The sequence below is a fragment of the Triturus cristatus genome, chromosome 9, assembly GCF_964204655.1.
Source record: "Triturus cristatus chromosome 9, aTriCri1.1, whole genome shotgun sequence".
NCBI lineage: Eukaryota > Metazoa > Chordata > Amphibia > Caudata > Salamandridae > Triturus > Triturus cristatus.
In genome coordinates this window covers 1,188,546,098-1,188,690,276 of record NC_140592.1, presented here as the reverse complement: position 1 = coordinate 1,188,690,276, position 144,179 = coordinate 1,188,546,098, and the positions used below count along the sequence as shown (strand labels likewise).

Genomic DNA, 144,179 nt, shown 5'->3' with positions numbered 1-144,179 from the left:
TTCGTCCTTTCGAAAACTTTCAGCATCACCTGGTCTCCAGGTCGGAGATTATGACCTTCACCTGTGGACCGATCAGGGAGCGCTTCTCGAACCTGTTGATGAATAGAAACCAAATTATCCGTTAACTGTGCCAGATAATCATTCATCATTACACAAGGTACATCATTGCAGTGACTTAGGTTTTGGTGGACCCCAAATATTCATTGGGCGTCCAAAGACGATCTCGTAAGGTGTGAGACCGGTCCGAGAATGCGGTATCGATCTAATTGACAATAATGCCAGCGGTAAAGCGTCTGGCCAAGTCAAAGAAGTCGAAGCTTGGATCTTAGTGATCTTAAGCTTCAGAACCAATCCCGCAGACTGAGGGTGAAACACTGCATGAAATTTTGGGGTAATTCCCAGGCCTTTCAGGACATACTTGATAACGTCTGCTATAAAATGAGGTCCGTTATCACTCCACAACAATCTGCAAACACCATATCGAGGGAAGAACTCCTTCAATAGCATCTTGGCTGTAGTCATTGCAGTATTATCTTTCGTAGGGTATGCCTCAACCCATTTGCTGAAGGCACAAACCACTACTAGAACATACTTCAGATTGTTACAGCGCTCGAGCTGAATGTAATCCATCTGCAAAACCTCAAAGGGTGCAGTAGGTGTCGCAAATCCTCCTGCTGGAGTTCGGGTACCCTTTCCCGGGTTATACCTCAGGCAAATCATGCAGGTCTGCACTACCCTCTTTGCCGTACTAGCGATCTCCGGATGCTCCCAAACTCGTGTGAGTAATTTAACAATTGCGGAAGCTCCGACATGCGCTAGTCCATGTGCCATCTGAACCATAGGTTGCACGAAGGCAGTGGGTAACTTCCACTTATCCATCTGCTTACTTCTCCAACACCCTTCATCATCTAATTCTCCATCGTTGGACCATTGCTCCCGTTCCTTATCGGAAGCGGTCCTCTGTATTTCCAGCACTTCTCTCCTTGCATCGTGCCATCTTTCTGCCTGTGACTTCACAACATACATTGCAGTAGCACTAGGCTGCATCGCAGTCTCTCGTGCCACCCGGTCTGCCAAAGCATTTCCTTCTCCAACTTTATCAACCACTTTCTTATGGGCACTACATTTAATTATAGCAATCTTCTTTGGATATGTTAATGCAGTCAAAAGGTTGTGAACTAACTCCCCATACATTATCTGCGCTCCATGTGACGTTAGAAACCCTCTCTCCTTCCAAAGTAGGCCGAAATCGTGCGCTACTCCGAAGGCATAGCGGCTATCTGTATAGACATTCACACACAATCCTGCACTGAGCTCACATGCTCGTGTTAATGCTATCAGTTCCGCTGCTTGAGCTGATTTCTGCGGTATGCGTGCTGTCTCCACTATTGTTTGCAGTGTGGTAATTGCATACGCTGCTGAAGTGGTACCATCTGGTAGCTTCAGGCATGATCCGTCCACCCACAGTTCTCCATCTACATCTGTAAAGGGCGTATCCTGGAGATCAATACGACCCTTTGTCTGTTCCTCAGTCACAAGAATACAATCATGTGCTTTTCGTGCTTCAGACTGAGTTTCCGGGAACGGCAACAATGTAGCTGGATTTAACGTTGCACACCTCTTTAACGTAATATGAGGAGCCAAAAGCGTCAACTCATATCCCGTTAAACGGGCACTGGTCAAATGTTGCGTCTTTGTCTGATTAAGCAGGGCATCAACAGCATGGGGGACTAATACCAACAGCTTATGAGATAGCACAATTCCCTCGCTTTGGCGTATTGACACAGCTGTCGCCGCAACCGAGCGAAAACAACCAGGCAACGCTCGGGCAACAGGATCAAGTACAGCCGAAAAATATGCACAAGGGCGCTGCTTGTCGCCGTGCATCTTCACTAAAACTGATAATGCACATCCATCTTTCTCATGCACGTACAGTGAAAAGGGCTTCGTATAATCAGGGGTACCTAACACTGGTGCTGAACAAAGGGCTTGTCGTAATTGCTGAAAGGCAATTTCACACTCATTTGACCAGGGAAGAGGAATTGGTGTGTCTTTTGTCAACAGTGCTAACAATGGCTTAGCTATGTGTGAAAACCCCAATATCCATTGCCTACAAAAAGAAGCAAGACCCAAAAATGCACGCACGTCCTTCTGTGTGGAAGGCACTGGCGTGTCCAAAATTGCTTGAATACGATCTGGTGTGAGTGCACGCCCCTCCTTAGACAAAAGGTGACCCAAATAAGTCACCTTTGGTCTACAGAATTGCAATTTCTTCTTCGACACTTTGTGATTGTGAGATGCCAAAAAGGAAAGCAAGGATAACGTACTCTTCTCACACAGCTCAGGAGTGTCAGCCGCCAACAAGATGTCATCGACATATTGTATAAGGGCGACACCCTCGGGCAGAACAAAGGAATCCAATTGCCGTTTCAATGCTTGACTGTAAATGCTAGGGCTTTCCGTATAGCCCTGGGGGACTCTACAAAACCTATAAGACCTAATATTCAGAGTAAAACCGAAAAGGTATCGGCTATCAGGGTGAATAGGGATCGAAAAGAAGGCATTTTTCAAATCAATAACTGAAAACGTGGTCGCCGTTGGTGGGACCAAATTGAGTAACGTCGTGATGTCAGAAACCACTGGATACTGAGGTATCACAATCTTGTTCACTTCCCTTAAATCAATGATAAACCGATAAACCCTGGTATCCGTATCTTTCTTCAAAATGGGTAGGATAGGACTGTTGCAAACATTATAGGGAACTTCTTCCACTACCCCCACCTTAATCAAATCCTGCACAATCTGTATGAGTGCCTCCTCCCCCTCCTGGGAAATACGATACTAAGGGAGGCGTGGTAACACCGCACCCTCCTGGACACTAATGTGGACAGGCGGAATCACCATCTGTCCCACATCAGTATCCGAAGTGGCCCACAAAGAACGAGGGAGGGAAGCTAATGCAGTATCCTCCGCAACCACACACATCCGGTCTGTCATCGGGTGATTATCGTTTAATATCACACGTACTCCAGCGGGGGAACAGCAGATCGTAGCTCTGAAATGCTTGAGCATATCAAGACCCATAATGTTGTCAGGCGTGTTCGGGGCAAGCAGAAACGGACAGGGTGCAGAAAAGGGATCAACATGGAATGCAAGGGGTCGGGAAAGAGGGCTTCGAGAGAGTGTACCATCAAACCCTACCGATGTAACCATTAAGCCAGATGGGGGAGCCCTCGGAACCAATTGCTTGGACAGCGCACTGCGGGTAGCTCCTGTATCAACTAGGAACCGATCAGTAGAACCCAAAACATTTGCTGAAACATAAGGACCCTTCTGATCAACCGACACTTCAACTGATTCTAACCCCCATCCAACGCAATCCTATGCATGCTGTGAGTCATGATACCCAGAACGGTCGTTCCCAGACATTTGATACTGGTGTTGCCTATCAAATACATTACGGTACAAAAGGGGGTGGTGATGGACGGAGCATCAGAACCAATCAGACACTCACACCCAGTCAACAGATCTGGGTTTGATCCATCACCATTCTTTAGCCCACTCTGCCACCCCAGTTCAGACATGGCCATATGCAAATCAGTCTGACCCTGTGCCTCATGGGAACAGTCCAGCCCGAACTGCCAAGCCATGTCTTCCCTGGACCGGAAACAAGCTTCCTAGGACCGGTTTCTGGCATTTCAGCCGTCTTCAGCCAGGCTTGCTTGAATCCAGTGGCAAAGTGAGCAAGGGACTCACGTCTGAGCATACCCTGCCAACTTATGGCGAACAAAGCGGTACAAAAGGGGGTGGTGATGGACGGAGCATCAGAACCAATCAGACACTCACACCCAGTCAACAGATCTGGGTTTGATCCATCACCATTCTTTAGCCCACTCTGCCACCCCAGTTCAGACATGGCCATATGCAAATCAGTCTGACCCTGTGCCTCATGGGAACAGTCCAGCCCGAACTGCCAAGCCATGTCTTCCCTGGACCGGAAACAAGCTTCCTAGGACCGGTTTCTGGCATTTCAGCCGTCTTCAGCCAGGCTTGCTTGAATCCAGTGGCAAAGTGAGCAAGGGACTCACGTCTGAGCATACCCTGCCAACTTATGGCGAACAAAGCGGTACAAAAGGGGGTGGTGATGGACGGAGCATCAGAACCAATCAGACACTCACACCCAGTCAACAGATCTGGGTTTGATCCATCACCATTCTTTAGCCCACTCTGCCACCCCAGTTCAGACATGGCCATATGCAAATCAGTCTGACCCTGTGCCTCATGGGAACAGTCCAGCCCGAACTGCCAAGCCATGTCTTCCCTGGACCGGAAACAAGCTTCCTAGGACCGGTTTCTGGCATTTCAGCCGTCTTCAGCCAGGCTTGCTTGAATCCAGTGGCAAAGTGAGCAAGGGACTCACGTCTGAGCATACCCTGCCAACTTATGGCGAACAAAGCGGTACAAAAGGGGGTGGTGATGGACGGAGCATCAGAACCAATCAGACACTCACACCCAGTCAACAGATCTGGGTTTGATCCATCACCATTCTTTAGCCCACTCTGCCACCCCAGTTCAGACATGGCCATATGCAAATCAGTCTGACCCTGTGCCTCATGGGAACAGTCCAGCCCGAACTGCCAAGCCATGTCTTCCCTGGACCGGAAACAAGCTTCCTAGGACCGGTTTCTGGCATTTCAGCCGTCTTCAGCCAGGCTTGCTTGAATCCAGTGGCAAAGTGAGCAAGGGACTCACGTCTGAGCATACCCTGCCAACTTATGGCGAACAAAGCGGTACAAAAGGGGGTGGTGATGGACGGAGCATCAGAACCAATCAGACACTCACACCCAGTCAACAGATCTGGGTTTGATCCATCACCATTCTTTAGCCCACTCTGCCACCCCAGTTCAGACATGGCCATATGCAAATCAGTCTGACCCTGTGCCTCATGGGAACAGTCCAGCCCGAACTGCCAAGCCATGTCTTCCCTGGACCGGAAACAAGCTTCCTAGGACCGGTTTCTGGCATTTCAGCCGTCTTCAGCCAGGCTTGCTTGAATCCAGTGGCAAAGTGAGCAAGGGACTCACGTCTGAGCATACCCTGCCAACTTATGGCGAACAAAGCGGTACAAAAGGGGGTGGTGATGGACGGAGCATCAGAACCAATCAGACACTCACACCCAGTCAACAGATCTGGGTTTGATCCATCACCATTCTTTAGCCCACTCTGCCACCCCAGTTCAGACATGGCCATATGCAAATCAGTCTGACCCTGTGCCTCATGGGAACAGTCCAGCCCGAACTGCCAAGCCATGTCTTCCCTGGACCGGAAACAAGCTTCCTAGGACCGGTTTCTGGCATTTCAGCCGTCTTCAGCCAGGCTTGCTTGAATCCAGTGGCAAAGTGAGCAAGGGACTCACGTCTGAGCATACCCTGCCAACTTATGGCGAACAAAGCGGTACAAAAGGGGGTGGTGATGGACGGAGCATCAGAACCAATCAGACACTCACACCCAGTCAACAGATCTGGGTTTGATCCATCACCATTCTTTAGCCCACTCTGCCACCCCAGTTCAGACATGGCCATATGCAAATCAGTCTGACCCTGTGCCTCATGGGAACAGTCCAGCCCGAACTGCCAAGCCATGTCTTCCCTGGACCGGAAACAAGCTTCCTAGGACCGGTTTCTGGCATTTCAGCCGTCTTCAGCCAGGCTTGCTTGAATCCAGTGGCAAAGTGAGCAAGGGACTCACGTCTGAGCATACCCTGCCAACTTATGGTGAACAAAGCGGTACAAAAGGGGGTGGTGATGGACGGAGCATCAGAACTAATCAGACACTCACACCCAGTCAACAGATCTGGGTTTGATCCATCACCATTCTTTAGCCCACTCTGCCACCCCAGTTCAGACATGGCCATATGCAAATCAGTCTGACCCTGTGCCTCATGGGAACAGTCCAGCCCGAACTGCCAAGCCATGTCTTCCCTGGACCGGAAACAAGCTTCCTAGGACCGGTTTCTGGCATTTCAGCCGTCTTCAGCCAGGCTTGCTTGAATCCAGTGGCAAAGTGAGCAAGGGACTCACGTCTGAGCATACCCTGCCAACTTATGGCGAACAAAGCGGTACAAAAGGGGGTGGTGATGGACGGAGCATCAGAACCAATCAGACACTCACACCCAGTCAACAGATCTGGGTTTGATCCATCACCATTCTTTAGCCCACTCTGCCACCCCAGTTCAGACATGGCCATATGCAAATCAGTCTGACCCTGTGCCTCATGGGAACAGTCCAGCCCGAACTGCCAAGCCATGTCTTCCCTGGACCGGAAACAAACTTCCTAGGACCGGTTTCTGGCATTTCAGCCGTCTTCAGCCAGGCTTGCTTGAATCCAGTGGCAAAGTGAGCAAGGGACTCACGTCTGAGCATACCCTGCCAACTTATGGCGAACAAAGCGGTACAAAAGGGGGTGGTGATGGACGGAGCATCAGAACCAATCAGACACTCACACCCAGTCAACAGATCTGGGTTTGATCCATCACCATTCTTTAGCCCACTCTGCCACCCCAGTTCAGACATGGCCATATGCAAATCAGTCTGACCCTGTGCCTCATGGGAACAGTCCAGCCCGAACTGCCAAGCCATGTCTTCCCTGGACCGGAAACAAGCTTCCTAGGACCGGTTTCTGGCATTTCAGCCGTCTTCAGCCAGGCTTGCTTGAATCCAGTGGCAAAGTGAGCAAGGGACTCACGTCTGAGCATACCCTGCCAACTTATGGCGAACAAAGCGGTACAAAAGGGGGTGGTGATGGACGGAGCATCAGAACCAATCAGACACTCACACCCAGTCAACAGATCTGGGTTTGATCCATCACCATTCTTTAGCCCACTCTGCCACCCCAGTTCAGACATGGCCATATGCAAATCAGTCTGACCCTGTGCCTCATGGGAACAGTCCAGCCCGAACTGCCAAGCCATGTCTTCCCTGGACCGGAAACAAGCTTCCTAGGACCGGTTTCTGGCATTTCAGCCGTCTTCAGCCAGGCTTGCTTGAATCCAGTGGCAAAGTGAGCAAGGGACTCACGTCTGAGCATACCCTGCCAACTTATGGCGAACAAAGCGGTACAAAAGGGGGTGGTGATGGACGGAGCATCAGAACCAATCAGACACTCACACCCAGTCAACAGATCTGGGTTTGATCCATCACCATTCTTTAGCCCACTCTGCCACCCCAGTTCAGACATGGCCATATGCAAATCAGTCTGACCCTGTGCCTCATGGGAACAGTCCAGCCCGAACTGCCAAGCCATGTCTTCCCTGGACCGGAAACAAGCTTCCTAGGACCGGTTTCTGGCATTTCAGCCGTCTTCAGCCAGGCTTGCTTGAATCCAGTGGCAAAGTGAGCAAGGGACTCACGTCTGAGCATACCCTGCCAACTTATGGCGAACAAAGCGGTACAAAAGGGGGTGGTGATGGACGGAGCATCAGAACCAATCAGACACTCACACCCAGTCAACAGATCTGGGTTTGATCCATCACCATTCTTTAGCCCACTCTGCCACCCCAGTTCAGACATGGCCATATGCAAATCAGTCTGACCCTGTGCCTCATGGGAACAGTCCAGCCCGAACTGCCAAGCCATGTCTTCCCTGGACCGGAAACAAGCTTCCTAGGACCGGTTTCTGGCATTTCAGCCGTCTTCAGCCAGGCTTGCTTGAATCCAGTGGCAAAGTGAGCAAGGGACTCACGTCTGAGCATACCCTGCCAACTTATGGCGAACAAAGCGGTACAAAAGGGGGTGGTGATGGACGGAGCATCAGAACCAATCAGACACTCACACCAAGTCAACAGATCTGGGTTTGATCCATCACCATTCTTTAGCCCACTCTGCCACCCCAGTTCAGACATGGCCATATGCAAATCAGTCTGACCCTGTGCCTCATGGGAACAGTCCAGCCCGAACTGCCAAGCCATGTCTTCCCTGGACCGGAAACAAGCTTCCTAGGACCGGTTTCTGGCATTTCAGCCGTCTTCAGCCAGGCTTGCTTGAATCCAGTGGCAAAGTGAGCAAGGGACTCACGTCTGAGCATACCCTGCCAACTTATGGCGAACAAAGCGGTACAAAAGGGGGTGGTGATGGACGGAGCATCAGAACCAATCAGACACTCACACCCAGTCAACAGATCTGGGTTTGATCCATCACCATTCTTTAGCCCACTCTGCCACCCCAGTTCAGACATGGCCATATGCAAATCAGTCTGACCCTGTGCCTCATGGGAACAGTCCAGCCCGAACTGCCAAGCCATGTCTTCCCTGGACCGGAAACAAGCTTCCTAGGACCGGTTTCTGGCATTTCAGCCGTCTTCAGCCAGGCTTGCTTGAATCCAGTGGCAAAGTGAGCAAGGGACTCACGTCTGAGCATACCCTGCCAACTTATGGCGAACAAAGCGGTACAAAAGGGGGTGGTGATGGACGGAGCATCAGAACCAATCAGACACTCACACCCAGTCAACAGATCTGGGTTTGATCCATCACCATTCTTTAGCCCACTCTGCCACCCCAGTTCAGACATGGCCATATGCAAATCAGTCTGACCCTGTGCCTCATGGGAACAGTCCAGCCCGAACTGCCAAGCCATGTCTTCCCTGGACCGGAAACAAGCTTCCTAGGACCGGTTTCTGGCATTTCAGCCGTCTTCAGCCAGGCTTGCTTGAATCCAGTGGCAAAGTGAGCAAGGGACTCACGTCTGAGCATACCCTGCCAACTTATGGCGAACAAAGCGGTACAAAAGGGGGTGGTGATGGACGGAGCATCAGAACTAATCAGACACTCACACCCAGTCAACAGATCTGGGTTTGATCCATCACCATTCTTTAGCCCACTCTGCCACCCCAGTTCAGACATGGCCATATGCAAATCAGTCTGACCCTGTGCCTCATGGGAACAGTCCAGCCCGAACTGCCAAGCCATGTCTTCCCTGGACCGGAAACAAGCTTCCTAGGACCGGTTTCTGGCATTTCAGCCGTCTTCAGCCAGGCTTGCTTGAATCCAGTGGCAAAGTGAGCAAGGGACTCACGTCTGAGCATACCCTGCCAACTTATGGCGAACAAAGCGGTACAAAAGGGGGTGGTGATGGACGGAGCATCAGAACCAATCAGACACTCACACCCAGTCAACAGATCTGGGTTTGATCCATCACCATTCTTTAGCCCACTCTGCCACCCCAGTTCAGACATGGCCATATGCAAATCAGTCTGACCCTGTGCCTCATGGGAACAGTCCAGCCCGAACTGGGTGTGAGTGTTTGATTGGTTCTGATGCTCCGTCCATCACCACCCCCTTTTGTACCATATCAAATACATTAGACCTATCCCGTTGCTGTACGCTAGACTCAAATCGAGTACGATCATTAGAGTTCCCTCTATAATTCGAAAATCCCCCTCTACCTCTCGGTGGTCCCTGACTACGTCCCTGACGAGATGCATACAACACCGGACAATCTCTGGCCCAATGACCCGACTGTTTACAATACGCACATTGATTTCTATTTACATCTGACCGACCCGAAGGGGGACCATAGAATCCTCCCCTACCACCCCGACGAGGCGGACCATACACTTGTGCCAACATCACCTTAGTTTTCAAATCTTTCGATTTCTTCTCCTCATTCCCCTTCGCTTCTTGTTCCTGACGCTCATAATACTGAGCCATAGTCAGAAGGGATGCCGGGGACGAGGTGGACCAAGAACTTTCACTCGCTTTTAAACGAGCTGCTATTCCTGGTAATAAATTCGCCACGTATTTATCCACAAAAAGATGCCGGCCCGTATCATCCGTAAGCGACTGCCCACTGAAATCATGAAATGTCTCCTCAAAGCGTGTAAAGAAATCTGAAACTGATTCATCAACCTTCTGTTTACACGAGGCTAATATATTCAAATCAATCTTTTTAGGGGGAATAATCGTTTTCAACTTGGTCAAGATAGCAGCAGGAAGCTCTAAAATAATCTGCGGTGGTTTTTGCGCGGGTTTTCTCTCCCTATCCTCAATCTCGGACCACCTAGCCTTAAAAGCGGGAACATCATCCACCTTCCGCACAGATCTCCACATATCCGGTGGTAATATGAGCCCAAAGAACAAATCTATATCTGCTAAAGTCATAGTACAAGAATTCAAGGCCCCTTCGACCTCTTCATAAAAGGCCGATGGATTCTTGCGGGGGTCAGGCAATGCATTCTTTAATGCCATAACATCAGCCCTATGCCAGGGAGTATAGACCCAATTATACACAAAATATCCCTTAGCATCGGCGGAAGTAATATCCAAACTAGTTCCCGCTCCTTTAGGAGGAACATACAAAGGTGCCGCCTCTCGCATCGGTTTAGCATGCACTAGTTCGCTCTTATCTGAGTGGGAGGTAGATGGTTGGTCATCGCCGATACGTGGATCCGACTGCTCCTCCTCCCCTGCCTTTAGGCGCGCTCTCTCTTTAAGGTCACTCGCCGCGTCCCGCAATGCAAACAGTCGCCGGACCGCATCAGGTGCCTTAGAGGGAGAAAAAACACCGTTACGCAATGCTTTAGCATCTAATACTACATCATCAGGCTCAAAAACTTCTGAATATTTCCGAAAGGCAGTAATCACTTCATCAGAAAAGGTCTCAAGAAAATACAACTTCTCTCTATCCCACCACTTTTCCAAAGAGTCCAACAATTCAGCAAGGGATAACTTGCCCTTAAGTGCACGAAGAGAAAGTTTCCGAAGCTCACCCATACGCTCAACTGATAACATAGACCGCGTGTCTACCTTATGCGAAACCAATCCAGACTCCTGTGATCTCGGGGCGGACGCGCCAACATAAGGGGGCGGAGAACGATCTAATAAATAAAAATCATCTTCAAGATTAGTAAGGACAGGATAAAGTGGTTGGCGGACAGCATATTGACCCGAGACTTGCAACCTACGCTCTTTCTCTTGTCTCTCCGCCAGTTCTCTTTCCTCCCGACGCTTCGCTTCCTGTGCTCGCACATGATCATTTTTCCGTTGCTCTTTATCAAACAGCGCTTTCTCACGTTTCTCTCGCTCACGCACTTCCTTCACCCATATCCGTACACATTCAAACATGTCTTGCCGAGCACGCCGTTTACACATACACTGTTCCACATATTCAATCTTACGCATATCAAACGATCCATACAAAGGCCATCGTAACTCAGGATCCTTTTTGGTGTATTTCCTCCACACTGTGCTGTACATTATAGAGGAAAGACCATGCTTCACATACATATCCCTATTAGGAGTCCCCTCTGGGGGGGCTGGAGCAGATTCCTCGAGGTTTAACCGGTTTCCAAAGCAGCAGCACCACTTACGGAGTGCGCTAAAAGCAGGCATGCTCAAAAATAATGCAAAATATGCAGTATTATCAAAAATGGCACTTAAACTTTGCGCCGTTCAAATTTACACAGCTCCGGAGAAATATCTCCACATTACCTGCCTATATGTGTTGCAACGCATATATTCTCACAGTTATCAATACAAAATATGACCGGTCATCACAAATCAAACTCAAATAGCCAACCCAGGCATCAAAACTCGGAGCAAGTACCGTACAACGGTTCTTACCAATCAAGAGTGTCCAGGTTCCAACTGCCAAGTTCAAAATTCGCCCAAACGGCTGTCACGGCAAACCGACAGAAGAGGTCTCAGTCGAGGACCGGCGCCACCCAGAAGGTCAGCTCGGAATGGAAGGAAGAAAAACCTCGGGATGCCAGGACTAAAACGCCACTGGCAGTGATCACATCCCCGGCAAAATTCCTCACCTTCGTCACGACCAGTCCTTCGAGCATCCGAGTCGCCGATGAGCCCCACGTGACGGGCGCCAATTGATGAATACAGGCCCCAGCTAGGCCCGCAGAGTACAAGGGTTCGCTCTCCTGTAACAAGAACTAGAAGGAAGTTGGCACGGAAACTGCAAAGTACAAAGACAGAGTTTATTAACCCTTAAGGGTGGTCCTACAACCTATACAACACTCTTCAGTATTGCATAGAGTAGCACAAAGGACTTGCATACACAGTCCCCTTTTATACACAACAGAGGGGCTCATAAGTGGGTGGATACAACATGAAGCAGCATTCATTACCTTTTATGGTCATTTTCGATACAGAATCAATATGTGGGCGGAGTTAACACACTCCTTAAGCCCGCGAAAACATGGTCAAGGAAGGACTAACTGATAACAGATTGTGGTCAAGTCTGGGCATGCGCCAGACGGACAAAGGAGCTATTTATAGACTGTTACTAGGCAGATTATGAGAGCAACTGACACGAAGATAGGACTCTTCTCGTGCTGAGCACGTGGGGACACGACAATACAAAATGGAGTCCAGACATTAGTCAACATAAGAAGAGAAACTTGGTCCAAGGAAGGGGAATTCATGTCTTTAGTGAATGCTTAATCATATCGCTGTTTTAATTTTCAACAACATGACCCGGTATTGAACAGCCTGCAGGTGCCGTTGGACTGTGATCCAAAGCCTGGCTTACGGTCGAAAGGGCTTCCTATTCTGCACCCTCCCTTCAGGCTTAGTCTCTTTGTTCTTGTCATTGTTGGAAATGCTTGGCTTGGCTGTTGCTTCCACCCCATGCTTGCCCATGTGCATTACCCATAGCCTGACCTCCAGCTGATCCCACTCTAGCTCCGGACAAATTGCCCTCTTCTTCCGAAAGTCGCAGTCATACCGGTACCAACCCATGCCCCCACTCTTAGCGGCCTCCTCTGTGATTACACTTGCATACTGAAATAGCCCTGGCCCTTCGCCTGGGAACCTTTCCATTATTACCGCCGCCATTATGGCGAATGCCTGGCCCCAAGTGACAATATTCTTCTCGGGCCAGCTTTGGAAGCGCACCTTCTTGTCGTCCTCCTTGGAGCCCATCTTCCTGGTGTCCACCCCCTCAGCCTCGTGCATGAGCAGGGTGAAAATGTCAATAAACTCCCTACGCCAAACACCCTCCTTGGCCGCCAGGGGAACTTGCCACCCCAGGGAGCAGCGGCCAGATAGCAGGGGTGCAGTCGTTACCAAAGGTTTGGGCACCACTGCGAGGGTTTGCGCTGCTGGTGGCCCCGCCGGTGGGACCGCCTTCGGTAGGTTGTGTATGCTTGACGCCAAATCGGACACTATGCCTGCTGCGGGGGTGGTCGTCGGTGCGGGGACCCCCACAACTGTGTGCTGCACTCCCAAGGGCAGAGGGATAGCGGGTGCCAGTCCACCCACCTGAGCCACCGTGGCGCTGGACGGACTGCCCCCTCTCCCCAAACTTGTGTGAACGCTGGCAGCCCCGTGGCACCGCCGGGTGGTGCCGGGGCGGCAGGCACGGCCCCCGTGGGCGGCCTGACCAGCATTAAGCCCGTTCTGACCTCTGCCATGAAGCTTCTCAAAGTGTCCGAGAGCTTACCAAGGTCTTCCGATGTTGCGAAAGCCATCGGGTTAGAGCAGCTGGAAGGTGCCACTGATGGTCCAGCGCACAAGGCCAGGGGTGCCTGAGAGGGGGTTGCAGCCCGGTGGGGGGCAGCGGCTCTGCCTCTCGCCGGCGGTTGCTCCGCCAGAAATTCCTTGACTGTGGGGCGACGTATCCTCTTGGACCTAGAGGGGCCTGCATCCTCACTGTGCGCCCGCTCTATGGGCGGGACCTCACTGGCGATTCCAGAGTCTGCAGGGGTGCTGGTTCTCAAGAGTTCGGTGGCCCAAGCCAATCCCTTGGTCTTGGTCAAGTCGAGAAATGCGGCAATACGTGCTTCCTCGGAGGTGCCTGTCTGGGTCTCGTCAACTTGGGACCTCATTGTAAAGAGTGGCGGGGATCCCTGACTATCCATCTGGTTCGTGGCGAGTGCCTCACAATTCCACAACTAGCGGGATACCGACGGTGGGCGTGCTGTCCAGCAGTCGTGCCAGCGGTAGTGGGCCGCACACGATAGTTACTCAGGGCTCCGCGTCCAACCTCTAAACCTTCCCGCAAGGCTGCTGTAAAACAAACCAAATGTGAGGCATAGAAACCGAAAAAAAAAAAGGGGGGGGTGGGATCTCCTACTCCTTCCCCCCAGCTGCTATCTTACCGCAGCATAGAGGGTCCCCAGTCTAACCCTTTGGCCCAGGGGCAGCCCGCACCCCACAACCCTTGCCCAATAGTCTGGCAGTGTGTTGCCCAGTCTCCCCCCCTTTTTCCTCCCCCAGTGTAGTGCAGTATCAATTTGCACGGCTGGGGCGTTCTGTTCCTAAGGCCGCCATCGTGATTTTTCCCCGCAAAACACCACGTGGCGCGATGGCGCATGGGCGATCTCTCTCGCCTCGGCCTGCGACTGCAGCCCGTGCCTCCCCGGGTCTTCTCACGCCGTCTGCCCGGCGTGCGCAAGAGGGGCCCTCCCTGGCTGTGGTATGCGCGCGTCGCCGCGCTTCCTCTGTACTGGCCGGCCAAAACCACGTCCTGCGCACCCCCACCTCTGGTTTCTGCATCGCCCACCCCTCCCTGCCCCAACAGGTGTTGGGGCGGCTGCGCATCGGTGTGATTGGTATTACGAACTCAGTCACGCGGGGGGAGGGGGGATGGGGGGTGTGGTCACTCCGAACCACCATGGGTGCCGCCGTAAAGCTCACCCTTGTAGACCCACTGCGCCGGCGGTGGCCCCTCACAAAGCCGGTCTAGGCGCTTTCAATACTCCTAGCCAGAGAGACGTGTGCTTACTCTTTTTACATATTTATATAACGCGACTCGGAGATGAAGCCTTTTTCTCGTCAGAATCACAGGCTGTGGCGCGACCTCAAGGCTCGAACCCTGGATTCCTGCACGAAAGTCGGAAATTTATCCGTAGCGACCGCAGACCCCCTGCGACAAGGTACTGCACCGCGCTGGCAGCGCATGCCATACCCTTGCGAAGAGGCTATCACGTGTGCATAATCTTTCGCATATTGCATAGCGCGAACTCAGCCACAGTCGTTCCCGCGCCCCCCATCGGCACCGCATCTATCTCACATTCTAATTACTGGGGGGTGCAGCATACTGCCCAGAATCGCCGGATGTGTCCCCTCACAAGGCCGATCTGGGCGCATTCAATACTTCTAGCAAGGGACCCGTGTGCTTAATATTTACATGGCGCGAAGCAAGCCGCAGGTGTTTCCGCCCTTTGCACAGACACCGTATTTACATCCCAATTTAAATGGGGAGATGAAGCATTTCCCTCAGAATCCCAGGCTGTGGCATGACCCGCCAGGCTCGAACCCCGGATTCATGCACCAAAGTCAATAGTTTTGCGCCTACGGACCGCAGCCCCTCCCCGCCCAGATGCGTGCACTACTCGCCGCCCACTTCCGCTTCCTCGTGTTAAATCAAAACTACCCCGCCCCCGGCACGCGTTCGGCCCGAGGGAGTTGGCGCGGCTGAGCAGTGGGCCCCCTTTTCCTAATCAAATGGGGTGGCGTGCTCCCCGGAACCGCCAATGATTCATCCTCCGTGACCTGGCGCGCGAGCTCGACCCGAAGGTGTAGGAGCCGCGGTGCTTGGCCCGTTAGTACTTTACACCTTGTTGGGGGGGAGGAAGTGCGATCGTCCCCCTTGGATGCGACCACGAGGTTCACTCGATAGCTTGTATCGGGGGCGTGCCACTGGCAGCGTGGCGGAGCAGGCCAGGTATGGTGCGCTCCCGGTAACTGCGGCCGCCTCCTGTATTTTACGAAGCCCCAACCTGCACCGCCACGGCTTTTGCCTGAGGAAAGGGGGGGGGGGCAGACCGCCTATCTGGCCCCCATTTGCGGCCTACCTCTGGGCCCTGCCTCAACCCCATTAATGTCGGTGCTTCCGCAAATCCAGGGGGGTGGGAGGGGGGGGGCCGCGGCTACCGACCACCTCCCGACCCTCAAGCGGGTTCCAACCTGGGCGGCCGGACAGGCCAGCTAGCCCGGGCACCATTCGCGCGTTCGCCTCCCAGAGGCCAGCCACGGGTCCGTGACGCTCGAGCCCCCCCCTGCCCGTGGCCCTCCGTGCCACAGGGCCCTGTCTACCTGGTACTGCCCAGGGACAGGGCCAGGGCAGGGTTGGGGTGCATTGAAACTCACCGTAGATTCCGGCTTAAATGACACGAAACGACCCTCGGTGCGTGGACCCGACGACCCTTCCTCGCGGCGTCCTTTCCGGGCGAGGGAGAGAGGAGGGAGACACCGGCCGGCGTCCCCGCCCCCCCCCTGGAGGGGGGGCGGGGAGGGGTGACCGGTGCCCAGGCGGCACTAGTGCTGACAGCGAGACATGCAGACACTCACAGGCATTTACAAACCAATGCTTGCAGATGTAACAATGCCGACACACAAACAGATTTAAGCACATACAGGCACAGGTAGACACAGAAAGAAACCAAGACAGATACACACACACATTTTATAAATAACCTGACAGACATATTGCTGTTGTTTGTCCTGTCTCGCTCACGTTGTTCGTCAACTTGCTGCCCACCACCGGGCTGAAACTACAGGTGCTAGGATGTTGTATTATGTAGACTGACTTTACTGGGTGAAACGCTGTGTATTCTGGGATATGTAGTCTGCAGATATAAACTGTTTCAAGCTGGGCAGGGGTGGGGCTAGGTAATCCCTTTCTCAAATCATCTTTTCTGTTCTGGTACGTAGAGTCCCGGGGCCTGTCATTACTAAGTGAGGCAGGATCCTGTAGAGAGCCACTCGGCCTCTACTATACAATGTACATACACTGTACACGCATCCCCGACCCCTCGAGGCGGGCTCGCCTCGGGGTATAAATAAAGTTACGGAAGACCACTCGGGGTCTTTCCGGTTGAGCACAATACCTCTGTATCCTGGTGGTCTGTTAGACAGGTGTCCTGCACACGTGGCCTGCCCCCAGGTCACCACACTGGCGACGAGGCCGGAAGTCCCGCTGCGTGCCTTCAGCATCCTGGAGCTGTTGCCGCGGCGTCAGTGGAGCCCACCCGCGACGCTCCACCGTCATCGGCGGTCATCCTGTGGCCGGCTGCGCGTCCAGACTGTGGCGCACCGGCTGTCCTGCCTCCCTGAGCCCGCCCGGGTGTCTCCCTCTCCACCGGCGGCTCGCTCCAGCGGATTGGCGCGTCATCGTCGAGGCACAGGGGGAGCGCTGTGCGCGCTGATCGGCAGCGCGGCTGCCGCCGTAGCGCCCTGTGACCTCGCATGCAGGAATCCGTCCATCTCCACGTGGTTGCTGGAGCGCTACGCCCTGAGGGCAGCAGAGTGGAGGCGTTGTGCTCAACGCGCGGAGAAAGGTCACGCCTGGCCGGTTTCCATGGCGCTCTAACGCGCATGAGGGGCTCCTTGCACATCAAGCACTGGCAAAATCAAGAGCTCCAGCAGAATCCCCATCTACTACTGCGGGGCCCATCTGGTTCGCTGGCCTCCTTCAGGTATGGAGTGACTGTGCCATATCCGTCCTGCCTGCTGCCAGGTGCCAGCTGCTATAAGGGTCCAGGAAGTCCCACGTCGGAGTGAGTACACCGCCCTGCACGCGCCAAGCTATCTGCCGCTGTCCACGCACTCGTGAGGCACCCACCTCTCTCAGCCCAGCCGCCCTCCAGGGTGCAGCGCCGGGCACGCCTGAGTGCCCCACCCACAGGCATGAGCGTTCAGCAACAGGCGGGCAACAACGCCCCTCCGGGCCCGGCTGCGGCCCAAGGAGGAGGGGGAAGGGCGAATGAACCGCGACACCATCACGCACAAGTCAACCCACTCCCGCCGTTCAGCGAAATGGCGGACCCGGCCACCGCGGCCCCCCGATGGAGAGCGTGGGTCGGCCAGCTCAACAACTATTTCACGGGGACCCGTGAAACGGGCGGCATGGTGAAACGCTCCCTGCTAATCTTCTACGGGGGACCAGAGATCTATGATTTATTCGAGACCCTCCCAAACACAGGCAACGCGGATGATTACAACGCAGCGGTGGCAGCTCTCAATCAACACTTTGATCCACAACTTAACCCGGACTTCGAGAAATTCAAATTTCGACGCTCCTTACAATTAGAGGATGAGTCGGTCGACATGTTTCATGCGCGCCTGAGGAAGTTAGCGGCCACCTGCGGATTCGCCGACCAGAGGGAGGAAATAAGAAGCCAGATCATACTAGGCTGCAAATCAATACTGCTCAGAAAGCTGATACTGCGTCAGCCCGGCATCACCCTGGACCAGATCTTAGTGCTAGCCAGGTCCCACGAGCTCTCGGACGTCCGGGCGGAAGAGATGGCCGCAGCTCTCCACAAGCCACCCCCGGTGCAAATCGGCACCCAGCCTCCTCAGGTCAAAGAAGAACGCGTCGACGTGATCAGAAGGCGACCACCGCCCGCACCAGTGAGGACAAGACCGCCACCTGGAGGACCCTGTGGAAATTGCGGAGATCATCCTCCCACGGCCACGTGCGGAGCGAAGGGGCGAGAGTGTTCCCGCTGCGGGAAACTGAATCACTACGCCAAAGTATGCCGCAGTGGGCAGTCACGGTTTGCCCCAAGAAGACCGAGAGGGTTCACACAAAGAGTCAGACAACTGTCGATAGCTGACCCGGACGAATCGAAAAAGATGCACCGCACCAACAGAACCTTGATCTGGAGGACGAAGACGACGAGGTATACTACGTCTCCTTCGTAGGACAGCCAGGCCGCAGCCTATGTGCTCGGTCAGGATATTTGGTACCGACCTCCAGGCACTCATAGACACCGGGGTGACGTTGAACGTCATGGACTCTCAACAGTTCGAAGCAATGGCAACCGACCCCCTCTGCTACCAACCAAAGCAAGAATATACGCATACGGAGGGGTCGACCCCCTTCCCCTACGAGGCACCTTTGAGGCGACGGTCACCAGTGGTCCTCTCTCCACCACGGCCAGGTTCCACGTGACGGAGGGAAGGAAGGGCACCCTCCTGAGTTGCCACACAGCGGAGGACTTGGGGCTTGTGTTTTTCACGAACTAAGTGCACGAAGCACATGCTGAGGACATTATGAGGGAGTTTCCTGAACTTTTCACAGGGCTAGGGAAGCTGAAGGGAAAGCAATTTCAGCTCCATATAGACCCCACAGTTAAACCGGTAGCCCTGCGGCACCGGAGGGTACCGTACAATCTGAGGCCCCAGGTCGAAGCGGAGTTGGCAAATCTCGAAGCGTTGGACGTCATTGAGAAGGTCACTGGTCCCACACCCTGGGTGTCTCCACTAGTGGTCACTCCGAAGCCAAAACAACCAGGAGCGATCCGGCTGTGCGTCGATATGAGGCTACCCAACGCTGCTGTCAAGAGAGAGCGCCATGTAACACCCACCATGGATAACATCGTAGCGGACCTAAACGGCGCTAAATGGTTTTCAAAATTGGACCTCAATGCGGGGTACCACCAGATGGAGCTAGAACCAAACAGCAGATACATAACGACCTTCGCTACTCATGTGGGCCTCAGACGATATAAGCGCCTCAGCTTTGGAGTATCTTCAGCGGCGGAGGTATTCCAGAACGCCATTAGAGAAACCCTGTCAGGCCTGACCGGAGTAATCAACCTAAGCGATGACATCCTGGTGTTCTCGTGTACACTTGAAGACCATCATGCACAGCTGAGGGCAACACTCCAGCGGCTCAGAGACCATGGCCTAACACTACACAAGGAAAAGTGCGTGTTCTATCAAGAATCTATTGACTTCTTCGGCTACACGTTCACGCGAGAAGGCCTCAAAGTAGATCCGAAGAAGGCACTTGCCCTGCGGTCGGCAAGCATCCCCAAGTCACTCACCGAAGTGCGGAGTTTCCTCGGGATGGCAATGTACTGTGGGAGGTTCATCCCGAACCTAGCTGCCCTGACCGAGCCCCTTCGCGTCCTCACACGAAGCGACCAGCCCTGGACATGGACGGTGGAAGCCAACGCAGCGTTCGCAAAGATCAAGGCGGCCCTGCAAGACAAAACAGTCATGGCATACTTCCGCCCCGGAAGGGCGACTGAACTTGTGGTAGACGCAAGCCCGGTGGGCCTTGGAGCAGTACTACTACAAGAACACGAAGGAGGGACATGGAAGCCGGTTGCCTATGCCAGTCGTGCGCTGTCTGACACGGAGACAAGGTACGCGCAAATAGAGAGAGAAGCTTTGTCAATAAAGTGGGCGTGCCAACACTTTCATCTTTACCTGTTTGGGCAAGACTTCAACGTGATCACCGACCACAAACCCCTGGTCCCACTGTTTGGAGGCTCCACACGGCTGTCTCCTCCCCGCATTGAACGATGGGCAGTACAGCTGCAGCAGTACCGGTTCACAGTACTCTTCCGCCCAGGGGCACACAACCCTGCGGACTACCTCTCCCGGCACCCAGAGGACCTTCCCCCGGCATGCGTTCCCACGGACGTCAGATACTCCGCCTATGTTCAGATGATCGTCCGTGACGCTTGCCCAGATGCTGTGACCCTGGAAGAAGTTGGCCAAGCCACGGACAATGACGAGACCCTGATCAAAGTCAAAAGGGCCCTTGCAGCTCACAACTGGAAGAGGTTTTTAGAAGGGAACAGAGTGCTCACGGAAGAAGAAAAGCACGCACAGCAGCAGCTGTGGCAAGTTCGTCATGAGCTAAGCGTAGGGGAGTGTGGCTCAGTTCTGAGAGGCCATCTCCTGGTAGTCCCAAGGACACTGCAAGGCCGTTTCCTGCAACTGGCACACGAAGGCCATCAGGGCATGGCGAAAACCAAGGCACGACTCAGAAACAAGGTCTGGTTCCCAGCCATGGACGCAAAAGTGGAAGAGCTAGTGCGGCGATGCCGAGCATGCACGATCACCGGAGGTGGCCCACCATTAGCGCCGGTCATCACGGAGGAACCGTGTCATCACCCGTGGTCCAATGTGAGTGTGGACTTCGGTAGCTTCCCGGATGGGAGACAAATGCTAGTGCTCGTGGATGCTTACACGAAATTCCCTGTGGTGGAGATAGTGGAGTCCACATTGTTCCAACACATACGGATGGCTCTGGAAAAGACATTCGCCCTGCTAGGGAACCCCAAGGAAATCCGATCTGATAATGGGCCGCCCTTCCAAGGCCAAGAATTCAAGGAATACCTGGGAGAACGAGCGATCAAACACAGGCGGATAACTCCCCTGTGGCCGCAGGCGAATGGGGAAGTTGAGAGGCTGATGCGCACGCTGAACAGGGCCCTGCGTATTGCCGTAGAACAGCGACAGGATGCAGAAGCAGCTCTAACCAAGTTTCTGGATGCATATAGGCACACGCTTCACTGCACGACGAAGTGTGCACCTGCCCACCTTCTCTTCAAAGAAGCTCCGCGAGACGGGATACCGACCGATCCATCCTGGAGTCCACCAGCACATGACAATGAAGCGGTGCAAGAGCGAATGGAGAAGACGAACAACAAGGCCAGTGACTATCGGAGAGCTCGAGAACACCAACTAGTAACTGGGGACAGGGTGGTCATAAAAGACCGGCACCCCGGCTGGAAATTCCGAACACCCTTCGAACCAGAGGTGTGGACAGTGCTGGCGACAAAAGGAACGATGGTCACGGCAGGAAGAGGCGATGTGAGAGTGACGAGGATGCCTCGTATTTCAAGAAGGTAGAGGGGGAACTAGCAGGAGAACAGGAGAGCGAAGAAATAGGAACGGAGGGTGACGACTTCCTAGACTGGTTGCCCGCTCCGGAGAGGGGATCCCCGAGGGGAAGGGAAGGCATACAACAGGGCGAGCCAGAGCGAAGCACAAGCAGTTCCCAGGAAAACCGAGCTCAGCGAGAAGAGGCCGGCTCCCGGAGCCTGGAAGACAGAGGTGGCTCCAACAGAGGAGCTGGTTCCCGTTTGCGAGGGAACCCTGCTCCGAGCCAGAGACTCAGAGACTTTGTACCCCTCGCCTTGAGTGGAGAACTGTGATGTTGGTACGATCTAAAATGTTGGAGGGATGTAGAGAGCCACTCGGCCTCTACTATACAATGTACATACACTGTACACGCATCCCCCACCCCTCGAGGCGGGCTCGCCTCGGGGTATATATAAAGTTACGGAAGACCGCTCGGGGTCTTTCCGGTTGAGCACAATACCTCTGTATCCTGGTGGTCTGTTAGACAGGTGTCCTGCACACGTGGCCTGCCCCCAGGTCACCACAGATCCCTGCTCGGATACATAGTCCAGATATCACATTTATTCATCAGCCAGTTCCTTGTGTTTTGATAGATGTGGTCCAGGGGAGGCGGGAAATCAGAGTTGCCTTAGTGAGATGCCGTTCAGCCTCTGTGTAGAGTCACTCCTGTGCATAGTACTAGTTTAACCACACAATGGTGCAGTGTGCTGTTATTAAAACTCTTTAATGTAATAATAAATGAGTGAAATGAGTGCGGTCCCCTACATTGGACTGGTGTTTGCACAGTCTTTTGAAGAACTTTCAATACGAGTTGATGTGCGTAAAACGTATTACTCCACACTGTTGTACTGGGAGGAACGTGGATCCAATGGAACGTGTGCCTGGGCATTGTGCTACTATCACTGCATCCTATTAGCAAATATTTAACATGCAATCTTCTAACAAATACCCTATAAGATAACAAGAAGTGCCAGAAATGGTAACATAATCTGTGTGTTGTCCTCTCATTGACGGCGCTGATTGAGAGGGTTTGTAGGATGTCTTTACCTGTGTAATGTTGTTACCGCGCCGTGTTACATGGTCACGTGATGTGCAGGTTGTACCGCACTATCTTTGGGTGTGTCCAGCACAAGTCTGCCAGAGGGAGCTGGGTCCATGCCAGATTTTCAGGAATGTACAGACTATCTACACATACAGTTCCAGCGCTAGTGGTTTTCGTAAAACAGTGGCAAGGATGCGGCCCTCCTTGGCGGAAGTTGAAGGACCTTCCTTTAACAGGAGGTTGGGTGAGATGCCATATTGATGGCGATGTGGTGCTATACAAGAATCTGTTAGCATGAAGTGTAGACTTAAGTGAGGGCCCTGCTTCCCCACCTCGTTGTCCGTCTCCTTCCCTTCCCCCCCTTGGCACACCCCCGTAACACACCACTCAGCCACCAACCAAGGGTGGGGTATCGAGAGAAAGAGAAACATGTTTTTCACTAGTGAGTACAATATTGACCGTGTCTGCGAGCCTCACGATGTAGATTATGTCCGGTTCCACAGGTCACGCCTGGGACAAGACCTTGTATCCAGTGCTGAAGCTCATGTCCCCATAGCATATCAAGCATTGGCAAAGCCAATAAGTCTCACCTAAGTGTGGTCTATTGGCTTTGTCAATGTTGTTTTGTTAGTCATGTTCTACAGCAGTATGGCTAAAAAAAAATCAAAAAAAAGTGCTATGACATGGTCAACACTGACTGCTTTATAGTGCTTTTTTTCCCTTTTACTTTCACCCATGCTGCACAGCAGCCAGGCAGCTGTACAACATGGAAAAGAAAACATTAGCAAACCCAAATAGCTCTCCTATTCAGCCTTTCAAGGATTTTAAAGCTATTTTGTACAGCTGCGTAGCTGCTGTGCAGCATGAATGAGAGTAAATGCATTTTCAAAGCAATTGGTCTCACAATGACATTATTTTGAGCTATTGCCATTGTAAATGACATTGTTTTTTTCCTTTCTAAAAAAACAAAGAAAATGCTGTAATGCAAAATGGCAATAGCTAACTTTTTTGTAACTGTGAAATCTATCGCATTGCATTTGTACTAGTGTGAGTTATCGGTATTGTAAATGGTACTGGTCCTTTCTCTAAGAGGAAGGGTACACAAGTATTTGCAATGCAATAGGTTTTGTACTTGCGAGATTTTGAGCTATTGGCATTGTAAATGGCAATGTCTTATTTATTTGTTTAAAAAACCTGCAATAATAAAAGACATTGTCATTTACTATAATAATATGTTAAAGTTTTTGAAAATGCGAGACCTATTGCTATGCCAATGCTTGTTTTCCAATGTTCAGGGGGACAGGACTGTATAATATTCGTTGTCGTATTGCTAGATGTACAGGATTTGTATACCCAGACGTGTGGTGTGCCAGGCGCCATCAAGCACTGTGGGCAGTGCATGCGTCATGGACAGCTGATTAGTAAACATCTGGCACAGCTATTGCACCGTTTCACTATTGCCTCAACATTGCACATCCAGCGCGATAGGCACCTGATGGCTTCCACGTGTGTCCCTTGAAGAACCAAGAATCCAGTGGGGTGTGTGTCTGTGTGTGCAGAGCTGTGTGCTGTGAATCAGGTCTGAAGTGGGGTGTGTGTCTGTGTGTGCAGAGCTGTGTGCTGTGATTCAGGTCTAATGTGGGGAGTAACGTAGCAAGTGCCATGGGCCATGTTGCAAGCAAGAAAATAGCCCTTTGTGGCTTCTGTTGGTGACAGTAAAATACAGCATTGGCAAGGTTCAATGGCCCCTCGAGCTTCTGGGCCCCGGTGCAACTGTAGCTGCTGCGCCCCTGGGCAAAGCCCTGCAGCGCACTTTGCACCACCCCCTTGAAGCCCAAGGGAACACTCTTCTGTGCATTTAGTGTGGCTGTCATGAAATGCCCCTTTAAGCACAGAGCAAGTAATTCTAATCCTGATATTTGGCCAGTGTTCCATACACATTATTATTAAAAGTCACAAGTCACGCATCTGCATAAGAGGTGGGCTGGGGAAAAGGGGGCTAGGGCGGTGCCCAACACACACTTACTGCTGACCCCCCCCTTTTAAACCAAGCACGTGGCATCACTTGAGGTTGTTACCTGCCGTAGTTTACTGGGGACAAGGGTTGGACTCCTCATACAGGAGCTCCTATGCTTTTCGGGGTACCAGCACGACAGACACACAAACAAGAATACACACCCTCTCACACTTCTTGTGTGGCACATGCAGAGAACACTCCTCCAATAGTTGCCCACTGTGCAGCAGTGCAAACATTAAAGCTACCCTCCACTGAACCCCTACACTCTGCACCCCACGATTTGATATCACCAGATTAGTTTTGTGAGGGGGAAAATAATGCCTGTAAACGGTAATGGACAGTCTTTTATTTACTGGGAAATTGTAGGGTCATGTACATATCATCTAAGAAGCAAATCGCCCCCTCTTCCCCCACCCCAGTAAACATTCTGCGCCCGAACAATTTGTTTGCCCAGTCCTGGAGCAGAGCATTTTTTTCCTTGGAAAAAAAGCACTCCCCGGCAGCCTCGCTTGTCAGGCATGCGCATCTCCCAGCCTTCAGCGGCGGCAAATCCCTATGAACTCAGTTTGAACCGAGATCTCAATCGTAAATCATCTCCAGCAGGAAAAAGAAGCCTGCTGTTTGCATCTTGTGCCGATCCCCCTTACCTTTAACACTTTCACAGGCAGGCGAGGGGGCCCGGCAGCGGCGGCAGGAGTTCACAGCCCTAATTTCTGTACCAGCAGCAGAAAAAAAAGAAGGTGGGGGTGGGAAGCGGAGAGGGAGGGAACAACATAGCAAAACAAATATATAGAAGTGTCTATAGGGGCATGAATGCCTTATGGGTTTTTGGGTGGAGGTATTGGCTGCAGGGAAGTGGTTGGCAGCAGTGCTGCAAAGCAGTGGGTTTGGGTGAGTGGTTGTTTTTTTATTATTTTGTGTTTTTTTTGGTTGGTTCCAGGGGAATGTCGGCATAAAAGCAGTAACGCGAGCCACAGCCCAGTGTCAGAGCGGCCCCGATGCAATCAGTGGCAGGGAAAATTTGCATTGATTAGTGAGTGCACAGGAAATAGGATTTTTCCTGGAAAGGTGGAGTGAGTTGGAGAGATTTTTTTTAAAGGCGAGATCGATAGGCTAATAGGGAAAAAAATGTTAGAAGAATAACACAATGCAGTATTAGACTGTCTACCACTCCCCTAACCCCTCAAGTAACCCCAAGTCTGAAACCAACCGAATGTTCACGGATGCCACAACATACCAGGTGGGCAGGAAGAAAACAATTTGGTTATGGGCAAACAAATAACATCCTCCCAACTTATTATTTTCATTTAGAGGGCACATTTTCTTTCACCCCCATCTCCCATTGGACGAAAGTGCCCCGTCCTCTAGTCCACTAATGCACTCCGTTGTTTTTATACAGGGACATAGTCATTATCAGTCTCAACTGAATAGCTCTGACAAATCTGTGCCTGCAGCAGCCCGGGTTAGGAGAGCCAGTGTGAGGAGGGGGAGGGGGGTGGAGAGAGCAGGGCAGGTTGAGCAACTCCACTGTCTGACGCTAATTAGAAACAGATGGCCCCATAAAGATAAGAAATTGCTTCACAACAGCCGTGAAGCAGATGATCCAGTCCGGATGGGCTGGTCAAAAAGGAGAAAGGGCAGTGACCAAGAAGCATAATTTTCCAATGGGAAGCCAGCGTTTAGCATAAACTCTGACGCGACCCAATGAAAATGATGGGAGGGGCTTCAAGTCCCCTTCTGAAATCTACTCATGTACAATATATCTCGCCAGAGAGAGCACATGCGCGCTGCAACGCTAGGCGAGACCTAAAAAGCGATATGCCGTGGCCAGTGTTTACTGCGTCATAGCACTTTGTTTTTTTCTTAAACTTTCAGCCACGCTACACAGCCCTTTGCCAATGCTTGTTTACTCTAAAATTACCACAACCATTGCCTGTAGCAGGCACAAAATGCTTCCCCCCATACATAGCAAACCACCCGTATACCATATCTTTACAAGTACAAAACTGCCTTGATTTGCAGATATGGGCACTTTGTGTTTTTAAGCCATCTGATTCGCTAATGAGGATCACTTTTATTTTGGTTCTCTGACCCTTTTTCTTTCCCAGTCTAACTCTGGAAGTCTCACATCCCCAGCTGCATCCTTATCTGAAGAAATGGATTCATGCGCACAGGAACAGTTGTGTGTATTCAGGGGTGTCTTTGCTCCCAGAGATGAGGATCACACTACCGTCCCAATGTGGGCTCCTGGAGAGGGTCCGAAAACTGAGGCTGAAGCTTGTGACGCCCTGAGCCTGCAGACTCACTCACTGGAAAATATTCTTCCTATAAAAAGACAGTCTGGACTCTAGGTCCTGATGCACATCAAACAAGGTGAGTATTTTTTAAAAGAACATTTATTGCTTAAAATGTATAAGTACATGAAAAAACAACCCATCTGTTATATAAACATAACAACTGGAAAGTGACACAAAACATCAGTTAGCAAACTAGGGATAGCATCAAATTGAAACGTACATCAGTTGATTGGATTTATTAGAAGATTCATAGCTCAAAATAAACAGTCGGGAATACAACCAAATGTCTTCCATTTATCCAGCACCCTCTTCCTGTGAGGTCACAGGCAGTTGATGAGATCTTCAGTTTGACAGGCTGATGCTCACTGCTGTCCTTGAGGATGGGCCAAGCCACTTTTCCACACTCCTTGGGAGGTGGTCAGGTGGAGGAAGCTTTGTGTCCAGATTCTGGGGCAAGCACGGGAGTCTAACCTAGGATTAAATATTTTTCCTATGGTGCATCTATTAGGCACGCAAGTCTGGCCAACCTGCTCCATTCCATGAGGGGGACGGGGGGATTGAAGAAAGACATGACCTCTGTCCAATGGAAGTTCTGTCGATCTAGTGCATTCATCTGTGTCTGAAGCCAGTGGATGATGCTAACTCTTCCTTTATTTTAGGGTTAGTATTAAAGGCTTGCTTATACTTGCCAGGCTACAATTTTTCAACTCCACTGTTGTTATTTGTGGGGGGTGCCGCAGCTTGCGAGTACTAACAGGTTTACTATAAATGTCCTCCTCAGACTGAGGTCCATCCTACCTTTCGACAGGTTAATCTCCTAGAACAGGTGAGGAGCTGTCACCCACACTGCTTCTCCACCACTGTGGGCCCAGTATGTCATGACTACCCTAAAAGCATTGTTCATTTACTACATGCTGATCAAAGACGTACGTTGTCTAACTTTGGGATCAGAACCACCAATGGAAGAGGCTAGCACGGTTCTCCGGTTCAGTGTCAGGACATCACCGGATAGCTACACAACTCACCACATATTTTATTATAGGAAACATTTTTGCTGGGTTGGCACCATGTGAAAAATAAAAAAATAATTAGCTCCTGTGATGAATAGATAAATTAAAGTGAACCATAGTATTTGGAATCACTCATTTATGAAACTGAATAGTTTATAAAATCTCTAGCTTCAATCATGTATTTTTTAGGATTTTGTAGTTTTTTATGTGCTCTACGAAAAATTAATTGATTGGTATGGTGTCTTTATATTATTGTTGAAAAATTGTATTTCTTTTAAACAATTTTATCAGGGGGGAAACTAGGTCATAGGAGAATGTATTTCGATGAAATAACTTTTGATTGCTATAAAATTCTTGACAATTTGCTTTTATTATGTAGAATGCTTTTATGGGTATACTTTTATATACCGAATAAAGCTTGTTTTGACTTTGACTTACTAAAGGAAGGGATTGTGAAAGAAATAACAGGCAGTCCGTGCAACAGCCCAATATTACCAGTCTTGGAAAAAGGGGATGAGAATGCTGATCAAAAAAGTTACAGATTTATAGTTGATATCAGAGAGATAAACAAGATTGTAGTTGTGCCACAGTTCCCGGTGTTTTCCAATGTAGTATCGATATTGTCAACATTGTCACCAGAAATGGCCTATTTTTCAGTGGTAGATTTGAAAAACGCCTTCTTCTCAATTCCAGTAGATGAGAGTAGCATGTATCTGTTCTTCTTCACCATAGGTGGATGGAGTTATTGTATTACCAGAATACCTCAAGGATTCCCAGAGAGCCCCAGTATCTACAATCAGGCCTTGAAAAGAGAACTAGATACTTTCAATTGGTCACCCGATTCTATGGCAATTCACTGCATTGACGATTTGTTAATTGCCAACATCTCTGAGGAATAGTGTACCACTGACACTGTAAATTTGTAACATTTTCTAGCTGCATGTGGTCACAAGGTTTCCCCAGATAAAATACAATTTGTTCAACAGGAAGTTTCCTATTTGGGACACATCCTGTCGAAAGGGCAGAGAAGATTGGATGATAAGCGCATTAAATTGATTCTACAGACACCAGTGCCACGCCCCCCAAAACAGGTGCGAGCCTTCCTAGGCATGGCTAGCTATTGCCGGCACTGGATAGCTAACTTCTCTTTGCTTTCAAAACCTTTATTGGCCTTAACCCACAAGGACACGCCCAAACCCTTTCAGTGGTTGCCAGAACATGAACAAAGCTTCCTTTCCATCAGGCATGCTTTCTGCTCTGGTCCTGCTTTGGCCCCTACAGACTATTCTATGTCTTTCTAACTATTTGTTCATGAATCTGACAGGTGTGCTTTTGTGGTCCTCACCCAGCAGCAAGGTGACCACAAAAGACCATGCGCATATTTCTCTGCCACCTTAGATACTGTAGCCAAGGCTTTACCTTCCTGTGTACGTTCAGTTGCAGCAACTGCTTTATAACTACAACGTGCAGAAAGTATAATAACGGGACATGAAGTTGACTTGTATGTTCCACATGCTGTAGAGCTCATATTGAACAAGACACATACTCTCAACTCACAAGTGCCAGGCTTACGCAGTATGAGATCTGTTTGTTTGCAGCACGTTACACTCCACAAATGTACTGTTTTGAACCCTGTTACCACTGATGATTTATAGAACGAAGACCATGATTGTATTTTGTGAACTGAGGAATAAACAAAAGGTAGAATTGATATGACTGATACACCCTATGCAAATGCTGAAGGAGAATTATGGGTGAATGGGACATCAGCAGCCTATGCAATTGTAACAAACAACAGTATAGTTGAGTCCTGAAAAATACACGAGTTGTCCGCACAAGCAGCAGAACTTGTGGCATTGACACAAGCTTGTGAATTATCTGTAGGATGATGTATTAACATATTTACAGATAGCCAATATACATTCAACGTGGCACATTTCTTTGGGAGGTTCTGGAAGGAAAGACGTTTTATTACCTTGCAAGGAACTAAAATAGAGCATGGTGTACTTATCCCTAAATTACTTAACTCCTTGGCACTCCCAAAGAAATTGGCCAGACAGAATAAGCCAGGGAAACGTGTTCGGGGATGCAACTGCAAAAACAGCATGAAGTTGTTCAGCACTAACGTTAACAGCCCAAGAGCTGCCCAAACCAGGGAATTCAGTCGGTCTAACGACTGAAGGTGTGAGACTAATGCAACAAGGGGTAAAGGCGGAAAAGCAGATGAGCTGGTCAATGAATGGGTCATTTGTTCAAGGGTGCTGGATGAACAAGACAAAATAAAATTACACGTTACCAGATAGATTGATTTACTCGATGTATCTGGCCACGCATGGCCCGGCCCTCATATGCAGGGATACCATAGTGAATTGCATGAAAAAATTCTGGGTGAACAAGAATATAAGAAAAATAGCACAGGAAATATGCCAAACATGTATGGTGTGTGCACAACACAATGTGGGTAAAACTGCTTCAGTATCCAAGGGGCATTTTGAGAAGCCAACAATGCCATTTGAGCCCTGCAAATCCACTATGTGGAAATGCCACCGACAAACAAGTATAGGTATATTCTGGTGGTGGTTTGTATGTACTCAGAATGGATAGAGGCATATCTGGTCAAAACAAATAATGCCATCTCTACAGCCAAGTATTTAATTATAGAATTGAGACCACGTTATGGGGTCCCGAGCGTGATATGGTCCGACAATGGCTGCAACCTCTGCAATGAAATAATAAAGCTGACATGCAAAGCTCTGGGAATACAGCGGAAGCTGCACACTGCCTTCATCCAGAGGCTGCAGGTGCAGTGGAAAGACACAATGGCATACTGAAGAATCAGATAGCCAAGGTGTGTGATGACACAAAACTGACCTGGATGGATGCCTTACCAATCGTTCTAATGAGCATGAGGAGCGCACCACATGCCAAGACAAAAGTCAGTGCATATGAAATTGTCACTGGGCTGCCAATGTGTGGGGAGTGCCAGATAAAAATGCTCTGCCTATGATGACCAATGAATTACTGAATCACTACTGCATGTCACTTCACTCTTGCAGGTGAAGGGGACCTTTCCAGAACCACTGCAGGTCATGGGGCACAGGTATAACCCTGAAGACTGGGTGCTGATCAAGTCATCCCAGAGGTCTAACTGTCTTCAAGCTCACTGGAAGGGTCCGGAGCAAGTCCTGTTCGCGCCACAGACGGCGGTGAAGTGCACCAACCACAAATCCTGGATCCATGCCAGCCACATCAAAAGGGCACCACCTGAGACGGGGTCTAGCATAGACCCAGCTCAGCAGCATATACCAACACCAGAACTGATAAAGAAGAACCCCGATACAATTTAAGGTCTACTAAGAAGAATGCAATGAAATGTCAGTAACTCCTGTGAATGATCTCCTGCAGGAAACACACAGAGCATTGTCGATAGATATCATTCTAACTGAAATTTTCACACCCATCCCTGACTTCGGGCATGCTAGTAAGGTAAACAACGAAGACGTGCTTACAGACCTTCAGGAAGTATTTGACCAACTAGATTTTAAAATAATATGAGAGTTGACCACCATAGAATTACAAGAAGGTTTGGATAGAATACTTTCAGAAGGTGAAAATTGAACTTTGGAACGTTTCGCACACCACCACCAGGGGTGATAGTTTATTAGCATAAAGGCAAAGTGTAAGAACGTTCATCAGGGAGTAATTTGCCTAAACAATGCTGTTCAAATAACACGTTGTGCCTTACTTATGCCTACTGTGCAGTAAAAAGTGTGCCACTGCAGCCTTATGGGAGATGAACTGATCCAGGAGGTATTTGCGAGTCCTCCTATCACTGCAAGTATCCATGCCACTGCAGCATTAGAATAGATTAACTGATCCAGGAGGTATTTGTGAGTCCTCCTGTCACTGAGAGCAGCAGAGCTGCTGCAGCATCCAGCAAAAAAACTTTTTCCAGGTGGTCAAGACCACCAACTTTGAAGGACTACCTTTGGGGTGAGGTACAGTGGGTACTCCTGCAATATGTGTGGCTGCCTTAGTGGTTGATATACATGACCAAAGGGTCGTCCCTTACAAAAATTGCATCAATATCTTTGGGAGGCGAGAAGCAATACCAAGGGGTCCTCAGAGGTCCTCTGATATATTGAAAAAATACTGCTCCCAGTACATTGTGTATTATAGCCTCACCTTATGCTTTTAGTGTGTTTAATTTATATTATTGAGCAGATTTACAATGATAATTCACCACATAGTGTCATTAATAGTCCTACATCTAATTGAAGAAAGGATAGAAAACTTACTTAGGTATGCATAGGGACTATACAACAATGAAAATGGAAAAGACAAAATGGCACCAGTCTAAAACGTGCTTACCTGGGATAATATTCTGCCTATTGTTGCTAGTATTAGTCACTGTATATCTATTGGATGTGTTCTACCCCATGGGACAGATAGTCTCAACACCAACACCCCCTGCATGCACTTTATCACCTGATGAATTTGCCCATAGGGAGGAAATGTATCACAATTCCTTTGTGACTTTCCTGCATCATACCAATAAGGTTTTAACAAAGGGAGATTGCTGGATACGTTTTCAATTCCCAGCTTCCGTGGATAAAGGCTTACCCTTGATTTAAGTCCCCTTGCCTTTTGAAGCATCCTGTTATGCTGTATATATAACAATAGCAAAGATGGAAGTAATAACTGTTTTGCAGAATATTAAAAAAGGGACCTCCGGTGCAGGAACACCTACAGAGAAGCCTGCAGGGGTATTATACAATAAATATATTGCAGATATTCCGACAAGGGGAAACTGCACAGAAGTAATAGAACAAAATGCAACATTTCCCCTTTCTGATATCTTCACTCCCCTTTTCTTATACAAAAATACAAGCACAAGGATAGCAGGCCCATCAAAAGAGGTTAGCGAAAGCATACCATTTTTTAAATAAAAAATAAAAAAACACAACGCAATAGGGAGTATTTCTATTAGATGCAATGGTACCTATCAGGTGGGCCATAGGATAAGTTGCAATATGACATTCGATATGATAAATAATAAAGATAAAATTCCACTTTATATAGGTGACTCAATTTATTTTATTGTGTAGAAAAAAGCTTATACCTGGCTTCCAACAGATTGGAGTGGTTGTTGTCACCTGGGTTTTGTATTACCTGCTATAGCAGTAAAAGACGTAAATGATGTACAAAATGAGCTACAAAGGCATGCAACACTTAAGGGTAAAAGAAGTGTAGATCAAAGAGATACAGCATCGGAAGTGTCAGGTGATATATTTAAAGGGATGGCACTATGGGTTGGTCCACCTATTAACAGCATGAATATATGTAGATTATCCCGACTACTAGAGGCCACCATAAATGAAACAGCAGGTATACTAGAAAATATTACAGTAAAACTTCAGGCTGTGAGATTAGTTTCCCCACAAAATAGAATTGTTCTTGACATGATGGTGGCAGAGAAGGGAGGACTCCTCTGCTACCGTTAGGGAAACAATAAAAAGACTACATAACATAGGTACAGAGACACATAGGGATTCCGGCACATGGGATATAGGAGGTCCGCTATGGGTTTCTTTAGCGCATGGGGTTGGAATAAAGGAATGGTGTTCATAACCATATTCCTACTAATAATAGGCTGTTGTCTATTAATTAATTGCTTGCCCATATGCTGTCACATATTGGGACAACTGGTAAAATGCCCTGTGATGATATCGAGACATAAAGATCGAATACTGATGTAAACAGTAACTACTGAATTTATGCAGATAGACATTTCTAACAATGAAAGGAATAGACAATATAATTATTAAATACTGATGTTCTTATGATAAAATTAAAATAAGGTTCAAAGGGTCGTCTGTGAAAGATAAAAAAATTAATTAGCTCCTGTGATGAATAGATAAATTAAAGTGAACCATAGTTTTGCATTCATTTCTGTGTAAAGCTTACTTAGAAATAATATGTGCTCACTTACCAGGCACAGCTATATGCTACACAAATAGTTAAAATAAACTGTCTGAAATTCAGCAAGAAACGAATGAAATAAAAATGTAATGTGTACGTGTGTACGTGTCTAGTCAGCTGCCAGTCCTTGCTCAAACCTGAGAAATGGCTCGGCTCTCTAACCTTTGCATGTGTACAAAAGGCAGTTCAGCGAGTTGATTTCTAGAAATAGCTCTCTAATCTGAACATGTCAACTGAAGTCAAATTGTGCATAGGACGCAGAAAAAACAAACATCTGCTGACTAAATCAGACAACGCTTGTTTGACAAAAACAAGTTAACAGGCTTAGACTGTGGGTCAGGAAATAGGAGCTTAGAAGATTGACTAATGTTAGAAGGATCATCTGCATCACTGCGATCGAGTATAAAGCAAATGTACACGTGGACATATTTGAGAAATGATCATGCACCGTTACTGATGTTAATGATTAACATGCATGAAGGCTCCACAATTGTATATAAAGGCTGATTCTTTACTCTGTAATCAGATCACTCTGCAGTCTTCACTGTGAGCTGTCTCAACTGCAGTTCTTTGGCAAATAAACGCTTGCCACTCTACCAGCTCTTGTGTGTGTTCGTTCTTTGTTTATACTTACAGATATTTTGCTTTCACAAGTATGACTTATTTTATGAAGTCAAGCCTGATCATAGTGTCATACGTCCGCTTTGGAAACACCAAGCAGGACCTGCAGTGGACGAAGAAGACATTCTTACAGGGGCACCTGTTATGGGCACCAAGAAGGCATAGTGGGAAACCAGTATAGTTAGATAGAGGATTCTTTTTTTCCGACATGCAAATCACCTTCTCAAGTTCTACACATTTCCAGCTGTTCACTACCTGTAGAGCTAACATGTTTCATGGGAATGGGCAAAAAATAAAACATTTAGGATTTTCTGGAAAGATCCCTTAGGCAAGGCATAGTGCACCATGCCTGTTTGGTAAAAGCCACCCTGACTTTGATGACTGTGTTATAATGGGTGTTTCCTGACTTCGATATTGTAAATTGGTAAACGCTGTTCCTCTCTTCTAGAAATGCTACGACAGACAGAGTGCTAGCAGGAATGTTGGGTGAGCAAAGGTTTCTCATGCACAGTAGGCAAGGAACACTCCCCAACCCTCTCTTCTAGGCTCACAGGCTTCTCCACTCCTGAAGCTCATCACTTGAGTGGCTTCTTCGTCCTTTAGTACTCCACAGTCCCCACCCACAGTATGATGGAAAGGTGGGACAAGAGGAAGGGAGTAATGCATCAAATCTTCTAAGGCTTGGCACCATTTCTTCTACTTGTCACCAGGTTATTGCCATTTTCAAGTCAATGCCTGCCAATTGTGTGTGAAGATATATCTGTTCACCATTAGAGTATCGGTTACTTTCTAAGAAATTGAGGAGCCCATCAACTCCTCCACATAATATGTGTAATATATGTAGCAACATCAATTAAGCATGTGTATATTTTCACCAACATATATAGCACAGAGAACAGGTAGAATTACTTATAGCTGTTATTTGGGATCACAATTTATGAGCTGTTGTAAGTTCTTTGGTTGCTGGATGTTCGCATACACAGTGTCCTGAAGGTAGGTGAGAAGGAGAACTTTCTGGAACTTCTTGGCACTGATCAGATAGATCTCATTCTTGTAACTGAGTGCTGCAGAGATGGGAGTCTGGGCGCCCACCCACTGCTCCAGCAGAGACTGCGGTTCAGTGCTGTTTCCGACAGCTGCATCATACAACACATACTGATCCCCTATTGGACAAAAACAGAACACGTCATTGATATCTTAATAAGAGTCACCCAGTACATATCATTCGTTAGTAGAGACATTCTAAAACAAAGTGGATAATCGTGAATGAAAAAAATTAAACCATGCTAAGTGACAGTTATATTCTCTATAAATGTTATACCCTGGCCCCAGTGCACTCAATACATGCAGTATGAGGCATGTCTAGGGGAGACTCCAAGTAAAGGCGGATTGGAGGGCTTATGGGGACCTCGGCTTAGAATGTTACCTACCTGTAAAGGTGATTTGCCAGGATAAATATTTTATTTTAGAGTCCCATGCTATCGAACATTCTTCCATGGTAACCTGGGAATCCTAAGAAGCTGAACGTTTGACACACATTTAACAAGGCTTCAAATAGGGTCTTTTCTACAAACGGTTGGGCTCACTTTTTCCACCATACCACTGCACTTGAAGTGATCCCACTCTTACGTGCCACCTTTGGTCAGATTCTGAGAACTGAAAAATCATAAATATTAAACCTCATTGGGAGAATCGTGGGATGGGATGGCAACGGGTATATCCACCTTTACATACGTGTAATTTATTCTCGATTTATACCCTCCCTTACTGATAGAATACAGGGCAAAGCAGTACAAACCTGAGAGGTGGAGAGGAGGTGCATCTCATTTGAACAAATCTTCTAGAATTGCCTATCCAGCTTGGGTTCCTGCCCATGTTTCTATCTCGAGGTGGTAATACTTGCAGAGGATTTCCACATGGTTGTGTTGCATATTTCTGTCAGGCATGATGATGGCTACCATGTCTCTTCCTCCCCTCAGGTATGCATCCACCCCCTGGAACATGCAGGTTTGCTTTCTGATATGCAAATCTGATGCACTCCACAAACAATCTGGGCACTGCCTGTCTTTGTCTGTCATGGCCATATGTAATGAGCGGTTTAGTGGTTGAGTTTAGACGCTTTGTCCTGTTAATTAGTAGCTCAAACCCCAATTAACGTCAAGCATGTGGAAAGCATAGTTTATAAAGAAAACATCTAATTTAAATGGAAATGGGACAAAATCTTTGGGGTGAACTTTGGTTAACGCTTCAAAGTCACTTTACCTGCATGAAACATAGCCTTAGGCGCCACTGAAGATGCCACTATGCACTAGCTCTCATGGTGGAGGTAATCACCATTAGTAAGGCCATTCTCCATGTAAAGCACTTGAGATCAAGATAATGCATTGGTTCAAAATATGCTAATATCAAGCAAGAGGTATAAGGTTCAGTTCGCACTGGAGCAGGAGTCAGGCCTGGAGAGAACATCCTTAATGGTGCTTTCAAGATATCTTCTAAATGTAAACAAAAGTAGCGCCATGACATGAACTTTCTTTTCTTGGGTGCCCTTCTCTGGACTTTCCCTGCTTGCAACATGATTTTGCTGCCCAGCGCACTCGAATAGACGCTTGCCTGAGGTTTGTTTTGATACCGCCTAACAAATGCTTATTGTGGGTTGTCCACACCACAGGCAAGACCTCTTTGATTATGGCAGTAGGCGGCATTAGTGTAGCCCACTCCGGAACAAGACTGCATCTCCACTATATTGACATATTGACTGGCAAACCAAGATTTGTTGACCAGGATAATTCCTAATCTTCGCAAGGGGTCAGTGGAAATATTCTTTGAAGCAGTAGAGATAACAAATGCCTTCACAGACTACTACAGTTTACTGTATGCTGCATGCTACCCAACAGAGGACAAATGACTTGATCCCTTAATCATTGATCTTCCAGTCAAGACCCTGGATCTCTCCCATCATGAGGCTCTAGACTCATTTATCACAGCAGAAGATTTTTCAGTGGTCGTAGCCAGGCTGCAATCAGCAAAATGTCTGGTCCCAACAGCTTTCCAATTAAATTTTTCCAAACATGTGATTCACTCACCAACCCACAGCTTTTGAACCTGTGCAAAGAAGCAATACACACAAGAACTCTACCCGATGATTTATGTGAGACAATAATCAAGGAAACCTACCATATCTCCCCACATCCTATCGAAAAATGTGTCTCATTAACTCTGAAGCAACTCTAAAGCAAAGGTCCCATCCAAAATCCTCACTGATCAACTCATAAAAGTCTTCACACAATTACTGCACTATCAAAGTGGCTTTATGCCCACTAGAAAAGCCTCAGAAGGCTGCACTAGCCAGGAGCCTAGGCCCTCATAGACTTTGAAAAGGGGGTTGACTCTGTGAGTTGGAGGTTCTTGTTCCAAGTCCTCAGCAAAATGAATTTTGAGTCTTACTTCACGCCATGCATCAAATTGATCTAGACTTATACGTGGGAGCAAGTAAACATAGGGGGTGTTATTGACACAATTCAAGATTGAAAGGGGAAGCAGTCCCTGCTTTTTGGCCTAGTGATGAAGGTGCTGGCCAAACTGCTTAGAAAAGACACAGTCATGAGAAGCTTCCATTGGAATGGACCAGAGGAAGCCTTAACGTTCTTATATGCTTATGATGTCCTCATCTTTACGCAAGAGCCACTTACCACCTGCAACATGTTAATGACAATCCTGAAACTCTACAGAGAAGAACCAGGGAAGCTGGGACTGCACTGCTCACAGAACCGAAGTGTGCCTGCAAGTATGGTCCACTTTGTTCCTTTTGACTGGGAAGGCACTCTGGGGCGTATTTACAAGGAAATGTTGGAGCACGGACCTAATCCAAATTAGGCTGTGCGGCCTCCAACATTTCCAAAACGCAGAGATGTGCCGTATTTACAAGAATATGGGGCACCCCTGTGTTTTCCCTGAAGCTGGCACTAAAATGAGCTGCCTGGTGCCAACACAGGCTCTCTTGCACCATAGTACGAGGGTGCCTGCGTGGCAGAGAATGATTGTTTATGTGCAGGAAGGTGATTGTTTATGTGCAGGAAGGTGTTCCTTCCAGCACACAACAATCAATATTGGCGATTTGTTACTTCTATGTGTGCTGCAGAATGCAGCATAGAAGTAGTAAATCGTCATTATTTAATGATTGTTTAAGTGCAGTAAGGGAAACCTTCCTGCACATAACCAATAAGTAATGGCGTTTTCTATGTGTGCTGCATTCTGCAGCACGCATAGTAGAAGCAAAAATTAGGAGAAATAAAAGTATTTCTCCTCGTTTCGCCATTCTAACCCCTGCAATTGCATGGCGTTCGTTTTTGGCACTGGCTCAGATTTACACATCCTTGTAAATCTGGGGCAGCATCACAAAGCAATTGGTGTTGCAGTGGAATGCCCACAGCAACACCCATTGCACGCTCCTTTCATGCACAGTGATGCGTGTAAAGGGGCCGTATTTACAAAGTGACGTTAAGCCACAAAAAGTAGCTTAGCGCCGCTTTGTAAATATGGTGAAGGCCATAGCGCCACCAGAATGCCACTAAAAGTGAGAGTTCAGGTGGCACTATCCCAATGTAAATATACCCCTCTCTTTACAAAAATATACTTATACCAAAATGGCTATAGACACTTCAAACCTATCCATAAACCATGCAAACCAACCTAGTCAAGGAGCCTTTCTGTTGGCGGGAAAACTCCCTAGGATCTTCTTCCTCAAATACACTCAGGCAGCATATGGCGGGAGATAGGGACCGCTGACTTACAGCTACACTACTTAGCTGCAGGTATTGACAGCATAGATGAGTGGATTAATAGTAACTGGAACAATCCAGCCCTGTGCATAAACACTGACTTTTTCCGTGGCGCACTTACGAAAACCTATACACGACACAAGTCCTAGAATCCTTCCCAGAAGTCATAAAATGACTGAATCTGGCAAGAGGCCCTGAAACATAAAGGCAGGTGTAAGAAAACTCTTAAATAATGCCCATATGGTTTGAAACCGGGCTCCATGAAGTACAGACACTAGACAGGTTTGACAAACTGTATGCTGTGAGCAAATTCAACTTTGGGTATGTGTGGACTATGTGCACCCTTAATGAACTCAAAACCAAGGAAACCCTACACAACTTCCAGGTTTTTAGATTTGTGCAACTATGGCCTAAGACAGTTCCTGGACAGAATGAGCTAAACTTCCAGGGTGTGACCACCTTATGGCTAAATTAATGTTGTGCACTCTGGGTAAAGGAGACTTCAAAAGTTGATGATGCATGGCCCCAATGCAACAAAACCTCTACATGCTTCCTGGGCGGGATAACTCGGTCCCCTTGATGACGGAGGCTAAAATGGCACCACACACCTGCTTCATCAGCCAGACTCGGTCTAATCCATCCTAAACTTCTGCACCGAATTTACAACACCCCTAAAAGATAATGGAAGATGCGTTTGAGGGACACTGCACTTGCATGTGATGCCCATCCACTGGCACATTCCTGCAGGTTATATGGGATTGCACTCGTATCCAACCATTCTATAGAAACGTTCAACATAGACAATCAGTAGTGAGCCACAGATCCATCATACAACATAAAATAGGGGGACCAAGAAGTGCACATTGGTAGGTTCAGGCTGCCTAATCTCAAAATGAGATATTGCACGGGGGGATGGGGACTCCCTCACTCTAGGAGGACTGATGTAAAGGATGGCTCCTTGAGAGCGGCGGGTATAGGGTCATGGGCAGCCAACACATTCTTGAGTATGGAGTGCATGGTGGAATCATTTTTCTCTGGGGTCACCTAGTTCTTAAACCAACTCCAAAAGTTGAGAGTCCTCATTGAAGATAGTCCACATACTATGCTCAATCATACAACAACTGGCATGAAAAAAACAAGTGTTGTTGTATGCCTAACTTCAAGTGAGGAACATACACATTCATTGAGCAATGATTTTGCAGACGTTCTTTATTTAGCTTTTTTTAGAACGATATTTTCCTCGATTTTGCCATTTTATCCATAACAACCGGATAAAACGCTGATTGGTAACGGCAAAAGGTAGTTAGTTTTACTTTTTATACACCGCCAATAAAAAATACTGTATAAAAAAAAGTGATTGCATCTCCATATAGGGTTATGTGTTCAGAAGATAGCACCTCTCAAGCCTCGCTAAGAGGTTGACAGATGTTGAGTTGTCATAAAGGATCCTCGCGAGAAGACTGTGATACAGTTGAAGAAGGTAGTGTACCTAGAGTGACTCCCAGATAGGAGATATCACAATCCCCCCACAAGGCTATTCCTGAAGTCTTCCCATCAGCCAATGAACAAGTAGCAATGCTAGGCATGGATAAAGGACCTCTCCTGTTCCATCAATGGTGATCGTCTCCCATGGGGACTCCTCCGCTGCCTACCTGGAGGCAAAGAAAGAATATTTCGATCTTTTGTGAATAAGTCTATTGATAGCTGCCTCACAGATGAATTGTGCGTAACTTGTTTGTTTACCCCCTCACTCCTGGGATTCTGCACCTGGCTTGCTCAGTTCAGTCGCGCCACTTTATTCCCACGAGATGTTGCACCATCAGGTAGATCAGAGGCCAGATTTATCATACTTTGATGCAGCGCAATGCAACACAGCAAGACAACTTGTTACTGCGTCAAATGAAGATAGCAGGAATGTGCCAAATTTACTGTAATATAGCACATTCCTGCTCTCTCCTTGCACTGATGCACGATGTGCTGCCTAGCGCCAACACAGCCACCCTTGTGCAAGGGTGGCTGCGTTGCAGGAAGGATTGTTTTTACGCAGGAAGGGATATCTTCCTACACAAAAGCAATCCTTAGAGGCGTTTTCCTCTTTCTAAGTGCGTTGCAGCACACTTGGAAAGAGGAAACAAGGAGGGTGTCGCAAAGGCAACGCAAAGTCAGATTTACCAAGCAACGCAGAGCCATCTTGCGTGGCCCTGCATTGCTTGGTAAATCTGGAGTAGAGCAAGACCGCGCCCTGGGAAGGCGTTCCATGGGTGGAGCGTGGGTGTTCTGCAGCATACTTAGAAAGAGGAAAACACCTCAGAGGTTTATTTCAGTGCAGAAAGGTATCCTTTCCTGCACAAAAACAATGCAGCCTGCAACGCAGATAACCTTGTACTATGGCACAAGGATGCCTGCGTTGCCACAAGGCAGGAGATTGTGCGTCAGTTTAGGCAGAGAGAAGGAATGCAATATATATTAGTAAATATGGTGCATTGATGTCCTCCTTTTTTCACAAGTCCCAAATTTCTTCCCGAAGAATCCCCTCCTCTTGATGTAAAACTTGACAACCACCAAAGCTCGATTTCTTGTTTGCAAGAGTCAGGTCCAAATTATTTGGAAACATCAGAGTCAAGCGAATAATGAAATTCAGAAGCTAATCTAAACGAAAACTCAACAGCCGTCCGATAGAAACAACTCTCCTGTACCGCACACCCAGTAAAGACCAAACAAATAATGGCATTTGATGGTGGGATCACAACAGGAGCAAGGATGAGTGGGAGAAAGTCAGGTCTAAGAGTGCAGAAAACAGCCATTTCACAAGGCTTTCTTGAAGACATGTCGAGTTGTCCCAGTTTGTCACCGAGGATGCTCAGCTTGATGTGAGCAACTATTGAAATGGCATGTCAAGCCATAAAACATCCCCTGCTGGATAACTAACTCTGACATTCCACCCAAGCTGCTGGCATCTCTGTCCAACAGTCTTTGCACTTTAACTCTCAGGGGCTTATTTACAAGCCCCTTGCGCCGACAGTGCGTCACTTTTAAAATGGGAAAAAGTGACGTTCCGGCAGCGCAAAGGGCTTGTAAATAAGCATCCTCAGATTCTAGAGACAGCACGACAACGCTCCTTCAGTAAATTTGCTCCTGCACCTTGTGGCGGCAGCAGCAGGACGGTGACGAGTAGGAGGAGTCGAATAATTAGCGCCAGCGATTGGCCAGTTTGCCTCCTAAAGTCCTAGGAGACACCAGAGCGGTGAGCCACTGACTGATATAATGACCTTTGGGCCTCATAACTTTGCACACCTTGCACTTCATCTCTCTCTGACTCCCAAGAGAGCACAAAAAGGATCCTTAAGTAAGTTGCTCCTGTGATTTGTAGCAGCAGTAGGGTGGTGAAGAGGGGGTAGAGATGAAAGACCACAGCACCAGCGTGTAGATAGTTTCGCCCATACAGGTAATAAACCAAAGTGTTGCGGATATGGTTCGTCTACTACTCAACAAATTAATCATTCACTATGAGATGGGACATATAAGGCTGACGGACATGGCATATAGGGTGATAAAAGAAAAGTCCATCACTAAACCTCCCATTAATGAGCAAGCAGATGACTTAAATCATACTCACCATGACCCCAAGACACGAAATTATGGCCCAAATTTACAAAGGTGGCACAAGGCAACACAAGGGCTTCAGGGAGGCTTTTTAAGCCACACAAAGCCACCTCGCGTGGCTCTGCATGGCTTAGTAAATCCAGAGTAAGGCCAGGCTGCACAAGTTGCTGCCTTGCGTTAGTGTGCGTTGGGACGGTGTTCCAAGGGTGGAGTATGGGTGTTACCATGCTTCCATACATGGATTTTGGTACTAAAACTAGTAAACCTTGGAATGCGTCAGAGTAATACACCTTCACAACAGAGGCGTAACGAGGAGAAATGTCCCTTCCTGCATTAAGGGCCAGATATACAACCATGTCATTTTGCGAGTCCCAAATTGTGCTCAATTGGGAATCACAATTTGCAACTCACAAAATGACATGTACAACAGTGTCAGAGACAATGTTTGCCATTCTCAATGGGGTCGCAAATTGCATGCCTCATCAATATTCATGAGGCACTCGCAATTTGCGACTCCATTGATAATTGCTGGCCCTTCCTTCCTTAAAGCAAAACGGGCTGCATTTAAAAAAGAAAAATTAAACATTTTTGTTTCATTTTTTAAGGGCAGGCAGTGGTCCCTGGGACCACTGCCTGCCCCTAAAAAATATTTTCCCCTGCATTTGCAAAGGGGAAGGGGTCCCCTGGTGACCCTTTCCCTTTTGCAATTGCCTTACCACCCTCTTGAAGAGGGCGGTAAATTGCGAGGGTTTTGCAACCGCAATTGCGGTCGCATATCATTCATACATGGCTTGTGGGGTCGCTATTAGGAAGGAAATGCCCTTCTTTTTAGAAAATATTTGCCTAAATCAGAGTTCTCCACCCAGGAGTAACTGAATTATTCCCAGCCCCATTAAAACGGGAAAGAAAACATAATAACCAAGAGGGCAAAATAATGATGCAAAAAGGATCAAACGATGCACAGGGCTCAAAGACCTCTGATTGATTAGGAACGAATCATACTCGCATCCTCACCAGAACCAGCTAACTAAACTGTCAAATGGCAAACCAAAATCAGCTGTATTTTAGATCAGTATATACATCTTCAGATAAGGTTGATATTTTAAATCGGGAAAACCTTCTGAGTTTTATCCTAAATATAAGGAATCTGGCCCACCTTATCTTCAAAGATATCACCTCAGTCTAGTTCACCAATGTAAGTAGTGATCGGTCCAAAAAAAACACACGGGTACCTGGCTCTCGCAAGAAAAAGCAAATATGTTTTTTAATAAAAAGTAATATTTTCTCTCCATGGGGAATCACAATAGAGTGAATAGAGGAAGAGAGAGACCCCACAATCCTACTGAATTCACAAGCAAGTCTCATACAGCAGGCATTGTCATAAAGGACGACCATGGTGCAACACAGGAAAATCTGAATTATTATAAAGATTTGTTAATAACTTATAAACATGACAAAAGAAGGCTAACCATGGTACGAGATTTAAATAAACAAACACACAAGAATGGGACTGGCTTGCTAAAGCTTTAGAAGCTGACCTCTGGCTTTACATCTGCCCACAATTTTATAAAAAAAGAAAATGATGTCTTTTGACTGTTTTCAAACCTGCCACTCAACTCTAATCTCTTGGAATGAGGCAGGTTGGGAACGCAATACGAAGAAGTAGCTGGACATGTGTTTGGACCATGACATCTATAACTTGACATGACATGAAATGTATTACAATATCAGGTTCCCAAGATCTTACATAGCCGGTAACAAATGAAAACCCCTGGCAGACCATATGGTGGTTTGACAATATATGCATCTACAGCCTTACATATTAGGGTACATTTGATTTCCCCAAAAGTCCTTTCTTTCAAGCCTTGTTAATTGATATTTGGCTGTGGGGTCCAGGAGGCTCCACCTCATTCTCCAGATAGATTTGTGAAATCATTTTGAAGACACATTGAGACAGTGACCTATATCCACAAGGACACAGAAGTTATAATAAAAGGAGACTTCAAATTCAATTGGGCGTGTTACTACAATTATAATGAGGATTTAGAATTGATAGATACTGACTGGGGAGTAAACAAGATGTTGATGCAAAGCTTAAAAAGGGGCTAAAATTAAGTTTAATAATTGAACCATTACATGCATTACATCTAATGTCCCTTAGTGGACACCTGACATCTAGTACTCCATCTTATAACTCATTACACACACATTTCCCCCTCTAGAGCAGCAGAATTGGTGGTCTCCTCCAAGGCTATCTTCCTCCGGAATGACTCCCTTATTGATTGTGGTAGGGAAAAGAAAACATGCAGTTGTAAGGAGTTAAATGGAACATAAAATCTGGGGAGAATTTTAGGAAACTGCAGGATTCTCAAGCTGAGCACAATAGATTTAACAGCGAAAGGCCTGATGAGTATAACACTGTCTCGTTTTGGGAGAGAATGATGGTGTGCCTTAAATAGATCACAGACAAGTCATACCTCACCAACTCAGAAACCATGGCAACACACCTAAAACCCATTGTAGGTTTTCTTCATCACTTAGGACACTTGGAAGAGATCTAAGAACTCAGCAAAGACTTTTTGCTTGTCAGGGGGTATAGTCAAGACATCCTGTCTAAAATACCCACATTAAGAAAAACCTATGAGAAAATGGTTTGGGTTAAGAAAAATTAAAATACTGAAGCCTAATGTGTCCGCATATTTACAAAATGTGTCATTCTAATGGCCAAAAGAAATTACGAGATTCCATTAACACCTTGGATGGCGTTGGACCTCTCTGGTGAAAATTGCGTAAATTCAGATAGGTGGTTGTGATATATCAGAGAGCGGTGTATATGCCCAAGCACTCTGCCACAAAGCATCACTTTATAGATTCCACGATGATCACCAACTCAGGGAAAGGCTTGATCCTTCATCCTTTTGATAAGATGGACCACCATTGAAAATCATCAAATTATCAATTAGTTCTATTGGATATGAACGCTATTCAAGGATACAATTGAAAGAGCTGGAGGCATGGGTACAAGACAATAATATATTCCCATTTTTACAAACAGGATTTAGACCCCAATGCAATACTATCAACAGTGTATTAGCATTATAATTTTTATATATCAAACAGAAAACAAACTGAACGACAGCTTACGTTATGTAATGTTAATTGCAGTGTCGTATTAATGAGGTTGAGCGAGTTGTCCTTTGGAGAAAATCTATGGTTTGGGGAATCCCAAATGTTTTACTCAGGACAACTGAATCTTCATACACCGAGACCTGGGTGAGAGTGTGCGTGGAAAGGGCTTATGCATCTCAGAACACATTGAGAAAAATAGAGATCTGAAGCAAGGGTGAGTTTGGGTACCATGGCTGTTCAATCTGAATACTACTGCCATGAATATAGCTTTTCTTCCACAGATTGGGATAAGAGAAATGTATATATTACAATATGCAGATTACATTTTGATTATGGATAGAACCCAAATAAGCCTAACTCGCTCCCTTAAAGCTTCGGACATTTACAAAAAAAGTAAGAAGTTTAGTTTCCATAGAAATAAAACAAAGACAATGATATTTGGTAGGGAGTGGAAACCAGCACACATATGGCGAATGGGGAATGTACCCATACTATTCGCCTCATCCTACCTTCGTTGACTTACGGCAAAAGGCTTACCCAAACATAACTTTACGGTGCGCTGTTATACAATACAATGCAGACTTTGGTGTGATTGAATAGGCGGGATCTAGCCTATAAGGTTGCTTTCCTAGAGGTGAGCCACAGAATCAGGAATTCAGAGCATTATTTGGAAAATCTTGTTACAAAAAGGGATTAAAGTCGTAGGTGCAATGCTTATCCACATCTATAAAGGGTTCGGGAGTTGAGGAGGTCTGACATTACAAGGCCTCGTTCACAGCCTATAAGAACCTAATAAAATCACAACTCAATGTGATATCATGGGCTCAAAACGAGGGTGAATTTGTGCAGAAAAAGCATTTCATCATGTGAGAAGGTGAGCAATTTTGCATATCTCAGTCAATTAAAAGATCAACAAAAAAGAAATTCCTAGAATGTGTTTTCTCAGCCTGCCAATGTAACAAGCATTTGCAATGCATTAGGTGTCGCATTTGCGAGATTTTGTGCTATTGACATTGTATATTTTAAACATATAAATAAAAGGCATTGTCATTTACAATTCCAATAGCACAAAATCTCGCATATGTGAGACCTAATGCATTAGTGGATAGTGTAGCGGGCGGGGTGGGGGGGGGGGCGGGGGGGAGTGCCCATTGTGTGTATACAATCAAACAATGGCAGACAGAGCACAGAGAATAAATGCAAATTGAAGGGAGCAGTTCAGTGTCTGTGCTAAATTAAACAAAAAATAATAAAACATGAAATGCAATTCGTATTCACTTTTGTCACATAAACCCGCCAAGCTGTCCCGCCGTGCCAGCAGTGAAAACGCTAACACATGCAGTCAAAGACTAAAGAAAGTTACAGAAAGCGTATTTACCGTTTGTGCTGCAGCATGCCTTATCGTTCTGCTCGTGGACACTGTGGGAGAGTGCGCTTTGCCTGATAGAATTTTTATCATAAACCTCCTGAAGGTTGCAAGTGTCCGGTACGAAGGTTATGCTGTTTTATGATGTAGTTGCCACTTGTGTTTGTTTTATCGCCTTTGAAGCCGGTTTTTGCACCAGTGCAGAGGAGACAGCATTTGCCCAGAGCAGCTGCAACTGTTTCTGTTGCAGTTGCGCAAGTGGCCTCCCGCTCAAGGAACTGAAAAGTCGATCCCTATTTGTCTCCTGTTAATGTACTGGGCAATTAGTTTTATTTTTTTCTGATAGGTGTTTATTTATTTCATGGGGTGCTCTTCTAGAGTACCTGAAATAAAGACAGGGGCGGCTCGGTCTCTCTGTACCACCCAAGAAATAAACCTCATACATCGCCCCTACACGCATTAGCCGGCGGCCTGCATTTTCTTTATTATTGTTCATTAACAGAGCCAGTGCATACGTTTACAATTACAAAGGTTACGAAGAAAGAGGAGAAGCTACTATTAAAAGGAAACAATCGTACAATACAATTAGAGCTGAAACAGGAGATGAATGAGCGTGTTTTACAGAAAGATAATGCGGGGCACTTTCAACCTCGCAGCTCCCCTCGGGATTTCACAGGGGCTCGTGAAGATTTGGCCATGGGGAGAGAATGTGACATCAGTCTGGGTTACCCATTTCTGAGTCAGGGAACCAGGTTCTAATCTTGGCGTCGGCTCGACATCCTGTGATCCTGGGAAAATCGCGTTATTATCCGTGCCTTCAGAAACCGAATTTGTCCTTGTGCAATGTAACTGGTGCCATGTTAAGCGTTCCAGTCAATAGCTTAGAGTTGAATTTACGCTATATCATAACTGGAAAAAAAAACTGCAAAATACTAGTGTGCAAGAGGGGGTTCTTCTGTTTGCTGTTCAGCCGAACTGCAGTATAGTCAGGAAAACAGGAACGCTTCCAGACTTGCATGTTAATTCGTTGCGTTAGGGCCCGGGGCAGGGTAAGTCACGTCAGGCTCATGTTTCCATGGGGCTTTAGGGGCTGTGGGGAAGGAAGTCTCATGACTAACATCTGTATGGAGCTGCTGGGCTGGAGCACAAACAGTCACGGTTGACGTCTCTATGAGGATTAATGAAGCTGTCTCAACAGGGGTGTAACGCACATCTCTGCACCTCCTGTGGTGTATGTAGCCAGTTCCTCCTCAGGGCACAGAAACTGGCGGCCCCACGGTTAATACAAAATGCATACCCTGTGGAACTGGAAGGAGCGGACACCCTAGGCCGGCTTGAAACTCCGGGCTTTGGAGAAAGTTGCACATTTACGGGGAAGACCCACCTTCTTAAAGGTGGAACTACTTATAATTGAGTAGCAAAACAGTACCAAATAATTAGCACGAAAGGGACGATACCTTTCAAAAATTGAAAGTGGCGCGTTACGGCTGCTGCTGAATTCACACTTACCATTATTAAAACCATTCAAAACCCTCATGAATGGGCTCTGGTACTGCATGCAAGCTTTCTGTAGTCAGTCAGCAGAGTAGTATGGAGGCGAGGGGCGGAGGAAGAGCCATTCTTCGCGAGACTGGAGCCAGTCCTTAGGCGGGAAAGCAACGAGTCTGCAGAGCTGGAGAGGAGGCAGACGTACAGAACAAAAGGAAAGGCGCGGCCTGCCATATGCAAAGCTACAGCTCGGTATGTCGCACTGTAAGAAGTATAAAGCACTCTATAGACAGGGCAGCAGTGAGCCTGCAGAGCAGGAGAGGAGGCAGCCCTGCAGAACAAAAGAAATGTGAGGTTCATGGCCGCCATATGCGAAGCTACAGGTAGCGCGCGCATATTAATGCGCACTATTTTATAAAAGAACAATTACGCTGTGTAAGCGTAATGAGACTGTAGTGAGGCAGTGGTGCTTCCGGTAGAAACTGAAGTTACGTATCGGATCGAGATCCAGTAAGAAGCCCGCTAACAAAAAAAATGCCTAAGTCCACAAATGGCAAGCGGCGAGAAATTACCCTGCAATAGGCAGAGTTTCACCAACCATATAGATTACTAAATGTCTCGGAGAGACAGCGCATGCGCGCTGCCTAGGCGAGACCTAAAAACTAAGTAATAACGGAGAATGCAGGTTTAGGGAGTGCAAGAATGAGTCTGTAATGCACGTTATCTGCTGTTTTAAAAATCTTCTTGGGGCATGAAGACTGCTACAATAAATATTCTTCAAAGGTGGAGTTATAAAATGTAGTTATGCAGTAAGCTCTGGTCTACATAATTTGGATATTCCAATACTCAGCAGCACTCCAAAATTCATTTTTAAGCTCAGAAGAATTAGAGGGGAAAGAAAACATTCAAACATTAGTTCAGTAAGCGAGAAGGAATGGGAAAGTATTAGTCGCTTATGCAGTTGGATTGCTAAACATAGGAGTTAATTTAATACACTGGGTAATTGCATCGATGTATCCAAGAGACTTGAATCCGTCCCGATAAGCTGTGACTCATCTCTTTTTTCCAATTCTGCATGGTAGGCCAGATGCTCTCTGTTGTTAGTTTTGTATTTTTCTCATTAGAGAGCTTGTTATTCATGCTGAGATATGCAAAAAGGGAGGAGGTCACAAACAAAACTCATTAATAAATTGCACTGAACATATGAGCCTATCTTTTGAAGTAGGTAAACACTCAGGTCTATTTATGAGGCTTGAATATGTCAGACCAGATTTTGTATGCCAGCCCAGCTGCTCTCAGGTTTCAGCTCTCCATCTTTAAGTTTTTAAGTATGAAATTAGTTTCATGAACAGAGAGTATGTCACAAACAACTTTAATTAGCCCCCCGGAATCAAATATTTGGAGCAGGCCAGCCAATCAGAGTTTAGGTAGGGGGCCCAAAATGCAACTTCTCCATGCAATTTCCAAAGGTATTTTTGAACAGACCTACAGCAAAACCGCTGAAAGGAATTAAACAAAATTTGACGGAAAGCTAGATCTTTATCCAGAAAGCGTGCTTTTTGTGATTTGATGTAAATCTATTTAACCGTTTTTGATAAATTAAGGTTCCAAATTTATAGATAGCTGTACGGTTGGGTTTGCAGGAGTCCCGTGGGAATCCCACAGGCATGCAACTTCAAATAAAAGAGAGATGTGATTGGCCGAAGGAGCTTTTTTTTTTCCTGTTGGGTGCGTCACACTTTAGAGGTACCCTGATTCATTGGACATTAAGGGGGGGCTGGTGGGGTCCCAAAATGACCCCCCTGGGACCAAATAAAAAAACTAAATTATGGGTTGCTGCGATTCCACTGTACTCTCCTGAGAGCCAGCACGATCTCCAGTTCTCCTACGAGAGTCCTGAGGGATCAAAAATAATTTTAAAAATAACATAGTGGGATGGGTGTCCCATGGGGTAGGCCACGCCCTGTGACCAACCGCATTCCACGATCGGCGGGGGTGGGTCTACCCCCGCAGTACACACAGAAAAGTGAGAGCGGTCTCACAATAGCCTACCGCAAGAGACTAAAGTGGAATCATTCACCGCTGACTGGATTGAACTATGTATTTTTAAAGTAGAAAAACTCAGTAAGGGATCCTGGAGAGGTTCTCTAGTTTATAGACCCCCAGGGCCTAACAGTAACTTTAATAATAGTCTGATGGAACTCATTGCCCCACATATTTTGGCCTCAGACAATTTTCTACTCATCAGAGACTTCAACTATCATGCAGAACTTTCTTCAGATGTGGATACCAGGCAATTAATTACAAATCTCAAAACCTTATTGCTTGTTCAGAGGGTGAGGGTACCCGCACATACGGCAGGGCGCACACTAGATCTTTTGTTAAAAAATGAAGCAAACATCAGAGTGAACCCTCCCATCCCTCTGATCTGGTCGGACCTCAGACTATTAAAGTTTCACCTACAAATAGCAACGCCCAATGAAGGCAGGATACCAGGTCAGAATCCAACCAGGTCCTGGAGAAAAATGAATCAAGCCTCTTTTTCCTTACATTTCAGTCCACCTACACTATCATGCCAAAAGAACACAGACTTAGCACTAGATGTCTTTTAGAAATCAATCATACAATCCCTAGATAAAATAGCACCAGTTTCAAAAGTCATCAGCAAAGTCAATCACAAAGTCGAAACTTCACCTTGGGGGATTAGGAAGGGGGGTCATCAAGTGGTCCAACATGGTGGATGCACTTTAAGCGGAACGATATGACATCCCCACAGAGAAGCAGCAGCGGCGATGCCTGGCCAGCCCTGAATGGGATGCCGATTGCTGGGCTGGAGGATTCCTGGCCGAAAATGGAGGTGTATTCCAGCAGTGGCGGTGGTGAGTTGAATGGCCTGATTGACGAGCCAATGGAAGAAGGAGATTCATATACCTACCAAGATGAAGGAAATATTGAAGAGATTCCTATTACTCACCTTGTGAAAGAAGGATGTGAAAAGGCAGACCCAGCACAGTTCGAGCTACTCAAGGTTCTTGGTCAAGGATCGTTTGGAAAGGTTTTTTTAGTACGGAAGATAATTGGCCCTGACGCTGACCAGTTTTATGCAATGAAAGTATTAAAAAAAGCGTCTTTAAAAGTTCGAGATAGAGTTCGAACAAAGATGGAACGGGATATTCTGGTAGAAGTAAATCATCCTTTTATCGTCAAATTGCACTATGGACACTACATGATAGGTGTCCTTTGATCCGCCGGCAACTGCTGAGGTATGATCCCTACTATTGTAGGTCGCCCTCATTCGCTGTGGTCACGTCCCCCACAGTCTGATTATTTGAGAGGTAGGTGTACCCACCTCGCTACGATGTGCAGATGTATGTTACTTGGTCCTGAAGAATTGCCAGTCGATCCTCCTGACGAGCAAGGCAAGAAACATGTTGACCTGCATAGTTACGAGTAGAGCGTATATATCCTTATTTATCACAATCACACATACGCCACTCGACCTTCATTTTAATGAGGCAGGGAACCTATCTGAATAAAGATCTCTTATTTGATTCCCTTACCTGTTTTAGTCACTGCACACACTTATTCACCACATCTACTCACACTGGGCCCCTCACCCCCACTACACCATACGGCGTGGAACAAAAGATCTCCGCCAAAGAGCCCCATATTGGGTGCCCGTCGGGTATTGCAGCGCCGACCCGATGAGGAGCAGGCCCAATGATGAAGCATGACACCTAACTGGCTGGGTGTGTGAGGGCCCCAGTTCCAAATAAGGGAATTTCCCTATCCCCTCGTAATATCATAGGACGACGTCTATAGTAATAGTTATCCTGGCTCCCTTCCTGCTTAAGACTCTTATAAGGAACTACATACTCTCTTTTGTTTTGATCCCCACAGAGAAGCCCTGATTCGGCTGCCACAAACTGGATGGGAAGAGACACTGTACCGGGGCTGCTGTGACCCGGGAGCTGTGCGTGCCCCATTCCCCGGGGGGCTGGTGAGTGACACAACTGGGCTGCTGCTGGGTTCGCTCGCTGGGCTGGTGCACAGGGGGTCACCTGGGAGGGGCCCGGCAAGGTGGGGGCACGGAGGCGGCCTGTTTAATACATCCAGCCTACAGCGATCGGGCCGCGCCCAGCTCGGTGGCCAGGTCGGGCTGTGGCGATCGAGAGCTGCAAGGCAGGCGGCGGTGCAGCGGAACTCACCAGAGATGGGCGGCCTGAGGAATTATTGCCTCTGCCTGGCTCGGCCTTGACTGCATGGTGCGCCAGGGCCTGCCTGGAGGTGGAGCGGCTGAGCGGCACGGGCCCTGAGACAGAGGTGACGCTGCAGTCCTGCCTTGTGGAGGCCCAGCTGCCCCTGGCCAAGCTGGGCATGTACAGTACCTGCGCTCAGTGCCTGGAGCCAGGGGTGGTGGTGCGTATTTGGTAGTTGGTGCCCGGTTGCCTCTGGTTGCCTTGGGGCCTGCTGCGCCCAGCGGTTGGGAGCCTGGGCATGGTTGGAGCCATGGCGAAGAGGCCTGTGATAGCCCCAGAGCCTGTGCTTGGACCATGTTACCTGGCCCGATTGGCTTCATACTGCACAAACAAAAGCCCTGGGTGCCCTGAAGACGGCATATAATCAGTGAGTGAGGCAACCTATGGGGGGGTTGCACATCCGTCAGCGGAGATGGTCGGGCTAGGTCCCGGTGCGGCCTACAGGCGGGTGGCTCCCCCCCAGCCTCCACCTATCAAGAAGATATCCGGGCCGGTGCCAGCGAGGTAAAGAAACAACAAACACCCCGTTGATACACCTGCATGACGCCACCGCGGACAGGAAACATACACATCGCCCGAGCTCATCGCACGCCTGCTGCGATCTTCGACCTGGCCCACAGGCCTAAATCAAACCGTCGAAGGATAAGGTGCTGGGTGCGAGTGCTAAGTAAAGCACATTGGACAGAAAGACAGGCGCTGGGGCCTAGGTGCAGGACCCCGGGGGCTCCACTAGTGTCACACCAGACAATGCCGCACTGATGGCCGCAATTACGCAATCTAAAGACATACTGGATGCCAAAATAGATGCGGTTGGCTCCGATGTAAAGCTTATCCGTCAACATCTGCGCAATGCTGTGAATAGAATCACGGAGACCGAGACGAAGCTGTCGGGGTGGTAGAAACTGTCGTCTCCCTCCAAAAAAAGGTGCACACACTGGAGACCATCACAAGAGGGCTGGCGATGTGGGTTGAGGATGCGGAAGGACGGGCCCGAAAGAACAACCTCTGATTTCATGAGCTTTCCCGAGGGCTGACAGGGAGATTTCTTCGAGAAATTAATTACCACATGGCTTATGGCTTGGCTCCCCCGAGTACCCTGTCTCAATGTTTCATCATAGAGAGAGCGGACAAGGCAATCCTTCAGAAACCCCCTACTGGAGCCAGGCTGAGACCGGTCATAGCCCGGATCCTGAACTACCACGATAGGGATGTTATCCTGAAACAGGCCAGGTTAAAAGATTCCTTATCCTTTGCCTCCCAACGCATTCTGATCTTTCCGGACTATACTAAACTAGTCCAACAGCATCGCCAATCCTTCATGGAGGCGAAGGCTCGCCAGAGCGACTTAAAGATCCCCTATGCTTTACTATTCCCGGCATATCTAAGAGTGACTTTTCAATCGCGCTATCTCTCTTTTGAATCTCTGGAAGATGTCTTTGCATGGACAGATGAAACAATAGGGGTTAACCCGCATACCCCGTCGCACCTCAACTCATCCTCCAGCGACCTAGCTCGCAACCAGCCCAAACCTAAAGTAAAACGCAACCATAGATTCAGATCACGTCGACGCTCCAAGTCTTGCACAGATTCAACTCAAAGAACAGTTGGGGGGCAAGGCAAACCGATAACTTCATAACGAAATGTGTTTGTATTGAGGCAGCATGTGAAATATACAGATACTGATGGCGAAAGATCAGAAGGGCGACATTCCGCTAGAGGACATTCTCAGACTCTAGGGGTTACAGATCGGTAGTTTAATGGGGATCCATTGGAGTGGGCAGGTAACTGGCTCCAGTTGGGGTCGGAACCATACCAAAACCACGACAGATGCTTCAACTGTTATGAGGTATAAGGAGGAGGGTGTTGGGCAAGTTATTGTTAATATCTGTGCTATGTCAAATTATCATCTGAAGAATACTCCCCCAGTAGAGGCCACGCATAGGTCTACTCCGCGACGCATATACTACCTGACCCGATTCCCACAGGTATGACAGACGTTCAGGGAAGTGAGTTCCAGATAGTTAGCTGGAACATAAGAGGCGTCTTGGACAAGATAAAAAGGGGCGCTATTCTCTGCCAGGCAAGGCGATGTCCTAATGTTACAAGAAACCCACCTTATGGGCACAAAAACACCATGCCTCTCCCGCTTTGGCTACGCTCAGGTCTTCCACTCAGGGTTCGCTAGGGTCTCCAGGGGAGTGGCCATCCTAATTCCTCGCAGAATCCTGTATATACATAATAGATCCTGGATAGATCCCCACACCCCTCACATGGACTCTAGTGGAGCGCTTGACGTCGCTTTGGAAAGAGATACCCGACGGACTGACTGTTGTCAGAAGGGATTGGAATGACTTAATTAACATGACCCGGGATAAGCGGCGAGTGACGGGGAAACTGTTGACAACACAGGACTCACGTTAGAAATCCCTAGTGGATGGGATGGGGTGGACGGACACATGGAGGAGACTTCACCTGACGACCCAGGGGTACACATACTACAATGGGGTACATGACTCGTTTTCCCGTCTAGATCACATATTTATGCCCTCCCGATACATCCACAGAGCTAAGACAGCCGGAATTCTGATCACTGCCCGGTGATACTTGGGCTGTGGATTGGACCTGAGCACCCTGCCTTTCGCTGGCGTCTATCTACATGGCACCTCCATGATGAACACTATAGGACACACATACATCAAGCGATAGATGAATATCTAGCTAGCAATGTAGTGTCAGTGGCATCAAAGGGGACTCTATGGGAGGCTATGAAGCCGATGCTGCGAGGCACAGACATCTCCTATTGTGCAGCGCAACATAAGTGGCGCCGTGAGAAATTGATACAGTCTGAGCCCAACTCATAGACCTGGAGCGACGCAGACGAGAAGAGAAGGGGAGCCAGGTGCTCCGTCAGATGCTTCTTGCGCAACAGATATACGCGAGAGAGCTACTAGACGAAGCCAGACTAGCGTGGATGGCATCTAGGAGTAGGATATATCAATGGGCGGATAAATCTAGTAAATTACTACACCGCCTGTACCAACAAGCGCTCCACCCCGTAGACCTCCCAATGAGCCGTCCCATATTGCCTCCAGTTTTGAGATCTACTACACAGAGTTATACGCCCCTAGGGAGACCATATCAGAAGCCCTTATACAACGTTTTATTGAGTACTTGCCGCCAAAAGCCGTGTTGGATGCAGCTCGAGCTGAATTAGACACCCCCTCACACTTGAGGAGCTGGATGCCGCAGTGATGGACCTACACATAGGCAAAGCACCAGGCCCCAATGGGTTCCCATGTGAATTTTACAAAATCTACAATTTCAAACTTGGTGCTCATCACCTAGAGGTGGTTAATGAAGCCATGGAAGGGGGTCAACCCCCACCAGATTGGAGACACGCTGAGGTTGTGGTGTTCCTCAAACTTGGTAGACCTCCTGAACAACATGCCTCATATCGTCCCATTTCCCTGTTAAATATTGAAGCAAAAATTCTTGCGAAAGCTCTCGCCAACCGCAGAATGCTGTATATATAACAGAGCTATTACACCCGGATCAAGCAGGATTCATGCCCCACCAGGCCATGCGCCACAATATCAGCCATGCCCATATTGCTATAGCGGCGATGGTCCCGACACACTGCTACTGGCAGATATAGATAAAGCGTTTGATTCACTTAGTTGACAATATCTCTTTGCACTTCTGTGATGCCTTAACATCGGCCCTCGCGTCTTCTCATACATACATCTCATATACACGCAACTCACAGCATCAGTGCATGTAGCGGAGGCGGTTTCTCACATTTTCCCAATAGGCAGAGGCACCCGGCAGGGATGTCCCCTATCTCCATACTTATTTGCCATGACAATGGAGTCGCTGGTGGCGTGGGTCAGAATAGCCACTCAGGTGAGTGGATTAGAGTGTTCAAGAGAGGTCTCTGATCGTATAGCACTATGTGCAGACGATGTCCTATTTTTTCTCACCGACCCCAAAAGGACAGGGCCAAGATTACTCCGTATCATGCAGATCTTCAACGAGACGTCTGGCCTCTTCATGAGTGCCCACAAAGCAACTTTATGGCTGTTGAAGGGGGCGAGTGCACTGGGCATGTGCTCCAAGGAGATAACGGTCGTCTCAGAGAGTTTATCATGTCTGGTTGTCTATTTGTCGGCTTCCCAACATACATCATGTGAGAAAAATATTGTCCCTGTGTGGTCACAAGTCAAAGATGAGACACATCGTGGTCCCATCTACCCCTATCCATATTTGGAAGATCTGCTATTTTCAAGATGATATCTCGTCCAGCTCTTATACCAGCTGCAGAATTACCCATACCCGATTTCAATGACGTGGTGCCGACATATAAATGCGACCTTGTGGCAGTTTCTCTGGGGAGGGGGGGTAGATCCGCCCGAGTGGCCTTGCGAACCTATCAATCCACATACTGTGGGGGGGGGTGGCCACCACGGACTTTCTATCATACTACGCCGCCTCCCACCTGCTGGTGTTAAATGAGTGATGGTACGGGGATAACCAAGACCTGACATATGCTGTAGAGCGTTGGCTGATGGGAGACACAACCCTCTATACATATTTATATGCAGGACCGGCGCTTCGGACGCTGCTGCCGGCAACAAAAGTAGTGTTCAGAACTTGGAAACATTCACAATGTAAGATAAGATGGTGGGGTAGACTGGCCGGGGAGACTCAAATATGGTACAATGGCCTCCTGCCACAACTGGCTGCATTGGCAGGCTTTCTGGGATGGGACAATATAGGCATTTCCTCACTCTGCGCAGTTATGCGTGGACGGGTTTTAAAGTCATTCCAAGAGCTTCAAAAGGAATATTATATGCCCTGTACCCAGTTCTATAAATAACTTCAATTACGACATGCCCTGACTCCCTATATCACACAACTAGAAGCCCTACCTGAATTCAACCCAATAGAAGCAAAGGTTTTTATGGGGGACATCGGGACCACAAAATCACTAAGATATACCAATTCCTTATAACGAAAAGTCCCACTACACTAGGCACACTCAGAGAGACATAGCACTCAGGTTTGGGTCCGCTTGACGATGACGAGTGGACCGAGGCGTTGGAATCCCCATGAGGTGTGGCCATCGCCTCACAATTGAGACTGGTTCAGTTTAATTACCTGCCCCGGGTGTATTATAGTAGACACAGGCTCTGGAGGGCGGGATTGTGACCTCCCCTACATGCTTGCAATGTGGGACCATAGACGGTACCTTTATACACACGATGTGGCAATGTGCGCCACTTACTATTTTCTGGAAGGGGGTTGTGATGTGCCTCTCGTAGGTACTGGGTTGGAACATTCCTACGACACCAAGACTGGTCCTATCACACATCACAGAGGCCTAAACGGAGCTCTCCCTAGTGAGGGTAACTGGGGCTGCGAGCTGCGTGTTACCAGAACGTGGCGACAATCTTTATACTAGCAACGATCTTGAATGCACTTTGGAGCGATTTTATATTTGTTGTGTCTTCATCTTTAGGGGCTTTTAATAGCGTTAAGGGGAATTTTAAGCCAGGCACACTGACATTCTTACCATCTTGTGATTTCCTTTCACTTTGCACAGCCGCTTTTCAGCTGACACTCGGCGGCGGTGGGCGCCATCTTTGGTGAGGCTGGGGGAGCGCTCTAGTCGCGCCGTCCTCCCGCCGTCCTCCCGCCCTCCTGGAATATTTAGTAGGGCTTCCCAGCGAGCTCGGTGCCTAAACGGAGCTCTCCCTAGTGAGGGTAACTGGGGCTGCGAGCTGCGTGTTACCAGAACGTGGTGACAATCTTTATACTAGCAACGATCTTGAATGCACTTTGGAGCGATTTTATATTTGTTGTGTCTTCATCTTTGGGGGCTTTTAATAGCGTTAAGGGGAATTTTAAGCCAGGCACACTGACATTCTTACCATCTTGTGATTTCCTTTCACTTTGCACAGCCGCTTTTCAGCGGACACTCGGCGGCGGTGGGCGCCATCTTTGGTGAGGCTGGGGGAGCGCTCTAGTCGCGCCGTCCTCCCGCCCTACTTTCTCCCTATATAATGTGCAGACCGGCCAGACGGCGCAGCGGGCTGGCGCAGCGGGCGCGCCGGATGCGCGCCGAAGCCGAGCCTAAGCCAAGCCCGTCTGCGCCCGTCCGCGCCAGGATCGCGCCGGCCGCAGGGCACGCCGGGCAACAGCCACTCACCGTTAGGTACGACAATAGGGCATTATTAGCATTTCGTCCTAAGATGGGGGCTCTGTGTAAGGGTTGTCCCCCCACTGATTTTCTCTGGGGCCCCTTCTCATGTTTACATTGTAAATGGACTCTTCCCGGGACATCCCTAGAGATGCCCAAAAATTCTGTTCCCTCTATGCACGGCGGTAATAGCTTCAAGGGAGGTCTTATCAATGCCCGCTCTCTGTGTGGCCACAGCCAAGACATACACGATTTAATAATGTGTCATGATCTTGATGCCCTTTTTATAACAGAAACATGGCTCAACGACTCTTCCAATCCTGATTTGGTTACTGCCCTTCCTCCAGATTTCACTATCTTCAGGCAGGACAGACCAATTGGGCGAGGAGGGGGGATTGCATTCATTGTTAAAAAGTCCTTCTTGTGTCATACATTTGATCTGGGCCTTCTCAAAGGAAGTGAGAGCATCGGCTTCTCGATTAAACTTAATGCCTCTACCTCCTTCTCGGGAGGCCTAATCTATCGCCCTCCAGGCAATGCCACCCCCTTTCTGGACTCCCTAGATGAAGTTCTCGGGTCACTCATGTTACGCTACCCCCACTTCACTCTATTAGGAGACATGAATATGCATCTGGAATCACGTGTCGACCCTCATGCTATTTGTTTCCAGCATACCCTAAATATTTTTGGACTGGCTCAACTACTGACTGCACCTACCCACCTAGCCGGCCACACTCTTGATGGTATCTGCTCCAACTTAAGTACCATGACTACGTCCCCCCCCATTCCGCAAATTTGGACCGACCATAGTCTCATTCCCTTTGACATCAAGAAACAAGTTCTAGCTTCATTAACAACAAAGCGCCCTCAACCTTCCTTCTCGGTAAATTGGAGAAAGGTGATTGATCGTATTAAGCTGGACACCCAGCCATTGGCCCAGGCTCCTAAACTGATGGGAGACGTATCGGTCGATTCTCGCAACTTCCACGTCTGGATGGATCAGATTATTTCGGGAAATTCTGACTCCAAAGGCGATCGCGTGAACTGTCTTAAAAGGAAGTTAAGTGCCCCTTGGTACACCCAGGCCTTAACTGAAAGTCATCTATTTTGTAGAATAAAAGAAAGGAAGTGGAGGAAAACATACGATGAGGCCTCAAGAGCCCTTTATGTTCAGCAGAGGAAATCATACCTCTCTAGCATAAAGGTTGCCAAAAAGGTGTATTACACTAAAGCTATCAACGATGCCCACCAGAAGCAAAAAACCGTCTTCTCTATAGTTAAATCCTTTACTTACCCCAAAGCTCTTCAGCCCGAAATCCCGCCCTCCGAAACTCTGTGCAACCAAATTGCAGATTTCTTCGGGGAAAAAATTGCAAATATTCAAAAGGATTTCTCGCCTCCTTTGATCTCCTCCACTCTAAGTTCCCAAAAACATGTAGTCGACAATCGCCATTCCCTTTGCAGCTTCCAACCTGTCTCCCTTCAACAGACCCGCAAGGCGATCTTGGCTTGCAAATCAGAAGCACCAACCGACTCCTGTCCCCCTCGCATTCTGCATCATCTAATTGAGGTAGTCAATCCTACCATCAACGCCATTATAAACGCATCCTTAGAATCAGGGATAGTGCCTAATGAATGGAAAAAGGCCATCGTGAAACCCCTGATGAAAAAGCAGAACAAATCTCCAACGGATCTGACGAACATGCGCCCCATCTCACTCCTGCCTCTTCTAGGAAAGATCACTGAACGGATAGTGCATTGGGAGCTAAAAGCATTTGTGGAGAACCATAACATCCTGCATCCCCAGCAATCTGGGTTTCGCCCTGGCCACTCCACCGAAACGGCCCTGATAGAACTCTCTGATTCCATCAAGTTCCTGCAGGATGAGGGAAGGCAAACCGTCCTCATCCTGCTTGATCTAACAGCAGCTTTCGACACTATCTCTCACGTCATCTTGAGTGATAGGATGCGAGAGATTGGCGTGACAGACACAGCCTTGGCATGGGTAAAATCCTTCTTGTCCAATAGGTCCCAATCTGTATCTTTGGGTCCCTACCTATCCAGTGAAAAAACCATTACATCGGGAGTACCGCAGGGGTCCATATTAAGTCCACTTCTTTTTAACATCTATATGGCACCCCTTCTCGCTGTGATAGAGTCTCATGGGATCCTCGTCACGTCATATGCTGACGACACCCAACTGGTCGTCTCTATCGACAAAAAACGCACGGATACAGAGCTGCGATTTCAGAATTGTCTCACGGAGGTATTTCAGTGGTTGAATAAAAACCACTTGAAGTGCAACAGTGGGAAAACTGAAATCATACCATTGGGCCAGGATTTACTCTTTTGCCCGAAGGACTGGTGGCCCAAAGACTCAGAGGCCCCACCTAGTGCTGTGTCTTCTGCGCGCAATCTGGGCGTGCAATTTGATGCAACCTTATCCTTTGACGATCACGTCAGGATCACGGCCGGTTGCTGTTTCAGACTCATTAAATCTCTAAAGAAATTTTTTGACTTCCTCCCCGTTGCTTCTAGGAAATCGGTCGTGGTAGTACTGATACTCTCCCGACTAGATTACTGCAATGGGTTGATGGCAGGAGTGAAAAAGTCCACTCTGAAGAAGTTGCAAAGTGTACAGCACGCGGCGGCAAGACTAGTGTTAAAACTTCCCAGGAAATCTTCAGCTTCAACTGCATTAAATTCTCTTCACTGGTTGTCACTGCATAAGAGAATCCTTTTCAAACTCTTACTTACAGTTTTCAAATCCTTGAAAAATATAGGTCCCAAATACCTCGTTAATCGTTTCATTCATTATGATCCCGTACGATGCCTGCGATCCTCAGGGGCCAACCTTGCTAAGATCCCGAGGTACAAATACAAAACTAGGGGTGGAAAAACCTTCACAGTCCTAGCAGCAAGGGCTTGGAACAAACTGCCCGTAAATCTTAGACTGACCGAGACCGAGTGTCTCTTTAGGAAACAACTGAAGACCTGGGTTTATCGGCAATCTGATACCTATGTGTTGGCAGCTATTTAGATCTTTCACCACTTGTCCCCTATACGCATGCTCAGCGCCAAGATGCTCCCTTCGGAGCGAAAGATTGCGCTTTACAAATATCCAAATACAAATACAAATACAAATACAAATTGGAGGTAATTACTACAAGTGGCACCTACTTTTTTTGAGCCTCACAGTCGCAAAGCAGGATATCGCTAGATTATGGAAGGCCACCTCTCCCCCTTCGTTGGCTGGTTGGAAAAAGGGAATGGATCATTGTATGGGTATGGAGCTGCCTATATTTAAAGCTAGGGGATGCCTGCAGAAACCCCCCAAAATATGGAAGAAATGGGTGGACTATTGAGGTCTCTTGATTCAGCCCACATTCCCGATGAAAACAGAGACATGAATAAAGGGTCATTAGGGTGGTGGTTAATAATATTACCATGCGATCCATCAATATCTAGGTCACTGACTGGACGGCATAAGCAAGAAAGATTGTAGAGAGGGTGTAGCACATTTGGTTACAGTTCGAACTGTTAAAGCTTACGCTGTATTTCATGTTTTTCTTGTATTGGTTGACGAAATGGCTGTCGACATTATAAATGTAATACATGATGCGGCCGGTTCTAACGACAAAATAGGTCGAACCGGATAATATTTGGCTGTTGACACAATAAAATTTGTTCTTGAAAAAGAAAACACTCCTCTCCTCGGTTTACTGACTCTCTGAAAATAGAAAAATCAGCAAGCAAGAGAGCTGAACGCAAATGGAGAGCAACAAAAACTATGGAGGACAGACACGCCTATAAAAGAACTTACAGGCAATACTTAAATAATATCAAAGAAGACATGAAGACTCATCTCATTAATAAAATCGAAAAGGCAGCAAACTCTCAAAAGGAACTATATAGAATCCTAAAAGAATTCACAAACCCCTCATCCCCGCTTCACAAGACATGGTAGATACACTGTAAGTAAGCATAGAGAACAAAATGGAAATGGAAATCGCCCGCACAGAACAGCTTGTTGAGTTCACTGCGCTAACCCAGGAGGAGTTTAGAACTGCACTCAATAGGACCAAATCAGGTTCACTAGAAGACTTAGCTCCACCCATCATTTTGTCAGTTCTATCCCCCGCCCTATTCAATAGCCTTACAGACCTTTTCAACATGTCTTTAAATATAGAGGCTGTCCTAGCAAAATGGAAATCAGCAAGGGTTAAACCAATTCTCAAAAAGCCAACGGCAGATTCGAACGAATTAGGTAACTTTCAGCCAATCTCCCTGCTTCCATACTTCGGAAAGGTAATGGAATCATTGGTCAACAAACAACTTGTCAACTGTTCAACTCTTCCCAGTCAGGTTTCCGGGCAGGAAATAGTACTAAAACAACACTTTTAGAGGTAGTAGATAACATAAGACTTTCTCTAGATGATGGACAGGCATCAATGCTGGTCTTATTAGATTTATCGGCACTTTCAACACCATCTCTCTCAAAATCCTAACACAGAAGTTAGAGAAGATAGGGGTCGGAGGGAAACCCCTCAATTGGCTGAAGAATTACTTGAAGGGACGGACAATCTCTGTACAACTAGGATCTCATGTTTCTGTCAGCATAGTTGATTACAAAGGAGTCCCCCAATGATTAGCCCTATGCTGTTTAACATTTACGTCACTCCGCTGGCAAGGGTAATCCGATCATATGGGTTAGACATAATCTCGTATGCAGATGATACCCAATTGGTAATAACCACAGAACCAATCCAGCCGACACCAACATTAGATAAAAAAACTGCATGGATCACATAACCAACTGGATGCAGACAAATTGCCTTCAACTTAATGCAAGCAAGACCGAGGTTATATTATTTGGAAAAGCATAGGAATTCTGGTCATATGACTGGTGGCCAACTAGTCTTGGGTCTTGCCCCTCCTCAAAAACAACAGTACGGAATCAAGGCGTAATAATTCATAGAAAATTGTCTAAGGACCAGGTAAACAATATCCTGGGTATCTGCTATGGCATCATGCAAACTCTATGAAAAATCTTCCAATAGATTCCATTGGAACCCAGAAGAGCCCTGGTACAGGAGTTGATAATTAGTGGCCTGGAATATGGAAACGCCTTAATAGTGTCTATAAATGAGGAACTATATATCAGGCAAAACACTGCAGCAAGCCTGGCAATACACCTTCCACCTCGATCTCTATCTCCCTCATCTTAAAATCCCTACACTGGTTACCAATAAGGAAACAATTCAAGCTTATTTGTCTTGCACACAAAACTCTACATGGAAACGGGGCACAGCAATTATTGAGAAAACTTAAGTGGTATGCACCAATAAGAAATCTCAGGTCAGGAGGAAAACATCAGAAATGGTGGCAGATCTTTTTCCTACTTAGCCCCTCAATTGTGGAACCAGCTCCCTACATGCTTCCGAGCCATAACAGACTACAGACTATTAAAAAACAGAGCTAAAAACCTGGATGTTCTAAGCACCCCTAACTCTGTGGTTAATATGTACTAACGCTTTTGCAACTGCCCCATGAGATCCTAACAGGGTGATATGTCTGCGCTCAATAAAAAAACAATAATAACTATAATACATAGGAAGTAAGATATTTTTACAATATCTAACTGTAATGTATATAGTATTGTCATTTACATGGCGCTAACTACCCTTGACGAGGCGCAGGAGTGTTTTACATTGAGCTGCACGGTGCTCCGGAATCCATGGTTAGTGGCTTTTCTCAGTGGTTATTGTTGCTTATGGGGATAGTCATATGTTCTTAAGCAAAACATCACATGCATTTACTCCAGTTTCATGTGGTAGATTATATTAATTCGGAGTTAGGTGTGTTCTTTTGTTGGAAGGGTTATATGAATTTATGAAAATAGTTGGCTGCTTTAATAGTGGAGCTACAGAAGGTTAGGTATTGTTAGGTTGCTGGGGTATGACTTTTAATGGTGAGGTTATGAGCTTTGAAATGAGGAGTGAGCAAGTTTGCAGAAATACAACAACTGGAATGATGGCAAACAGGCATGTGACTTAAAGCAGGTTGTGCAAAGGAACCATGCTGAGGATGGAAGGGAGGGAGAGGCATTTGTAAGTTTTAAGTCAAGGTCAATTTTCATGGGAATACCGAGGAGGCTTCTTTAAGTGTGCATGCAATCTGAGGATACAAAACCGTAGAGCGAAACAATATTATTCATATTTCAGAGAGTGCTAAACTAGGTACTTTTGATAATCTCTAGAAAGACTACTGTTAGACAACAGCTTTAGCATGAATATCTGATCAGCTGCTCAAGGGCTGAAAGCATTAAGTAATGGCTGAATACATTAAGTAATGGCTGAATACATGTGTTGGGAAATATAGAGAGGTTTAGTTGCGCTCACAGCAGTAACCTTATGATCACGCAATGTGAGAGTGTATAAGGGGTAAAAATTGTAAACACTAAAAAGGAGATTCTCCAAATGCTGGAGCGGATGTCTTCTGATGCTCACTCTGAAAGATTTGCTCACAGTATTAATGACAAAAGCGAAGAGGGGTCCATTTTGAATGACCCTTGTTCTGCAATGGCACAAAATGGGGCAAGGAGATCTTTGTAGACCGTGGTAGTGTATTGCCTGGATTTTTCTTGCTGGCTGGAAGGGTGGAGACCCAGACACTGAAGTGAGGAGGATGCAGGCAGGGCTACTTTTAGCAATTCTTGGAACCTTGGTAGCAAGGGGCTGATGCATAGTTCTCCCTGGGAACTGCTATGTGGCAGATGGTAGAAATGACTGTAGTTTCTCTTGATCAAGATGAGGTTTCAAGGCTAGGGCTGTCTTTTGTTGTCCCTAATTGCTTCTTTAGAAAGGTTACTAACAGCAAGGTGCAGAGATCTCACACTTCATTATGCTCATATTGTGGGTACTTCTGCTTGGACCCAACCCCAGTGCTATTTGTTGTGAGAAGCATCACTCTACATAGAGGCAGTGGACCTGTGCAGTCCACTTGAAAAGTACCAAACTAAAGTGTTCCATAAAAAATAATTGTGCTGAATATATGTAGAACTCTACTCTGTGCATCGCACACCAATCTTGCTTGTCTTTTCACAGCCACCTCTAAAGAAACTGAATAGTAAGACTTCGGATCTTGAGGTAGTGTGCTTTTTATTTCATGTAAAACTAAAGGCACCAACTCTTGTGTGTGTATGGGATATGGGGTCCACTGAGCTAACCACACCTCTTCCCATTAGTTTACACATCACAATATTCATATAATTGTTGACCCCTGGTGTAGGGCACTTCACAAACTCAATGGTCTCTTGGCACTTAAATAAGCAGATTTTTGTTAGTGCTAATGAAGGAAACAGCTGTCCTAGACCTTGGGATGGTTAAAGGTACATCGATCAATTGAATACTTGACCAACAACCTGCCAACAGAATTCTGTAGCGTACAATTAACAACTGAGCCATTGTATTCCTATGTTCTTTTTGTTAGGAGTCTAGCCACCCAAATGCCTCTTATGTGCATGAATATAAGATGAACTTTCCCAAAATAGCAGTAACTGAAGTAATTTTCAAAACATCATAGTAGGATGGAACATGCAGACTGGTGCCACCTAGCATGGTGTGGTATCTCCCTCTCCCTCTCGCCCTCTCCCCCTCCCCTCTCTCTCTCTCTCTCTCTCTCTCTATCTCTCCCTCTCTCCCTCTCCCTCTCCTCCCTCCCATGGTTTGAACCTTTTTCTCTTCTCTCGGGGGTTGTATATAATCTGCTACCAGTTCTTCCCCACATATCAGACTGTTCTAGGTGCTCCTGCTACAGTACAAATATTCTCCTAAATAACTCTGTTGCTTCATGGAACTAGGTCTGCACTACTATTTCAAGTACCTTGAAATAAGGCTTGGTCTGAGCCTACAATGTCTTCATGTCCAGTCTCTCTGCTGGAAACATCAGCCAGTTTCTGGGAAGCATGGATTTCCATTTCACATCAGCTTTCTAATGAAACTGAAGTGTAAACTCCCTCTGCTCACCGATCATATGTGCATGATATTAGTGTGTGTAATGGAGAGAGGGAGATGTAAGTATGTAACTAATTGCTTGGTCAGTCAAAGCTCCCACCCCCAAAATTGGGTAATTATTTTTGGCAAATATGCTGCAGAAATTTAACAGTGGTGCAATTATGAGACTTCAACATAGACTTCTTTCAGTACCTTTAATGAAGAAAATCCGTTCCCCTCTAATGACTTTTCCACTTTTAGCAATAATGGCCGGTTGGGTGAATGCCGCGTCCACATTGTCAGGGACCCCAGGGAATCCATCTTTTATTTTCTTTGGGTATCCTGCTTCCATCTGATCTTGATCAAATTTCCAGTACTTGTCCCCCTGTTGGGTACAAAGATGAATAATACTCAATAATAACAAAAAACTCTAGACGTGGCCCAAAGGCAGCAGAATTGGATACAATCCAGTTTCTATGCTGTGGGAAAACAGTTCATCTGAGGACAATCTAGACCATCAATGTAACTAACTTATGAATGGTATGACGAGGATCTTTTGAAGGGATGATCAATGATTTTATTTTAAGACCACAGAAGTTGGGCATTACCTCAGTATCTGTCTTGATGGTTCAATGTGTTAAATATTCGCTCCTGATATTTTCCATCACATGCAGGACAATGTATACCATCCTAGGTTAATAGACCACCTGGTATTTATAGTGGTTAGTAACTTTAAAACCTGTGGTATTAAGCACTATGTTACACACACATTTTTTGCCCAGTCAAACAATGTTCTTCCCTGTTGCAGGTAACTATACTAGGCTACTTACGATTTTAGGTTGTGATTGAAGCTCTTGGTATGGTACTGTAATATTGCATTAGAAACATAATTCACAAAAATGCTACTTTAATTTTTTTTTATTTCTGTGGGTGAGGGGATTTTACCTTAAATATGTAAACAGGGGGAAACTGCCACCTCCACATGACTCCTTATCGAGTCCTATCACTACCATTTTAGCTCTAAAAAAAAGTCTTACTTAGATTGCCGCCCGATTTCCCCATTTTCATTCATTGCAAGTGCACCACTCCCCCTTTACCACGTGTACGTTTCAGCAGCAGAAACTAGCATTACTGCCATGCCTCCTCGTTCCCCTATTTACGTGCTCCGTTACAAAGAAACTCAAGAAGCCCCTGACTTCATACACAGAAGTCTTTTCTTCCCTTCTATATCTTCCCTCACTGGGATGCTCCTGCCTAGTGAGGGTCCTCGTCCTCTTACCCCCAACCACAGGCGCAGAAGAGGAACGCTTCCTGTTATGTTTTTTGTCTATCTGCTGACAGACCTTCATGGATTTGTAGCCTTTGGTTTGGGGTCCCTCTGTGGTTTATTCTGAGGGTAAGTGGCTCTCTCCTTGATTGTGGTGCAGGTGGTCATTTGACCTGCTGTCACTGTGAGTCCTTTTGTGCCATTCTCCAGAGACAGAGACTGGGTTTGTGCTTTGCTTCTAGAGAAGTGTTGGGTGGTTTTTGCTTCTGCATGGGCACTTTCGAAGTCTGTGGCTCTTGGTGGGCCATTGGGCGTGGTAGGCACAGAGGGTCTTGTACATGGCAGTGCTGTGCATTTAGTGGGCAAGATTGAGTAAGTGTCTTTTCGTGGCTTTCTTCCAGCTGTTTGTCTGTGGAGATGTTATCTTTCCAGTCTGGTGGCTGTTCTGGTTGGTGCCAAGATCACTGCCCTTCTCAGACTGTGCTCCTACGATGGTCTAACAGTCTTGCGTCTACCCACCTTTACTTCCGGGTGGCTTGTTCGCTTCCTCAAGGCCTTTCTGTTGACCGTTCATTTGAGTCCTGCAGGTTTTCTGCAGCATTTTTTCCCATTTCTTCTGTGGTGATTTGGCATGGTTCTCACTCCATAACCCAAGTTTTCTTGTTTTTTGCAATTTTGCCCGCAGTCTCCCTGAAGTAGTGTTTTCAATTTTTGTTCACCACGGTGCCTCTTGGGCCTTATGTCTGTGCCTTGAGTTTTTGGTATGGTCATTAGTGGGATTTCTCCATTCAGTGTGTGCTGCTTTCCTGCCTACCAGTGCACTTATTTACATCATGATCCTCCTTGCCCTCTGTTGACCATGCAATTCCTGTTGATATCTAGGACACCAATGTGTGCTTTGGTCCATGCCGGTCTCTGGATCCGTATTTTGGCTTCTGTGTCTTGATTGCCCTCTCCTTTGTTGTCTTTGGTGTTGCATATGAGGCATTCTTCGACAGTTGTGTTGGTGTCTTTGTCCTGCTCTTCAAAGGAATCTGTTGTAATAGCAGAAAACCTTGCATCGTTTGGCTGATATTGTTTCCTTCCTTTCCTTGGGATGGATGGGATTCTGCAACTGGTGGTAACTGGTTTCCAGTGTACGACATTTTTGTTTCCTTCCATGGTGGTTAAGCATCCATGGGATGTAGTGATTCTGCAGCTGGATCTGGTGCCTGTCATTCACTGGCTGAATTTTGGGGATTTTTCCCACTTTAGTGTCACACTTTTCAGCTCGGTTTGCGAAGCACAACACTTGGCAGTGTGCTGCTAGATGTAGATTCTCTTTTCAAGGGATTGAGTGTTGCTGCAATGCCTGCAGTCCTCTTGTGTCAATCTACAGAAAGGATGATGGAGCCATGAGTTTCACCCCCTAAAGGGTGATCTGATGATGTCTGTCGTGTGGTATCATGACTGGTCAATGATCCTTTTTACTTTCCCGCACTGTGTGTGGAGCTACCTTGGTGGCGAGCTGAAGTGTGTCTGTTGCTTGTGATAGAGCAGGGATGGTTATGGAAACATGGCGCATCATCATTTTGGAATGTTTTTACAAAAGTGGGTTTTCATGCAAACTGTTTACTTGTTACTGAAGCCTGCTGCTAATGAACCTTCCAACCAACTTTGCTGGGAGTCGACTCCAGTCATTGACTTCTCTGATAGTTAGAATAGTTTACCCAAGATTAAACATCACTATCTTTGCATCAAGGTTATCCCTTGCAATGGATTTTCGCCACCTTCAGTCCACCACGTCCTTCTTAATGACCACCTGACCTGACCTAGGCTGGGAAATATGGTTATCCAACAGACTATGATCTTACACGTGGTTGTGTTTCAGCTTCCCGGGTGATGAAACGGTGTTAGTGAATAGTTTTGATTTAAGAGGTGATAAGCAATGCAATAAAATAAATAACTTTTCATTAGGTCTAGCCACTGCACTACAAATCAGAACTACATTTTTAATCTTTTGTCGCTGTATATTGACTTAGACAACCTTTTCTTGCTACTGAATCCCATTGGCTGCCTGTGGTTTGCTGCTCAGCTTGAGTTTGTAATGGTGCTAATGTCTGGTGTATCTCCCACATCCTCGCCCTATGCATAAAGGAAAGTCGGCACACTCCTATCTTGCTGGGTTATGCCTCCAGCTTCGAGTGATGGTCTCACAGACCCAAATGTGCTTTAGCTACAGTCAAAGGCCAGGTAGAATTGTGGTCCATGGTAAAGCAGGTGTCTTCAAGCGATGATCTACCCAGAGTCATAGGCATGGTTAGCTTCCACGTGGTCAGGTTCCATTGCGGTGCGTATATGATGTCTGCTCCCCACTGTGCCTTTGAGGGAAAGGATGATTGTACATGCTCTACTCTGCTCAAAAGAGGCAAGATCAGGGAGCTGATGGTGGGAGGGGTACTGGCCAGTACCAGGTCCCACTGGATGCATGCCGGTGTGTCCTTATTGTGGGCTAGTCAGGTTACAATTAAAGTTAGCAGAACTGAAATTAGTATTTTAGTGAATAGCATATATGTGCTTGAATCTCCTCACCTTCCATCAATTTCAGTGTTTTGCATGTGTTTGTTTTGGAGACGCATTAGCCGCGTCACAATAACCGGCCTGAGCCAGGTCCCTCTCACAGTACACACTCTGAACTGTTTTCCTACATCAGTTGGACGGCATTCTACTTTTACTATGCGGTCATTACTTCGTATTACCATTATTACGCATATTTTAGTTCGCAGATGCCATTACTTAGCATGCACTTACTACGCATAATGGAGTTACTGTGCAAATTAAAGCTCAAAATGCGTTTAGGTTTTGGGGTACAGGGGTAATTTTAGGGGGTCAGGGTGGGTTAGGGTTTTGGGGTGTAGGGGGTATTTTTAGGGTTCAGGGTGCATTTAAGGTTTTGGGGTGCTGGGGTATTTTTGGGGTTTAGGGAGCATTTCGATTTTGGGGTGCTGGGTTAATTTTAGGGGTCAGGTTGGTTGGGTTTTAGGGGTGTACGCCGTAATTTTAGGGTTCAGGCTGCATTTAGGTTTTGGGGTACTGGATTAATTTTAGGGGTCAGGGTGGGTTAGGGTTTTGGGGTGTTTTTAGGGTTCAGGGTGCATTTAAGATTTTGGGGTGCTGGGATATATTTGGGATGCAGGGTGCGTTTAGGTTTTGGGGTGCCGGGATATTTTTAGGGGTCAGGGTCGGATAGGGTTTTGGGGTGGAGGGGGTATTTTTAGGGTTCAGGGTGCGTTTAAGGTTTTGGGGTGCTGGGGTATTTTTGTGGTTCAGGGTGCATTTAGGTTTTGGGGTACAGGGGTAATTTTAGGGGTCAGGGTGGGTTAGGGTTTTGGGGTGTAGGGGGTATTTATAGGTTTCAGGGTGCATTTAAGGTTTTGGGGTGCTGGGATATTTTTGGGGTTCAGGGTGCATTTAGATTTTGGGGTGCTGGGATGTTTTTAGGGCTCAGGGTGAGATAGCGTTTTGGGGTGTAGGGGTTATTTTTAGGGTTCAGGGTGCGTGCCAGGGGATAGGTTACTATTACGATTAATTTTTTGTTTTGAAGTACCAATAACGCGTTGTAACGATATGTGTAATAATTAACAGCGTAGTAAAAGCATTTTTAATTTATTTGTACATATTTTCGAAGTAAAAGCATGCGCACTAAAATCATGCGTAGTAATGGTATTTGCAAAGTAAAAACTTCGAAGTAAATACCTGCGGAGTAACGGTATGCTAAGTAACATCATATATTCCAGTTGGACACTTCCAAATATCCGTGCTCTGCACTTTTCTATATTTGATTTACCAAATCTGTTTTACTAGCAGCTGATAGAGGATTACGCTTAGGTATTGATGTATGTAATTGGATGTGTTGGTGACTTCTGCAGTAGTGAAGAGTCAAATGTGCCAAACCTGATGTACTAAGAAAAAGTCTGTTTTGTGTGCTGCAGCATAAATTTGTGTGTGCCTCTAGGAATTATTGATAATATCTAATCCTTTGCAGCCTTGTTGTGGGGGCTTTTCCTTCTATAAGGTGTTTCTGTCGCCAGTGTTTTGTGGCAGTGTCTCCATCGTAGAGCCCTATTCCTTGGCTTTCCAAGATGGCTACTGATTCTGCCCACTGACCCTCACTGTGCCTTATATCTTTCAGCGGTAGAAATACTTCTTTGTGTATCTGAAAATGTACACAGGAAGGTTTAGGAGCCGCCAGCCGATCTTCCTGATCCAAACCACTTGCTAGATCTCGAAATCCATTGGTTTGTTACATTGAATTTGAAAATATTACTGCAGGGCCCCTGTATGTTTTGAACAATGTCATCCTTTTAGAATGGTCAACGAAGGGAACCGCTTATAACATGAATATCCCTCACCTGGGACCCCTGCCAGGATGCGCCTTCCACCTCCGGGTCAGAGCTTCAGTAGTGGTCTCATTTGAAAACCATCCAGGGCAACCTCCTCCCCAGGAGCCATCCCTGCAGGCAGAGTGCATTGCCCCACATCGCCCCTTGTACCAGCTCATGTCTAGGCTAAGCAAACCCTCTTTAATTGACTTTCCCAAAAATCGAATGAACATATTACGTTGTGCCAATGCCGGTTTCCAATTTGACACCCAATAATCAAAGACAACTTTCCCCAACTCTTAGCGCGCTTTCTAAGGTTTGAGACACCACACAACGCTGCTTTGTATTACTTTGCATCAAGGCGGTGTTACAAGGCTGGTACATGGCCATTCCCATGCAATCACTCATGCTTTTTGACACTAAACCCACTTCCTGTACAAAACCTATGCTAGACTCATGCACGTACCCTAGCACCTTGGCGCCAACGTATCTGCCAGGTGCGTGACTGCTGAAATAAGCGCCAGCGCTAGAGAAAGGGGAGGAGAGAGACATTTATCTGTAAATATGGCTCGCTCCTGCTCTCTCCCTGTCACGCAGCGCAGCGCAGCCTCTTATGACGCTGCGCTGCGTTGCGTAACAGCGTTCAGAATTTGGGCCTTAGACTCCTGCAAAGGAGATGAGAGGGGCTGTAGGGCTCCAGTCACGCACAAGCAGTGCTTGAAATGGACAAATAGAAGTGCAGGTACTATGTAACAGAGTACCTGGTTGATTCTGAGAAGTGATGGTGCTCTCCAATTAAAAGTATTACATTTTTCTTGAGAAGGGCAGGTACTCTCCCTCTCAAAATGAATGAGTACCAGTACTCAGTACCGGACAGTACCTGCCCATTTAAAGCACTGGACACAAGGAAGAAGCGGTTTGTGCTTCCATTTCAAGTAAGGGCGGGCTGGTATAGAAGCGCTACTTAAGTTGTTAGAAAAACACTCCTGAGAGATTCTTTACCTTGAAAAAGAAGATTTTGCCGTCCTGGTCTCCCACCGGGTTCTGCATCCGTATTGAGGCGTCAATGGAAGCTGGGAGTTTCCACTTGGAAGTGATCAGCTGTGGGTATCCTTTCTTTGGTGTCAAAGTTTTGCTCAGCTGGTTCAGTTCCCAAAAGTTTTTACCTATAAGTTGAAGGTAAAGACATATAAAGGAAGCAGCCAATGAGGTCCCATTCGAAGGCTTGAGAGATGGCTCTGGTGCCAGCTCATATAGTGGTGTTGATGCTCAATGCTTATGGACATTCTTTAAAAAGTCAACAATGTGTCTCTTCCCTCGGATGGCAGTCCAAGTATCCCTCAATCTGTTAACAAAATAGTGCATGCTCTCAATTAGTGACTGCCCCTATGCACATGTCTTACACAGTCCCATCTTCATTCTGGGACTCATACAACCCCTCCTGAAGAAGGCTGCTGGAACCATCCTTTGTCACTGTTTGATTTTTTCAAAGAACATAAAAGAATTTGATAGTACCAAACAGTGCTTAATTCGTGAAAAAATAAGTGGCAGGGCCCTTGTCAGGAGACCACCTCAGCTTAGGCCACCCATTGCCCCTGCCTGCACTGCCAATGACAGTACCAACACAACTACTAACCATCCACTCCTACAAAGTCTGACAATTGGAATTATCCCAGGCCCCCAAAGCTATACGAATTTCTTGGTAGGCAGGTCTTAGTCATGTTAAAGCATACTGAATTAACAAACAACTGTTGTTGTGCTCGGAAAACAGCGCTACCATAAGTACAGGTGCTGCCAATTAAGTGCCGGTGCTGAGCACCGGAAACAACTGGCTCAAATTAAGCACTGGTACCAAAGTGGCAATATTGTGAGACAAGAGCCTCTTCTAACAGCTTTCTTAAAGTCGTGTACACTTAGTTATTGTTCCAGTCATCAATCCCTACTTATAACTCTCGGGCGGTCAATTAGTTCTTGTGGGACTCTGGGTAGTGCTGTCGTGTGTTTGGCTGAATACCTGTGTATGAGTGTGTGTGAGTGAAACTTTACAGTATTATATTACATTTTAATCAGCTGACCAATGGTCTCTGGTGTGAGTGGACTGGAGGTCACAGGTGCTGCTCATTGGTAAGCCCTGCCATGTTTATCAAGGGTGTAGGCCTTGGGGCTGCAGTTCCAGATTGGGCAGTTAGTGTGTGGAGCACAGTTGCCCCTCTCTAAGGGGATGGGATGGGGAGCACATGCCCAAGATGGAGCTTCTACTTGTAGTCTTTTACCCAAGGCCATTGGAACACAGCTTTTCACACTTTTCAACGAGGGACCATTAGCTTAGCCTGTCACTCTAGGTGGAGCCAAGAGGAACATTAAGGGAACCATCCCTCCGTTGCTTGAATGATGGGTAATAATAATAATCCGGTATTTGTAAAGCGCAAACTAATAAATACTGGGGGCCGTCGGGGACATTAAGCGAGCTATCGCCCAGAGTCACATGATGCTGAGCTGCCACCAATGATCGAACCATGAGCCCCGCGCTCCGGAGTCAGCCGCTCTGGCCGCTGCACCACACCTCTCCCCTGTAACTGTGACCATAGGTTCATTGCAGGAGGTAACCTATATAACCCCTGCCTAAGTTCCAAAATGGTTGCATGTCAGCAGGAGCTGTGTGAGATCACTGTGTTCCAGGGGAGCACTGTCAGCTTCTCCTGGACCCACAGAGACCTCCACAGTTGCTGTGTTAGCTCCAATAAAGGAATATAAAGAATATTCTTCTGCATGAGACTGCTCTACTTCGCAATGAGAAAAAACAAGAGGGCTCAAGCGGGGAGTCGGCTTCTATGGAAATAGGAAAGGAATTCAAGCTGTGCACACGTTTTTAAGAAAAGAGAACAGGACCCAGTAATGGACTTATTCTTCACCTTTATATTTGCAGTGTAGGTTTGAATTCCTTGGCTATGTACATAGGGACTACTGCAAAGTATTACTAATACAGTAATATTTTCACAGTATGTATAATGGTGTGAGGCAGGGTGGAAGCTAAGTTTAACTAGTTTAACAGAGGTGGTCAATAAAGTTAAGGTAGTGTTTAAACTTATGGATTTCATGTCTTTTGAGTTCTTGTGCTGTATCCTGTATACCCTAGTGTCACATCTATCAACCATAATTTCTGATTAATTTTCAATTATTTTAAGTAAATTGCATTGTTTTTTTTATAGATTCATAGATTTAATTCTAAATGCCAGTTTTACTTTGAAATTCTTTTTAGTACTTCTTACGAACATCATGGTGTAATGTTACTTATTGCAATAATATATATCTCTACTGCGTGGTTCAATAATCAAAATAATACTTTCTTTGACGTAAAAAAGTAACGCAAAGCAGCGCATGGTGCTGCTTTGCATTACTTAGTGCCAAGGGAGCGTACCATGGTTCCCATGCAACCATCCAAAGTTTCTGACGCTAAAGCCTATTTACTAAATGAAGTAGACAGGGTTTACCGTCAGACAACTGTGCCCTTTTGAAGTAGGCACAAGGAAGGAGAAATGTTTTAATTTCTCCTTCCTTTTCTGATTTTATGTGTGTGCTGCACTTTACAGCACACATACAAAGAGGTAAAAAGGTTTAAAGTTAGTCTAAGCATGGTATTTTGTACTCGAAGGCTATCCTTCCAGTACAAAACCTTTGCTACACTCACCAAGACACCCTTGCACTATGGTGCAAAGGTGTCTTCGTCGCACACGGCAGCTGATTTCAGCGCTGGTGCTGGGGAAACGGGAGGAGAGGGCCATTTTTCTGTAAATATGGTGCACTGCTGCTAGCTCCTTTTCACGCAGCGCACCATTTACGGTTGCTGCACTGCGTTGCATGAGTAAGTGGTAAATCGGGCCACCAATGCACCGTGATTGAAAACATTGACGCAAGTCTGATGCAGACTGCCTCGGCAATGAACTCGTCATGCCCACTAATATACATTATAAATAATGGATGAATGATATTGATAATCAGGGTCAAGTGCCCTTGCTCACAAAAAGGAGGAAAACATTATTCTATCCATGATAAAAGCTCATTGGATCAACATTGTAAATCATGCAAAAGAAGAAATGAAAGGAACATCAATTATGTTTGTGGACACAGCTACAATCAAAATATACAAAATAAACATGCAATATTCAGCATACCCTGCCAACTTAGGGCGAACAAAGCAAACACAAGGACAGTTAGGGCTGGACTGTTCCCATGAGGCACAGGGTCAAGACTGATTTGCATATAGCTGTGTCTGAACTGATGTGGTGGAGTGAGCTAAAGACTGATGATGGATTAATCCCAGAATTGTAACTGATGGTGAGTGTCTGAAAAGTTTCACCGCTCTGTCCATTATCTCCTTGTGTTTGCTTTGTTCGCCCTAAGTTGGCAGAGTATTCCTAGACGTGGGTACCTTGCTCACTTTGCCACTGAATTTAAGCTAGCCTGGCTAATGAAGAGTGTTACCCAGAAACCGGTCCCAGGATGCTTGTTTCTGGTTCAGGGAAGACCTGGCTTGGCAGTTCAGTCTGGACTGTTCCAATGAGGCACAGGGTCAAGACGGATTTGCATACAGCTGGGTATGAACTGAGGTGGCGAAGTGAGCTAAAGAATGATGATGGATTCAACCCAGATCTATGACTGGGGGTGAGTGAGTGTCTGAAAAGCTTCAGCGCTCCGTCCATTATCTCCTTGTGTTTGCTTTGTAGAAGTATTTAAAACACATTACCACTCTATTCTGGGCAGGGTGTCAATATTTACAAATGATTACACTACCCCGATTTAACTACATAGTGCAAAATAGCCCATACTCCCTCTCGGATGTGTTTTTCCTTACTATAATTAGATCATTAAGATCCCTACTCTGGTTGGATGTCCCACCATGGATCGCATTATCCACGCTCCAAAGATCTGAATACGAAGGGGGCATAGTGCTAACAAACATTCATAAATATTACAAAGAAGCCCAGGTTAGCATCATAAAGAAATGGGCGTACGCACCACTAGATGACCCTGCATTTAGAATGGACAGGGCTAAGCTGGGAAAGAAAGTCTACATACATCCAATATATGGAGGGAGGGCAGAGGCTGACATCCAATCGGCAACCGCAATGGTCATATCCAACTGACATAAGCTGAATCGAGAAATGGGATGGGCAAAGACACTAACACCAAAAACTCCATTGTGGCTGGGCACTTGACATGGCCCTGAGACAGAGGTACCAGGGTATAAAAATGGGACGACATTGGCCTCTCCACCTTGTATGATGTCTGGGATGCAAACTGTATTGTACCCTTTGAACACCTGCGGTTTGAGTATGAAATGGCAATGAAACAAATATTTAAAGACTTAAAAACTCACTGGGAGAGGAGCCCAAAGAAGTCTCCCCACTATAGAGCAGATTATTAGATGAGAACACGACTCTAAATGCTATTTCCCTCACGTATAGTACACTGATGAGGAACACACAGGGAGAACTGAACCAGCTGAAGGCACATTGGTAGAAAGATATAGGGGAGCTGGAGGAGGGCGACAAGAGAGACGCTCTACTTTTACCAAGAGAGGTGGTCATTAAGGCGAGCTTCTGCCTAGTCGAATAAAAAATATCACATGGGTCTACTACCCCGAGTCCTTATGCACAGAACAGGCAGATCCAGGGATGACAAATTCATACCACACTGTAATCAGAAGGGCCTTTTTCTCCACAAACTATGGGACTACCCCAAACTCCGAAGATATTGGGAGGGAATAATACAAATGCAAGAAGATGCCACTAGAATACATATTGATGCACAAGCACCCTTGTACTATTGGGAAAATGGGGGGGGGGGGGGGGGGCGGGTCAGACGCAAAGTCATACAAACGATTATTGATCATCTGAGGATTCATACTAGCGAAGAGAAAAATAACGCAAAAGTGGGGCAGCACACTATGCTTGCGGCTTCAAGACTGGGCATGGGGAATGGATGTGTGTGTAAGGCATGGGAAAAGATGATCTATGAGGGAAAGGGATGGCTAAAAAAAATTGAAAAACTGTGGCGGCTGGGTGGGACATAGGGAACTAGTGATACGAAAACCTCAAAAGCGGAAATAGAGACAGTGGAGCGGGAATGTCATAGACTGGGAAGAGGAAGGGAAAAGGAATAAGAGGGGCACCCGGATACCTGGAACCAGAACTGTGTATTCAACCTATACTGTCGAGGTTGGGGGACGGGAGACATGTGAGTTGGCCTAATGGCTAGGGCGCTCGACCTGGAATCTGGGGAGCTGGGTTCAAGTCTCGGTAATGACGCTGAACATCCTGTGATTCTGGGCAAATCACTTAATCTCCCCGTGCCTAACCAAAACGAAAAAGAATGTGTCCTCATGTAACGCAACTGGTGCTAAGTAAAGCGCTCTGATACCTGATTCGGGTCAAGTTCGCGCTATATAAAACTTCGTAAAAAATAAAATAAAAAAAATAAAAAATTGTGTGGGTCGCTGCAATGTTTTGTGATTTTTTATTATCTGACAATGTTATGTCAACTTAAAACTCAAATAAAATATTTCACAAAAAATGAATGTTGTTTCTCAGTAACTTTGTATCTGTCTTCATCTCATGCAGTAGTACAAATACCCACAACATTATATGTGACATTTTAAGGAACACGGTTGACGTCATCACTGTTTTATCACTGTTCATGATATCACTGTTCATCAGCCTGAAGAATGATGACAGACTGCCTGATTGGTAGACGGGTAAGACCAAGAGCATATGGATCACAGTTGGTTCCCCTTGTGTGCTAAGTGAATTTGCCTACTAACTCCTACTCCTTGTAGCCCCTGTGAATCTTCATTCACACACAAAAGGTGCCAATGTAAATCCACACTGGCACATGTTGTATCCTATGCAAGTCTGCATTTACAACCCCTGAGGCAGAACCGATTCAACGTTCATACACTTATGTTCTCAATGAAAATGTATTCGACCCTCGTGAGTCCTGCATGAATTGCACTGGTGCCAGTTGTGAGAAAGTGGCTCTGTATATACTGTTCCCTAATAGGTACAGGGTGTACAGAGTCCACAGTCCCCCAGAGGCTGATAGAGGTCAAAGTTAGGTATGACCTTACTCTCAAAAGTGGTAGCTTGGTCGAGCAGTAAGGCAGTACCAGAGGACAGTGTAAAGCATTTATTGTACACACTCAGTCAGCAAATGGTTTCACACACTCAATAACTGAACTCTAGGCCAATGGTTTATATATATAAAATATATGCTTGTTTTATTTTTAGAACCACAAAGGGGGTAAAAATATACTTTCTCAGAATGAGAGGTTGAATATAAATACTTTTGTCTTAAGCAATAAATTTGTGTAAACAGTCACAGTTGGTTGCAATAAACAATCCTATTTCCTAAACATAACAATGCATTGAGCTCAATGGTAAATTCAGGTTATTTGTAATAAATTACTTTTCAGATTACTTTTGGAATTCCAGGTCTGGCTCCTAGAACCAGCCTTGGGTCAGTATTCAGAATCCAGTGATGAAAGTCGACTTAATAACTGTAATGATTTTTAAATAATATTTAGCTATTTCAAAAGTTAGCACTTAGAAAATATTTCAAAGAAAACATTCAATGGATCTCTATGGCAAGAAATTCACATTGCAGGTAGAGTACTTTATCGTTACTTTAGTAATCCAGGACTGGGTGCCTAGACCCAGGACTGGGGTCCTTATCAAAAGCAGGTAAGTAATTTCGTTTGCAGAAATGGTACGATATTAAAACAATATTTCAAATTTGCAAAAATAGACACTTAGAAGAAATTTCACAGAAAAGCAGACAATGGTTTCCTATGGGAGAAAAATGAGTTAGAGGTAAGTATAGTTGTGAACACTTTTCAGGGTCAGGGCTGGGCACCAAGATCCAGCACTGGGAGCTCACCTAGGAGCAGGTGAGTAAATTCGTTTTTGTCACTTGGCTGATTTTTGGTGAATTTTTGCAGTTTTGAAAAGTTCACACTTAGAAGATTTTTGAAGAAAAAGCCAGTCAATGTTACCCTATGAGGAAAATGAAGTTAGCGGTTTAAGGGTAAGTACTCGACTGGCAGAGTTGAAATTCCGGGCATGGACTCAGGGGTCCCCCAGTGTCAGGTAGGTACAGTTGGTTCACCCTCAGCGGTTTCAGGACGGCCGGGTGCAGAGAGAGTTAGGCCCAATGTTATCCTATGAGGGATAGGGGGGCCTTGGTTGGTGGCTGCTGTCTGGCAAGCCACGCGGCTGTGGGAGCTGGGCTCCTGGTCACTTACTCAGGGCAAGTGGGGAAGTAGGTTAGTGTAGAGAGGGCACTGCCAGGGCCACTCGGGCGGCTGGGTGCAGGGTGCTTTTGAGCCTTCGGGCGCTCAATGGAAATCAATGGGAATGTTCCAGTTTGGAAAAAGGCTGCAGGCTCGGGGACGAGGATGTTTCAGGTGCCACCACCACTTCGAGAGGTAAGTTGGGTAGTTGTAGGTTAGGTGGGTACCCCGGGATTGGGCACAGGGGGCCGCAGGGCGCCGGGTGCAGGGGTGCCTTTTGACGTCGGGAATCTTACCCTCTGGTTGATCGCGGTTGGGGTGGCACTTGGTTCTGAGGCTGCAGGCTTCTTCCGGGATGTCGAGGGGGGTCCTTGGGTGCCGGACTCGGGGTCACAGTCGCCGTGGGGTCGTCCTCAGGGTCTTTGTCCACTCCGGCACTGGCCAGGCTTGGCTGGTGCAGAGTGTGTTGGGTCCGTGGTCCCGGGCTGCTGCCAGGGGTTAAAAATAGGTTTCTTGAGTAGAGCCTCTACTCATGGGAGTCCCAGGGGCTTAGAGCCAAAAGGTAGCCAGGTCCTCCGGGGTTGGTGAGGTTGCTGGCCACGAGAGATGCCGCGCTGGTGCAGGTTCGAGAGTCGACAGGCCGGTAGGGCTGGGGCCTAAGCAGTTGGTGTCTTCTTCTCTTTTTAGCAGCTGCAGGGCAGGTCTTTGTTCTTCTTGCTCTTCTTGTAATTTTCTATCTGGAATCTCAGGAAGGAAGGTTCAGGGTGCCCCTAAATACTAGATTTAGGGGCGTTACAGGTAGGTGAAGGCCAGGGACCAATGGGTCCTTGTCCTGGGGTGGGTACACCCCCTATCCTGCCTCTCTCCTGTGGGAGGGGGGCAGTAGCCTAATCCTGATAGGGTAGGGCCTCCCATCTTCAAGATGGCGAGAGCCCGGAGATGTGCTTCACCTCGCCTCCCCCACCTGAGGGGTGGGGTGGGCAGGCTGGCACATCCCCTGTCCTTGTATGGGGTTTCCGGCCAAGCTTCCCGCCAGAGTGGGGGGTTGCAGTGGCCTGGGGAAACTCCAAATGGCGGCCTGCCTTTGAAGCTTCCCTTTGCTCATCCTGGGGGAGGAGATTTCTCACCTCACCCAGGATGTGCATTGTTGCAGGCCCGGGAGAGCAGGGGCTCTCCCACCCAGGGGTCCAGCAACGTGTCTGCTGTGTGGCAGCCTGGGCAGCCTCAGAGCAGACGTGGATTGTAAGTTAGCTGTAAGGGGGCATCTCTAAGATGCCCTCTGGGGTGCTTAGTACATTAAATCCTACACTGGCATCAGTGTGGGTTCAATGTGCTGAGAAGTTTGATACCAAACTTCCCAGGCTTCAGTGGTGCCAATATGGTGCTGTGGAGCTCGTGTTTGACAAGCTCTCAGCACCATGTACTCTTAAATGACAGCACTGCACTTACAGTGCCCAGGAATGGACCCGGGTACTGTAGGGGCACAGGGCTCCTGCTCCTGTGCCCACACCATAGGCGTAATGCACCCAGCTAGAGGGGTGGCTGACATATGCCTTGGCAGTGTAGGTGATGGGCATGGTACACAGGGATGTGTGCCATGTCGACTCTTTGTTTTGTCCTGCACCCAGACACTCAGCCTGCAAGGGCAGTGTGTGTGTAAGGGTACAGGGCCTCTAAGGGTGGCACAATGAGTGCTGCAGCCCTTAGAGGCCTTCCCTGGCCACAAGGCCCTGGGTACCTAGGGTACCATTTACTAGGGGCTGACATGTGGCTAGGGTTTGCCAATTTGGAGTTTGTGTGGTTTAAGGAAGGAACATAGGCCCTGGGCACCTGATTGGCAGGAACCCAGGGTACACTCAATCGAAGTACATTCCGCAATTTAGCAAATAGTGGGGGCATACCATGCAAGAAAGATGGCACTTTCTCACACAACCCCCCCCCCCCCCCCCAAACGAAAGGTGATGAGACTAACCTTGTCCTATGGAGTCTTCATTGTCTAAGTGGAAGAACCTGGAAAGTCCATCTGCATTGGCATGGGCAGTCCCTGGTCTGTGTTCCACTTCAAAGTCCATTCCCTGTAGGGAGATGGACCACCTCAGTAGTTTTGGATTTTCCCCTTTCATCTGCATTAGCCATCTGAGAGGTCTGTGGTCAGTTTGAACTAGGAAGTGAGTGCCAAACAAGTATGGCCTCAGCTTCTTCAGGGACCAAACCACAGCAAAGGCCTCCCTCTCAATGGCACTCCAACGCTGCTCTCTAGGGAGTAGTCTTCTGCTTATAAAAGCAACAGGTTGGTCTTGGCCTTCATCATTGGTCTGGGATAGGACCGCTCCTATCCCTAGCTCAGAGGCATCAGTCTGCACTATGAACTGTTTGGCATAATCTGGAGCTTTTAGAATTGGTGCTGAGCACATTGCTTCTTTTATGGTGTCAAAAGCCTTTTGACAACTAACTGTCCAGTTAACTTTCTTGGGCATTTTCTTGGAGGTGAGTTCTGTGAGGGGGGTCACAATGGACCCATACCCCTTCACAAACCTCCTGTAGTACCCAGTTAAGCCAAGGAATGCCCTGACTTGGGTCTGGGTTGTTGGAGCTATCCAGTCCATGATGGCCTGGATTTTGGGTTGTAAGGGCTGTACCTGGCCTCCACCCACAAGGTGGCCCAAGTACACCACAGTGCCCTGCCCTATCTGGCATTTGGACGCCTTGATAGTGAGACCTGCACTCTGCAGAGCCTCTAAAACCTTCCCAAGGTGGATCAGGTGATCCTGCCAGGTGGAGCTAAAGACAGCAATATCATCAAGATAAGCTGCACTAAAGGACTCCAACCCAGCCAGGACATGGTTCACCAACCTCTGGAAGGTGGCAGGGGCATTCTTTAACCCAAAGGGCATCACAGTAAACTGGTAATGCCCATCAGGGGTGGAGAATGCTGTCTTTTCTTTTGCTCCTGGGGCCATGCCAATCTGCCAGTACCCTGCAGTTAAGTCAAAGGTACTGAGAAATTTGGCAGCCCCCAATTTGTCTATCAGTTCATCTGCTCTTGGGATAGGGTGAGCATCTGTCTTGCTGACAGAGTTGAGCCCTCTATAGTCCACACAGAACCTCATCTCTCTCTTTTCACCCTGTTGATGAGGTTTGGGGACCAGAACCACTGGGCTAGCCCAGGGGCTCTCTGAAGGCTCAATGACCCCTAACTCCAGCATCTTGCTGACCTCAGCTTTGATGCTTTCCTTGACTTGATCTGACTGTCGATAGATTTTGTTCTTGACAGGTGCACTGTCACCAGTGTCCACATCATGGGTACACCAGCTTGTCAGACCAGGGGTCAGGGAAAAGAGGCTAGCATATTGTTGCAAGACTTGCTTGCAGTCAGTCTGCTGTTGGGCAGAGAGGGTGTCTGAAAAAATCACACCATCTACTGACCCATCTTTTGGGCTGTAGGATAGGAGGTCAGGGAGTGGCTCACTCTCTGCTTCCTGTTCTTCATCAGTCACCATCAGCATGGTGATGTCAGCCCTATCATTGTAGAGTTTAAGGCTGTTCACATGGATGACCCTTTTGGGTGTCCTGCTAGTGCCCAGGTCAACTAGATAGGTGACCTCACTCTTTCTCTCTAGGATAGGGTAAGGGCTACTCCATTTGTCTTGGAGAGCCCTTGGTGCCACTGGCTCCAAAACCCACACCTGTTGCCCTGGTTGAAATTCAATCAGTACAGCTTTTTGGTCATACCAGTGCTTCTGGAGCTCCTGGCTGGCCTCAAGGTTCTTGGATGCTTTTTCCATATACTCAGCCATTCTGGACCTTAGGCCAAGCACATAGTCCACTATGTCCTGTTTGGGTTCTTGAAGAGGCCTCTCCCAGCCCTCCTTTACAAGACACAGTGGTCCCCTTACAGGATGACCAAACAGAAGTTCAAAGGGTGAGAAACCTACTCCCTTCTGTGGCACTTCCCTGTAAGCGAAAAGCAAGCATGGTAACAGGACATCCCACCTCCTTTTGAGTTTCTCAGGGAGTCCCATGATCATACCTTTTTGAACCTCTCAACAAGGCCATTGGTTTGTGGGTGGTAGGGTGTAGTAAACTTGTACTGCACTCCACACTCTTTCCACATGTGTGTTAGGTAAGCAGACATGAAGTTGGAACCTCTGTCTGAAACCACCTCCTTAGGAAAACCCACCCTGGTGAAGACACCCAGGAGGGCCTTGGCTACTGCAGGAGCTGTAGTAGTCCTAAGTGGAATTGCTTCAGGGTACCTAGTAGCATGATCCACTACTACTAGAATGAATTTGTTCCCTGAGGCTGTGGGAGGTTCAAGTGGACCCACAATGTCCACACCTACCCTTTCAAAGGGGACCCCCACCACTGGTAGTGGAATGAGGGGGGCCTTTGGGTGGCCACCTGTCTTGCCACTGGCCTGACAGGTAACACAGGAGCTGACAAACTCCTTCACATTTTGGTGCATCTGGGGCCAGTAAAAGTGACTCACTAACCTTTCCCAAGTTTTGGATTGCCCCAGATGTCCAGCTAGGGGGATGTCATGAGCCAAAGTTAGGAGGAACTCCCTGTACTTCTGTGGCACTACCACCCTCCTGGTGGCTCCAGGAGTGGGGTCTCTTGCCTCAGCATACAGTAATCCCTCTTCCCAATAAGCTCTGTGGGTACCACTGACATCTCCCCTGGCTTCTGAAGCAGCTTGTTGTCTCAGGCTTTCAAGAGTGGGACAGTCTCGCTGGCCCTGGCACAGCTCTTCCCTAGAGGGTCCCCCTGGGCCCAAGAGTTCAACCTGGTAAGGGTCAAGCTCCATGGACTCAGTTCCCTCAGGGGTATCTACATCCTCTCCAGGGGGAGAGGGGTTCTGAGTGTTTGGCTGTACAGAAGCTGGTCCCCCAGTCTTCTTGCCCTTCCTCTTGGTTGGTTGGGCCATTATTCCAGGCTCCAAACCTACTTTTTCACCCTTCCTCTTGCTCTGTGCTCTGGTTTGCACACACACCAATTCAGGGATGCCCAGCATGGCTGCATGGGCCTTTAACTCAACCTCAGCCCAGGCTGAGGTTTCCAGATCATTTCCAAGCAGACATGCAGCTGGCAACTTTGGAGAGACCACTACCTGTTTCAGGCCAGTAACCCCCCCCCCCAGCCTAATGTTACCATGGCCATGGGATGACTAGTGGTGACACTGTCAGCGTTGGTGACTGGGTAAGACTTCCCAATCAAGTATTGCTCAGGGGAAACCAGTGTGTCTTTCACCATAGTGACACTAGCACCTGTATCCCTCAGAGCTTCTACCCTAGTTCCATTTACCCAGGGGTACTGTAAGTATTTCTTTAAGTTGGGGGGCCACACAGCCACAGTGGCAAACTCCACTTCTCCCAAGGAGACTAAACTTGCTTCAGTGTGTTCCCAGATTTGCTCAGGGTACACCTCTGATCCCATTTGTATACTTCCTGCCCCAGGAGTGGCTCTACTGGGTGCCTTAGGGGCTTTGTTTTGGGGGCAAGATACAGTTAGGTGTCCCTGCTTCTTACAGGTATTACACCAGGCCTTTAAGGGATCAAAGTTCTTCCCCCTATATGGTTGGGGCACATAGGGAGTAGTTTGGGTCCCACCCACCTGAACAGGTTTTTGGGGCCCTTTGGAAGACTCAGACTTTTTATCTTGGGGATTCTCACCACCTTTCCCCTGGGGAGGTTTTGTGACCACCTTCTTTTGGTCACCCCCAGTGGTTGTCTTGGTCACCCTAGTCTTGACCCAGTGGTCCGCCTTCTTTCCCAATTCTTGGGGAGAAATTAGACCTAGGTCTACCAAATGCTGATGCAACTTTTCATTTGTGCAGTTACTCAAAATATGTTCCTTCATGAATAAATTGTACAATCCAGTAAAATCCTGCACACCATGTCCAGCTAACCAACCATCCAGTGTCTTCACTGAGAAATCTACAAAATCAATCCAGGACTGGGTCTGGGTTTTGTGAGCCCCCCTGAATCTAATTCTATACTCCTCAGTGGTGAATCCAAATCCCTCAATCAGAGCTTTCTTCATGAGGTCATAGGATCCTGCTTCTGGCCCAGAGGGAGTCAGAAGCCTGTCCCTGCAGTTACCAGAGAACAGGTCCCACAGGAGTGCCCCCCAGAGAGGTTTCTTTACTTTCCTGATATCACAAGCCCTCTCAAAGGCTGTGAACCATTTGGTGATATCATCACCTTCCTCAAATTTAGGGACAATCCCTTTGGGGATTTTAGGGTCAGAAGTTTCCTCCCTATCCTTGTTTTTATTATTGCTGCCACCATTGATGGGTGCTAAACCCATCTCTCTCCTTTCCTTTTCTAGGGCCAGGAGTCTGGACTCTAGATCTATTCTTCTGGCCAGCCTCACAAGGCTGTCCTCTTCACTGGGGGGTCCCCCAGTGTCGTCTCTGGGACCAGAGCCACCTGTGTGGTCTCTAGGTGCCCAGATGCTATGTCTTCAGTTGGAGGGTATGGGTGCCATCTCCTCCCTAGGGAATAGTATGGGGAGGTTGCTATCCTCCTCCCCTGTTTCCCTTTCCTCATCTGACTGGCCATCACCATGTTCAGATGGGTGGTCTTTAGCACACTCAGCCAGGAGCTCCTGGAGCCCTTGTTTGGTTGGATGCTGACCCATTTGTAAATTTTTGAGTTTACATAAGGACCTCAATTCCTTGAAAGACAAGTGTAAGTAAGGTGTGAGGTCCAGCTCCTCCACCAGGTCCATGTTATTATTATCACTAATAGCTGGGTTTGTTTGAGACATTCTAACCTGACAGTTCTAACCCTCTACCCTGACTATAGTGACTTTTATTTTTCTAAAATTCTAATGGGACTTAAGCAAGGCCCTAGCAAGACTTTTAGTAATTTTGGAAAAACCAATCAGAATTCTAAAGGCAATTTTTAAGAGTTCTGTCGTGTGATCAGATGGTAACCAAGTAGTCCAACAAATGCAAGTTTGTATCCCACCGCTGATCCACCAATGTGAGAAAGTGGCTCTGTATATACTGTTCCCTAATAGGTACAGGGTGTACAGAGTCCACAGTCCCCCAGAGGCTGATAGAGGTCAAAGTTAGGTATGACCTTACTCTCAAAAGTGGTAGCTTGGTCGAGCAGTAAGGCAGTACCAGAGGACAGTGTAAAGCATTTATTGTACACACTCAGTCAGCAAATGGTTTCACACACTCAATAACTGAACTCTAGGCCAATGGTGTATATATATAAAATATATGCTTGTTTTATTTTTAAAACCACAAAGGGGGTAAAAATATACTTTCTCAGAATGAGAGGTTGAATATAAATACTTTTGTCTTAAGCAATAAATTTGTGTAAACAGTCACAGTTGGTTGCAATAAACAATCCTATTTCCTAAACATAACAATGCATTGAGCTCAATGGTAAATTCAGGTTATTTGTAATAAATTACTTTTCAGATTACTTTTGGAATTCCAGGTCTGGCTCCTAGAACCAGCCTTGGGTCAGTATTCAGAATCAAGTGATGAAAGTCGACTTAATAACTGTAATGATTTTTAAATAATATTTAGCTATTTCAAAAGTTAGCACTTAGAAAATATTTCAAAGAAAACATTCAATGGATCTCTATGGCAAGAAATTCACATTGCAGGTAGAGTACTTTATCGTTACTTTAGTAATCCAGGACTGGGTGCCTAGACCCAGGACTGGGGTCCTTATCAAAAGCAGGTAAGTAATTTCGTTTGCAGAAATGGTACGATTTTAAAAGAATATTTCAAATTTGCAAAAATAGACACTTAGAAGAAATTTCACAGAAAAGCAGACAATGGTTTCCTATGGGAGAAAAATGAGTTAGAGGTAAGTATAGTTGTGAACACTTTTCAGGGTCAGGGCTGGGCACCAAGATCCAGCACTGGGAGCTCACCTAGGAGCAGGTGAGTAAATTCGTTTTTGTCACTTGGCTGATTTTTGGTGAATTTTTGCAGTTTTGAAAAGTTCACACTTAGAAGATTTTTGAAGAAAAAGCCAGTCAATGTTACCCTATGAGGAAAATGAAGTTAGCGGTTTAAGGGTAAGTACTCGACTGGCAGAGTTGAAATTCCGGGCATGGACTCAGGGGTCCCCCAGTGTCAGGTAGGTACAGTTGGTTCACCCTCAGCGGTTTCAGGACGGCCGGGTGCAGAGAGAGTTAGGCCCAATGTTATCCTATGAGGGATAGGGGGGCCTTGGTTGGTGGCTGCTGTCTGGCAAGCCACACGGCTGTGGGAGCTGGGCTCCTGGTCACTTACTCAGGGCAAGTGGGGAAGTAGGTTAGTGTAGAGAGGGCACTGCCAGGGCCACTCGGGCGGCTGGGTGCAGGGTGCTTTTGAGCCTTCGGGCGCTCAATGGAAATCAATGGGAATGTTCCGGTTTGGAAAAAGGCTGCAGGCTCGGGGACGAGGATGTTTCAGGTGCCACCACCACTTCGAGAGGTAAGTTGGGTAGTTGTAGGTTAGGTGGGTACCCCGGGATTGGGCACAGGGGGCCGCAGGGCGCCGGGTGCAGGGGTGCCTTTTGACGTCGGGAATCTTACCCTCTGGTTGATCGCGGTTGGGGTGGCACTTGGTTCTGAGGCTGCAGGCTTCTTCCGGGATGTCAAGGGGGGTCCTTGGGTGCCGGACTCGGGGTCACAGTCGCCGTGGGGTCGTCCTCAGGGTCTTTGTCCACTCCGGCACTGGCCAGGCTTGGCTGGTGCAGAGTGTGTTGGGTCCGCGGTCCCGGGCTGCTTCCAGGGGTTAAAAATAGGTTTCTTGAGTAGAGCCTCTACTCATGGGAGTCCCAGGGGCTTAGAGCCAAAAGGTAGCCAGGTCCTCCGGGGTTGGTGAGGTTGCTGGCCACGAGAGATGACGCGCTGGTGCAGGTTCGAGAGTCGACAGGCCGGTAGGGCTGGGGCCTAAGCAGTTGGTGTCTTCTTCTCTTTTTAGCAGCTGCAGGGCAGGTCTTTGTTCTTCTTGCTCTTCTTGTAATTTTCTATCTGGAATCTCAGGAAGGAAGGTTCAGGGTGCCCCTAAATACTAGATTTAGGGGCGTTACAGGTAGGTGAAGGCCAGGGACCAATGGGTCCTTGTCCTGGGGTGGGTACACCCCCTATCCTGCCTCTCTCCTGTGGGAGGGGGCAGTAGCCTAATCCTGATAGGGTAGGGCCTCCCATCTTCAAGATGGCGAGAGCCCGGAGATGTGCTTCACCTCGCCTCCCCCACCTGAGGGGTGGGGTGGGCAGGCTGGCACATCCCCTGTCCTTGTATGGGGTTTCCGGCCAAGCTTCCCGCCAGAGTGCGGGGTTGCAGTGGCCTGGGGAAACTCCAAATGGCGGCCTGCCTTTGAAGCTTCCCATTGCTCATCCTGGGGGAGGAGATTTCTCACCTCACCCAGGATGTGCATTGTTGCAGGCCCGGGAGAGCAGGGGCTCTCCCACCCAGGGGTCCAGCAACGTGTCTGCTGTGTGGCAGCCTGGGCAGCCTCAGAGCAGACGTGGATTGTAAGTTAGCTGTAAGGGGGCATCTCTAAGATGCCCTCTGGGGTGCTTAGTACATTAAATCCTACACTGGCATCAGTGTGGGTTCAATGTGCTGAGAAGTTTGATACCAAACTTCCCAGGCTTCAGTGGTGCCAATATGGTGCTGTGGTGCTCGTGTTTGACAAGCTCTCAGCACCATGTACTCTTAAATGACAGCACTGCACTTACAGTGCCCAGGAATGGACCCGGGTACTGTAGGGGCACAGGGCTCCTGCTCCTGTGCCCACACCATAGGCGTAATGCACCCAGCTAGAGGGGTGGCTGACATATGCCTTGGCAGTGTAGGTGATGGGCATGGTACACAGTGATGTGTGCCATGTCGACTCTTTGTTTTGTCCTGCACCCAGACACTCAGCCTGCAAGGGCAGTGTGTGTGTAAGGGTACAGGGCCTCTGAGGGTGGCACAATGAGTGCTGCAGCCCTTAGAGGCCTTCCCTGTGTGGTAAATTTTAATTACCTAGACTTAATTTATGCGGTAAAATACAATACGAATAACTCAGTAAAAATAAGAGGCAGAATCCGTGGTATTCGAGGGTATAATAGGGTATTTATTCCTTACAAAGGAATGATGATGGTTCAAACCAGGCAATCGAGTTCCGTCACCACGAAGGTTCAGGAAGGGATCAGCAAATACATTATTGACAAGTTGTCATATTTATATTGAAGTGCATTACAGTAAAGACAGATGCAGGAGGCGTAACAGCTGATAAGAATACACATACGTAATAGAAAAGGCGTTTACAATAGGCGTGCATAGAGGCGTATACTACAAACGTCATTATGATGATGACACAAGTGGGTGGATCCATAAGAGAATCCTGCAAAGTCAGCGGAAATACATGGCAGAGATGCGCGCGCAGCCGCATGACGTGTGATTGATGTGTAACTAGAGGGTGAAGGGAACTTGACATTTTGCCCTACATGTGGAGACAGAAGTCTGAGGTGTCAGGACAACCTAGTCCTAAATCATATCTAATATCTTGTGTTTAAAGAACTATATTATCTAGAAGGAAAGGTCTTCTCGGACAGATCCTATTCTATACTGACTGCTAGTGCGTGTACAGGCGTCTAAGTGTCTATATGAGATGCGAGGGGGGCATGGGCCTACCATGGTAACGAGAGTCATGAATTACTTGCACGGAGACAGTAAGGCCGGGCCCTTTGCTCTGCAGCTAGAGGGATGTTTACCTAAGCTACTTAGACAGGAATGCATTTCTTGAGGAGCGGAACAGATAACTTGAAGGCTGAATACAGTTTTGGCAGGCAACAGGCCGGGCTAAGCACCGTTAGCCGCGCAGGAAGTAAGACAAAGTTCATGGATACAGACGCAGGTCCAGGCTGGAGCATTCAGAGGCAGAAGCAGGAAAAGGCTCGATGGCAGAATTCAGGGCCTACCTTGCCAGAGCTGGAAAACGTGAAAAGTATACCATATAAAGACGGTGGCAAGGCATACTTAGGAACGGAATATCTGACCCATTCATGGCAGATATGAAAGAGTACATATTAACGTTGGACACAATTGTATTTGCGTCTTCATAGCTTGAAGTGGAGGGAACATACATGTATTTGTAGCATGTACATGGAGCCGTTGGGGTCTAGATAGGGGACACAATTGACCATAAAAATTCATATTTCCTCATTCCCTCCTTGTCCCCTACGGACCCTCATGAAATATCGATCCTCAGGAATCCATCAATCTGTTCATGTAACATCATTTGCTCTTCTTTCTTCTTCCGGGATCTTGAATGAAAACTTGAACGTGGAATACACGATGTGGCACACAGGCCGCAAATCGCTGGTCCACATTGTAGACATAGGCAACAACTGAATACTATGAGAAGGCCAATACCTAGGAATGATAGGACTTTCCATCCCCAGGCTGACAACACGCTCCAGAACCAACTGGACCATGTCCAGATGCCTGCATTCTGATGTATCTGATTTGCAATCTTGTGAAGACGAGTTATGGCTTTATATACGGATGGCGCGTTTTCTGGGATGAAAACACAGCAACTTGATCCGATGACCCTACAAGCTCCGCCCCTATCTGCTAGGATGACGTCAAGGACAAGACGATTTTGGAGAACAACAATCCGCATCGCAGACTGCTCCTCTGTTAAGTTGCCTAGGGCAGAGGTGGTTTCATTCACTACTGCTTCAAGGGTTCTGGTTAATCTACGTATCAGTTTACTGTTTGAGACAACACCTATGTAAGGAAAGAGACCTTTATTGAAGTCTGTATATTGTTCCCATGCTGTTTCGGTGTAGTCAACAATCGGGATATCTCTCTGGGGTCTATGGTGTACTAGATTGGTATTTCTATGATAATCAGGAGGGGCTAGAAAAACAGGTGGCAGAAGGAATGCAATGTAACAGGTACCATCCCAATCTAGGGGTAGGCGTATATATGCGGTGTGACCACAGATGAAGTAGGAGTGACGGGAAGCTCTAAATGTAGACTTGCCTTTATCACTGAATTCGATCACAGTAGTACATTTACTATGACCCAGGTGTACTGAACCATTCTTTCTTACACATAATTCACCTTTGACTGGTAATACGGACATAGCAGGCAAGACTAGTGTAGCTTCAGATTCAACATTTAGAATCATGAGGTTAAGTGTAAAATTACCTAATCCATACACTTCATTTTCTAGGTCCGTTCCTGTTCTTTTGGGAAGTCCCTCCTTGTTAGGATGACAGGCTTTAAGCAAAACTAAGTTCAGGTTTCCCCATACCCAGTTGCTCTGGTATACTACAGTGTTTGAATCTAAGGAGTTAATCAAACTAAACCATGCTCCACAGGAACCATTGTGTGTAAATGGGTACGGAAAGAGAGGCAGAACTCCTTTGTATTTCTGATAGGGAGGGAGTCGGCCACATATCCAACAATTGGTAGCATTGCTGGTCTGATGGGAATGATGTAACATACTAATAAATGTGTTGTTGCGCAGCGCAAATCTATAGGACAACTCATGTGGAGGTAATTCACTAAAAGAATGTTCGGCAGTAACATTGTAAGCACGCTTGAAAATAGGATAGTACATATGTAACAGTATGCTTGCAGCAATAATAAAAAGACTTAGAAAAAACATAATCAACAGTGTCACTATACAGTGACTATGAAGTGATTTACAGTATGCATGTTTCTTGAGCTGTTTCTGTCTATTTTTCTCTCTAATTCGGTCTAGAGGATACATGTCAAAGACTTAATTCAACCGATTCACCTTGGAGAGGACTTAAACAATCGAATTGTCTGACTTGCTAGACCTTAGTTTCAGTTTGTATTCCTGTGTTTCAGTCTGTTCAACCAGGGGGAGTTTTGAATCAGTCTCTGGAAGGGGGCAGGGCTGAGAGTTCAGTTCGGATGGTAGTCCATGAAATTTCTTGATATGACTCGAGTGTAACCAACCCTTGCGACCTTCGACCTTTACTGCTGTCCTCGTCGTTAGGAGAACCAGCTTTGGTTGTAGCCAGCGAGGCTCCAACGGACTCCTCCTGTCGAAATTTCTGACGAAAACGAGATTTCCCGGAACCACTTAATGGGGTTTTACCTCGGTGTTGTCGGGAAAGGCTGCAGCTACCTGTGAACGGCAAGATTGTAGTGCAGACATCAAGGAACCAAGGTAATCTGTCAGCATATTACAATCAACATCAGTTATTTTACGAGGTATAGGCGTCCCCCACATATTTGGTGGCCTACCGAAGACCACCTGGTACGGGGCTAGCCCTGTGCGAGAATGTGCTACCATTCTCATGTAAAATAGTGCAACCGGTAAGGCTACTATCCAGTCGACACCTTTCTCTCTACAGATTTTAGAAAGCCGTATTTTCAGGGTCTGATTATGACGTTCCACGAGACCTGCTGCCTCGGGATGTCGGACACAGTGGAATTTCCATTGATAGCCTAACAAGAGTGAAATGTGTTTCATTAGCTCGGATGAGAACGGCTGGCCATTATCTGAGTACACGATACGGGGCAAACCATACCGTGGGAAGAATTCACGAACTAATTGTTTGGCAGTAGTCGGGGCAGTGTAATCTGAAACGGGATACGCCTCTGTCCAACGGGAAAGAGCGCATACAACTACGAGGACATATTTGAATCCTCGACATCGTTCCATCTGGATATAATCCATCTGGAGGACTTCAAAAGGGTGATCGGGAGGTTGAAAACCACCCTGTTCTACAGGTACGCCTTTACCTGGGTTGAACTGACAACATATCATACAAGTTCGGACTTTCTGTTTGGCTGCAGCTCGTAAGTTTTTGTTGAACCAAATGTGTTGAATACTGTCTAACATAGCTTTTTCTCCTAGATGTGCTGGACTATGTATTGTGTTAATGATAACTTGGACCATTGAGTCGGGGAGAAACCATATAGATTTTCCCTTCGTCATCCATCCCTGATCGGTTTGGATCCCTCCTAATTCAGTCCATTTCTTTATTTCCTCTGGTGTAGCATGTGTCTGTATGTCAATTACATCAAGAGCGGGGATCCTTAACTGTCATGCAGTGTGTCGGCGTCGGAACTATTGTCTTTGTCAAGTCAGTTGCATAAGTCTGATTCTGTGCTGTTTGCTTAGCTGTTCGGTCTGCTAGGTCGTTACCCTGGGAAATGATATCGGTGACTTTTGTATGAGCTTTGCACTTCATGATAGATATTGAAGTAGGTAGATGTATTGCATCTAATAGAGCTTGAATGAGGGGACCGTGTTGAATGTTGGCACCGTGAGAAGTCAAATAACCTCTCTCTCGCCAAAGGACTCCGAAGTCGTGTACAACTCCGAAAGCATAACGTGAATCTGTGTATATGTTAACTTTTCTATTCTTGGCTTGAATACAGGCTTGTGTCAGAGCAATAAGCTCTGCTGCTTGAGCTGATAATGTGTCGATACAATTTATTTCAATGACTTCGGTGTCTGTCGTGACTGCATAAGCGGCCACTAACTTTCCTGTACTTGTTCTCATACATGAACCATCTACATAAAGTGTCAGGTCTGAATCTGGTAATGGGACATCGTTCAAATCTTGTCTGGGTTTCGTCGTAATAGTAATGACTTCAATACAATCATGTGCCAGTGGGTCTGTTCCACTTAATGGCAAAAGTGTGGCAGGATTTAATGTATTACAACGTCTGATTTCTATGTGTGGCTGAAACAATGTGAGTTCGTAACCTGTCAGTCGTGCTATAGTCAAGTGTTGTGTCTGTGTCCGGTTCAAGAGAACCTCTACTGCGTGTGGTACTTGTACTGTCAATTGAGGTCCTAATACTATGGAATCGCTTTGTCTGATCGCTAGAGCTGTCGCTGCAACTGATTTCAGACACGCAGGAAGAGCTTGAGCTACGGGATCTAACGTGCTAGAAAAGTAAGCACATGGCTTGTGTGATCCTGCTTGTTCCTGAGTGAGTACTGACAAGGCAGTACCTTCACGTTCTGTAACAAAGAGTGTAAAAGGCTTACTGTAACATGGTGTCGCTAAAACAGGTGCTTGGCATAAAGCTTTCTTTAAGTCTTCAAAAGCTTGTGTATGTTCTGGAGTCCAAGGGAGGACAGTCGATGTCGCTGCCTCCTGGTTTGTCAACTGAATGAGTGGTTTAGCTAAAAATGCATATTGGGGAATCCACTGCCTACAGTACGAAGTGAGGCCTATGAAGGCCCGTACCTCCTTTTGGGTCTTGGGTGGTGGCATGTTTACAATTAACTGGATGCGGTCAGGTGTGAGCTGTCTCCCCCATTTGGACAGCAAGTGCCCTAGGTACACAACTTGCTGGGCACAAAATTGCAGCTTTGAAGGGGACACCTTGTGCCCCTTGTCGGCCAGAAAATGTAAAACCGTCAGTGATGCTTTTTCACATTCGGGTTCGCTTCGGGCGGTGATCAGCAGATCATCGACATACTGAAGCAGTGCAGTGTTAACTGGCATGTGGATACTGTCAAGTTGTCTTTTCAGTGCTTGGCTGTAGATGCTAGGACTTTCTGTAAATCCTTGAGGTGCGCGTGCGAATTTAAAACTTCGTCCATTTAAACTGAATCCGAACAAATATTGGCTTTCCGGATCGATTGGGACGCTGAAGAAGGCGTTCTTGAGGTCGATTACAGTAAAGAACGTTGCCTCTGAATCAATAGCTGTCAGTAATGAAGAAATATCCGGGACCACGGGATATTGTGGTACAATGCATTTATTCAATTCGCGCAGATCAATAACTAATCGATATACTGGAGGTGCTTTTGGATCGGTACGTTTAAGAATCGGAATAATCGGAGAATTACATACATTGGAGTCAGTTTCTACAACCACTCCTTGTGCAATGAGTTCGTCAATGATTTGCAGTAAAGCCACTACAGCATCTGGCAGTAACTTGTATTGTCGCATTCGTGGTAATACCACTCCTGTTTTGAGTGTAACTCGATATGGTGTAATGTGCATACAACCTACATCAGTGGGGCCTTGTGCCCATAAGTGTGCAGGTAGATTCTGTAACCGGTGATCCATGTCTCTAGACACGTAGTGACCTTTAAAGTCACGCAAGAATAGTCGTACTCCGTCCGGAGAACAGCATATTATAGCTCCTAGAGCTTTCAATGTTTTAATACCTAACAAGTTTTCTGGACATGATTTCGTAAGCAATAGATCTGTAGTCCGTGTTAATGGACCGACTGTGAATGCAAGTGGTTGCGATACTTCGTTAATAGTGGGCTTTCCTGAAAAACCAAGGGAAATATTTTGTAAGCCTGAGAGGGGTGCCCCTGGAACTTCATCGTGACTTATAGTTGTTCTGCTTGCCCCTGTATCAAGTAGAAACTTTCTATCTTTCCCTAAGACTTGACTCTGTACATAAGGACCCTCTTGATCTACAGGAACCTCAATAAGGGGTAAGCCAACTTCCCTCTCTAGGCTATTTCATGTGTATCGCTGATACTCTGGATAGTCATTTTGTGCGTACTGGTACATCTGTTGTGTCGTGTTCTGTGTTGCGGCAATAGGCTGTGGCTGTGGTACCGCTATGGTCTGTTGTGCAGCTTGCATAGGCTGTACATTCTGAGGTACTTGTTGTTGGATCTGATCCTGTCTAGGCGGACGCGGTCTCTCCTTTGTTTTACCCGTGGAGATATTATGTTTTAGAACTGCACAATCGTTTATATAATGACCTGGCTGTTTACAATAGTTGCATGTCCCTTTAACGGGAACCGCTGAATTACTGGACTGTGTCGCACCCTTTTTATGACCGTCAGCTGGAACTGACTGAGCGACAAGCATTTTCATTTTCGTGTCTTTCATACGTCTTTGTTCGTGTTCTTGTTCTTCTCTAATTCTATTTTGGTGATACTGTAACATTTGTAACATTTGTGACGGGGTATTAGCTTGCCAAGTGCTCTCAACTTTCAATACTCTGTTTTTAACCTGCGGCAGGGAATTCTCGACTAGTTTTGTTACAAAAAGGTGTGGATATGACTCACTATTTGCTTTCAAGCCGCTATTAATACCAAAACATTTTTCAAATCGGGAATAGAAATCACTGGTGTCTTCCTCGGGTTTCTGTTTACAAGCTGAGATTGCTCCCCAATCTTCCTTTTTCGTAGTTAACAAACGTGGCAATACTTGTACTAGTAGACCTGGCAATGCGTTTGTTTTGTCCCCAAGCCCTACGCCTGCAGTTCGGTTATTTTCTTCATTTTCTAATGCGGTCCAATCAATCTTTTGGTCTCCCACCTCCCATTCTTTTTCCTTGAGTTTCTCATAAATACCGGCAGGCAATAATACTTTCAATATTTTCATAATGTCAGGATAGGTATAATCACCCATGAGTAACATGTCCTTTAGTTCACGGTGGAAACCTGCTGGATCTTTGTCATGGCTGGGCACTAATTTTTTCATTTCCAATAGTTCTATTTTGGTTATGGGCGTGTACACAAACACGCGTCTAAACGTATTGTCATCATTCCTGACTGGGTGTACTTCGCGTAAGGGATTCTGTCTGTCTATGTAATACGGGTTTCTCTCCATGGAAGGAGCTGGATCATGTTCTGGACACAAAAAGGCACTACATCTATGTCGGTATTCTAGAATTACTTTAATTAGATCGGTACCTAAACCTCTCCATTTATTCGTGAGTAGTTCTATCAATATATCAGGTAGGGGACCAGGATCGGAGTGTTGGCCTTTATATAATATAAGGAGGTATTGTATCATGTATATACTAGCTAAACGCTGTTCGTCTGGGGCGAGATTCAGAAACGTGTGTGCTAGCGCATCATCACTGTATTTTTCGGAGCTGTCAGCCCATTGTACTGCTGACCTGGCTAATTCTTGTTCATCCATAGAATCGAGTACATGGTAACCCCTTCGTTCTTGAAGTAATTTATCAGTAGCCTGGAATAAGTGTTCAGGGGTCCTTGGATTTGTAATAACTGTTTGAAAAATTCTGTTACATTCTGGACGTATCGGACGTATTGTTTTATTAAAGGATCTTCTTTTTCCTACATAAGCTATCATTTGTTTAGCTGGTAACTCAAATTGCCCTGTGCTCATTTCTGACTGTTCTTCCTCCTCTTCCTCTGATTCAGTTTTATCTGCTTCTACTCTGCTTTCATGTATTCGTTCTACTTCTTTTCTGATCCTTCGGCACATGGCTTCTATACACTTCTGTTTATCATGTCTCCCGTCTGTTATATTCTGACCCCATTTGGTAAGTGCTTGCATTTCCTCCGAATCTACCTCAGGCCTGTCTCTATTTCTGATCAAACAGTTTATAAAAGAGCGTAACAGTAATTTTTGTATGTCTACTTTCTGGTATTCCATGGCTTCGGCAATACTTTCAGGACCTTGCCCTGATTGAATAAAGCGATATATTTTGTCTAGATGTTCAACCATTCCTGGTAACGTCATTAAATAGTTTGCAGCTCGTCGCAAACGTACTGAAGACAGCAACATTCTGTCGTGTTTTCCTGGCACTGGATCATATCTACAATCGGAAAGAGGCTCGTTTAATATACTGTCTGCTATTCTTTGGGGAGTGCGTCGATATGCTAAATCCCTATAAGTCAATCTAGTGTTTGGCGGTGGCGTGGAAAATCCTCCTGTCGCACCCCCTGAGGTGCCAAGTCCAAAAGGATTTGTTGGGTGCAGGGTAGAGAGTGTCGGTGCAGGAAGGACTGTAGAAACAGATGGAATTGTTAGAACTTGAGTAGGAGTTTGTTGCTGCAGAGGTGAGTGCAGCTGGTTTTGGGGTTGAGTGTCGTGAACGGGTGGTGTGCGTGGCTGCACACCATTAGCATATTCGGGGGCTGCATCGTCTAAATAGGAAGAAAGGAAAATGTCTTTTGCGGTCTTGGGATGTACTTTAATCGGGAGTAACGGAGGTGGCAGATCTTCTGGTACCTCCAAAGTGGCTTTAGGCAAACCCTCGGCCAGAAGAGGATACATACCATTCATAAGAGTGTTTCGTTGTCTGTCTACTTGTTCTGTTTTTATTCGGGTACCTTCGTCAATTAATATGTTTTCTCGGGCCTTTTCTGAATCTTCCCTACTTTTCTCTTCCTTTCTGAGCGCTTTCTCTGTGCGCCTATGCGATTCTTTACGCCATAGTTCAATGGCATCTTTCTGTGACTGTCTGGCTTTCTTTTTCCATAACGCTTCTTCTATTCTCATGATGCAATCTGCATCCCATGTTCCAGCAGCGGGCCATCTCTGACTCTCTGCCAAATCCTTGGTGTAGTCCACCCATAGATCAAGATATAATACGGCATCTAGGCCATGTTTATGGTACATAAAGTACCCTGGAGTGTCCCTAGGTGGGATAGGAACAGCTTCCTCTAGTATCCCTTTTCTAGTTTTTATCTGTCTTAATTTTGAAAATAACGGCATTTTGAACCTAGCTACTTGATTCTTATTCTTACTCGGACCTGAACACAACTTATACAATAAACACAATAATGAAGATCGAACAATCACTCATACCACGACATTTAAAATATATCAAAACAGTTTAGAACGAATAATAATAATTAGAATAAAACTAGTTAACTGCATAATACTAAATATACTGTATGTACTGCTAAACAGTACAGATACACTGCTAAAACAGTGCAGACCAGGTCTGTGTACCCAGACCCGTCTTGACCGGCACAAACTAATGTGCACGTCTAGATGCGTCCTCAGCAACGGTACTCACCGGGAAGCACGGAACGGAAGGCCTCGGAAGTCTGGACTGGACTAGACCAAACTGGACTGGACTCGACTTGTGACTTGGATACTTCGGAACTTCGGAATCTGGTGGGCCTCTGTATACCTCGGATCTTGCTCTCTCAGCTAGGCTCTGGTCGGGATTCTCCGCACTCCTCACCGCCTCGTCTGGGTGTTGATCGCAGCCTCAGTCGCCCCCGTTGGCCTGAGGGAGATACAGGAAATCCTGCGGGTACGCGTAATTGTCCGTCCGGCTGTGGCAGGAGACCGGGTCTGCAACGCACCTCCGGCGCGTGGGGTGTGAGAGGTGTCCCTATTCGGGCGCCAATTATGTGGTAAATTTTAATTACCTAGACTTAATTTATGCGGTAAAATACAATACGAATAACTCAGTAAAAATAAGAGGCAGAATCCGTGGTATTCGAGGGTATAATAGGGTATTTATTCCTTAAAAAGGAATGATGATGGTTCGAACCAGGCAATCGAGTTCCGTCACCACGAAGGTTCAGGAAGGGATCAGCAAATACATTATTGACAAGTTGTCATATTTATATTGAAGTGCATAACAGTAAAGACAGATGCAGGAGGCGTAACAGCTGATAAGAATACACATACGTAATAGAAAAGGCGTTTACAATAGGCGTGCATAGAGGCGTATACTACAAACGTCATTATGATGATGACACAAGTGGGTGGATCCATAAGAGAATCCTGCAAAGTCAGCGGAAATACATGGCAGAGATGCGCGCGCAGCCGCATGACGTGTGATTGATGTGTAACTAGAGGGTGAAGGGAACTTGACATTTTGCCCTACATGTGGAGACAGAAGTCTGGGGTGTCAGGACAACCTAGTCCTAAATCATATCTAATATCTTGTGTTTAAAGAACTATATTATCTAGAAGGAAAGGTCTTCTCGGACAGATCCTATTCTATACTGACTGCTAGTGCGTGTACAGGCGTCTAAGTGTCTATATGAGATGCGAGGGGGGCATGGGCCTACCATGGTAACGAGAGTCATGAATTACTTGCACGGAGACAGTAAGGCCGGGCCCTTTGCTCTGCAGCTAGAGGGATGTTTACCTAAGCTACTTAGACAGGAATGCATTTCTTGAGGAGCGGAACAGATAACTTGAAGGCTGAATACAGTTTTGGCAGGCAACAGGCCGGGCTAAGCACCGTTAGCCGCGCAGAAAGTAAAACAAAGTTCATGGATACAGACGCAGGTCCAGGCTGGAGCATTCAGAGGCAGAAGCAGGAAAAGGCTCGATGGCAGAATTCAGGGCCTACCTTGCCAGAGCTGGAAAACGTGAAAAGTATACCATATAAAGACGGTGGCAAGGCATACTTAGGAACGGAATATCTGACCCATTCATGGCAGATATGAAAGAGTACATATTAACGTTGGACAAAATTGTATTTGCGTCTTCATAGCTTGAAGTGGAGGGAACATACATGTATTTGTAGCATGTACATGGAGCCGTTGGGGTCTAGATAGGGGACACAATTGACCATAAAAATTCATATTTCCTCACCTGGCCACAAGGCCCTGGGTACCTAGGGTACCATTTACTAGGGGCTGACATGTGGCTAGGGTTTGCCAATTTGGAGTTTGTGTGGTTTAAGGAAGGAACATAGGCCCTGGGCACCTGATTGGCAGGAACCCAGGGTACACTCAATCGAAGTACATTCAGCAATTTAGCAAAAAGTGGGGGCATACCATGCAAGAAAGATGGCACTTTCTCACACCAGTTGAGAGAACGCAAATCTGTATTTGCACTCCTTGGATTCTTAGTGAATTTGCATTCACTCTTCGTGTTCTCCTTGAATCTTATTTCACACCCCCTATATTCTTTGTGGATCTGTATTTAATCCCACAGAACCTCATTGTAAGTACATCAACACCACTTATCTCCTTAGTAAATCTGTATTCACGTCTCTAATGTCCTACGCGAATTCACATCATTTACTCTGCTTGGGGCCATACAAAATCAATATTCATAATCATGTGCCCCCAGTGAATATACGTTCAGACTCTTTCTGCCCTCAGTCAATCTGCATTCACATCTCAGTCCTGACTAAATCTACATTTTGCACTTGTTGGTGAATACTGAATCTGCATTTCGACACTTGTGTCCTCAGTGAATCAGCATTCATAGCCCTTATATGATTAGTCAGCATGCACTCTCAGCCTTAAGATCACCTGTGAATCTGCATTCACACACATGGGTCTTAAGTGATCCCGCCTCCACACATCCTCAGTAAATCTGAATTCACATACATTGGATCCTCAGTAGATATAACTTCACCTCTCTTACGTCAGTAGTGAATCTGCACTCACAGCCCTCAGATCCTCACCAAATCTGCATTGACCTGCCTTCATTCATTATCTTAGATATTTATTAAATCTAAAGCCACATCCCTTGTGTCCTGAGAGTCTCTGTATTAACATCCCTTCTGCGAATAGCACTCGTTACAACGCGTACCGTTACAACGCGGGTATTAGTACGCATTGTCAATTACAAAGAGATACGTTCTAAAAAAATGCGTAGTAATGACTTCGCGATGTACAACGCATGCGCGGTAAAGCATGCTTTGTAATGGTATTGCGAAGAAAAAAAATCGTTGAAATGGCTGTTTACCCCCCTTCTGTCCTCAGTGATCCCACATGTGCATCCTCATGACTATTGTTTTTATGACATTTGAATAATCAAATACAGTGACTTAAAAAAAATATTTCCATAATCGAATATATTGACTTTGATATCAACTTCCAGTTCCATTGAACACTCACCTTTAAAGGCATAGATAGCGCCCTCTTTGGTAGATATAAAGGTGTCAATTGCCTGCCCTCCACACAGGCTCACCACTGGTGCCTTAACTCCTTCTTTGGTGCCTTCTGACTCTACTTTGTGCCCTGTGCCAGTGACAGAATCATTTTTCTCTTTCTTGGGGTCGCTGGCGGTAGAGATGACAGCCGGTGCAGGGGCGCTTGCTGAAGGCTTGCCATACGCTGACTGGATGGCATCAATGTCATCCTGGTGGAGCTGGAATTCAGGGTTGTAACCTTTATATGTTGGTGCCATGACAGCTTGAGGAATACTGGAGTGGTCCAGGCCCAGAGAATGGCCAACCTCATGGGCAGCTACTTGGAAGAGGTTAACACCTACAGGAGAGATATTCAAGAGAGGAACACAAAGACAAATAAGAAGGTAAGCTATAAAGGATGAGAAAGAGGAAAATGACTATTTGAAAACCTTGTATACCACCATAAAGGTTGCCTCCTCCATTCCAACCTCTAGATTCACTTTCCATTTTGGGTTTGCAACATTCATTCCACTCAAGCAACATAATGAGGTACAGATGTCATTCCATCAGATGTCATGCCACTACCTCTGTTTCCTTTTAGTATATATGATTGGTTAAAAACATATCACAGGTCCCATAATGAGCTAGAGGTACCATTTAAAAAGGAAGGTCACCAAGTTCATCCTTCCCCAGCCACTTTAACCATGGAAACTGTGACAGAATCCAGTGCCAGGCAGATATAGTCTTTCAGGCATCAGAAATCATTCAAGGCAATGGCATCCCAAAAGTCAAAGTGTCTCTATTCCCATCACAATTTGTCACCCATTAAATCATCCTTATCCAAAGAACAAGGCCATTAAGGAGCATTTCGACTATCTAAGGACCAATAGGGCTTTATTCATCTAAGAATGCATTATAGCTCTCGCCCATAAGTATTTTGTAGCCGATGATCACCTCCTTATGACAGACTATCAAATACTCATTTACTGCCCACATTGAAATGAAATCTTTGGAGACTTAAGAGATGTGCCACTACCAGAGCTCCCATATCTTTGAAACCACCTATAAGGCAAGGCCAGCCAGTCTTCCAGCCTTCCAGGGTCGCTGAAACTATCTCAAAAGATAGTAGAAATATACCTATTATCACATTAGGGATCCGATAAAGAATTGCACTGCCTGGATACCAACTCTGAACACATATTTACCTTTACTGTGCTGTAACAACCGACCAGTACCACGCAATTAAGAATTAAATCCCACAAAATGGAGAATAACTGTACGGACAAAGAATTACTGTGCGGAATTCCACACGGGTATTCCTCACCCCCAGGGGTTTGATGCACACATTTACCACCTGATTGAGCAGATGGTGAACGTGTGATGGGACTGTCTGATTTGAGGCAGGGGAGGAAGAAAGGGCAAGAGGGTATAGGAGGGAAAGGAAAGAAGAGTCATGGCGGGGAGCACTGCCGCAATTCCCCGTGCCAGGGAAAACGGACAGGTCAGACTGGGAGACGAGGCTTGGCTGCTGTTGCAGCCGAACCCTTATGCGATTTTAACAGATGGAATTTCCAGTAAATACCTTACCTCATGGGATGGGTATATAGCAGGAGTGATAGATACACCACTCTATTTTCAATTGGGGCCTTAGATCGTGTTTTCAAGGACTAGATTCCAGAGTGGTTTAAGTAGTGTCTTCCCAGCCTGGGTAACCGCAAATGACTACGCCACACACGGAGCTTAGTATTACATGACTTTATTCTGCTACGTGTAACTGCAAATTCAACGTTCTAACACAAGCTTTCATGGCATTGTGCTCTGACACCTACGTTATAGCTCTACGGAGTCTGTTAGGAGCCCAAAGGGTTCTGCCACAAAATATCACTAGACACTTCATCACCCCCTCTATTAAATAAGAAACGTAATTATTTTTACAAATCAACAGATATATGGCCTGTAAATATATTTACATTTCTTCAATCAGCCTTCTTGGTGTTTTCATTATTTGACATGATCTGGTTACTGGAATGTGGGAGCTTCCATCTTCACTGTCAGAGATTTTCGAAGATGGTGAAGAAGAAACAGCAGTCACTGAGTTTTCAGGTCCAGTCTTTCCTTCACCATCATGATCAGCAGGCCGGTGAATCAAATGCCGAAAGTGAGAAGAGTCTATGGTAACAGACATCCCAGGACTCTGGCCTGTACCATATGTCCCTTGGTGGGCCCAATGTGGAAAGGTGCAGCATCATATGGAGCAGCGGCTTTTCTTCTTCTCAGTTGTTGGACTATCACTAGATCTCTTGTCTTAAACTCAATATTCTTTGCAAGTCGCCTCTTGTCGGCAAAGGCTTTCATCTTTTCCGTATTACATCCTTTATCCGAGTTGTATTCTCACTTCCTTCTCTTTTGTTGGTCCATGGACGTAATTTGGCTGTTATTGCTCTCCCAAACATTAAAGTTGCAGTACTTTCGCCTGTGGTAGAGTAAGGTGTAGAATTCAAAACAGTTTTTAAACTGAGCCTCTCAAGAGTTGCACGCTGTACTGCTTTCTTAAGCGTACTCATAAAACACTCAACAAATTAGTTGGTCTGCAGCCACAAGGGTGTACTCTTCTGATGTTTTATGTTTAGATGCTCCATGGCTTTTCCAGTGACCAATGCGGATGACACTCAAATCGTCATCTCCTTAACATCTGACACAGTCTTATTTTCCTCCAAATTATACACCTGTTTAAAAGAAGTGACTCATTGAATTGAAAGTAGCAATCTGAAACTCAATGGAGACAAAATAGAGGTACCGACAGTAGGAAATACTGCCTCCATCTGGTCAGAGCTCCACTGGCCCATCTTCCTAGGAGAACGCCCTCCTCCTAAAACTGAAATCAAATGTTTGGGCTTCTGGACAGACAGCCAGCTTACCATGGGGGTCCATGTGAGGAAACTGAAGAACCGTGGTCCAAAGTCTCATCTTGTCACATCTTGACTATGGTAATTCAGTCTATTTAGGGAGCCCTCAGTATATGATCAACCGTCTGCAGCTAGTTCAGAATGCTGCAGCGTGCACATTGCTAAAGAGTCCAAAACAGCATTCGGTCTCCTTAACTCTTGTAACCCTGCATTGGCTACCGGTATTCAAGTCCTTCTGCCTGGCCCATAAAATGATGTATAACAAATGTGCTCCCCTAATCCAGAAACTCCTAATTCCCTACACACAAAACAGACCTCTGCGCTCGGAGGCTAAGAAGCTTTTTGCAGTTCCTACAGTCAAGAGAGCCAGAGGTGGGAGGGAACGCTCTTTTGCCTACTTCGCAGCTAAACTCTGGAACGCCCTTCCTCCTTCTCTCAGAATGACCTAGGAAGAAGTTAGATTCAGGAAGCTTCTTAAAACCCGCCTCTTCTGAAGAGCTCCCACTGATTAAGCCAAGATGGATATGATTTCAGCGCTGGGAAACTGTCAGGTAGTCATGTGCTTTATATATGTCTAGTATTAGAGTATTGTATTGTCGTCCCCACCGTTCAACACGAGCATCTTGGCTTATGGATTGCCAAAGATTGTCAATAAAGCTTGATGATCAGTTACCAGCGTAAAAGGCTTTCCGTACAGGAAAACATGGAAATGTTCACAAGCCCAGACCCCGGGCAAATGTTCTTTCACAGGTTATGAGTAAACAAGTTATATCTGAGACAAACTCCTACTGGCCTATGCCACAATATGCCTTCGAACATGGGGGGTGTCCACTGTGCAGTGCCAGGATCGTGCTTCACCCAACTGTGCTAGTGTCAACAACAACCTCTATATGAAGCTTTGGATTGCAATAGGCTATTCAGTAGCAGTTTTAATGGCTTATTTGATTTTCTTGAGACATCTCTCACATTCTTAAGACCACTTTAATTAAAAATTTTCTTTGTTAACTCTTGTATGGGAGCACCTATGGTAGCAAAGTTTTGAATGTATCTTGAACAGTAGTTCGTCATGTCCAGACATTAACGTATCAAAGAAACATCTTGTGAGGGATCAGCATTTGACAGGGCTTGAATTTTGGCAGGATCCGGTGTCATTCCCCCATCTGAAAATATATGGCCAAAGAATTGTAACCTTGTCTTGTGGGCACATCTTCAACATGTGAAGCATTCGAAAAGCAGGATTCGAGTACTTGTGGATTAAAAAGACGAGTTTCAAAATGGACTTAAGTTTGTTTAAAAAATGGAATAAATGAGGATGGATTCGATCAGGAACAGTTTCAATGTAGTTGGTATATCTACTCCCCGCTGTGCGACTGGGTGTGGAACGAATCTTCGCTCCCCACCGTATGGATTATGTTGGTATGCCACCAGGGCAAGGCATTACCCAGCACGCACGCACTTTTCTGTTGATCACGATATATAATGGAGTAAACTAGAAGAAAACAACGGTGTGCACACCACCACTTTGATAATTGTTATAATTGAATACATTCACAACCGGCTGTAGGTAAAGTCGAATGACGTCTCAGAAAAGTTCTGCAGCTGATGACACACCAAAACGGAGTCTCTTATATCAAAACAGACCAACATGTGTAGAAAAGGTTGTGATATATCTGCAATCTTCTTCGAGTTCTAACTGATGATAACATTTATGTAAATCAAGGTGAGAGAAGACCTTGCACCATTTAATTGCATTATCATGCCAGCAATGTGTGGACCTGGATGTCATTATTGTTAAATTGCCTTGTTTGCTTGGTGCATATCAACGCATATGTGTACAGCTCCTGGAGTGTCCTTTTTTAAACCCATGACATCGGACCAATTGAATGCTCAATAATTTCATGCTTAAGTAATGATTTAAGTTCTTTTTCAACAGCTTCTTGTAAATGAAAAGCAATTCAGCTAGGTCTCAGAGCAACGGGATGGACATCGTCAAAAATGTGCAACTTTACTTTCATAGTCTTAAGCTTAACCAAACCATGACACAATGAAGGAAATTGACTTTCTATTTTGTGGTGAGCATTCATATTGTAATTAACAGAAATCAGTAACATATCAGCAGCTGTACTGAAACTGAGCAGACAGGCGCTTGCGGCTGTACCTTGCAGCACATGGATGGGTGCTTGCACTTTCACTTTCTTGTGTTTCAGTGTCTCTACCAATTAACCTTGACTTTTTATGGGCATCGATGCAGCCGGGGTGTGCACTTTGGTTTTCGAGGGCATAGGTTGAGCCAATGGAGATAATTCATTGCATTTCTCTTTAGGCATTATGATTTTCAATCCACCACTGTCGATGATGAACGGTATCGAGCAATCATTTATTTTCAATGTAATTTTCAGAGATTGATTGTATGATTTTGGTGCTTTGGGATGTTGACTTTTCTTTGACTGACATTTTTCATCACATGCAGCCAGTCTGACATGCGCACATTTCCCGGAGGTAAACATCGACATGGCACACCAGTCTTCCTCACTTTCACTTGATATTTGTTGACAATCAACTTTGTTCAGTGTCAATTTGCGTCAATTAATTTCGCCACAGGGCCTTGTAGGGGTGCGTCGAATGTTGCCTCTGGAATGTTCTGGTGGCCATTTTATCTTCACACCGTGATGCACTTACTTTTCCTACAATAGGGCAGCTGGTGTGAGACACCCCCACAAATTAGGGAGCCACTGTGCTTGTCTCAAGGCTAGGAAATATATGTTCAGTGCATGATTGAGTATTCAATTATGACAAGGTGCAATGAATCCACAGATATACAAATCTCAGGAGGCCCTCAACAGATTTTATAGCAGGACTATGTCATTGTCTGTTGTGCCACTATTGCTTATCAGCCCTGGAGAAGAAAATAATACAGGTCTTAGAATGTCCCTGCAACTTCGGCTGTATTGTCAGTTAGTGGCCTTGACAACATACAGTAACCTGACAATTCTTGCAAGGGCAGTGTTTCTCAGGTAACTAACAGTACTGTTCAATTTTCGGTAACCCAGATGTCATGGTACCAACCTGGCTTGCCCCCTGTGACCCCTGGACCAGTCCTTACGACCACTGGGCTCAGGGTTCAAGAAGAAGCACCAGGAACAGAGGAAACAAGACATTTTCCTCTACCAATAAAAACAGCTTTTGGATTCAAGCAGCAGTTGCTCTAGGTTACTCTTGCTGTTGGCAGGCCACAGTTAAAACTTGTGACTTTTTCAATTTGTCCAGCTAAGGGTTTGTTAAGGTGTTGTCTACCAATTTACCTTCAAGGCCCCAGAGACTCTGCCAGAAAGGCACACACTACACCTGGAAGCTCCCTGGACAGTACAAGATGATGTTATTTCAAAAGTCTACACCCATCTGCCTGTGATGTTGGGCAGACCCCAGGTGTTTCTTTGGGCTTCAGTAACCAGTGCAGCCTTGGAGATAGTCACAGAAGGCAAGGCACATCAGGAGATTGTGTGGAGGTGAACTACCTGCATTCTGTCTTGAGGGCAGAGACCACAGTGAAGTGAGGAACAATACAGGTACCTGAACACTGCAGGTTTGGTGGATAGGAAGTGTGAGGATGAGACTGCGGTATCTGTTGCTCAGGTGGGTGAGTGTCTGGGAAAGTCCTAATTTTTGTGTGTCTGATTGCTGCTACAGGAATTCTAAACGACAGTCAGATGCAACATCTGGTGCTCATGTTGTGGGTGCTGCAGGTTGGAGCCACCAACTCACTAAAACTGCCCTGATTATTGGAAGTAAAGGGGCGGAGCATCTCTAGCACAGACTATAAAAATATAACATTCCTGTTTGAGTGGTGTCCACCAACAAATTTTATGGGAAAATGAAAAACTGAGTACCATATGCACCTTTGTATGCTACCATTGTTTGATAACAATGTCAGCTGATTTGGGTTCATTATATTTAATGGACTTTATTTTGTGGTGCTCCAATGAAATTTCAAAGTGTTTTAATTAATTTAGCATAGTATTGATCTACGATGTCACCCGTGTAATGCCCAATGTTTCAATGCAGCACCCTGTCACTTCTTGTGTTATCACAACATCAGAGACAAAGGTCATGTGATGTCACTTCCTGAGATGTCATCAGGATCAAGTGACATCTCTTCCTGTGAGGTCACAGAGAGTCCAAAGTCATACGATGTCACTTCAGCTATCCCAGGCATTTTAGTGAAACAATGTGCAAGCAGATTTGGGGTGAAATTAACTAAGTCCAGCCCAGCAGATCTCTCCACCATTTCCCACCATTCCCTCTACCTTATGCCTGCTGAGGGTGTTAACTTTAAACTAAATATTTCAAAATATCTCAGAATGGACACCCAAGTGCAATAATTGTATGTTATCCAAAATGAGTGTGCTCCCTTCGAATGGTAGTTTTATTCACAGCAAAAAAAAAACTACCATACCCTAAGCCTAACTAGTTAGAACATTGCATGTGTTCTGGATTGCTGGTGGACATGGGTTCTGTAGGGTGTGCTTCACACTTAGAAGGGTGTAATCATATCTACGTTCCCACCAACTTAGGCGTCACAGCTGGAGAAGAGGGTCTGACACTATGCTCTGCTCATGTGTGAGAGAAAGTTCAACACTGCAAATATTCAGGACATGAATAATGGCTTCCTTCAATCAGACATTAAGTTTCATTCATATTAGCAAGCGCAATCACTGGAGATTAGTATACACCAAACTGCTAAGTTTTTTCAAGTCCCCTAGAATGGACTTCATTGTATTTGGGTGTTTCTCCTGAAGGATGTTACAGTGGAATGTACTGCACTCTCCAAAACGTGAATTTAACTCAACTCTTCCAGCCCCAGCAGCTAACCTAGATGGGCATGGTTAGTGTTTGGATGGGAGACGATATAATAATACCAGGTGGTGCAGCCTCAAACAATCTACTACCTCCTTTAGAAATCTCTTTCTTTTAAATGTGTAAATGTGAACGAAATGCTCACGGCAAGCTTTCACACTATCTGAAACTTTGTTTAACAGAGGCATCTACTGAAAACATTATTGATCTAAGTAAAAGGATATATTTTTTTTAAACTTAGATATTCTGGAACTCATTGCTGGTCCTTGCTTTCTCTTGATACATTTTGGCAAAATAACTGCATTTAGGGGGAACCAAACTTAACAGAAATGTTGTCAAAACATTCAGTGAATATTAGGCCAGAATTGGAACTGAAGTGCTTCTGTGTGTGTCTGGTTTCATCACCAAACTCTACTTTTCCAATTTATCTATAATCTACAATATATTTATCTATAATCATACTGTTGTAATGAACTAAAAAAAATATCAGCTGAATTGTATTGGCCTGCATTAGAATGCATACAAAATGCAACAGTGTCATCCTTTTGTGGGCTACCCGTCATCATGGGACTTGGGATATGTAAAGTTCCAGGATGACAGTAAGAGATGAAGACTGAAGAAGGGCGGCTGCGTTCATTGGTTGGTGTGAGCTCTGATCAACAGAGCTCAATAATTGGCACCTATTCATGTCTCCCACATTTGAGCTTACACATACAACAACACAAAGAAAACATTGGAGGGGGGAGGGAGTGAAGATGAAGGTCTGTGCACTGCTCCTCTCTCATCAATGTTCTTCCCGATCACAACCTCTCTAGTTACCTTTTTTGACTTTTGTGGTCCAATTCTCATCGTTATCCAGGTGCAAATCGCCATCAATAGGTTTGATGCTCGTTTTGGCAGGTGGGAAGAAAGCATGTCCTAGAACCCGCCCGGATCCATCAAAGGCGTTTCCCCCTCCATCAGCGTGCACGCCCGCCACAAAGAAAATGTCAATGTCCGCAGTCTTGTTGATGCCAACTTCCTCAAAACGAATTGAGGAGACATTTTGCCACACCTGAAAGGGAAAGGAATACAATGTTACACAGGTCTGAAAACTTTTTAATACGCTTCCAATCCGAACCAAAAAACTGAGAGATTTCAGAGCCAGACTTAAGTTCAGACAGTTCAAAAAATGAACACTAAAAATAATCTTATTGGTGGATCAATACTCAGTCTGTGATCCCACTCTTGGTGAGGTATGAGTGGTAAGGGGCGTTGTTGGGATGTTGACAGCATTAAGAGAGAGTGTAGTCTGATTCTTAGATAATATCAACATCATTCCCAGGATGAAGTGAAAGAGAAAATATGGTTCAACCACTACAGTCTGGATTTTCCTATTTGTGGCATGATAGCAGCACCTCCATGTGGATGGTACACACAAATGTGGCACAGATTCAAGTACAAATTCCAAAGGTGCATGCTTCTCTCCCACGCACACCCACCCCGCATGAGAAGGGCGTGCACTGAGTTGTCCCATCATAACCTTCCTTTCGAACTCAGCGGGAACTCAAGGGGTGGAGGGTTTATATTTATGCACAGAGCGGGCTCGATGACTAGTCATTTGGGTGTGGTTAGACTAGGTGAACAAACTTCTCTTACATCCAGCTGTCTGTTGTGAGAATTGAAACTCAACCTGGAGATGCCCATAGAGATGGACGCTACGCATTAAACGAGGAGGATTTGTAGCACTGCTTTTTGTTTTTTACTGAGAGCCAGCCACCGTTCTTGAGTTCAGTGCACATTCTGTATTTCCTGGCATATTTGATCAGTGACTATTTTAGATGCCTTAGCTCTACCGAAGCGAAAACATATGCCTTCCAGAAAGAAGGCCATTAGATGTAGTGGCATTTATCAACTAGGCTATCTCAACTTAGAAGTCTAAGAAGAACATACCTTCCGTCAGCAACAAGGAGCCACAGGTCCTTCAGAAAGTGACTGTAAGAATGAATTCATTCATTCCTTTACTCATTCCTTCCATAAGGAACAAGGTGAGTGAGATGTTTCAGAAGGTCATTGTATGAATGAATTCATTTATTCCTTCCATAAGTAACAAGGCATCTGATATCCTTCAGAAGGTCACTGTAGGAATGAATGAATGAATTCCTTTCATAAGTAACAAGGTACCTGACATCCTTTAGAAGGTGACTGTAAGAATGAATTAATTCCTTTACTCATTCTTTCCATACAGAACAAGGTGACTGAGATGTTTCAGAAAGTCATTGTAAGAATGAATTCATTCCGTCCATAAGTAGCAAGGTACCTGAGATCCTTTAGGTCACTGTAATAATGAATTAATTCCATAAGTAAGAAAGTGTCTGAGATCCTTCAAAACGTCACTTTAAAAATGAATTCATTCATTTCTCCCATAAGGAACAAGGCAGCTCAAACCTTTCAGAAGGTCAGTGTAAGAATGAATTAATTTATTCTGCACCAGAGGTCCTTCAGAAGGTGGGACCGTATTCACAGTACAATGTGTGTGACGGTCACTGTGCCTTATAGGCGTGTTATTTGAGGATGAAGGTGAGGATATCTAGTCATTAATTTTAAAATTAGAGATTGCATTTGGAAGAGTAACACAAACAGTATACTTTCTTCCTCCTAGCGGCTAGCTTTTGTAGTTTCCTGTAGATTTCTGATTGGGATAATCACGCTCCTCCATAAGCAACATAGGAAGTATTCCCACCATAGACCTCGCAGGACATGTAAGTTACAAATATGAATTGCAGTTCAGGCTTTCATGGGTCCAAGGCTCCCTGAATGGAAAACTGCATGTGCGCAGCCTTCCCTGGAGGTCTCACCTTCTCTGGAGGTCTCACCTTCTCTGGAGGTCTGGCCGTCCCTGGAGGTCTGGCCGTCCCTGGAGGTCTGGCCGTCCCTGGAGGTCTGGCCGTCCCTGGAGGTCTGGCCGTCCCTGGCGATCTGGCCTTCTCTGGAGGTCTGGCCGTCTCTGGAGGTCTGGCCGTCCCTCGAGGTCTGGCCGTCCCTCGAGGTCTGGCCGTCCCTCGAGGTCTGGCCCTCCCTGGAGGTCTGACCTTCCCGTCCCGGGAGGTCTGGCCTTCCCTGGAGGTCTGGCCTTGCCATCCCTGGAGGTCTGGCCTGGCCCTTCCTGGAGGTCTGGTCTTCCCTGGAGGTCTAGCCTTCCCTGGAGGTCTGGCCTGGCTGTCACTGGAGGTCTGGCTTTCCCTTCCCTGGAGTTCTGGCCTTCCCTGGGGTTCTGGCGTTCCCTGGGGTTCTGCCCGTCCCTGGAGGTATGGCCTTCCCTGGAAGTCTGGCCTCCCCTGATGTTCTGGCTTTACTTGGATGCCTGGCTTCCCTAGAGGTCTGACCTTCTCTGATCCTGTCATGTATGTGAGCCCACTCTTATATGATTGTATTGCTTCTGCAAAGTGAAGTGTGGTAATGCAGCATCATTTGCTTTTGTCAACGAGGGAATGTTGTTTACTTGTTGTTTTTTTATAAGAGACCCTGTGAAAGAAGTATCATGTGTGCAGTATTCTCTGGTTCCCAGAACAATATGAGTAGGAAGCCCATGAATCGTCAAAGTGGGTCACTCTTGCTTTTTCAGGAATGTATGTTAACCTACAAGGGTGCCCACGATGGAGAAACTGCTAAATATCAGCTTTTAATCCTTCATTAAAAAAATTAAAATGGTGCGTAATCTGACTTGGATGCAGTTTGGTCTCCTCCTGCTGTTATAAGAAGCATTTGCAATGCAATAGGTCTCGCATTTACGTGAGTTTGAGCTATTGGCATTGTAAATGACAAGGCCTTTTATTTATGTTTTGGTTTTTAAAACATAAAATAAAAGGCATTGTCATTTACAATGCCAATAGTTTAAACTCGCGTAAATGCGAGACCTATTGCATTGCAAATGCTTGTTTGGGACTTGTGCCCTGACAACAAGCAAGCAGGGCATCAACCCTTGGGTTCTCCATAGTGACCATAATGCAGGGGGCACCACCTCCCCTGGGTGGAAACAGAGGAGAGGGTGTGGCTTAAGGGCTAGGGCGGCCGACTTTGAAGCTGGGGAACGAGAATCGAGTCTGGCGGGACTCTCAAACAGCCTGTGATTCTGGGCAAATCACTTAATCTCTCTGTGCCTAAAAATGAATGTGTCCGTCTGTAATGCAATTGGTGCTCATGTAAAGCACTCTAAAACCTTCGGGTCAGGTTCGCGCTGTACAAAACTGCAACACACCAAAAAAATAGACAATGCGGGAAGACATTCAATGACTCGAGGCGGGGAGAACGAGGAAGCTCCATCCGTTATGCGGTATTTACTGTGCCCCAATGAAGCGCTACTGCAAACCATTGCCTGGCGCATTCGCCGGCCCCTAAGCGGGTTGCACCAACCCAACCTCACATTCGTAGGGTGCTTGTCAACTACTGTTTCACTGACCAGACACGTTGTGAAAAGGAACTTAAAAATCTTGTTTTGCAGAAACACTACGATCTGCTCCCCATTGCCCAGACATGCTGGGCATTTATTAAATATATATATTTCAAACGGGTTCCACGTCAGACATGCACCAGGGGCTACGAAGTGGGAAAAAAAAAACACAGACCCTCAACAGGTTTACAGACGTCAGTCGCCGAAACTCCCAGCTGGCGAACTTGTCAGAGCCTCAAGATTTTAGAGGCCGCCATGCCACAGCGCCAGAGCACACAGCCTGGAAAGATACAACACGCACAACGCCCTTGCAGTCGGTCTCTGTAGGGCTACAACTGCAAGCATTCAGATTCGGTTGTGAACACAAATATTTGCGTTTCTATGTCTAATGTTACTAAGTGCTCAAGTGGTATTTTAACACATTGATGTTCGATCCTACCCTTTTCCTGCTCGTTCGCTCAGACAGCGTTATGAACTTTGTGTTAGGCGAGTACTTACTTTCACTTTAATTTCTTCAGCGCGGAAATCGACGGAACCATTTTATTTCAATTTCGTAAACAAAAATATTTTACCCTGTGGAGTAAACAAAACTCTTTCCTAGATCCCCCGCCAGATCTCTTTGTGATCCATTCGCACATTGGAAGGGGAGTAAATCTCCGATCATTTCGAGGGTGGAAAGGAGTCATATCAGAGAACGGACAAATGGCCACTTTGGTGAGCCTTCTGATGCTTCCAAGGCAAACCAAGCCTGGAATGCCCCTTTCCCTTCCCCCTTGAGTGGAATTTACAAGAGTGACCATCCCTGAACCCTCTGTGAATTCCTGGCAGGCGTAAAAAAAAGCTGCATTGTAGTACTGAATATACTTTTATGACCAACTAGTAATCTGTGAACAGGTCCCATTGAAGTTGGTCTGTTTAGTTATTTGCCTCCAATCCCCATGACATGTATATTTCTAGAGATTCGTGAATCCTTCGATGGTTGAGAGATTGGATGACTAAAGTATCTGTGCATGACAAGTATTTTATTTGTGGACCATTCAGTGAACGGCCTTGGGGCTCTGGGTATTCCTTCAGAAAAGGGCTGTCCCCTGTAGGTCCAGAAGGGATGAATGTAGGCCCGATACACCATTACCGCACCCCATTTACATCAATTAGGAACTGTCTGTACATTTATCCTAAGTGGTTATCCTTGAAGTCGACCAAGTCCTTGATGTAGGAGGCGCACAGGCTAGGCTGGGGCACTGTTTCTTCTCTACGCTCTCCCCTTTGATGCCCCCGCACCCCACTTCTCAGACACGAATTGCCTGATTTTGAAAGGACCCCAAAGGTCAGTCAATTAATTACCAAATGACTCCCTACGAGCCCCCACCAACCTCTCGAGTCAACTGCCAATCCCCAAAGGTCCCCAAAAGGTTGATGACTTGATGCATGCGGCACATACGGGGTCAATTACCCAATTATCGAACGACCCGAGCACTAAACTCGAAACATTCCTAAGTAGAGGGACATTAAATGTGCTAATTTGCACCGACATCCGAGGTCAAGTCCAAACCACAGTGCAAGCAAACTGGCTTTAAAATTAAATGTTGGCTTAGTGTCACTGTATGCGGGGTGCAGCTCAGAAAGTCCCGGAATGTACAAGGTAATATTTTTGTGCTTTCATGCTTTTTGTACCCTCACAAGTCAAACGCTAGTTTAGGTCACGGGAAACATTATAGCTCCCGGTGACATCACGGAGCGTGACATCACGGAGCATGAAATTACGGAGCGTGACATGACTCGCCGAGTGGCACATCCCTGCTAGACCCTAGCAGAGTCTTATACTACGTTCTCGACAGCGCTTCAAAATAGAAATCAGCACTAAAGCGCTAAAAAGGCATAGTAAGGCACAGGGAAAGTTCTTACCTACTGAGGACATCCCGAGCTGAGCGTGCGTGCGCATTAACAAAGCGAAACTGCTTAACGCTTGTGACGACGTCAGGCATCCTTGCCTGGGACATGGGCGGGGCATGGAGCGTGCGGCCGGAAGTGTCCGGGGCTCCCGTGAGCTGAGGGAGCCCCGCGTGTTGCAGCCCGCGTGTAGGAGAAGCGAGGCAGGAGCCCACCCCCGCAGAGGGAAGTCCGGCAGGAGCCCACCCCGCAGAGGGAAGTCCGGCGGGAGCCCACCCAGCCTTCGTGAATGCCGCATGGTGTGGCCGGAGCAGGATTTCAGGCGGGGCTCCTGTGAGCAAGACGGAGCCCCGCGTGGTGCTGCGCGTGTGAGACCAGCCTGGGAGCAGCGCAGAGTCCCCACAAGAGCCGGTGAATGGGGTTGAGCGGGAGGCATGTTGTACGTGCCCACCGGCTGGCTGATATACATGCAGCAGAAAAAGGGCGCCTCGCCTGGACAGGACATATGCACGCGTATGGTGCGAGCAGGAGTTGTGATAAAACCGCGAGCCATACGCGTGCACATCTCCTGTCTGTTATGCTTTGCCACAGACAGTTGATGTGCACGCGTACGGCTTCCCGCGTTATTACAACTCCTGCTCACACCATATGCGTGCACATCTCCTGTCCAGGCCTTGCCATACGCGTGCACAGGTCCTGTCCCCCTTCCGAGCCAAGTCGGCAACAATAGATCTCGCCGAGCGAGCAGCGCTTTGCGCTGCATCGCTAGGCGAGACCTAAAAAGGATCATGTGAACATGTGATAGGACAAAGTGTACAGATAACAGTGAGTTTAGGATGGAATTATCCTATGGTTAAAAGGCTTCCCTGTCTGTTAGACACCATTATTTTGTTCTGGTGAGTGTGGAGTTCAGCTGTGTTGGGATCAGCCCTCCTTGGCAAACACTGGGGCATGCGGGTCTATTTGAATGGCAGCATCTCCCTTACTTATGGTTCAATAAATGTATGCATGTGGATGCCAGGGTACAAAATCTCCTACCCAATGGCCAAAGGAAAGGATGGATGAAAGTTGGAGATGAGCGGGGGGTCCTCGGTGGGCATGTAGTACTGTGAGCAGAGCTGTGGGAATCTGGAGTGTGTTCATGTTATGTTGTATGTGGGTTCCCCGCTCTGGTCAATCACACATCCTGGATTTTTAGAGTTCCTCCTGGGCTATAACTTTTTGCATTACTCTTTATTCTATTAATACTTTATTTTTAACTTTATTAGGAATATATCTTTTTATTAGTGAAACCAATAGAAAAAAGAATGTCCATGTCATGAAAAGAAGACATAATGATAAGAGACAAAGAGTACAAAGCCATAAGATGTCACTGGCAGAGGCCAACACCTACTTACAAGGTGATGACTTTCATCAAAAGTTTAGCAGTGCAATATATCTCACCAGCCGAACCACGATCATTGCTAAACCATCTTAACCTCAATAGAAGGAAAGGCAGGAAGGTAAAAGGCGCAGTAGCTAAGAGGTATGTGGAAGGAAGGCTGGAGCCTAGGGGTAGGAAGTACAGCTGGAAGGAAAACAATGGGGGGACTTGGGAGACGAGAGGAGGGGGAATCACCACAACACGTGCAGCATTTTCCTTGCCATATTCTTCTAACAAAGTCTTGCCCTCACAGCCCTTGTCCTTCGCACTTATCTGTCACTAATGAAACAAATGCAGTGGTGTAGAATACTGTGGCCTATGAGGTCCTTTCATCATCAACACTAAGAGGGGTAGATTTTCAAACACTTTGCCCTGGGTTAGTTAGTATCACAAAAGTGAGGTTAACCACACACAATATTCTTTTTTAGCAGTTTACTTTACAGCTGGTTTGTGCTGGAAAGTACACTGAGAGTAACGCAAAGCAGCGCGAAGCTCTGCTATGCGCTACTAAGCGCAAAGTGGGCGATACATTGGTGGTACATTGGTGTTCCCATGCTACCACCCATGCCTTTGGATGCAAAACCCTATTTACAAACAATTGTAGCTAGGGTTGAGTGCCAAAACTTAAGGCCACTTCAAAGGAGGCTGTAACAAGAGAAGATGTTTTGATCCTCCTTTCTTTTCCGGTTTTGCATGCGTGCTGCACTGCGCAGCACACATACAAAGTGGGAAAAGTGTTTAAACTTGCCTAGGCATGGTATTTTTTACAAGAAGGGTACCCTTCATGAATCAAAACCTACGCTAGTCTCAGGCACGCACCATAGTTCTAAGGTGTGTGCCTGGCATACGACAGCTAAAATCAGCATCGGCGCTAGGGAGGAGAGAGCTTTTTCTCTGTAGATATGGCGCTCTCCTGCTGCCTCCCTTTCACGGAACTCAGCGCAGCCTCCTTGTGCGCTGCACTGCGTGACTTTTTTGAAAATCTGGCCCACAGTCTGCCCCGTTTGTGTGCTACTCTTAACGTCGTCCAAGACTTCCTGCCCCAGTTCCAAATTCAGAAAAACATGGGACTTGCCACCACAAAACCCTTTGAATCTTACAGGCGTCCATAGCAAGGTATTAATGCCCAGTTCAAAGAATGCTAAATTGTTTCTGGGTGACATCTGCCTTCTGAAGCTCTTTCTAAAGGATTGGGTCCCCAAGACTTGGTCCTCACACTGCCACAACAACGGTACTACTAGTGTTCACTGTGCATGTTCTAGTTGGGCCAGACAGAAGTGAATATCCCGCTTAACTAAAGGGGCAAAGAAGGACTGCATCTCGACTGCATCTCGTCTGCAACCGATTCCCATGCGGCCAGCTGGGGACAATCCTGACCCTGCAGAAACCGCGACTCTGCGATCTGTTCGGAGAAGCTGTACTCTTCAGTAAGGAAAGGAGCAGCATACTCACTACGGAGAAGACCTACACAAGGCCCACGTGACTGAAACCTTCCTGGAAGCTGTCACAGGGAATGAGCCCCCAGGTACCACGAGGACCTAACAGCCCAATCGTCCAGATTCAACAACAAAGCAACTGTGTAACCAGATACTGAGGAGCTACGGAGACAAATACACCAAGTCGAGTCTGCAGCATCGCTGACTTTAGAATTCCCTCCTCACTCAAGTCTGAGAGGCATATTAACGAGAGCCTTGCATCGTGTTTGCACCACGCAACGTGGTACATGTGTTACGCAACCCTCCAAGTCAGAAATTTGAAGCCACGCCAAGCCACTTTGTGTGGCTCTGAGTGGCTTCAAAAATCTGAAGAAACACAATGCAACAATAATTGCTGCATTGCACTACTCTGCGTTCCATGGGCATTGTGTGGGTGTACCCAGACTTCTGGTAACACTCTTACCAACACAGATAAACCTTGGAATGTGTCAAAATGCTATGCTTTCCTGATAGATGTCCAATTTGTCTCCTCATTTTTCCATTTTCTAAGTGGCAACATTCTACAGCACACTTAGAAAGGGGAAAACACCTCTAAAGATTGTTCTTGAGCAGGAAAACCCCTCTAAGGACTGTTCTTGTGCAGGAAGTTGTCCCTTTCTGCACAAAAACAATCCTGCCAGCAACACAGGCACCCTTGCACCATGACGCAAGGGTGCCTGTGTGGGCGCTAGGCTGCACTGAGCGCACTAGTGCATGAAGAGAGCAGGAATGGACCATATCTTAGTAAATATAGCTCTTTCCTATTCTCTCCATTTGACACAGCGCATCGAGTTGTCTTGCTGTGTTGCGATGCATCAAATAATGATAAATCTGGCTCCAAGGCCAAAAAACGTCTAAATAAATTGAGCTCTCTGTAGTACGCTTTCACATGAGCATTTGTTTATGCATATAGGTATGGGTTCAGGTGTACCATTGACTCTCCTCATACAAGTGGTTTGATAAGTATATCTACTCAACTGTTAACAGTCCTGAAAAAGGATTTGTTTCCCAGGTTGGTCTTTCATGTCTATAGTCTCTGATACATGTTTCTGGTTATTTGGCAAAATTACCAATCCTATTACATTTAGGTGAGTAGCACCATTAGGTCTTAGAAATCCCCTCCTTTTGCAGAGCACATCTGCCTACTTTCTTTCACTATTCTATTTTAGGCTGTGGACCCACACAAACACCACTGTCGGTGATGTTGCTTCAGTACTGGGGTCACATTCGTTTCTCTGAATGGGTGGCAGGAGGAGTTATTTTATTAGTAAAAATAACCATCCAACAAAAATCTAAAAAATATCAAGAGCCTCTGCTGTTGTACCCTAGGGCCTGAAATATGGCCACAGAGAAGCCAGGCTCATGCATCCCCCCCTCTCAAAGTGGATTCCTTAGGAGAGCTGGCAGTCCGCAGGAAGAAGAAAGTCACGTGGTTCTTTTACTTCCCGGGAGAGGGAGGACACCTACGGTGGCTCCCACACACTTTCTGGTTTCTAACTGTCAATCATGATGTCTGCTTAGCAAAGAGCTTTGGGAAGGAAATTTACTAAAGGGAAATGCCTCATTTTTATCCGCTGCCCTTTTGATGTTTGCTGTGTGCTTGGCAGAGAGGATCAGGGAGGTGTACTGGGCAGGGTTTACATGGTCCTGCTATGCATGCAGCGAGTGCAAGGTGCAGTAGACGTGTAAGTGTGACAACCAAGGGTTTCTCAAAGGCGAGGAGAGGAGTCTGTGAACATGCTGAGGCAGCCGAGTATGGGTAGGTCGTCCTGTGGAGAGTTTACTACGACTTTCATGCTGAATCAGAGTACTCTCTGCTCTCACTCCACATCGATATTCTTTAATATAGCCCCAGAATCCAACCACTGACTAGATTAGGGTTTAGTTGGTCCTGACGCATTGTCCAACTGATCATTAGTGACTTATCAATGGCAAGAAACATGTTGACCTTTTAAGCTATCATAGAACATTGTGTCTGGCGATAGCCACCACATTTAACCCAGACAAGTAGACTTGCCTATTAAAATCTTATTTAGAGGCCTACTTAGTCTATTTTAATACGCATTTTCTTAACACACATATTCACTCCTACACACGAATCAGCACAAGAGGCCTTACACCCACACTTCATAAACGGCATTGGGATAAACGGCATTGGGAGAAAAGATCTCCGATAAAGAGCCCCCTTGTGGGTACCCATCTGGCATTGCAGCGCCGGCCTGATGAGGAGCACGCCCTATAATGAAGCATGACACCCATCTGGGTGTGTGAGGGCTCCCGTTCCTAAGGGTGCGGACTCCCGTACGCCCTCCTAGTTTCTGACCGACCTCATATTCTCTCTTTTTCTGGAAGGAACTGCGTACTCTTGTTGTAAAGACACGCTGGGCACAGCCCCAGCGCGGGGAAGGATGCAGTGGCAAGTCATGTTAAGTGCATCCATAGTGCTGAATAGATTGGCTGATAGACTATTCATCTGACGGCAATATTGACAATCAGACAATATGGCTAATATAAACCAGTCTTGCATCTCTAAATCAGCGCGAGTTCCTGAAGACGTCTTGGTTTTCTGACCCGCATCACTACCTCCGTCCTGTGACCCTTCTTACCAAGAGGGCCTTCTTCAGCTCCGCTTTCACGATCTCCTCCGTCAGGCGCGAGGTGACATTGAGGATCTTGTAGGTGATGGTGGGCTTCTTCCATTTTGCCCCCAGCTTGAACGCCATGCGCTGCTCGTGCTTCCCGCATCGAGGCAGCCTCAGTGCTTCTGCCGTCTCGTTGTCCACTTTTCCTGTAGTCGAAAAAAGAGACAAAGTTTGAGGACTCACAAGGATGTGGCTCATACCATGTGCATGGGTGTAGAAGTTAAAAGATGGGATAACAGCGTATGGCCTGGTGGTCCGCTAAAAGGACGCAATCCTAAGTGGAGCTGCGGACCCTTTGCATCTAAACAGATATTTCAGCCCCCTTGTCACACATGGCCTGATCGGAGAAACTATCTGTTTGTATAGAGATAGTGAGTGGCACTTGTAAAGAGATCAGAGAACCATTCACACAGCTACTATAGCTTTTAATGTATATTTATATTGGAAAATGCCTCCATTCACACCAGACAGGAATTTGCCAAGGGAGCCCAAGCTGACGTAAATGGTTTTACTACTGCAGATTTCTCCATCACCAGTGCAGACACATCCACAGGAGTAAATCCCAGGCAGGGGGCGAAAAGTGAGAACTGCAAGACGCCTTGTAAGTTTGTAAACTCCCTTGACCCAGTACATTTGTCGTTACACATAAACTTTGTTTTACTCATTTCCGCTACCTCTTTGTATCTGATTCTTCCAGGAATCCCTTGGGAGTAGAGTGTGCTTTACAAGTAGTTTACAAACACAGATACATTTCCAGATACAGAGGAGATGGACTGGGTGACCCTTCTGGGTGATTTTGCCTCTTTGTTCTTTGCCCTTCATTGGGAACTTCATCAGGAAGCAAATAGATCTTCAGAGGCTTTGTACAGAGCATAAAACCTTTGTGGATAAAACTGTGTGGCTGCTGCTATACAAAAGTCTAATATTATTTAATGCCAAGAAGCTTTGAGGTGAATGTTGCACTGTACGAATACCATAAAATAGAAAATAAAATATTTTTTAATTCAATAAAAAAAAAAACAAATCCTCATTTTTTTTATTTGGTAAAGATAAAAAATTGCTCCTGGGAGCAAAGGTCTCTTTTCTAGAAGTGTAACAACAATGTGGAAACTAATGTTCTCGTACAGCTCTGTATTTGCCAAGCTAAGGCTTATGCAATGTTGCCAGAAGTCAAAAGGGCACCATAGCTCTCCCTGTAAAACAAGCACAAGCTTATCTTATTTAAATAGTCGGTGAACCTCCTGTGTGACCTGTCTGTCAACAAGGACATTTGTGCCACTGGCTTCTTTGACTTTCAGAATTCAGATAATGAGCAAGGTATTAAAAAACAAACAATCTGTCAAAAAGCAGAGAGGTCTGGAGTAGTGTTTTGAGATTATGCACTTTAGGACCAAGGAAGACTCCATGAAGGAATTTAGTAACGGTTTGGGGGGCGTGTGGGTGTGGTTAATAAAGCTATGCCGCAGTGCAGTGAGATTGCAGTTGTATGCTGATGAATAAAGACATCTGTTGTCCAGCTCTATGTGAGGCGTGTTCATTCCTATGCTTCCGGGATGGGGAGGACTCTACACCTGGGAAACACTAAGAGCCATTAACTCAATAATCTAAAATGTTCCAGATTATTTTATTCAATGCTATTTCACTTATTTATTTAGGTTCTTGCTTTTAAACTCTGCTGGATCAATCAGACAGTCATAAGTCCAGGTGCTGGTAATTAAGTGCTGGTGCTGCGCACCGGGAAGCACCAGCACAAATTAAGCACTGCTTCAAAGGCTTGTGGAGACATGGGGTATGATGAGGAATGGATAAATGCACAATAGATGACTTATAATGGGTTACGTGCATATGTCTGGCTGGAGATGTAGGTCTTCAAGGCCTTGTGCCATTTTCAGAGGCCATCCTCAAGATGAAGCTGAAAAGGCAGGGAGATGTTGATAGTAGAGTTTTGACTGCTTGAGGTAGTTTAAGGAAACCGACCTCAATTGTGAGATGTTTCCTTATCTGGCAGAGAAGCCAAACCCATTGGTAGGAAAAGATTACAAAAATTGGATTTACCTTTAACAAAAACAGCGAAATTAATGTTTTCCTTCTTAAATGTCAGGATTTTCAAATCAACCAACTAGAGGTATAAGGTGCGAGGGGAATGCTGCAGTGCAATTCAATACAAAACTGGCTGGAAAACAGGCTATCCTGAACCACATGGCACTTATGGTTCACATTCATTCCCTGACAGAAAAACATAATAATAATGTGGGGCTTATGTCTATGCAGAAAAGAAAGTGAAGTGCACCAGTGCTTCATAAATCCAGAGAATTCAATGATCAGAAGAAGGCCTGTAGGCTTTCCAGTGGGAGTGTGTGTTCTAAGGGGCATCCTGCAGATCTGACCACTCTTCTTCCTCCTGGAGATGCAAGGGCACCTGGAGCTTCATAAATCCAGAGAATTCAATGATCAGAAGAAGGCCTGTAGGCCTTCCAGTGGGAGTGTGTGTTCTAAGGGGCATCCTGCAGATCTGACCACTCTTCTTCCACCTGGAGCTTCATAAATCCAGAGAATTCAATGATCAGAAGAAGGCCTGTAGGCCTTCCAGTGGGAGTGTGTGTTCTAAGGGGCATCCTGCAGACCTGACCACTCTTCTTCCACCTGGAGCTTCATAAATCCAGAGAATTCAATGATCAGAAGAAGGCCTGTAGGCCTTCCAGTGGGAGTGTGTGTTCTAAGGGGCATCCTGCAGATCTGACCACTCTTCTTCCTCCTGGAGATGCAAGGGCACCTGGAGCTTCATAAATCCAGAGAATTCAATGATCAGAAGAAGGCCTGGAGGCTTTCCAGTGGGAGTGTGTGTTCTAAGGGGCATCCTGCAGATCTGACCACTCTTCTTCCTCCTGGAGATGCAAGGGCACCTGGAGCTTCATAAATCCAGAGAATTCAATGATCAGAAGAAGGCCTGTAGGCCTTCCAGTGGGAGTGTGTGTTCTAAGGGGCATCCTGCAGATCTGACCACTCTTCTTCCTCCTGGAGATGCAAGGGCGCCTGGAGCTTCATAAATCCAGAGAATTCAATGATCAGAAGAAGGCCTGTAGGCCTTCCAGTGGGAGTGTGTGTTCTAAGGGGCATCCTGCAGACCTGACCACTCTTCTTCCACCTGGAGCTTCATAAATCCAGAGAATTCAATGATCAGAAGAAGGCCTGTAGGCCTTCCAGTGGGAGTGTGTGTTCTAAGGGGCATCCTGCAGACCTGACCACTCTTCTTCCACCTGGAGCTTCATAAATCCAGAGAATTCAATGATCAGAAGAAGGCCTGTAGGCCTTCCAGTGGAAGTGTGTGTTCTAAGGGGCATCCTGCAGATCTGACCACTCTTCTTCCTCCTGGAGATGCAAGGGCACCTGGAGCTTCATAAATCCAGAGAATTCAATGATCAGAAGAAGGCCTGTAGGCCTTCCAGTGGGAGTGTGTGTTCTAAGGGGCATCCTGCAGACCTGACCACTCTTCTTCCTCCTGGAGATGCAAGGGCACCTGGAGCTTCATAAATCCAGAGAATTCAATGATCAGAAGAAGGCCTGTAGGCCTTCCAGTGGGAGTGTGTGTTCTAAGGGGCATCCTGCAGACCTGACCACTCTTCTTCCTCCTGGAGATGCAAGGGCACCTGGAGCTTCATAAATCCAGAGAATTCAATGATCAGAAGAAGGCCTGTAGGCCTTCCAGTGGGAGTGTGTGTTCTAAGGGGCATCCTGCAGATCTGACCACTCTTCTTCCACCTGGAGCTTCATAAATCCAGAGAATTCAATGATCAGAAGAAGGCCTGTAGGCCTTCCAGTGGGAGTGTGTGTTCTAAGGGGCATCCTGCAGATCTGACCACTCTTCTTCCTCCTGGAGATGCAAGGGCACCTGGAGCTTCATAAATCCAGAGAATTCAATGATCAGAAGAAGGCCTGTAGGCCTTCCAGTGGGAGAGTGTGTTCTAAGGGGCATCCTGCAGACCTGACCACTCTTCTTCCTCCTGGAGATGCAAGGGCACCTGGAGCTTCATAAATCCAGAGAATTCAATGATCAGAAGAAGGCCTGGAGGCCTTTCAGTGGGAGTGTGTGTTCTAAGGGGCATCCTGCAGATCTGACCACTCTTCTTCCTCCTGGAGATGCAAGGGCGCCTGGAGCTTCATAAATCCAGAGAATTCAATGATCAGAAGAAGGCCTGTAGGCCTTCCAGTGGGAGTGTGTGTTCTAAGGGGCATCCTGCAGATCTGACCACTCTTCTTCCTCCAGGAGATGCAAGGGCACCTGGAGCTTCATAAATCCAGAGAATTCAATGATCAGAAGAAGGCCTGTAGGCATTCCAGTGGGAGTGTGTGTTCTAAGGGGCATCCTGCAGATCTGACCACTCTTCTTCCTCCTGGAGATGCAAGGGCACCTGGAGCTTCATAAATCCAGAGAATTCAATGATCAGAAGAAGGCCTGTAGGCCTTCCAGTGGGAGTGTGTGTTCTAAGGGGCATCCTGCAGATCTGACCACTCTTCTTCCTCCTGGAGATGCAAGGGCACCTGGAGCTTCATAAATCGAGAGAATTCAATGATCAGAAGAAGGCCTGTAGGCCTTCCAGTGGGAGTGTGTGTTCTAAGGGGCATCCTGCAGACCTGACCACTCTTCTTCCTCCTGGAGATGCAAGGGCACCTGGAGCTTCATAGAGCCAATAGTAACCCATATAAAGAAATCCCCAGCCGCCCTCCGGTGCATGTCATGGCTCAGTAATATATAAGATAAGATCATACTCAGGATGCACACACACTCTGCAATGAGAGAACTTTACATAACTGACCCAATACTAGGACCTTACTGTTTCATATACGTTTGAAAACAACGCCTTCCTTTATCGCTCCAAAGAATCAGAAGTCCAAGCTAATTTTTCTAGTGCTAGCTAGGGGAGCGCTGGCCCCAGATACAAAAAGAGTATATTAGGAGGGGCGTAGTTGTTCTGGTGGACCCGGGGGTAGTAGAAAGCAGTATACTGCGTATGTCAAGAAAGGTAGGTTTATCACAAAGCAAAGAGGGACAGGTAGATCCACGCGCCGAGTAATAAAGCAAGAATCAGCAATCACTTTCTTGCAGGATTGAAGGTGTACAGGATTCTAGGAAAGATGTCCTATTAGCAAAGGCCATGAAGAGCTGGGAAAGATTATGTCCAGTGATATTAGCGCCCTATAGATATTAACGGATTAAAAACATCTCTAAGGATCCTTTCCAGGTCTACTTGTAAACTTATGAAGTCTTGTTTTTCTGACCAGCTATGTCTTAGCATTTTATGGGTCATTTAGGGTGTTGGAATTGGTTACAGGAGCATAAAATTGATAGGGCTAGAATTGACACAAAGGGCAAATAGTGTATTTGGCAGTCACGCTAGGGTTTCTGGATTTCCCAGTAGCCTAGTGAGACAATTTTCTAAGGTCAAGCCCCTGGGTGGGCACCATATTTTTCTAGTACATGCCCAAGGCATTCCTCAGAGTTGTTTTCAATTAATCAGGGTTTGTCAATTAGCTCTAGACAAACCAGGGGTGACTTAAAAGGCTTTTTGTTGCACTCCCTTAGGATAGGGATCACCAGCTGCGGGGTTGGTGCTGTAAAGAGAGAAGATAAGAGTGTTGGGTGGTAGAGGTCTAATTGCTTCGAGCACTATCCCGCGCTTCTACCTGACACAGTAAGGAAGCAGCAGATGACCCCACTACCATGAAATACCACAACCAGTTCCTACTGGCGCGTGCTTGGATTTGTCGGCGACAATAGCTGTATCATGCAATCAGATTTGTGTCGCTGTGTCTGAATGTATCCACAGTTTGCAATGTTTACATTTTCTGCATTGATTGCAGATGCACTTTAATACACATAATTGTGAACAGCAAATAAAAATACTGCCAGCAGCTTTTTCCACCGACACATTCAAATTACGCTCTGTTTATGATCAGTTTACGCGGTACAGACAATAGCTCGTAACAAGTCGTTATAATAAATGTATGGGGCTTTCATTAGTCTTATGTATGCAGAGAGCACTAAATGTCTCAGTGCTGCCCTCTGCTGCATGCTCAGCGAGCCCTTTGACCTTACACTGCGTCCATATGCCCTCAGCAATCCCTAGAGTTGAACATTGCAGGGAGTCCCTGAAAACAGTCTGTGCCGCAGTGCAGCTTCAAAGTCAAACACACAAACAGAGGCCGAAGGTCATGACCAGAAATCGATTTTCAATTTGTAAGTCCAGACCCTACAGTCTGAGATAAGGCCCCAGATCTTGGGTAATAATCCAGACCCTACACTCTGAGATAGGGCCCCAACTCTTGGGCAATCCTCTTCCATGGGCATCCTGCCTCTTTATGGCACCAACCTCGCTTCTGTGACTGCCTCGGACAATCTGTAGCTCCCCCTACAGGCCACCCTGCTAGAGCTCGCGCGTAGGTGACCAATGGGCTGCTAAGAAGGACCCCTCTACCAAATAAAACAATTCTTATTGGTCTTCCTAGCTGGAAGAACACGGAAAAAACTCATACCCAACACTGTACGTGAATACCACGGCGAAGCGGACAAGTGAGGGGACTGGATGGAGAGAAGAGTGAAAGAATGGCCGAGTGAAGGGCTGGATGGATCAACTGATGGAAGGCAACAAGGCTGAATGGGTGAACAGGTGAATGGATGGATGGGTGGATGGGTGAATGGATGGACGAAAGGGTGAATGGATGGATGGAAGGGTGAATGGATGGATGGAAGGGTGAATGGATGGATGGAAGGGTGAACGCAAAAACTGGAGGAAGGATGGAAGATAGCCAAATGGATGGATTGGAAGGTGAAGAGATGATGGATGGGAGAGTGAAGAAAACCTTTCCGAGGAGTGTCGGGCTTACTCTCTTCACTTGCTCGTTGCAATTAGCAGTGGGGTTCAAAGCGGGTGGGGAGGGTATTTTAACAGGAGTTCTGGGGGCTGCACTAATTTCATATGTGGTATTAACTCATGCAAAATTCCCACAAGTGTTTCCGGGGACACGTTTTCCAGGTTGAATCTGCCAGTTTGGGCAGGACTGTTCCTATTGGAAAAGGAACAACACACGTTTGTATTTGGCTCTGTCTGCAGTGGCATAGTGGGAGAGGAATGATGGACTGGAATGTGGCCCCACGTGATCACAAGTGGCTGATAATAATTCAAGCATTCTTTCAATCACTCTGCTGTTCGCTGCACTAGATGCTGTGAAGCGTATGCCCTGGCGTGAGTACTGCCCAACAGGCCTCCAGCTATACTTTGCTGACGAGGCCTTAGTAGGTTGAAACTGGTCTGGAGTTGCCTATGTTCGTGCATGTTCGTGGCCTAGGCACACAGGTTGGACAGTTCCAATTGGCGGAGAAGCAAAACTGATTTGCAAATGGCAGACCTCTGTCTAGAGTGGCACAGTGGTTAAAAAACAATGGACTGAACTGCAGCTCCAAGTCATGACCACTGGCTGAGAATAACTGAAGCATTCCTTCCATCACCTTAATGTTTGTTGAACTAGGCACCCTACATTCTTCTTTTGATATCATGACACTTCTGCAGGCAAATAAATCTACTCCCTGTGCTACTACAGGGGACCAAATGGCTGAATCCTCTGGAAAGTAAATGAGGCCTTGGCAAGCATTTCCCTATACATGTTCACAACACTTCCTTATTTTTTTTTTAACGATGTTCAGAGTTTCTTCGAGTAAAAAGTATTAGAAAAATAAACCATACCATTTATGAAGATTAAAAACATGTAATTCAACATACAATTTCGATGTACCTTCGGTGTTTGCTTTTTCACCAGTGTTTTTAAATGTTTTTTTTCTTTTATGTTTTTAAACAACGTTGTAGGGACAAACACTGGAAGAACCAAAAGCTCGGCTCTCACACTATAAAGGCGGGCCTATTGGCTTTGTCAATGGTTGTTAATAAATATGGCTTAGTGCTGCTGTCAACCCCTTTTGCAACTTTAGTTACTGCGCTGTGCAAGAAAAATACTATATCTACCCCCCTTACCACCCGGCCCACCCCGAGTACCGTTGAGAAGAGAAGCTGTGCAATAATAAGGTAAATGGAGAAAAAATTGTTTTTAGTAGGTGCCTGAAAAAGAAGAACATTTCTGTAAGATTAATTGAAAATGGTGCTAAACCAGCAGTCTGAATGCTGGTGTCGCTGGACTGCTTTCACATCACTTCCAGTAGTGCTTACGTCATCTCCCTGCGCCTCTCTAGGCTTCTCAGCAGTCACTGGCACCGCTCACATGAAAGGGAAGAGCCACTCTCTACAGGTCCTCTCTGAGAGTTTAACAGTTCACCATTTCAGCAGCACCTGTGCCCTGAAGCAGACAGACCCTGCACAGGCAGGGCCAGCACGGTGACTTACAAGAGGATGCTACATGAGTAAGGTAGGACTACTACTCACTTGTGGTGTAGATCAGCATTTTATGGTGGATTAAGCTGCCTGTTTCTTTGCATGTAAATAAATACGAGTTATGAACCTGGACAGCACATTCAGACCCCACCACCCACACCAAGAACCTCACAGCCAACTCATCAAGACAGTCCAAGTCAAAAACATCACAGCCTCCTGTTTCCACACCCTGAAGATGCTGAGGAAAATCTTTCTATGTTTCTCAACCAGCACCCGCAATAAAATTACACGCACCCTCACCACATGCAAATTGGACTACGGGATGACCCTCTATGCCGGGATCAGCAAACATCTCACCAGGCGACTTCAAACCATTCAGAATTTGGCACCCAGAATCACACTCAATCTAACAAGCCACACACACATCTCACCACATTTCAAGGAACTCCAGTGGCTCCAGATACACAAATGGGACCTCTTCATACTTCTCACTCAGACACCTTTAAAGCATTACATAACAGGGGCTCAATCTACCTCAAAAGCCTTATCTCATTCCACAAACCATCTAGGCCCCTCAATTCGTCCGGACTCCTATTGGACAAATCCCACTCATCTGGAAAATGAGGTCCGGCAGTCGAGCCTTCTCCTACATCACTCCTCAAGCCTGGACGTTGGTCAGGTCCACCTACCTCACAAGGGTGGGTACTCCCTCAAGACTTAATCCAATGGAGTCCAGACACAGAAGTGGGGGTACGCACCTCTGCCCTGGTTAGCTATCCGTTTCCATTCAAGACCTTATGCAGCTTATAGGTTTGTGAAGGGCAATTATGAAAATGTTTGATTGGGAGGCAACCTGCCCCCATTCACAAATATCTCAATCAAGATGAAACAAATTCATCGATTACCTGTAACTTTTAGTCCATTCTGTCTTTGGAACCATTCCAGGCCGCTGATGACCTCTTCTGGAAACTCGTCTTCGGTGATGAAAGTTTTGTTTGGAAGGACGTACTCCTCTCCTGTTTCTTGGAGGTATCCAAACTCAGTCAGGTAGTTCTAAATGGAAAAGGTGAAAAGTGTTAAGGTCTTTATTTGAAGGGGGGTGTTGCCTTTTAACCATGTGTACCCCAGATTCTTAAGGGCATAATGCCCAAACTTTGGTGACAGTTTCATGTTCACCTACAATGGATGGCGGGATGATGCCCTGCTGATCCAGGCAAAGGGGGCTTGTCCAGGCAGATGCATGCAAACATCCTTAGCTTTTCAGGAAAAGCTAGATTACCACAACTGGGATGACCTTGCACCAGTGTTGCACTGAAGGAGGAACCCACTAGATCCCGGATCCGACAGTTATTATTCAGGTGGTTCAGGGATCCCAGTGAAATATGCTGAATTGGGCCCGGTGTAATTACCAACACATGGGCACAATTGAACAGTCCCAGCATGTTGTCTGCTTTCTGTTTGCAGCAGCAATGTGCAGCTAGTGAGTAGGCTTTTTAATTTTTTTATTCCAGCTTGGGTCCAAAACAAAGGGCGCATTCAAAGCACCATCAGCCCTCCACCTGTTCGAGTAGAGTCCTGCCTGAAAGCTATCTGCAGTCTAACACCTAGATGTCTATGCAATGGAGATACAAAGGCACACAGCTTGTTATCACTTCACAAGTACTTAAGGGAAACTACGATTTAGAGGCAGGTTTTTGATTTTGTGTAACGCTATATGTAAGAAATATATGCATGCCCTCTAAGAATGTCAGGTGTATCCGTACACACAAGTATTTACACGAATAACAATTAAAATTGCACTTGCTAATTTTTATATTCAATACTTTTATAGTGCTACGCATCCCACTGTAGGGTGTCAGAGCGCTTTACATCACACGCCCACATTAGCAATAAATCATACAAGTGTATAGTGTTAATCAATGTACAGGATGTTATATAAAACCAAAAGGGTTTAAAGGTGTATGAGTCCCTCACACATTGTCTTTGCTGGTAGGAATTATATGTTAAATTGGATAGTTGGAAGAAACACAAAGTCAGGATTTAAAACATATCGCAGGGCTTAGGGTTGTCCGTTATTACTACTAACCGAAAACCCTTTTAATCAGCCTTATAATAACAGATTGAGTAAAAGAACAATAAGGTTCTAAACCCATGTCTTGCAGTTTGCATGCAGATCTTTGATGCCGGTTCATAGCTCACTGTGCTATATTGGAAGAATTGGAATTTATGAACTGCAAGTAATAAAAGGATCTGTGTCAAAAACAGTGACCCACTTATCTAGCATACATAGCATAATAATCTGTCATCGGCATGTTACCCTATGTACTTGGCGGAGACAAATTAACCCTTTAGTCCACTTTGAGTCAAAACTGTGGCTAAACAAAACACAGATCTCTCCAGCAAGAATATATGACGTTACACCGCGAGCAAATACCACGCGGTAGGTTACAACTTACATTGTCCGCCTTGTTACCACGCATGGCATTACATCGCAAGACTTGCACTAGATGGCGCTCTGGATTTAGGAATAGTATAAATTACTATTCCTACTCCAGTTAACGCAACAGCAGGGAATGTCTTGGACTTAAAATCCAACACATTCCCTGGTGTTGCACGCCACCTAGCGCCAGTCGTTCAAACGACTTGCGATGTAATGCCATGCGTGGTAACAAAGCGGACGATGTAAGTTGCTGAGGCGCAAGGTGTGAGCCAGACCTGCTGTGACCGGTCGGCCAAGAAAGAAGTAAGCCATTACTGATTGCATTAGAGTTTGACGATAACAAAAGAAATTCAATTGGAAGTTTGGGCCCTCGTTTTGTTCATATTTGTGTTCAAACCTTACACCTTTTTCTGTGTATCTCCTAAAATATGAATTTTGTCCAGACGATTTCAACGCAAAATTAAGGGCTTGAGAATAGTTCATCAGTATATCTTTGAAAAGTTAGCTTCTGCCATTTAGTGTTGCCTTCTCGCGGATTGTCATTCATCCTGGACTTTTTTGTGTTACAAACTATTACTATCAGGTACGTCAGACCGTTTCATTCAATGAAAGACCCCAAAACTACAACTCCCAGAATTCTTTAGGTTGTCAAGATACAGCCCGGGACTGGAAACAGTGTTCTCAGGAGAGCAAGCTCAGTAGCAACCACACTTACCACGATCATTTGAAATTCGCCGGCGGTGACCCGCTGGGACTCTGCTGGTTTGGGCCCTCGGGGCTGTAGCTGGGCCCGGACATTCGTCTCTTGCACCGATTCCACCTGGTGCTCCGAGTAATCCTCCGCGTCTGCTCCACTTTCTACCGGCCTCGCTGAAGCCAAGGGGAAGGCGAGGAAGAGAGCCAAGCACACGACCCTGAGGTGAACACCGCGCGCCTCCATGCTCACTGCGGTCAGGGAGCTCGGGACTGCACACACTGACCCCTGAAGCCCTTATCTAGGGCCCTGGCCACCAGCCCGGCTACACATTAAACCTGTGCAAACACAGGAGTGACCCTTCCAGAGATGCGCAATCACCGCCCGACCTTTACCCCTGGAACAGAATGTAAAGGCTGCGTCTGATCCCGCCTGTGCTACGAGGTGCCGGTCACGGCGAGGGGTGCCGGTCACGGCGAGGGGTGCCGGTCACGGCGAGGGGCACCCGTCGCCCCTCATGCAGCTAATAGTCAGTGCTTGAAATTGAAAAATAGAAGTGCAGGTACCCTGTACCAGCGTGCCTGCTTGTTTCTGAGCAGTGTAGGCACTCTCCAATTAAAAGTATTGTGTCACTCTTGAAAGAGCAGCTACTCTCCCTCTCAAAATAAAAAAAAAGTGCCGGTACTCAGTAGCAGCCTATTTAAAGCACTGTACTCTATTTGTACTGGTTGTGAAATAGAGGGCTTTTATCAGCGCAGCGAGGACCTGTCAAAGCTGGAACAATCCAGCCCTCTGCCCCCTTACTGTAAAACCTACCCCCAGTCTCTTCTACAGCAGGGTCTTCAACCTTTCCTGTAATAAGAGCAATTTACCTTAGAGGAAAAATCACCTCGAGCTACCACTTTTATTAATGGTGTAACAGTGACCCCATCCGACAAGGTTACAGTAGTGGCCACCGAGGTACTATTACCAGCAATGGTAAGCATCAGTGCATCAGGCAGGGCTACCAGTTGGAAAGCAACAAGCACTGGCAAAGCCAATTGGTCTCAACTTTGGGACCTATTGGCTTTGGAAATTGCTTTTTTGGGAAACCTTACAGCATCGATACACACACAGTGAAGCATCTTTAAAATACAATTTAAAAAAGCTTTGACAAACTCAATAGCTCTCACACAGGCAAGACCTATTGGCCTTGTCAATTTTTGTTGTAAATACCAAGCCTGCTCCTCATAGTATTAACCTAGAAGGCTGAAAATACTTGGCAAACCTGCCATATTCAAAGCTATGTCCTGTAGGAAAATAAACACCGCATGACCATGGCTGCTGCCAGCAGTTGTTTATTGTTGGCAATAAACACAACCCTCTTTAGGAACATGAACACGCATTGGAGAAGCTGGCAAGGTTTGATGTGCCTGGCTCCAGGCACCCAGCTGCTACACACAAAAGAAGTGATTGCCCGGTGTGTACAGCAACAAGCCATGACATATGTTGCTGTAGATCCTTCCACGAAAAACAGCAAACACAGAAATTAAATAATTGCAACCACAAGGCAGTCAAAGAACAAGGCCCGGCCACTGGGCACTTTCTTCGAAGCACGGTTACCGTGGTTGAACAAAACATTTTGTGAGCAGAGCAGCCTTCATTTAATATTCTACCTGTGTACCAGAATTAGTGAAAAGAACATTCACAAAATGTTAACTATACATATGCCACTGAAATGACCAAAATAGAAAGCATTCGCATGATCTTTGTGCAAGGATCCACGCAGAAGTGTTTGTGAAAAGGCAAGAGGGCGCTGCAACATCAGCTTTACAAGATATATTTAAATTAAAGTGGAAACAGTGTCTTGAATATACAAGCAATGGGGCGGGAGAGGGAAGAGGCGTACAACGGGAGGGAACAGGATGGCCGACATGCACTTGCATAGACTGGTTAAAGTTAAAGAAGAGAAAGTATCTCCCACGGGAAAAACAGTGGAAGGACACAAGTACTTGGGCTGTGCTCCATGGGAGGGTTCAACAGAGGAAATCATCAAGAGCTCACTAAATGCAAGCAGGGATATGAGAGTGACAATAAAGCTAACAAATGGTAAGTGATGGGCAGGCTGTAAGTCACTGATGATAAACAGAATGTCTTGACGAGACCTAAAAAATTGGGTTGCCAATTTGCAATGCCTTTACATGTATAATACATAACAGTCATAGCTGTAATGCCTTCAGCATTAATATCAATGTTAGTATCCCTAATGCCAGATGGTTCATCACTCACATATCAGCTTTACACATATTTTAGAAATGCAATCATTTTTCTCAACACATCAGTTTATGTGTTCAGAAAATGCAAACATTTTTGTCTCATATGCCTACTTTTCAATGCTGATATACATATACCAGTACAGCCAAGCAACAGCTATTAATTCAGTATGTTGGGTTGCACACAGGAGAGCTACTTACAAGTAGCTAGAGAGCTACTAGTAGGTCATGAGCTACTCATAGGAGATGCCTGTTCTAGATAAAGCCCCTTGGAGTGTTCAAGGGAATGTTTAGAAAATCTGTAGGGATCGATTTACTAAGATATCCTTTTCATGGTCAGGCTTGACTGTGCAGCTGTAGCCAGACAATTATATGAGGAACATTAGAGAGGGTCTTTGGCTCCGCCAAGATGTTGGGAGCCAGGAATACATGTTTTGATTGGACAAAAGTTGTGTGCTTCCACAGAAAAAAAAGTGCTCGCCCTCCACACAGCTGTGATCATTTTGTTCATCCAGCTGTCTGAGCTTGAAATTTTAGGGGCAAACACGTGATAATGTAATGCTATTAAAGTGTCTTAGATAACTAGAAAAGTTATTGTGTTTTTCCCTGGAAGCAGCAACCATTAACCTACATGGGTGGTTTTCATGGTCTCTAATGCTGATGCTAAGTAAAGTTTAGGTTCCACTTTATTATATTTTAAGCGCACCGTAAACTTTGTGTCCTTTTACGCTAAAGCGTTCCATTTGTTTGGGTTAAAACTGCATTTGGGATATGGATACCATCTTTGATGCTGATTCTCAGTGTTACCTGTGGTTTTATAGGTTAATGTATAGCACCCCGTACCATAACTGCTGTCGGCCCTCATGACCAACTCTTGACAAGTGCATTGTATACTTCATCCAGGTTTTTTCATGATTGTTTTTTTTCCTCTTTCCTCATTTCCTAATACTTCTGATTCTTCAACGTGATTGGGCCTCTTATTGGTTGGCCACAAGTTTATATATAATACTCCCCCCTTTTTCTTTAGAGGATTTTTTCTGTTTGGGTTTAAACTATATACGGGAAGGCTGTACCATCTACTTTCATTGCCAGTTTACTAACCTACTATTTGAATCTCGTTTCCACGGTCCTATTTTCTGTGAATATTCATATTTTATTATACTGATATAGTTTTATTGAATTGACCTTTTTTGAGAGATTATATGTTCCGTATTGAGAAATTATAGTATGCGTTGCCTCTTGACGTTTTATGTGCTTCTTTGTCAGATAGATTTTATCATTTGATATTCGGTAATATAACGCCTGGCACTTAGATTATGGGTAAAATAATTTTACTTGTCTTTAATATGTCTGTGTAATACATTATATTACATGATATACTATTGGTATGCCATTTAATTTTTATATGGTGAAAATTATTTTTAGGTACCAATGACGGGCAAATTATCTCAGTTCCCGTAGTAACAGTTTTAATATTTATAAAATATTCCTGGAACCTACTTGACCTGTTCCAAAGAAGGAAGCACATCTATGCATCGTTGTATGTAGGGAATAATTGGAACTAACGATTGAGTTACTTATGATGAGGAAAATGAACAATCTTTAAATACGATACAAATTAGATATGTTGGGAATCTTCATTTATTTTTGAAAAAAACATTTCTGTACTTCTGGAGTAATTCCATATAGTGGATGTGCAAACGATGCTCATAGTAAACAAGCTATATCTTTCCCAAATGTATGTTTTCATTAAAACCCTTAACAGGTGTAACAATGAATTTTAAAAATTGATCTTTTTAGTAATACTTAATCAGGGACTTAGAGTTCGGTTTGGGAACTTGGGTTTTTATTTTTGCCACTTAGTGTTTTGTTGGTCTGGTACTAATGTTGTGCTTTCTATTTATAGGATATGCAGGGTTTTCCTCTGATGATGGTGTTATTATTCATGTTGTATTACTGGGTGTTGTTATATGTGATCTCTCCCTGTTTACAGTTTTGTTTATTGTGATATTAGTGATATTCTGTATGTGCCAGTTAATCTGCATGTGTCAGTTATAGATTTGTACTATGGTGTTGTTGAGAACTGTCTTTTATTTTTCTTACATATATTTTTTCACGTTCATTTCAGCCCTGACGAAGTTCAAAACTGACATTTTTAACGAAACGCGTTGGCTGGATAGTTTATGTATACTTGTGGATTTTTTGTGAAGACATATATATAAAAAAGAAAGAAGAAGAAAAAATAAAAAAAATAAAAAGGAATATTTATAAAGACTGTCTGAATGATTATTTGAAGGAGATGATGGGAGTGTCTGAATGATTGATAGGAGAGGGAAAACATCTCCCTCTGAATATCATTAATGAGGAAGTCCTCCAGGCAATCCAGGTGAGTGCCGGGGGGTGCGGGCCCCAGGACCTGGTGGTGTCCCAGCGAAATTGTTTAAATCTGCCCCAATATTATGGGGTCCCATCTTAACCCGAGTGTTTAACGCAGCTGTTACTGATACAATCCCAAAGACATGGGTAGAATAGATCATCATACCCATATTTAAAAAAGGGGATAAAACAGACCCTAGAAATTATCGCCCAATCTCACTCTTAGATACTGCCTTGAAAGTGATGAGCAGGGTCCTGCTGCTAAGACTTGAGGAATAGGCATTGAAGTACTCGGTTTTAAACCCGGTGCAGTTTGAGTTCAGAAAACGACTCAGGACCATTGAGCAATGCACTAACTTAGAGCTACTTTTCGGCAAGTATACCATGGCAAAGGCAGACACCATATATTTATGCTTTGCCGAGTATGGGAGCACCAAGGGCGATTATTGGGTTTCTCACTCGTTTGTACGAGAATTTAACGAGCCAAATTCGTTTTGGCCCCCAGGGGGAATGTTCATCCAAATTCAAAGTGGGGCGGGGGTAAGGCAAGGATGCATGTTAGCACCAATATTATTCTCCCTTTTTATTAATGGGATAGATAATCATTTGCAGACAATACAGGCCGATGCCCCCAGGGTGGCAAGTCGTCCGATACCCGTTTTACTATTTGTGGACGACGCTGTACTCTTAGCAAGAACCTTGGTAGGCCTCCAGAGACTGATGGATGCATTTTCAGCATTCAAGACGCAAACAAAATGGTAATTAATAAATGCAAAACATATACCATGATCTGTGGGCCGAAGCCAAAAGCCCCAAAACTTTTTTTATAGAGAATAGCCCAATCAATACTGTTAATTCCTTTTGCTATCTTGGCATTTTATTTTCGGATAACAGCTCTTAGTCCCAACATATTTTAAACACCAGAGCTAAAATGAGCAGGGCAACTCAGGGAATTTTTTAATTTTCATCCAAATTAGGGAATCGTCAAAATAATGAGATGGTAGCTATATATAAAGCTAAAGGAGCAAGTATAGCTTTTTACGGGGCAGGGCTTTGGGGTTATGCAAAAAGCAAGGCCCTGCAAACACAAGAACATTCTTTCTTGAAACGCTTGTTATATTTTCCGCCATCTGATTCAAACACTATTGCACATTATGAGGTGGGTCTCCAGTTTTTAGAAGATCTCTTATCGATTAGACCACTGTTATTGTAGGATTCAATTTAGGGAAAGGGAAGAAACCGCTTTTACTAAATTGATTATTTTAGATTGTCTTAATCCGCACGATGCACTAAAAATTCCATGGTTACTATATATTAATTCCTCTTAAGAAAATCTGTACAAAATATCAGTATGGTCAGAGACATCAAAAACATTGTCCCATACAAAGAAGGAGATCAGAGACTCTTATTTAAAATATAGGTTGGACCTGAGATCAAAGTTTGAGAGAAATAAACCTACTGTTGCCTTGTACATATCGTATAGCTTAGAGGAGGGTGCTCATAATTATTTGTCATATGTGACTTATGCCCAGCACCGTTTTGTGCTATTAAGATTGAGATGGGGCATCGTTCATCACCTTGTAGCATTTCCAAAAATGAGGACTCATCCATCTGATGAGGTACCATGTCCGTGTGATAACAGAAGTAAACAGAGCACATTGCACTTTATGTTGTTATGTAATGTTTATTAGAATTTTAGATGTTTTTATCTCAAACCATTGTTTGTCGCCCATAACATTAGGTCACATAAAGTAGCAATGAAATTTCTGGTGACACTAGGTGACCCCCTGATATGTTATAACATTGTCCTGTTCATTTTGAAATCAATTAACGTGAGGAAAAATACCAGAATAGAGTAGAAAAGAATTGAACCGATTTTATTAATTCCGTAGATGATTTTCCTTTAAGCAATAATAATGCCCTGTCTATTTTGAAGCCTATTAACGAGAGAATGTGTCTTGCTATAACATAAGAAATGAAATGATTTTCACAATTGTGACTGTATCTGCCTTTTTTAGATTGTTTTTTAAATCTAATATGCTTGCACTTTCATGGCTACCTCTTTGGATTGTCGAATAAAGATTTGAACTGTAACTGAATATTTGAAGGATTACATTTTCCCAGTGCACTATTCCATTTTGAATATTACATGGGTGTTTAGGGCTGGTGTGAAAGTTCAACTGTAACCTGATCTTTTAACCTTAACCAATATTATTCAACAATTCTTTGCTTTCACACACAAATCAAATCAAATCAAGGAGCATTTATTTAGCGCACACATCACCCGAAGGTCTCTTGGCGCTGGCGGACGACTCCCCTGTTATCAGCAAAAAAAAAGAGACAGAGCTAGTGTTCAAACAGCCAAGTTTTAAAATTCTGGTGGAAACATTTATGGTCAGAAATAGTACGTACATCTGGAGACAATTTTTTCCATAAAGTGGGAGCAAGAAAAGAAAAATCCCGACCCCCATTTCTGACAGTACGTATTCTGAGTGGAGTGAGAAGAGATTTGTTACAGGATCTCAAAGGCCTACTTGGCTGGTACCAGCTAAGTTTTTGTTTCCAGTAGCCTGGACCCCTACCATACATATTTTTATGTGTTAGGCATAAGATCTTAAAACATATTCTCTTCTTCACAGGTAACCAATGAAGATGTCTAAGGCTAGGCACTGAGGGGGTTCGAGATGGAAGGTTTAACACCAGCCTGGCCGCAGTGTTCTGCAAGACCTGAAGTCTAGAAAGGAGGTCTGCATTTATTTCTGACAGCAGAGCATTACCGTAGTCCATACGGCTGACAATCAGTCCCTGTACGAGTGGTTTCCTAGCGGGATCCACTTAAATACCTTACGCAGATTGCGCATAATACCAAAACAGGTACCAATTATGTGTTTAACCTGTTTTTTTCATTGATAACTGATTATCAATTAGGATTCCCAAATTCCTCACTGTCTGCTTAGGGGAAGGACAAGAGCCCAGATTTTGGGGCCACCAATCATCTGACCAATGCTCATGGGCTTTACCAAAGAGTACAATCTTGGTTTTACTTCCGTTCAATTGTAGGTGGTTGGTATTCATCCATTTATCTATATGAAGCATGCAATTCTTGAAACAAGACTTTGTCTCGATAGGGTCAGGACCAAGGGTGATCAGAATCTGGATGTCATCTGCATACGACACTACATCAAAGCCGTATGCTCTGATCACCGTGGCTAGGGGGGTCATATAAAGATTGAATAGCGTGGGGCTCAAAATTGAGCCCTGAGGCATACCCATCCTCACAAACCCGCTACAAGAGACCACATCGGCAATCTGTACTGCTGAGACTCGGTCACGTAGATAACTTTTTAGCCACTCCAGGGCCTTCCCCCTGACACCAATATCCCAGAGCCATTGTTCTAAAATGCTGTGGGATATGGTGTCAAAGGCTGCTGATCAATCCAGCAGGATGAGAATGGATGACTGCCCTCTATCTAATGCAAGTCGGATATTATCAGTGACTTCTACCAGTGCCGTTTCAGTGCTATGTGCGTCCCTGAAACCGGACTGTGAAGGGTCTAATAGGCCATGTGTCTCGAGATGGTCTACGAGCTGCCTATTGACCAGAGACTCGAGTACCTTCCCAAAATATGGAAGCAGCGAGATAGAGCGATAGTTGGTTAAAAGTTTAGGGTCTGCAGTGGACTTTTTCAAAATTGGTCTAACTCTGGCTGCTTTCCAAATCCTTGGGACCACTGATGTTGAGAGTGACCAATTAAGTAGCATTGTAATATTGTCCAAAAGCACCGGAAGAATTTTAGACAAAAAACGAGGTGATACAGGATCAACTGGTGAGCCTGATTTGATTTTTCCCAAGGCCTTGGCCACTTCCTCAGAGCTATATTGCGAGAAATCCTCTAAGAGGGGAAAAGGGTCATCAGAGGGGGCGTGATGGTTTTCCTGAGTGTTTAAATGTTGTTGCAAAGGAAAAGAACTGTGAATGATGGCAATTTTAGTTTCAAAGAATTCAGAAGGGGAATCTGCCCACTCCTGTGAAACAGGATTTTCTGGCTGACCAGGGGGCATGGTAAATTCCTTTAAGATGTTGTAGAGTTCTTTATTAGAGTTCGCCGCTTTTTCAATTCGGTTTAGGAGAAAGTTTGTTTTACTTTGCCTAATAGTATCCATATAACTACGATGGACATTTTTATAGTTTTTTCGATCGGTTTGGGCTTTGCTTTTTCTCCATTTATATTCTGCTGTCCTACAAGAAACCTTTAATGTTTTTAACTGTTCTGTGAGCCAAGGAGCAATTCTAGATTTTATATTGACCTTGGTAAGGGGAGCAATTTGATTTAGTGTAGTTGTTATTTCTCCCTCAAAGAGGGAAGCTGCCTGATCAATATTCTCCTCTTTGCATAACGGGGGAAGGTTGAAATGGGCTGCAAAAGAGGTAGGGGTAACTTTCCGCCATGATCTTCTCCACATTGTCTTACTCCTCATCTCATTTTGACTGATCTGAATGGGAATTGTAAACTTCAATAGGTCATGGTCTGACCACAGTAACGGAAAAGGGGGTTCTACTATGATGTTAATA

The 144,179-nt window shown here is 46.1% G+C and overlaps 1 protein-coding gene across 1 annotated transcript; it reads right to left on the bottom strand.

Annotated features, from left to right (window-relative positions):
* Nucleotides 1–33,060: 33,060 nt before the first annotated feature.
* On the bottom strand, nucleotides 33,061–135,280 carry LOC146799601 (matrix metalloproteinase-18-like). The gene is made up of 8 exons (XM_085627176.1): nucleotides 135,000–135,280; nucleotides 132,750–132,897; nucleotides 123,431–123,612; nucleotides 112,427–112,661; nucleotides 103,834–104,205; nucleotides 74,035–74,198; nucleotides 67,618–67,789; nucleotides 33,061–35,751 (listed from the first exon to the last, which is right to left on the bottom strand). The coding sequence occupies exons 1-8, from the start codon at nucleotides 135,222–135,224 to the stop codon at nucleotides 35,507–35,509; spliced, it is 1,743 nt and encodes a 580-aa protein (XP_085483302.1). The 5' UTR covers nucleotides 135,225–135,280; the 3' UTR covers nucleotides 33,061–35,506.
* Between the last annotated feature and the right edge of the window lie 8,899 nt (nucleotides 135,281–144,179).

Coding starts and splice junctions, on each gene's coding strand:
- LOC146799601 (XM_085627176.1), bottom strand. CDS start 135,224: ATGGAGGCGCGCGGTGTTCACCTCAGGGTCGTGTGCTTGGCTCTCTTC. Junction 112,662..123,430: donor AGCTGAAGAAGGCCCTCTTG/GTAAGAAGGGTC, acceptor TTTCCCTTTCAG/GTGTGGCAAAATGTCTCCTC. Junction 35,752..67,617: donor ACGGATTTTCTTCATTAAAG/GTACTGAAAGAA, acceptor TTTGTCCAATAG/GGGATCAGTATGTGTTGTAT.